The sequence below is a fragment of the Pleurodeles waltl genome, chromosome 1_2 (assembly GCF_031143425.1).
Source record: "Pleurodeles waltl isolate 20211129_DDA chromosome 1_2, aPleWal1.hap1.20221129, whole genome shotgun sequence".
NCBI lineage: Eukaryota > Metazoa > Chordata > Amphibia > Caudata > Salamandridae > Pleurodeles > Pleurodeles waltl.
The window spans coordinates 89,609,198-89,753,376 of NC_090437.1; positions in this window are offsets into that span (position 1 = coordinate 89,609,198).

Consider the following 144,179-nt stretch of genomic DNA (forward strand, 5'->3'; position numbering starts at 1 on the left):
GCTGTTCGGCACACAGATACAATACACCAGCATTGCCCAGAGGACGGAGCTATGGCAGAGGATTGTCGACAGGGTGAACGCAGTGAGACAGCACCCCAGAAATCGGGAAGACATCAGGAAGCGATGGAACGACCTACGGGGGAAGGTGCGTTCCATGGTATCCAGGCACAACATCGCCGTGCAGAAGACTGGCGGAGGACCCCCACCTCAACCCCCACAATTCACATCATGGGAGGAGGAAGTCTTGAACATCCTGCATCCTGACGGCCTCGCAGGAGTCGGCGGAGGAATGGATACTGGTAAGTTGAAGCTTCAATACTGCTTCCCCCCCACCTGCATGCCAAATCAGACCCCAAACCTCACCCCCATCCTCGAACCCCACCCTCACCCCCACCCCCATCGTCACCCCCACCCTCACCCCCACCACCATCCTCACCCCCACCCCCAGCACACCTATTCCCCGCCAATGTCTCACCATCACAACCCACACATCCCAAAACCTAGGCCTGCATGCGTCCACTAAGCATGGACACCCATCACCAAAGCATGCCCAATGCATATACACATCCCCCCCACAAGCCACCCTCACCAAAGCCCCCACACACGAATGCCAGCACTTGGGGACACGAGAAACCACAGATACACCCATATGCCACACATTGAAACTATAACCATACCTCTATACCCCTGCAGGACCCGACCGTCAACACACCGCGGCGGAGGGGCCAGAATTCTCCACACCCCCCACCCAAGAGGCCGTCAGCGATGACAGCAGCTCTGTCGACCTGGACACCGATGACCAGCCCGGACCATCGGGGACCTCTGGACAGTCGGTTCCCCTCACACAGGCCCAGGCCACTACAGACCCAAACCCCTCTGGGAACACCAGCACAGCTCCCACCCAGCGGGCCCATGCCTCTGTCTCCAGGGCGCGTCAATCTGCGGTGTGTCTACCACTACAGGGCACCCAGGATAACCCACCACCCCAACAACAACAGGGACCTGGGGGCAGTGGTAGTGGGCACACCGGCCAGGGGGCAGAGGCCCAGGGAAACAGGGGAACTCGGAGGGCAGCTGTGCGACAGGGGGGGGAGGAGAGGCCCAGGGAACCCACTCTCCACGAGGTCCTCACCACCATCATGGGAGCATACAACCGCTCCCAGGAGACGATGGCGACGGTACTGGCCCGGTTCCAGGAGATCCAGGTGCTGCAGGAGGAACACTATCGGGGGTACAGGGAGGACATCAGAGCCATCAACACCACCCTGGTTACCATGGTAGGGCTGCTGCAGGACCTCGTCAACAACAGGGCGGACACTGAACAACACCCAAGGGCCCCTGCCACTAGCCTGGACCAAGAACAGCCAACCACCTCCGCCGGCGCTAGTGGACAGGAGGCCCCCGCACAGCAGCAGCCCACCAGACCCCCACCTCCTGCAGGAGAAGAACCACCCCGCAAGAGGGCCCTGAGATCTCGCAAGAAGACAGAGTAGGATGTCAAGACCCCCGCCAGCAATGGATACCACCTGATGTCATCCCACTGTCCCACATAGTCACCCTGTCCATCCTTGAACTGCCCATGCTCCATCTCTCCACAGGCCTCTGGACAATGCACCTGTGTGACTGTTACTCTGGACTCTGCCATGGACATTCCTTCACCATAGCCCCCACCCACTTGAAACCACCCATCCCATTTTGAGCACTTAAATAAACACCTATTTTGCACCAAAATATCTGGAGTCTGGCTGTGATTTCAATAGATTGTAATTGACATGACAGTGCAAATATGTCCTTGTACATGGTGAAGTCAACAAACAGCTGCCACAAAGCTGTAGTCCATGGGGAAACGAAGCACAGGACTCGTAGTGGGGACACCTGATCTGAAATAGGGAGGGAAAAGCCAAAACTCAGTCATCATACACTGGGGCAAATAGACAGGCAGCAGAGATGCTGGAGAGTAGTTAACATTTACTAAATTATCTTTGAAATGTTACCTGTGTCCTATTGGAAGTACTGTTCAATGATTCTGTCCCTGTTGTCTGTTTCAGCCCCGTCGTCTTCCTCCTCGTCACTCTCCTCAGGTTCCACCGCTGCCACAACACCACCGTCTCGACCATCCTCCTGCAGGAAAGGCACCTGGCGGCGCAAAGCCAGGTTGTGAAGCATGCAGCAGGCCACGATGATGTGACACACCTTCTTAGGTGAGTACATTAGGGATCCACCTGTCATATGCAGGCACCGAAACCTGGCCTTTAGGAGGCCAAAGGTGCGTTCGATCACCCTCCTAGTACGCCCATGGGCCTCATTGTACCGTTCCTCTGCCCTGGTCCGGGGATTCCTTACTGGGGTCAGTAGCCACGACAGGTTGGGGTACCCAGAGTCCCCCACTAGCCATACACGGTGTCTCTGTAGCTGTTCCATCACGTAAGGGATGCTGCTATTCCTGAGGATGTAGGCGTCATGCACTGACCCTGGGAATTTGGCATTTACATGCGAGATGTACTGGTCAGCCAAACACACCACCTGGATGTTCATTGAATGGTAATTTTTTCTGTTCCTGTACACCTGCTCCCTGTCTCTTGGGGGAACCAAAGCCACATGGGTCCCATCAATGGCACCAATTACGTTGGGAATATGTCCAAGGGCGTAGAAATCACCCTTCACTGTAGCCAATTCGCCCACCTCAGGGAAAATGATGTAGTTCCTCACGGATTTCATCAGGGCAGACAACACTCTGGATAACACCTTCGAAAACATGGGCTGAGACATCCCAGAAGCAATTCCCACGGTTGTCTGAAATGACCCACTTGCCAAGAAATGGAGTACTGACATGACCTGCACCAGAGGGGGAATCCCTGTGGGTTGGCGGATGGGGGACATCAGGTCGGGCTCCAGCTGGGCACACAGTTCATGGATAGTGGCACGGTTAAGACGGTAGGTCAGGATAATGTGGCGTTCTTCCATTGTCGACAGGTCCACCAGCGGTCGGTACACGGGAGGATTCATCCGTCTCCTCGCCCAACCCAGCGGACGGTGCCTAGGAAGGACAACATGGAGCACACAGTCAAGCAACCCACAGGTACGTACTCACAGCTAGCACAGTATACGATTCTCTATGCAGTGAATGGCGTGTCTGAGTGGCTATGCAAGGCCTAGGCCTGTGTGACGCAGTTGAAATTGAGCCATGTGGGCCCTGGAAATGGCGGCTGCCTGACCTGTGAAGTGTGACAATGGGATGTGAGGTCAATGCGCTAGCGTGGCACACCGCGGCGGGCGGCGGGCGAAGACCGCGGCGCGAAGCCGCATTGGTTAACATTGAAGCCTATGGGTTTCAGGAGCCAATGGCGAAGGGCGCCGGCGGTGGCGGGACGCACCGCCGCGGTACGCACCGCCGCGGACGTGACCGCCATTTTCTATCTACTTATCCACTTGCGACTTGAACTTTCACAGGAGAGGACCTATACTGCAAGTGTTGCTGTGACCTCGGTCTGGAAGGGACAATGGCTGCTGCGCCTGGGGAAAGGGCCCCTGCCTTCACTGGAGAGGAGTTGGAGAAACTTGTGGATGGGGTCCTCCCCAGTATGCGCTACTCTACGGTCCTCCAGACCAACAAGTGAGTTTAATTCAATATGGATTTGGGGCCACTGGCTGGCTTGGGGGCCTGGCGGGGGGGCCTGGCGGGGATGGGGGGCATGTTGGGCCTGGCGGGGGGCATGGCGGGGGGCCTGGCGGGGATGGGGGGCATGTTGGGCCTGGCGGGGGGCATGGCGGGGGGCCTGGCGGGGATGGGGGGCATGTTGGGCCTGGCGGGGGGCCTGGCGGGGATGGGGGGCATGTTGGGCCTGGCGGGGGGCATGGCGGGGGGCCTGGCGGGGATGGGGGGCATGTTGGGCCTGGCGGGGGGCATGGCGGGGGGCCTGGCGGGGATGGGGGGCATGTTGGGCCTGGCGGGGATGGGGGACATGTTGGGCCTGGCGGGGGGCATGGCGGGGGGCCTGGCGGGGATGGGGGGCATGTTGGGCCTGGCGGGGGTCCTGGCGGGGGGCCTGGCGGGGATGGGGGGCATGTTGGGCCTGGCGGGGGGCATGGCGGGGGGCCTGGCGGGGATGGGGGGCATGTTGGGCCTGGCGGGGGGGCCTGGCGGGGATGGGGGGCATGTTGGGCCTGGCGGGGGGCATGGCGGGGGGCCTGGCGGGGATGGGGGGCATGTTGGGCCTGGCGGGGGCATGGCGGGGGGCCTGGCGGGGATGGGGGGCATGTTGGGCCTGGCGGGGGGCCTGGCGGGGATGGGGGGCATGTTGGGCCTGGCGGGGGGCATGGCGGCTGGCCTGGCGGGGATGGGGGGCATGTTGGGCCTGGCGGGGGGCATGGCGGGGGGCCTGGCGGGGATGGGGGGCATGTTGGGCCTGGCGGGGGGCCTGGCGGGGATGGGGGGCATGTTGGGCCTGGCGGGGGGCATGGCGGGGGGCCTGGCGGGGATGGGGGGCATGTTGGGCCTGGCGGGGGGCATGGCGGGGGGCCTGGCGGGGATGGGGGGCATGTTGGGCCTGGCGGGGGGCCTGGCGGGGATGGGGGGCATGTTGGGCCTGGCGGGGGGCATGGCGGGGGGCCTGGCGGGGATGGGGGGCATGTTGGGCCTGGCGGGGGGCCTGGCGGGGATGGGGGGCATGTTGGGCCTGGCGGGGGGCCTGGCGGGGATGGGGGGCATGTTGGGCCTGGCGGGGGGCATGGCGGGGGGCCTGGCGGGGATGGGGGGCGTTGGGCCACTGGAAAGGAAAATGCTGACAAACTTGAACGTGGTATTTCTCCCTCCCTGTACGTGTCACATAGGTCCGCGCCCATGAGAAGATCGGGATTTGGCGTGCCATCGCCAAGGAAGTCCGGACCCTGGGGGTCCACCATCGACGGGGCACCCACTGCCGCAAGAGGTGGGAGGACATCCGCCGCGGGACCAAGAAGACCGCCGAGTCTATGCTGGGGATGGCCTCCCAACGTAGGCGGGGTGCCTGCCGTCAACTGAGCCCCCTGATGTTCCGGATCCTGGCGGTGGCCTACCCTGAATTGGATGGGCGCGTGAGGGCAGCACAGCAGACACAAGGGGGTGAGTACAAGCATTATCTACTCTGTTGTCGCGCAGTGGAGGTGTCTGGTTGGGGGAGGAGGGCTGGGGGTCCCCCTAGGCCAGGGCGATATCTGTAGGCTGGGCACCCCCGTAAGCCCCTGTGTCCCCAGCCACCACCCTCAGTAGTTTGTCAGTACAGCCATCCCTGGGCCGTGTCATCCATGGGTGCAGTTGTCAACTCTAGGCGTGTAGGGCATGTTCCACGGAATGCGTAGCGGACCCCAAGTGCGCAACTTAGTGCAGGGGGCATCTGTGTCTGTCATGTCCGCTAACTGTACCGGAGATCCATGTACTCAATATCCCTTTATTTCTCTCTCCCCCCCCCCCTTTTTGTTTGTCTTTCTGTGCTTGTGTGCATCAGCATCATCAGGCGGAGGAGAAGTGGCATCGGGGCAGGAGGGAGCTGCATCTCACATGGCCCAGGAGGGCCATGCCACAGAGTCAGACTGGACCAGTGAGACGGAGGGCGAGGGGAGCTCCACGACGGGGACGACTGGACCCTGCAGCGACACGGACACGTCCTCGGAAGGGGGCTCCCTTGCGGGGGTGGCACCATCCGTGCCCCCCGCCATTACAGGTACAGCCGCCACCCAGCGCACCATCTCCGCCCTCCCAGCAGCCCCTCAGCGTTCGCCCCGTGCCCGCTCTGCCAGGAAGCCGGGCATCTCCTTCGCCCCAGGCACCTCAGGCCCTGCCCCTGTTACCCCCGCTGCCCTCAGTGAGGAGGTCATTGACCTCCTCCGAACGCTCATTGTTGGGCAGACTACCCTTTTGAATGCCATCCAGGGGGTGGAGAGGGAGGTTCATCGCAGCAATGCGTACCTGGAGGGCATTCATTCGGGTCAGGCTGCCCATCAGCGATCGTTCCAGGCTCTGGCCTCAGCACTGACGGCAGCCATTGTCCCTGTCTCCTGCCTGCCTCTACTAACTCCCTCCTCCCAGTCTCCTGTTCCTCTGCCTGTCCCACCCACACCATCAGACCAGCCTGCACACACCTCAACACCCAAGAGAAGCTCATCCAAACATAAGCACCACAGATCACGCAGACATTCACACACGCAACATTCCGATGCAGACATGCCAACAGTCACTACCACCTCTGTGACCCCCACCTCCTCGTCTCCCTCCTCCCTCCCTGTGACGTCTACACTCACACCTCCATTCACCTCACCATCAGCCAGTGTTTCCATCACCAGCACACCCTCCACTCCAGTCCGCACACGTGCAGTCACCACCCCCACTGCCATTTACACGTCTCCTGTGTCCTCTCCCACTGTGTCTGTCACCCCCTCTTCCACACCACACAAACGCAGCCACCCACCCACCCAACAGCCATCCACCTCACGACAGCCTATCCCTCCTGCACCTGCACCCAAAGACAGCAAACGTGACTCACCTACAACCACATCCTCTCCCTCCACTCCCATTCCCACTGTACCTACCACTCTCCATTGTCCCAAGAAGCTCTTCCTCGCCACTACTAACTTCTTTCCTGACCCTGAGCCCCCCCCTCCTTCTCGTCGGGGTAAGAAGAGCACCTCAGCCACCACCAGCCCTGCAGCCCCCTTGACAAGGGTGCAGGGGTATTGGAGCCCGCCAGCCCGCATGTCTGGATCTTCGCCCAGCAGCAAGGGGACAGCCAGCCCACCCCCTGGGAAGAGGACCAGAAGGCGGAAGGGTCGCCGCAGGAGCCCGCCTTCTACATCCCCCCCCGGACACCACCCAGAGACAGTCACCAGCCACAGCTCCAAAGGGAGGAAAGGGCCACAGGCCCACGACTAAGGAGGGCAAGGGCAGCAAGTCGGAGAGGTCAGGCAGCAGGCCTGCTGCCCAGGAGGAGCCCACAACCCCCATAGCCGCTGCCCCGGGAGGAACCGGCACAGCTGCCCCGGGAGAGCCCACCACCCCCATAGCCGCTGCCCAGGGAGGACCCAGCCCAGCTGGCCAGGAGGGCCCCACCACCCACAGCCCAGGTGGGCAGTGAAGGAGCACCATCCCCGCTGCCCAGGAGGGCACCACCAGGCAATTAGCAGTTGGCCATAGACCGGCCGCCGTCTCAAGAACCGCTGAACTGGGCCCCGCCGTCTCAAGAACCGCTGAACTGGGCCCTTCAGGGCAAGAACCGCTGAACTGGGCCCCGCCGTCTCAAGCTCCGCTCCGCTGGGCCCCGCCGTCTCACGCACCGCTCCGCTGGGCCCCGCCGTCTCAAGAACCGCTGAACTGGGCCCTTCAAGGCAAGGAGCGCTGAACTGGGCCCCGCCGTCTCAAGAACCGCTGAACTGGGCCCCGCCGTCTCAAGAACCGCTGAACTGGGCCCTTCAGGGCAAGAACCGCTGAACTGGGCCCCGCCGTCTCAAGCACCGCTCCGCTGGGCCCCGCCGTCTCACGCACCGCTCCGCTGGGCCCCGCCGTCTCAAGAACCGCTGAACTGGGCCCTTCAAGGCAAGGAGCGCTGAACTGGGCCCCGCCGTCTCAAGAACTGCTGAACTGGGCCCCGCCGTCTCAAGAACCGCTGAACTGGGCCCTTCAGGGCAAGAACCGCTGAACTGGGCCCCGCCGTCTCAAGAACCGCTGAACTGGGCCCCGCCGTCTCAAGAACCGCTGAACTGGGCCCTTCAGGGCAAGAACCGCTGAACTGGGCCCCGCCGTCTCAAGCACCGCTCCGCTGGGCCCCGCCGTCTCAAGAACCGCTGAACTGGGCCCTTCAAGGCAAGGAGCGCTGAACTGGGCCCCGCCGTCTCAAGAACCGCTGAACTGGGCCCCGCCGTCTCAAGAACCGCTGAACTGGGCCCTTCAGGGCAAGAACCGCTGAACTGGGCCCCGCCGTCTCAAGCACCGCTCCGCTGGGCCCCGCCGTCTCACGCACCGCTCCGCTGGGCCCCGCCGTCTCAAGAACCGCTGAACTGGGCCCTTCAAGGCAAGGAGCGCTGAACTGGGCCCCGCCGTCTCAAGAACCGCTGAACTGGGCCCCGCCGTCTCAAGAACCGCTGAACTGGGCCCTTCAGGGCAAGGACCGCTGAACTGGGCCCTACAAGGCAAGGAGCGCTGAACTGGGCCCTTCAAGGCAAGGAGCGCTGAACTGGGCCCCGCCGTCTCAAGAACCGCTGAACTGGGCCCTTCAGGGCAAGAACCGCTGGCCCTTTGGCAGACGTGGCAGGGCAGGATCTATCTCGGGCAGGGCTGGAGGATGTCCTCTGGCCAACTTGCCTCCTCCAGTGGCAGTGGGGTCTGTTATGGACTGTATGGACTGTGGCTTTGCTCTCCCCAGGATGGCCCAGTGGGCAGGCCACCCACTGTATGGACTGTATGGACTGTGGCTTTGCTCTCCCCAGGATGGCCCAGTGGGCAGGCCACCCACTGTATGGACTGTATGGACTGTGGCTTTGCTCTCCCCAGGATGGCCCAGTGGGCAGGCCACCCACTGTATGGACTGTTTGGACTGTGGCTTTGCTCTCCCCAGGATGGCCCAGTGGGCAGGCCACCCACTGTATGGACTGTTTGGACTGTGGCTTTGCTCTCCCCAGGATGGCCCAGTGGGCAGGCCACCCACTGTATGGACTGTATGGACTGTGGCTTTGCTCTCCCCAGGATGGCCCAGTGGGCAGGCCACCCACTGTATGGACTGTTTGGACTGTGGCTTTGCTCTCCCCAGGATGGCCCAGTGGGCAGGCCACCCACTGTATGGACTGTTTGGACTGTGGCTTTGCTCTCCCCAGGATGGCCCAGTGGGCAGGCCACCCACTGTATGGACTGTTTGGACTGTGGCTTTGCTCTCCCCAGGATGGCCCAGTGGGCAGGCCACCCACTGTATGGACTGTTTGGACTGTGGCTTTGCTCTCCCCAGGATGGGCCAGTGGTCATGGAATCCCCTCGTGGATCTGGCGTCGTGTACTCAAGTGGCTGAGGTGCCCCCCCTTCCCTTCCCCCTGAGGTGCCTGTCCTATTTTCTTTCTGATGCCCCTGCAGTGTTCTCTCCGTGGAGTTCTTGTCGTGGGACTGGGCCTTGCCCCTTTGCACAGGACCCCTGTGATCCACGGACAGTGGTTGGACTACATTTAGTAGCTGTATATATTTTGTACATAGTTTATTTATTTATTGGGATTACTGGTGTACATATTTCAATATATCTGCCCGTTTATGATCTCTTCTTTTGGTCTTTGCATTATTTCGGAGGGGGGTGGTTTGTGGGTTGTGACAGTGATCTGTGGGAATGCATTGATGTGTGTGTTGTAGTGGGTGTGGGTGGGTGGGTGTGTGCCGGTAATCTTTTCCCTCCCCTGTGTCGTAGGTGCAGTACTCACCGATGTCTTCCGCGCCGCCGGGCGTGCTCCTGGTATATGAGCAGGAATAGGAGTGCGGGGATGACCTGCAACTCTGGCTCCATACTGCCGGAATCTCGCGTGGAGTGCGTAGAGGTGAGCGTTTTCCCGTTCGTAGTCTGTTTCCGCCGTGTTCTTATCGGCGGTGCTCCCGCCCGGAAAAGGTGGCAGATTGGTGGGTCGTAATAGGGTGGGCGGTACATTGTCTGCCGCCGGGCTGTTGGCGGGAACCGCCGCGCTGTTTGTTTGTACCGCTGTGGCGGTCGGAGTGTTAAGTTGGCGGGCTGTGTTGGCGGTTCCCGCCAGGGTCAGAATTGCATATTTTAGACCGCCGGCCTGTTGGCGGCTTGGCCGCCGCTTTATCACCGACCGCCAGGGTCAGAATGAGGGCCTTTGTGTCTTTCGCTTCCATTTTTGCTAATCTCATTTGTGCTGGTTTTAGGACTCTTCACACTTTAGAATTGCTAACCAGTGCACATGCTCCCTCCTTAAACCATGGGAACACTGGCCTATACCCTATTGGCATATTTCATTTACTTGTAAGTCCCTAGTAAAGTGGCACTAAATGTGCCCAGGGCCTGTAAAGTAAATGCTACTAGTGGGCCTGCAGCACTGATTGAGCCACCCACTTATGTAGACCTTTAACATGTCTCAGGCCTGACGCTTAAGTCTCTGTGTGCAGTTTTACCTGCCATTTCCACATGGAAAAATAAACCTTTTGTCAGGCCCAAATGTTCCTTTTTAATACATATATGTCTCCCCTAGGGTAGGCCCTAAGCAGCCAAGAGAGCAGGGTGCTTCTGAGTTTTTTATGTTCTGGTAGTGAAAATCTCTTAAATTCATTTTTCACTAGTTCAAGACCTGCCTCTCTCATAAAATTACAATAGAGTTACCTTATAACATTTAATATGCTGTAATGTTCAAATGGGAGCAGGTAACCACTTATGTTTGCGCTGCTACCACCAGCAGTGCCACAGCAGTAGACCGCCTCCAGCTGTATTATGACAAATAATACAGCCTGGCGGTGTTCTGCTGGTGGGCGCTTCTGGCGGTAGCAGCGCCCTGTCCTGTCTCCTGCCTGAGGACCCCCTGGATCCAGGTAAGTCGGGTCTCCGACAGTAGAGGGGGGTGTGGGGTGTTGTGTGTGTGTGTAGGGGTGAATGTATGTGTGTGCATGAATGCGGGTGTGTGATGAGTGTTGAATGCATGTGTGCATGTACGGATGTGTGAATGCGTGTATGTTGTGAAATGTGAACGCATGTCTGCATGTTCGTTTGGAAGTGTGTGCGGATGTGTGTGTGATTGGATGTATGCATGCGTGTATGTATATGTGAATGATGTGTGTATGCGTGTGTGTGTGTGAAGGGGACGTGGATGTAGGGGGGTGTGGGGGTAGCTTAAGAGGTGGGGTGTAACTGGAGAGGTGGGGGGAGACCCATATCACTGGCAGGGAAGGAATTCCCTGTCACTGATATGGCCTACCGCCATGGTTTCCGTGGCGTTACGAACGCCACAAAAACCATTGCGATAAGCAAGGTCATAATCCTGCAGGCGGAACAATGGCGCCCGCAGGGCTGGAGATGGATAACTCCAGCCCGGTGGCTGTTAACGCCGTGGCGATCAGAGTGGTACAATGGTGGGTTGGCTTCATAATGTGGCGGTAAGTACCGCCAGCCTGTTGGCAGTACTTACCGCCACATTATCGCGAACCGCCGGGGTCATAATGACCCCCCAAGTGTGTGTAGCCTGTCTATGGTCACATCACTTGGTGTAGCTGACAGTTGGGCTTTGTGTATTCCTCCTAAACAGCCTCACATTATAAGCAGCTTAGGTGTACATGGATGGACCATCACTGGCAGGATGGGAGGGAAGAGTTGGGCACAGCACCCACTCACACTCAAATAGGCTGTGTCCTGCCTCAACACAAAGGGCTGCATTACCCCTGTAGTTAGTCTGGAGCGAGGGCAGGGAAAGCAGGGTACCTGGGACTTCAAAGAGAATTTTCTAGGAGCTTCCAGCGCCTTCCAGAGGAAGGGTACCAGGTATAAATATTTGATCTCGGACACCACCTCTTCAGTACACTGGGCCTGTAGATTCGCTGCCAGGAAGCAGAATTTCTGAGCTGCTTAAGGACTGACATTCTATCAGACTGCTGCTCTGCTAGACTATTGCCTTGCTGCGCTGCTGCCTTGCTGTGCTGAGTTACTGCCTGCTGCCCTCCTGCCTAGATGAGAAGGGCTGGACCTGAATCTCTTGAACCCAGAACCCCAGAGTGAGTCCAAGAGCTAGTTGCCTGGCCTCCTGATGTGAACGTCAGGGACAGAAGGCTCCAAAACCTTGCTCCTGCACTTGGACTCTGCCATCTGTGGGCCCAATTCACAAAGGTCAACTTATACCAAAAGTCTAAGTTTAGACCTAAAGTCTCTACTCGTAGTAAAGTTAGACTTTTGGTCTCAGTGTAGACTTTTGGTCTAAGTTTAGACCAAATATCTAAACTTAGACCAAAAGTATAACTTTACACATAGTAAAGTTAGACTTTTGGTCTAAACTTGGACCAAAAGTCAAAACTTAGACCAAAAGTCCAAGTAAAGTTAGACTTTTTGGCAGATTTTAGACTTTTGGTCTAAGTTTACCTTTGTGAATCAGGCCCCGTGAGTCTACCCTGCTAAGTGGTGCCACCCTAGTCCTAGACCCTTGGAAGTGGACCTAAGGTGCTCTGCCAGCCTCTGTGCATACAGCAGAACCAATGCATCTCCTTTGCTGCGTGGCAGAACCAAGGCATCATTGCTGCTGCATGCATCAGAACTGCCTCACACCTGCATTGCACTGAGCCTGGTGCCAAATGGGAACTACAGTGGTGCAGGCCCTCACCTCGCTCGTCAACAGCAGCCTCAACAATCATGACAGAATCTGCATCACAGCATTACCCCAACTGGGTGACACTTTCTTGACTCCAGACTTCTCAAAGCAAGCCCACATCAAGTGGATCATCAATAACGACGCAGCAGGACCTTGCACTTCAGCTTCGCCGCATCTCAGAACTTTCTCATTGCTTCACCTGTGCAACAAATCCTCGACATGGATCCCCACAATGCTCCCCAAACAGGGATTAAAGGTACTCTGTTCAGGGGTCCAAGTTCCATTACAATTGGTCTGAACTTGGGACTTTATCCCAGTTGGGAGCAACTAGATATCCACTGTTGGCGATTTATGCCTTTGGAGCTATTTTTTACAAGAATCTTTACAACTGAGGGCCTCATTTTCATGCCTCTTGGGCTGCCTCAGCAGTGGCACAATCATTGCCCTACACTGCCTCATATTTACAAACTGAAGCATTGGGCTCAATGCATCAGTTTGTAAAGCCCTGTGTCACATTTTTCCTGTACCTGGTACAATGTATGCAGGGTAGGCTGCATACATTGTGCTATTTAAAAAGCCACGTAGAACTGATGCAGTGAAATTTACAGTTTTTCACTGCATCCCTCTATGGCTTCACTGCATCAAGATTTTAATACCTTCTCAGACCAGGCGTGACATGGATGCAGGGCTTTTTACAATGGAACTCTCTTTTGTGTTCTGACGCATTGCTGGAGTTGTGTCAGTTTTCCAGCAATGCGTCACTTTAGTGTCAACAGATGCGTCAGAGTTTCTGATGCATCCATGAAAATGTGCACCATGGAGCTCTGTATTGTACATATGGTGCATCCATGGCACCATTAGGGAATTTGCAGCAGGCAGGGGCATAACAAAGGCCCCGCAGCTCCTGCAGTGCCAGTGGAAGCAGCTCCAGGGGGCCCCTCAGCACAGCACCTGGCCTGAGTGAGTCTGCTGGGGGGCCACTCCATGTTCTGTGCCGGGGGGCCCCTTCCAGACACATCAATGCCGGTGGATCAGTTTCTTGTAAATGAGGCCCTTAATATCTCTGGCTCTACTGATTGGATGTTTGTCATTTTCCTCTTGTGTTATTTATTAACAAGTACTCCATTTTTCTAAAACTGTTAATGGATCCTTTTGTGGTACGTTTTAACTGTGTTACTGTTTGAAGGGTTGCACAAATACTTTACACATTGCCTCTGAATTAAGCCTGACTGCTCTGCATCTAGCCACATGAGTAATTTAGGGTTTCCTTGTAACTTCACCCTGAGAAGAACTGTAGTAACTGCTTGAGAAGGGCTTGTCCAGTTCAACCAGTAATCAATTCATTACATTACCTCTTTGAAGAAAATATACTGCATGCCTCAGAAGCTACATTGGATGGACCCAACATGTTCCCCAGCATGTCCTATGTGTCCCACAGACCCTGATGGCTTCATACAGGTAGCATGGCACTGCCCTCTCATTCATAATTGTTTGTATTATCAATTAAATAACATCTGTAAGACTATCAAGTATGCCACTTCCCTTACTAATGGGATCCTCGCTTAGGGGGAAGTTGATAGCTTTGCTGTTGGTTCCTGCCCATTGTAGGATTGCAAGATCGTGGATGAGGGGGCCTGGCGCCAAACCTAGAAATGATATTACCTTTTGCAATGAGTGAGCTGAAAACTCTGCAACTTTACAGTCACCCAGAGCGAGACTCAGGAACGTTACATGAGTCTTTCATGAGTACACTGTCCTCAAGCAGATAACAGTAGGAGCTCCCCTTCCAGACCACTTTTACCTATCACACAGAGAGGCTACGGACACATAATAGCCCCTCATTAAGGCACAATGTTCAGCTGATGTAGATGATCATGTGCTACCTAGGAGAAATACATCTGATCTCCATTGTAGTTCTACTAATCCTCTAGGGCCGAGCTTTTAATTTGAATTTTGTATGTGTGGCACTGAAGGTAATATATTCATAAACCTGCATTCTATTTAACTATGTTTGGGTCGCTAACTCTATATCTACGTAAGCTATTCTAATTAAAAAAAAAAAGATTTGAAAAAAAAATTACAATAGAGAGTATTTTTCCCCTGTGGCATTGCCTTGGGAGGCACCATGAAAAATGCAAAACATTTTGTACCTTCTATGGCTGCTTATGTTGAGTTGTCCATCGACCTCAAGTAGCTTACGAATAATTGACAATTATGCTCCTGGAAATGTCTGAATAACCGGAATAATAATGGTAAATAAAGCCCTTAAAAACGATAATGCCCTTTGCCAATATTGCTGTTCTGGAGGCATTTATACAATAGTCTCTATGATCTTAGTTCTAACATTATCAAAAATGTTCACCTTCCTGTGAAAGAATGGAAGCCGACCCCATGAAGAAGGCTCTCTTTCCCTATCGCAAAGCCAGGGAAAGTTTCCTAGATCTGTGAATCATATAGACCAATGGTTCCTAACCTTTTGATTTCTGTGGACCCCCACTTTAACATTAATAGAACCCAGGGACCCCCACTGAATCATCATTAGAATCCGGGGACCCCCGCCTGAGTCATTACTGGAAGCTGGGGGACTAATTTGTCAATATTTGTTCATATTGTTTCATTTTCAAGGCTCTCGCGGACCCCATGAGAAGGCTTTGCGGACCCCCAGGGGTCCCTGGACCACAGGTTGGGAACCACTGAGTTATAGACCTATGGCTATAATATGACTATAATCAATATTGATTTTATTTTACAAAATGTTTGCAAGAAAATTAAATTCCAACTTTCTGGATCTGATACACCCTGACCAAACTAAGTCATTTAGGAGAAACAGGTGCATTACAATATCTGATGCGTACTCAACTGGAAGAAAAATAAGGAAAAAGTATTTTTGCTAAAAAAAAAAAAACTTATTTGGATGCTGAGAACAATTGTGACTGGTTAGTCTGACTTTTAATCGCACAGATACTACAGCACCTTGCCCTTGAACCACAATCCACAATTAATGCTCATGGCATTGGCAGGGTGCCATGTTCATACCATAAAACATTAGGGTAAATGATAATGTGTCACATCTATTCCATGTAACTAGCGGAGCCCTTCAGAGCTGTCTCCTTTACACACTACTGTTTCACATTTCAATCTATTTTTTTAGAAATATATTATAAAAACATGCAAACCATACACGTGTTTATACAATCTCATTGTTCTTATACAATGTTCTCTTGCCTTTGTCCTCACCTGAAATTTCCTTTCCCCATTAGAGTCCAAAAATAGGACTTTGAGGGGGTGAAATTAATCATACAACATCTGAGAGACTCAATTAAACAATACCCCAGGAGTAGTCAGCCCCTTGAAAGCGTACTAACAATTTAGGCGAGCAATGTGCTTTATTAAATATTTAGTTGTTAATCTTACCCCTAATGTATCCAATTTATATATATGCATCTATCCTTGTCGTCTGAACACTTTCTGCATTGAGCTTTGAAGCGTGGGGACTCTTTTTATTATCTCACGGATAGGAAAGATATATATTGAATTAATTGAATTGAATGTTCTCCCCGGAGCCATTTATTCGTTCAGGCCCTACATATTTCTGTACAAAAGGAGTTACTGAAGAGCTGATAACAATAATAATAATATTAGGCTTTTCTGGAGAGGAGTCAGAAACCACTTATTTGAAGCAAGAATTAGGCCCTCCTTCAGGCTGGGCAGAATAGGTTGAGGGTATTTTACCACACGTAGTATATACCATTACTCATTCGTAATGAATTTACCGCATGGGATGAATTCACCAAATGGGATATATTTCTCAGATTTCCAGTTTTCAAAGGTAAATTGAGGCATTAGGTGCAGAATCCGTTTCTAACGTCTTGAATTCCATATTTTGTGCATGTTTTCTGGACATTTCCCTCAATAATTTCAACAGGTTTGACCTGCCAAAATCTATCATGGGAACACAACGAGTGAGTGATGATAAACACACAATTCGTAATACCAATCCCTCTGCAAAGAAGAGTTTGCAGAGGGATCAGGATTTAGCCCATAATGAGGCCTTTAGAGAGGAATTGGGGCTTCAGCATTTTTGTTTGTATTGCATGGCTCTTAATGTGAGAATTCTTCTTGACTGCGCCTTCAGAGTGTCGAAAAAGGTCTGACCTCACACAGAACTAGTTACTGACAATGCCGTCCATTGGAATGCCACATAACCAAACGGACTTCGAAGTGTTCACTGGAGCACTGCAAATAATTCCACTTTCTAGTCTTTTAATAACAGTTGCACTTGGATGATCTTAAATACATTATTATTGGCCCCTACATTTATTCGTTACTATTGCTCATTCACTCCAGGGAAAAAACAGGGCCATTTAATGGGTAGTACAAAAAGGATTCCTCACAATAGAGTGTTTTTTAAGGGGCGGGGCCATGGGGTATGACGATGACGAGGGGAGTGCAGTGTGCATTCCCCTCAGTGCACATGTGTGTTTGGCCAGCCATCTCGGCCCAGCCAAACACACATGCGCACAGGGCTCTCTCCAGCCCAGCAACACAGCTTCCGGCTGCAGACAGCCTGCACAGGCTCCCAGTTTGCCTAGCAGCTCCCTGGCTGGGTGCTCCCAGCCAATCCTAACGCTGCACTTAGCAGCTTCAGGATTGGTGAAGGGTAGGCTGGGAGCCTGTGTGTGCCTGGAGCGATGAGGGAGAGGAGCAGTGTGGGGCGGGAGCAGAGCAGGTAAATTTAGTTTTTTAGAGATTTATTTTTTATTATTATTCCCCCCACTTCCACCCCACCATGCACCATGGTGCTCCACCCCTTTTAATCCCCTAGACTGGGCTTAGGGACAGCCTGCTGGGAGCCTTGGAGCATTTTTACCTTATTTTATGTTGATTTTTGTAGTGCCCTCTCATCTTTGAGGGCATCTTGCCACTAGGGTGGTCTGTGGGGCTTGCCCAGATGGGCTTTATGGAAGAGGCAGGACTTCAGCTTCTTGTAGAATGCAAGAAGCAATGAGGAGGCTCTGATGTTGTGTGGGAAGTTGTTCCATGCTTTAGGAGTGATGTATGTGAAGGCCCAACCTCCTGATCTTCTGTTGAGAATTCATGACATTTGTGCTAGTGAGAATCTTGCTGAGCGGGGGTCTCAAGAGGGTTGGTGGAACTGCACAGTGTCGTTCAGGTAGGGTGTGCCTGTTTTGTGTAGTGCTTTATATGTGAAAGTGAGGAGTTTGAACTGTTCGTACTGATGTATCAGGAGCCAGTGTAGTGTGATGTGAAACTGGCGTGGGAACTTGTGGACGAGTCTGACTGCTGTATCATGGAAGGTCTGGACCCTTTTTGTGAGGTGCCAATGGCCAGGGAAGGGTGGGTAGAAAGGCAAATATATATATTTTTAACGTTATTTACAGTGCTTAGAAGTGGCAGGCAGTATGTAACCGATATGTGAAGAAGAATTATAAAGGGGCTGTCAGACAGTCTACTAGGGTTCTTAGGGAGCAGATGCGGAGGAGGCTAAAAGGGCACAGGGGCTCTTTTTATATCTCTGCAGGGACATATCTATCAACAATGTGGCAGATACAATGACACCTGAGCCCAAGAGTGTAAAGGATATGCTGTATTCCAATAGCAAATGTTATAACTTCAAAACCAGAGGATTTTTGGGCCTAGTTTCCAAGCTTAAAGTCCGTGATATCCTTGGTATACCACTGAATCTGTTATGTGAAGGACTTAGGAATGGCAGGGTCTAAGTAGCGTCATATGGAACATAAATATACAGGGGCTTTTTCACACCTCATCACACCTACTGGTTGGTGGTTCCACACGCTGCCAACTCTCTATGGGCAAGAGTCCCTTGTATTTTCCCTAATACTCTTTTAAAAGTCATTCTATTGAGCTCTAGTAGTTCTTGAATCTCTGGATTAGCCCCCACTCTGTATGATAGGTAGTGCCGGTGAGCTGACGCTCATCATTGACATCTGTTGGCATTTACATGTCATGAGTTTGCATTCTGGCATTACTAACTTTGCCTTTCATCCTTTCGATGTCAGTAATCAGAGTAGCACTAAACTGGACAATAGCAATACCAGTTATTTATTGTAAAGTTCAATATGAAACGCTTTATAAAAACAAGTTGTTATTATTTTTGGGTCTTCCGTGAGTATGAAATCTCTCTTAAAACACCACTTTCCCTCCTCTCTTCCAGATTAGGCAAAGTTTGTATGTCGTCACTTGCATAATTTAATAGGTTGCTTGCTCACAGTTTCCCCACTGCTATTGTGAAAAAGAATAAAATACTCAAAAGTAAAAATCATTCAACTTTTGGTAAGAGTTAGGATATATTCTGTTATGCACTATCCTATTTCTATATTTCGCTTAACTTTATATTGTGTTCACATAAAATAAAGAACAACTTCATATTTTTGTTTTTTTGTCTTTGATCTATCCGAGCTATTAAAACGTCTGCATCTAATTATGGGTAAATAAATGGTACCTCTAAAATAATTTAACAATGCCAACCTTATCCAAACCCCACTTCCCTCATTCTCACTGTAAATGTTTTGGTTGGGCACGGCTTGAAAAGATTTGGTCAGGAAGGCCTTGGCACACAAAAAAGTTTGAAGATCTCAGGTATACATTTTGAAGATGTCTTGTTTAAAAGTAGTTGGGAGAAACAGGTTTTACTTATCAAATCAGTTTGTACATCTATTTGGATCACTGTTAATAACCGAACTATGTGACAATTGTTAGAGAAAAAAACATTTTGGGGGGGTTGAAGACAATTAATATTTTTATCTTTATCTATTTTATGATCGTTATTTTCATAGTTGACATATATTTTACATGGTGTAATTATCTTAAGTTACTCCACTTTGGTAAAGTGGTCCATTACAGCTTTATAAAGAAGTTCTAAAAGTGAATTTTACGTGTGTGAATGGAGCTCCGATCACCTTCAAATCATATACGGATTTAAAGCAAGACATTTCTTCATTTGTGTGGAACAAAATGGAAAAAATGACGCTCAAATCTCACTTTCATGCAAACCCATAAAAAGCTCAGGGGCATAGTTATACTATGTTTGTGCCAAATTTGTGTCATTTTTAACGCACATTTGGCGCAAACTTAACTTCATATTTATATTTCGATGCTAGACACTTCTACCATCAAAATATTGGAGTTAGCACCATTTTTTGGATGTGTGCTCCTATCTAGCGCCAATGAGAAGCAAGGTAGGGGTTCCCATATAAAAAATTATGCTAACCCCACAGCCCCATATTTATCCCCCTTGCTACAATGATGCACTGGGGGAGGAGGGGCTAAATAATGGTGCAAAACTTGCTTTGCACCATTATTTAAGGCCTGGGTCAGACCAGGGGTCAGGGGTCCTGTGGTCCCATATCTATGGTTAAACATGATGGAATGGGCCCACAGGTGCCCACCCTAAGCCCCAGGAACAGCCCACCCCCACCAGAGGCACACCAGAGGATGGGGACCCCATCCCAGGTAAGTAGGATAAGTATAGGTAAGTAATTAAAAAAATATTTTGAGTGTCATTGGGGCCCTAACATAGGTCCTTCTGAATGGCACAGGGTGCAATGGCCATGATTTGGGGACCCTTGTCCCCTGTGTTAGTCATTGAGATGGTGGGCATGACTCCTGTCTTTTATAAGACAGGAGTCATGTGGTATGGATGGTTTTGTACCAGTAAATGACGCTAGGCTTATTAGCATCATTTTTTGAGGTAAAACTCCTTTCACCCATACCGCCACCCTCACCCCCACCCAGCTAACGTAATTTTTCTGATGCTAGCCCAAGCTTAGCGTCGGCTTGTGGCATTCCATAAATTTGGCGCCTGGCTGGTGCTTTGGAATTACGCAAGCTGGCGCTATACTTTTTGCTGCAAAATTGCATTTGTGCAGTTTTGTGGCAAAAAGTATAAATATGGGCCTGAGTTTCATATGATGAAAGCTCCAAATTCGATCAAGTTAGAGGTTCGAGACATAGAATTCCTGGACCTATACAAAAATGACACAAAAAAAGATGTTGGCATGAATCTTTTCTCTTACATTTACAACTCTGCGAATTGCACTCATTGAGTCTTATTCACTGAACTTTTTGGGCTGAGGGTTTCTTAGTTTTAAAAAACCAAGCATGAATTACATTGAAGTTAGGAGTTAGACAAACCTACTAAGAGAAAAAGGTTTGTGAATAGGACCTATTATTATCACAACTATTACTAATAGTGGTAGCATTACTACTGCGGCCACTGCTGTTTGAATGCTACAACTACCACCACTACTACTAATACAGATACTACTATTTTTGTAGTAACAAAAAAATAGTAAATAATCATCATTGTAAATATATATATATATATATATATATATATATATATATATATATATATATATATATACCTATGTTTCACAAAGCAGTCCCAGACTGGCCCACAAACTGCTGGTACCAGTGACAGAGATGGACCGTTCTCCATGTATACTATTTCATGCAAAGCTAGAGCACCACACTCCAGGGAGCTCGTTTCTGTGAAATTTTATTGCAGGCAAAAACACCAAATCACACCACCAACGCATTTCAACCACCCTGTCTTGCTCACGGTATGTGATTCCTTCTTCACTTTTACCACTTATAGCATTGCCCGGGCCACATATTATGATGCATTGTGGGAATAAAAGTGATCATTTAAAAATAAATTACAATCAAAATTGATCTGGAGGCCAATTTATCAAACAATTTCCCATGGTATTGCTTTGTAATCCAACTACTTGTACAATTTGGCTTATAGCACCTACAGAGCAATGTTAATGAAATATACATTCCTTTTAAGCAATGGTATATACGTCTGACATCCCTTTAGGATCATCGCTCTGTTTACACCTGATTATATGTGGTTATCCTTAATAATATTATTCTGTACCATTCTGCAGGTAAAATATTGAATCCTTGTTTCACCTCAGGATTTTGCATCAATAATTACACTTACACCGACCAATGTTCCCACATCTTGTTCTATCTATCATATCAGTTGTAGGGTACCTATTTTAGTGTTCTGCTAAGTGTACTCTCTGGCCTTTACTCATAGTGTGGCATCTTGCTTCCATGTTATCGCTCAGTGCGCAATTCTAATGTATACAATGTTCTCATTGCTTAGTGGTGCCACCATGATTTCTATTCTGCAATATATTTATATTCTGCATTCCTGATATCCCTGTTATGGTGTTTGAATCCTGCCTAATAGTTTATATGTGTGTGTTTCACAAAGTAATTATGATAATCCACAATGGTTAGTATCATTTATCCATCCCTAGCCTCATTCTATTCTCAGTCATGAATACATGATGTAATTGTGTTTTGCATATGCTAGCCCTGTATGAATTCCATGTTTTCCAGCCCTCTTTAGGCTATGTTGTATGTGATATCTGACTTATAATTTCCTTCAGTATCACCCAAGCTGTGGTTTATATCTTATACTAGCAATTTTCCATAAAGTACCATTCTTCCGTTTCTGTAAAATGTATATCAATCAAATTGTTTACATCCTATACCACTTCCTTATTACTTAACGATGCACATGCATTTCCTCATCATTGTTTAGTCCATACGGAGTCTTTGTGCGTAACTTAATAATGAGGCGGGATTCTAATCTATATGTTGTTAATTCCCTATTTCCCCCTCTTTCATGTTTTGGTGTGCACACTATACCACAATAACTCATGGTCTTCCAATTACCCAATGCATGTTGTAAAAAGTGTTTGGCAATAACAGAACTAACATTTTTATTTTTCACTGCACATATGTGTTTCGATATTCATTTTTTCAAACTACAGATTGTATTTCCTCCATATCGTAGTCCACACTGATATTCAATTACATAAACCATGTAGTTCGTGTCACATATTATTCTATGATTAATCTTAATCTCCTGACCTTTGTAGTCTTGTACCATTTGAGGATTTTTACCTATTTGGCATGCTTTATATTTCTTATATTTCACAAACCTAAGTTATTCCTTTTTCAACCATGCCTGTTGCTTCGACATTGAGAAATGTCTTCTCACCAATTTATTTCTCAATGAGGAAACTTTTTTGTATGTTATTCTAGGATTTGGACCTTTTTTTGTCCAATGTCCGGGTCCTTGCTGAGCATACTCCATAATTTTTTTCTGACGTTGTCAATGTTCTCATATTTTTTACTGTTGGTCACAATCACTCTTATATGCTCATCCTGGTGGTCCTTCCTCTTATCGATGTTTCCTTGCATCAGGATACAATTCCGATCTGTAATTTTGGGTCTTTTTATGCCTTGGTTGATTTGTCTTTGTGAGTCACCTCTGAGTTTGAAACTCATCTGTTGTTTTGAAATGTGATAACATATCTTTATCGACTGAGCAGTAATGCCTCAATCTGAGGAATTCTCCATACGGTATACTTCTAATCAGTGATTGAGGATGGAAACTGGTTCCATGGAGAATGTTGTTCTTGGCTGTGGGATTTCTGTAAGGAGTTGGGTCCAAGAGTACATTCTTTATGTATACCCTGACATCCAAGAAGTCAATCATTGTAGTGCTGATGTTGTAAGTAAATATTAATCCATCCTCATTGTTGTTGAGGATGTTGAAGTACTCCAGAAGTTGTACTTCTGTGCCACTCCATATATTGAAGAGATCATCAATGCTTACATTCTTGTATCTCCATTTCATGTTTATTCAAATTATTTTCTATAATCTGTCTTAGTCTGTTGCTTACTTTCACCTGTTTCTTTTGTTGTATTTGTGTCGCCAATTCTTTGATCAATTTGTGAATCGCCTCTGTGTCAAATTTGCATATCTGATTATAATTGACATCGTATTTTTTTAACATGGCATGTTATTATCTACCCATTCCTCTAGCATTTCTGGTCTTGTATCCATATGACTCAGTAACGTGAATATGCTGAGGCCCCTTGGAACTCTCCTAACTTGAACATATTTTTCAAGCATTATAATTTCACAGCTTTTCTTTGTTTCTTTCTTTAGCAATATCTCCAAATGGATGTACATTTGCTTTAGACTTTGCTCACTTGCCATCAATTTGTCATTTCAGTTGTAATATTTGTTTGGATACATGTTTCTTTACTGAATAGTTCCTCCACTTCCTGAGCTTGCTTCCCTGCTTTAGCCTTCATTTTCATGTGTTCTTCCTTTGCAATTGAGTACTGCACTGGTTGACTCACTGAATGTGGTTGTGCATGCCTCTAAATATACTTTAATCTGTAGCAGCTTCCCAGTCTAATATGGCAGCAAGACTACAATCTCCAATGCTAGACTGTGCCACGTGATCGGGATACAAAGTAACAGTTCTTGGCTGCTTCAATACCAATTGAAAGTAATGTGGTGATGCAATGCGTCTCACAGTGTAACAGTTCTTCGCTTCTGCGATACCAGAGAGACACAATGTAGCAATGCAACGCGTCTAAGCTGCTCCAACAAAATCAGAATAAAATGTAACAGTTCTTTGGTATTTTAGTATCAAGTGAACAAATCGGTGCGTCTCACCATGTTGCAGTTCTTTGCTAAGTAGAAACAGTGTAGCAATGCAGCACATCTTACCTGTAGGGAGACATCCGTTCAGGTGGGGTTCTCCAACCCCACTCGCCCGACGCGCAACCTCCTTTGCATAGGTAGATGTTGCAGCTGTAGTGGTATCCATTTCTTGTTCTCCAGCCTTCACAATCCTCTTGGTATTAAATGTCAAAGTGGCTACAGTACCAGTTTCCCCATACTTTTATCTCTTTTGTCAGGCGCTACCATTCTAATTTATTAGCTTTCCAAAGCGGTCCTAAAATGGTGAGCAAACTGCTGGTATGATGTTTTTGCCTGCAATAAAATTTCAGAGAAGCAAGCTCCCTGCAGTGTGGCGTTCTTGCTTTACATGAAATTTGAAATATGTATACATGTATATATATATATCTCTCTCTCTCTCTATATATATATATATATATATATATATATATATATATATACATTTAAAAAAACAAAGGATACAGGTACGTTATAGTTAGGTTCCAAATTTACTCAAACAAAACCAGAGAAATTCAGCAGTTGTAGGTATAGTTATTTCAAGTAATTATAACTCACTGCCTAAGGTAACTATAACTCGCGCCCCCGCTATGCACAGTTTTTTCTTCAATAATTTGACTACTAATGTTTAATTGATATTTTCATTGATGTTATAAGAGTTGTCATGAGTGCTGTAATATCTGGGGAAATTAGCAGTGCATGGCGAGGATACAAGTAATAGTTACCTAAGGGATTTGGTGTGTGAGTCTTTGAGGAGGTCAGAGAGTGGGTGCGTGAGTGTTGAAGTGGGTCTGTGAGGGGCCTGGGAGTGTGTGCGTGAGTCGCTGAGTGCATCTGTGAGTACGTGCATGAGTTTCTGAGTGAGTCTGTGAGTGGGCGTGTGAGCCTGAGTGGGTCTGTGAGTGGATGCACGAATGTCTGAGAGGGTCTCTGAGTGGGTGCGTGAAGTGTCTGAGTGGATCTGTGAATGAGTTCATGAGTGTCCCAGTGGGTCTTTGAGTGGGTGCATAAGTGTCTCAGTGGGTCTGTGAGTGGGTGCGTGAGTCTCTGAGTGGGGCTGTGAGCAGGTGCATGAGTGTCGGAGTTCGTGTCTCAGTGCGCTCGTGAGTGGGTGGGTGAGTGTCTGTGTGGGTGTGTCAGAAGCTGTGTGAGGGACTCGGCCACAAAGAAACCTCACCTGCCCTTTTATCCAACAAAAGTCTACAGCTTTGCATGAAATACCCTACCAAGTGGAGTTCTGCCTCCTTGTTTAATTGTCCAGTATGTATTCTAAACTACAGCTGTGCAATGGACACAAGGAAATGTCACAAGAGACCTTGTGTGCATTTTGGTAACATGAATGTTCCTGTTGCCTCTTTCTCTAGAATTCTGTGATAACATGAATTCCCTTATAGAGAGGCCAACAAGACTACAAAGACATAAATCTCTACTAATCCAGGGTCCTTCTTTGTTTTGTGGAGATGTCTTCCTATTTCTTGGTATCAAGAATGCACCACCAAAACAGGTGGGAAACATACCTGGGTACCCTTTGGGAAGCTTTCCATCATCCTGGTAAAAAGCGGGAAGACCATTGGATACTACTAAGGTGGACAGTGCAGGGCCAAGCGGGCAGAGATTCCAGGTGATTTGCACATTTGCACACTCGTAGCAATTTAAAGGCACAACGTTGTACTCTAGGGGAGGGGGGTGTGGGGTCTGCCTCCCTTGGGCCCCAGGGACCCTATCCCCTAGGGCCCAGCCATAAATAAATGGAGGCGGGGGCCACGCAGATCCCTCCCTGGGCGGCCAATTTCAGCCCCGGGAACCCCACCCCCAGGGGCCTGGCCATAAATAAATGGAGGAGAGGGGATGCATAGTTCCAATCCCTGAGCCAATTTTGGCTCATGTGACCCCATCCCCCAAGACCTGGCCATATCTCCTAGGTACTCCTCAGGGCACCCAGTGTGCAATAGGACCACAGGGGGAGCCTCAAGGGCACTGTAGTCCCAGCTGCCTCCCTGCCTCCTTTGGGAGATGGCATTGCTCTTGCACACAGGGAGCTGCTAAACATGCTGCTCCCTTTGGGCAAGAGCAATAGCTTCATCTCTTTCCCTGCCCTGCATATCTGTGAAACCTCTGCTTCCAGCGAGTGAGGGCACTTTGACAGCTCTCCCTCTCTGGAAGCAGAGTGTTTGGCCTGACTTTACAGGAGCTGTCAAAGCTCCCACCAAGTCAAAGCAAACAACTGTGTCCTGTGGGTGAGCACCCCGGAACATAGCAGTAGCCATCCCTGGAGGGTGGAAGTCCGGAGGGCCATTATGAGCTCCATGAGGGGTCTACACACCCCCCCTCCAGCATTTAAGTTAGCCCTGGGGAGGTGGTGGTCCCCAGGGCTGGGGGTCCACAAAGGACCCCGTTCATCATTTATTTTCATCCCTGGGGTGGTGGCAGCCTCCATGGCTGCCGGGAACACCATATGGTCCTCCCCCATTACAAATAAACATTTTGCCCTAGGAAGGTGGTGGTCCCCAGGCCCCGCATATTTTAAAATCATCGGGGAGGTGTGGTCCCCAGGGCTAATATAAACCCTAGGACGGGGGCCCCTGTGCCCCCCTCCTATTAAAAAAAAAAGAAATCAGTGGATTAGTTGATTTTTCCAAACATTTAAAAAAAAAAGCTTTTTAGCCCTGCCAGGGTCCGTGAGGGACCCCTAGACGAAGGCCAGGGGCTCAGGGTGACCCTACCTTGACCCCTTTTCTTTTTCCGTGGGACTCAGCTGAAGCTGAGTCCCACAGTGGCTGCCAACGCTTCTTTGTTGAAGCATTTGGCAGCCAATCAGATACCAGCACGGGGACAGTTGGATCCGCAGAGGATCCACGTCCCTAGATATCTATATTTTTTAAATCTAATATCTCCAAAACCTTTGAATGGATTTACACCAGATTCCACGAAACACAATCTTTGGAACAAGAGTTAGCTTTCTGCCAAATTTGGTGTAATTCCGCTCAGTGGTTTAGTCTGTAGGTGTGTCTAAAGACCCTCAGGCAAAATGAATGAAGGAAACACATTTTAGAACCCCCCCATTTTTCTCGTCTCCCGCTGGACAGATCACCCCAAAACATTCAAGAGAACAACTGAAACCCCATCAAAGTACAAGTTGTGAAACTTCTGTGAAGATTCGTCTAGGGGCTCCAAAGTTATTGACAAAACCAAAAATGCTATTCTTGGAAACTAGGTCCTTGCTATAACTACCTTTTATATATATGTCCCAAGAAGTGTCAAATGCATTGTCTACACAAAGCTTGCACTCCAAGGCTGTAATCCAAAGCAAAATGTTTCTTGGCAAAGCGTTTCGATCACGAAAGAGATCTTCCTCAGCCGCAAACCAAAACTGTGCACTACAACCCTTAGAAAATATTACTCCGTCATGATGAGAAATAAAAATTGAGAAAAGACTTCTTCCTGAGCCGGTCAAGTCAGAATTATAAACAAAAGAAAGACTTAGGGGTTCATTATGACCCCGGTGGTAGGTGATAATGTGGCGGTAGTACATACCGCCGCATTATGACATTGGCCATTCCTACTGCTATTGTACCATCAGCGGCATTTTGAGCCTTCCTACCGCCATGGTTTTCGTGGCGTTCGCAATGCCACAAAAACCATGTAGGCCCTACCAGTGACAGTGAATTCCTTCCCTGTCACTGGTAGGAGGCTCCCCCTCCCCCCAAACACTCCCTAGATGCCCCTCCCCCGCCATCCACTCTCCCCTATTCACGCACACTCGCAGACACGCACCACGCATACACACACTCACTCACACTGGCATACACTCATTCATTCACGCATGCATCCATTCATTCTCGCACACATCCTACACACATTCACACTGACATGCAGACAGTCATTCACATTTCCATTTGTATACGCATTCCCACACAAGCATACACCCACGCACACAACACTACACACACAGTCGCATTCACACACACACTCACACATACACAAACCCCCCCCACACACACACACAACACCCCTCACCCCCCTTCCCTGTCAGAAGCCCAACTTACCTGCATCTAGGGGGTCTTCAGGCAGGGAACAGGGCGCTGCTACCGCCAGCAGCACCCGCCAGCAGAACACCGCCAAACCGTATCATGTGACATTATACGGCTGCCGGCGGTCTACTGGTGTGGTGCTGCTTGTGGTAGCAGTGCCACCTTTCCACCATCTACCAGTATGGCCACAGCTGGATTTCTGCCCTTCTTGTGGCAGAAATACGGCTATGCTCATAATCTGGCAAACGGATGGTAGCTGCGGATGGTCTTTTGGCGGCCGTCGCCACTTCGGTAGGCAGCTTTTACCACCAATGCTAAAATGTGGGACTTAATTTTTATAGTATAATGTTCTATTTCATGGTCACAATTGTATGCATTAGATTTGAATATTTATAAGCCACTTGAAAAGCAGGGCATTTAACAAAATTCATAAATAGAAAAATAAGAGCCAGTTCTGGACAAGTGGCCAAATGAATCCTGCATCAATTGCCAGGCTAAAATACAATCTATAACTTGAAGATTCAAGTAAATGACAGAAAAACCTAAAAAAACACAATTGGCCAGGCATGTCATAAAATGTCATATCACAAAACGACAGGATGAACTCACAATTCACCTAATACATGTATTTCCCGAAAAGACACAAGTAGGAAATTTTACACAATTAAAATCTGACAAACAAGCAGAGTGGGATTCACAACCATGCAGCCTGTAAACATTCCATGATGACCCTGTAGCTAAGACCCCATACCAGCTAAGGTCTAAGCAGAAAAACATGTGTATTCCTATGGAGCCACATGTGGTAGGTAAGGAAACAACCATAATGTTATTCAGTATGTAAGAAACTTGCGAAGTCAAAAAAACACAAAAAGCTGAAAACCAAACTCACAGAAAAATATCATAATAAAAATGTACATATTTTGAGTATTTAAAAAATAAGGCAGTACATGATTTATACCATTACATTAGCCAATATGTACTTAAAGCTCCTGGTACAGGTTAAGCCCCGGCTGCTTGGAATTGAGGTGAATAATGTGTTCCACTTCCACAGTTCGTAATCTCTTCTTTCCACCCCCTCCTCGTGATGTGGCAAGTACCCTATCAATTCCAAAGAAAGAGAGGACGTCAGAGTTTTGAGAATGTTCCTTGGCCCAATGTCGAGAAACCAGGTAAGACTGATCACAGTTCAAGGCCTCCTGTGAGGTTCTACCCCATTTAAAAAAAAACTTTTGGTGGCCCTTTATGGGCTATCCTGGACCACAGGGGAGCCTCAAGGCCTTACCCACGGTCCCATTGCTTCAGCAAGCAAGGAGCTGCTTTGAATAGGAGCTCCCTGGTTGCTGAAAACTCTGTTTTCTGACAGCGGGACCTGTCAGTAGTGGCTCCTCGAGGGGGTCCACGTAGCCCCCCTCCCACAAAAACAGGTCCGGGGCTTGGGAGTATGAAACGGACCCCTCTTTATATTTTTTACTATTTGTCCTGGGAAGGTGGTGGTCCTTGGGGCTGCAGGGGAAGTGGGGGTCCACGGGCCCCGCACACAATTTAAAGAAAGCCCCGGGGAAGTAGTGGTCCCCGGGGCTGCGGGAGGGCCACACAGGCCCCCCGGCACACAATTTAAATACAGCCCTGGGGAGGTGGTGGTCCGCGGGGCACACGGCCACCCACACATATTTTCGGCATTGACCCTGGGAGGTGGCGATCCGTTAATTTACGGTGGATCCGCCGCAACACCCGCCATAAATTTGAAAAAAAATGCTATTTAGCCCTAAGCCACCAGAGCTAAGGGATCAGGGTGACTCTACCCTGGTCCCTTGCCTGTTTTGGCACTTTTTTTGTGAGACTCAGCTCAAGCCAAGTTCCAAGATGGCTGCGAACACTTCCTGGTTTGAAGTGTTGGCAGCCAATCAGAGCTGTGCATTTCCCTGCACAAGCTTGTCTTTTTTTGCAAAATCTTCGCTATCACAGATATATAGAAATTTGAATTTCCTTTAATATCTCAAAAATTACTGAACGGATTTACACCAAATAAGTGAAAGCACAATCTGTGTACCCAAAGTTGTTTTTCTGCCAAATTTGGTGTAATTCCGTGTCGTGGTTCGGTCTGTAGCTTTGTTCAAAGGTCCTAGGAGAATTAACATGGGAAATGCTACTTTTTTGCCCACCCCTTTTTCTCGGCCCCCACTTGACGGATCACCCCGAAACTTTCCGTGCACAACAAGAATCACTGGGGCACATGTTTTAAAAAATATCATGAAGATTTATCAAATGGTGCCAAAGATATAGGCAAATTAAAAAATGCTTTTTTCTACGGAAAATAGGTCCTAAATATAACTAAAAAGTGGCAAATGGCACTAGGTAAAAAAAATATAGATATATATGTATATATAAATACATATATATGTATGTATATATATATATATACACATATATATATATATATATATATATATATATATATATATATATATATTACCACAGTCATGCAGCATATGGGACACCCTCACAATGCACCCGGGCTTGTCAGCAGATGCCACTGCCAAATATACAAAAACACAGCCACCACTTCACGGATGGATGTAAAGACGAGCCACTCCAGTATGCGATGCTTCTGTTTCCTCCGCTGTAATAAATTTCACCAAGCATCGCTGACTGGAGTGGCTATGTATATATAGATATAGTCCAGTGCTTAGTTTGTAAATAAGAATGTGCCAGTGCCCAAAGCTCTCCTCTTAAACACGTGGCTGCTGCAATTAAATGTGAGAACACGGAGTACTGAGCAGCTTAATCTTGAAGCCATCTCGGGCCTCTTTAATCCCTTTACAGCCACGCCCTGCACCCTCAGCTCACTCTTGCAGCTTTCTGCTTTCTCCCATTGTGACGTTTTTTTGTTTTTCTCTTCCTCCATCTTTCCCATATGTGTCTTTGGCTCGCAGTAAATGCTTGAGGCATACCAATAAGTGCCGGCCCTCAAAAATAAGTGCTGGTGCTCCACCTGAAACAACAAGCACACATTAAGCACTGATATAGTCATATCCATAATAATTATTGTGCATTTTAATGAACTTCGCTTGATTTTGATCAGCTTTTATAATGCATCCAATGGAAGCAGTTGTTATGTCAAAAATAGCTACATGCTTTTGACTTTCAGATTCTCTCATAACTAATATTCAAGCTGGGGATCTTTGTGCAAATATCTAAGGCCGGACATTTTGTTTTTACCAATAACGCTAATTTCCTTCTCTGCATTATGGGAGTTTTTTCTGGATTTAATTTCACAGATCAAATTGATTTCAAAAGAGTGCATTTATTTGTCTGGAATTGGGCGGTCATTTTACAAATCAATCATTTTTTACTGACGCTAAACCTATTTGTGTCAAAAAATGTATTGGGACGAAACCATTGTTGTCAAGGAGCATTCTGTATTCCAGAGAAAAAGTTAAATTACAATAGCTACATTCATCCACCCATTTTACAGTCAAGTCAAAAATAATCAATTTGTCGAGTTCTACCGAAGACGGTCTCATGAAGGATGATGTTCTAGAAGACAAACCTTAATAACAGAGCAGATGGGATGCGCACGAGCCTCTATTTTTCTTCCCATCTTTTAAGAAAAAAGCGAGATCTATTTTCCTGCTTGGGATGTTCAAAGTCACCAGAAATATGCATCCCCGAGTATGGTCCACCTCAGCATGGCACCAACCGAGGTCCAGATGTACCGTGGGGGAGGTGTGAAAAGATTTCTGTGTGTGAGTCATCGCTTTACTCAAGTGTATATGCCATGGCAACTCATAATGTCTCTGCGAGATGTTCACATTTGCAATGAATCACACGAAAATAAACGCTCCACGGTAACTAGGCATCACCCCACTGTGACCTGCCCTTGAGAGAGATGGAAGCAGGCCATTTCTCCTTCATACCACTTTACCACTGCCGCAAAGGTGCCATGCGCCTGACAGATGAGGTCTATGAGGTTATTTGACCTTAATACCATTAATGGAAAAACCTCTTAAAACAAGATAAGCTCCCAAAAGTAGATATGTTGATTTATAAGTGTGAGAAAACTGGGCTGTTTGCAGAAGCCTCCTAACTTTTGCCCCCAATTTTCACTTTTTGCTGGTGTTTTCCTGACTCTGATGGTGCCCTGGGTACTGCAAACCAGTCCCAGGGCCTGCGCTCTGTGTAAAATGAATATGCAAATTAGATGAATTATAATGGGCTACAGCAACCTACCTATAAGTCCCTAGTCTATAGTACGGCATGTAGATTTAGGGACCCCAGCATAGGTGGTGCACCCAAAGGTGCAGTGAGGTGCCCAGTGTCATTTCAAAGGCAGGCCTGCCTTGCTGGCTGCTTTTAAATTAAAGTTACATGCAAATTCGCAATTGGGTGGAGTGTAACTATAAGCAAGGACCTTATGAAATATGCTTTATAAGCCCTGGTGAGGAAAAATAGCCAGATATGTTTTTCCCTTATAGTAGTGAATAGGCTCCATAGACTAAAATGGGGAGACTTTATTTTAATTAATACAGTTTCCAAATGAGCTGGATATGGCAAGTTTGGTCTCCAACTGATTGTTATAATAAATGCAACAACTTGCCATTGTCGGATTTAATATAACTTTCACCTAGAAAGAGTTTTAGAACTCTTCCAAAAAGTTACCTGTTTCAGCTCTGTAGTGCCCTTCACTGATTGGCCAGCCTCTGGCAGCCTGGCCAGACTGCCCTGATGAGGTGTGAAGTGGCCTGGGCTGAACAAAATCTAAGTGCCTGGGGGAGGAGATCTGCCTCAGCAGGTGGTAAAACAGGATGGGGGAGAGCAGCCAAACTGGTCTTCAAAGGAGGGAAGAATATTTGGAGCAGCTCAGGACCTCCCCCATTCCCTGCAAACCCAGACAACCAGGTGCCCTTTTGATCTGCCATTTTGGATTTTTAAGGAATGTTGCTCCCTGGGATCGATTATTGCCACACGTCTCATGAAGTGGCCATCCAAGGGAATAGTGGCCTGCTTGTGATTGGACAGTTACCCCCCACACACTTTTCACCCCAGAAGCAAGGATAAATTTGGCAGAGCTGCACCCAGACCTCCGATCCCTATAAGGAACAACATCAGAAGAAGAAGGACTACCCTGATGTACCCTGACCTGCACCTGGACACTGCACTCTGAAGGACTGCACCAGCTGCACACTTGGGCATCATCGCAAAAAGGACTTTGCCTGTCTTCAACTGCTTCATGAAGGGACTCCCTGATTGTTACAGGTGAAAAACAGCTAACCAGCGTCCCCTGCATCAAAACCTGAAGGAACTGACCAGCTGACCAGGGGCTAGTGGTCATTTTTGGATTTGAACCGGTGCAATCTGGGAGTTGGAGTCCTTTTTTTTCTTTTTGTGTTGTCATTTTTTTAATTAAGAAATAGTAACAATACATGAGCACAGAACACATTGTACCCGTACATTTCGAATAGAAAGATAAGAAAAACATTGGGAAGGGCAATTATCTCGATGATCCCCAACTTGAGGAAAAGAGAGAAAGAGAAAATAAAGAAAAGAAGGGAGGGGAAAGAGGAGCCTCAGAGAGGAGTATGCCATCAGTGAAGGCTGAGAGTTGAAAAGGTAATCTTGACATACGAAGGAGAGAGTATCCTGGATCATGGCAGTTATCCCCTTTTTTTACATATGTGTTCACATTTGTTCTGGTCTCTGAGGCAACCATCCCCTCTCTGATAGCTGGCGGGGGGGGGAAGATGAAGGCACGTCTTCGCCTCCCATTTTGCCAGGCCTTGCATTGATCTCTATGAATATAGGATGGAAGGGGATATGGGTGGAGACAGGGTGGTAGGGGTTGAGCAGGTTGAGCAGTGTAGTTACTAGGACACCAGAATGGTACAGCACAGCACTAGAATAGATATAGAGAATCTATGCTAGAAAAAGAAGAATGATGGAGATTAATTAGAGGGGGAAGGGGGTGGAGGGAGTGGGAGGAGGTGTGGTGATGCACCCAGCGCTAGATGATGATTTGAGAGTGGCGAGGGGGGAGAGAAGGGAGAAGAGTAGAAAGGGGGGATGAAGGGGAGTAGTAGGAGGGGGGTAAGGGTGGGGAGAAAGGGGCGGGAACTTGATACAGAAAGGCATACCTGTGATCTCCTTTGTCTGCAATGGTTCAGCAGGAGATAAAAAGGAGGCAAGAGGAAGGGTGTAAGGTGAGGGGTACGTGTGGAACCATTTATGGTGTGGTAGCATAAGCAGCTTTAGCACTGACGGTTGCAGGCAGGATTACGGTGAGAGTGCCGGAGTAGTCAATGGGGCATTCAATGGTTTCCCAGGGAGGAAGGGTGCCCAGATCTGAATGAACAGGGAGGATTGATCCTGTAGATTATAGAAGATACATTCATGGGCAGTTGTGCGAATCATCGCCACTAGCCACTCCTCCGGGGTAGGTGGAGTAATAGATCTCCAGTGACCGAGGATGCAGATTTTAGCTGTCGCCAAAGCAGTGTGTAGTAGTCGGCGATGCAGTCTAGGCAAATCTGGCAGATCTCTTAAGTTGTGGAGAAGGATAATAGAAGGGAGGAGCGGCTGGCTAATGCCAATGGAGCCCCCAAGAGTATTTCCCACCTCCTCCCACAAGGGCTGTATTAAGGGGCAGTCACATAGGAGATGGGCTAAATCACACCGCGTCTCTGCACACCTCCAGCAGTTCGTGTGAGGTAGGAGACCTGTTCTGTGCAGTTTCACTGGGGTCCAATACCAGTCATGCATTATTTTGAAGAGACAGAACTTCAGGCGGGTTTCCCTGGTTCCCCTGTCTAGGGCTGTCATAATATCAGTCCAGTCCACCTCTCTGATTTCCATGTGGATTTGCCACCCAGGATGTAGGTTGTCCAGGACGGGTTGTGAGTATAGGTGATGTGTAAGCACTTCATGGAGACCAGACATCACTCCTTTAAATCTGCCCCACGTCACTAGGTAGGATAGAACCGGGGAGGGTTGAAGGTTCCATGGGTGGGCTCCATTTATGCACTGAAGATAGTGCTGGAGTAGTAAGTACCTGGTTGCAGTCCGTATTCCTCACGTAATATTGCAAATGATTTGAGTTCGCCATGCGCAATGACCTGGTCTAGGTGATCAATGCCAGCTACTTTCCATTTTGCCCAATGGATGGTATCTCCACCTATGTATGCATTCATTATCCCATATAGGGGCCTTTTGTGGAGATAAGGGTGGGAACCGAGAAGACGATGCGCCCGGTACCAAGCTGCATGCGTTGCCTCCAGCACTGGATTATTAGTGTTGAGCCTATAGGCACTGGGTCGGTAGACTGAGCTAAGGCTGCCCTGGCTGGTGAGCATCTTGTGTTCTACCAGAATCCATTGTGGCAGGTCTGGCACTTCAGGTACCAAATGTGCCAGTTGAGATAAATGAAGAGCTAGAGCGTTTTGCTCCACTGATGGGAGGCCCATACCTCCGCATGAGCCATGGGGTATTAGTTTAGCAGTCAACAGGCGGGGACAGGGGAGCCCCACATGAAAATTTTAATCTTTGTGTCAATTTGTCTAAGGGTCGATAGGGGTACTTGCATGGGTAAGATGCCCAACTCATAGGTGAAGCGCGGCAGAGTAACCATTCACACCACCTGGACTCTGCCCCACATAGAAAGTCTCAAGTGGGCCCATTTCTCAAAATCGCAGGACATTTGTGTCATAAGAGGATCTAGGTTGTCCGAGACCATGCAATCCAGTCCTCGGTTTACAAGGATCCCCAGATATTTAAGACGGGATGGCATCCAGCGGAAGGGGAAACCGTGGATCGCCGCCCTTGTGGTGTGGGTCGAAAGGGGTAGTGCCTCACTCTTGTCCCAATTCACTCGATAACCTGATGTAGCCGCAAATCCGTCGATGCTGTCCAGCAAGGCCGGGATGGAGCGATCCAGTTATTTTAGGGTGAGTGGAATATTGTCAGCATACAGGTATATCTTGGACTCCATCCCTTGCACGCCAAGTCCAGTATTGGGCTGAGATTGGTAAATGGTGGCTGCCAACAGTTCCATGGCTAAGAGGAACAGGAGAGGTGAGAACGGACATCCCTGTCTCATCCTTCTGTGAATCAGAAAAGCATCAGATATGAAGCCACCGCAACTAACCTGCGCTGTGGGACAATCATAGAGTAATCGAACCAAGGCTATGAAAGGGTGCGTTGAGGGATAATGCTAGAGAGTCCTCCGGCTTGTCCCTGACTTCCCATAAGACATGGGGATGGAGATGATTCCTGGAGGTACGTCCCGGGACAAATCCCACTTGCGTGGGATATATTAAGGCTGGAAGGGCTATAGAGCGGTAGCTGCCGCACATGAGAGGGTCTTGTCTGGGCTTAGGTAGGACCGCTATCACTGCTCTGTTGGAGATAGAGCCAAATTACCCTTCACTTCTATCCTCCCGTAAGCCATCATAGAAGAGATCCACTTTCTCCTGACCAGTTCATTTGTAGAATTCCACAGGGAAGCCGTCCTCTCCTGGTGACTTATGGTATGGGAGGTTAGATATAACCTGCATGATTTCAATCTTACTGATTTCCCTGCCTTCCTTCATCTGTCAAGCATGGAAAATGGGCACTGTTTAGATAGGATTCTAATTGGGCAGGGCTGGTCTCCATTTCCGGTGTGTATAGGTTCTGCTAATAGTTCACAAAGTCTCAGACTATGCGGTCACCGCCAAATGGCCGCTCCGCGGTCAGGAGACCGCGGATGCCATTCTGGCTTTCCCGCTGGGCTGGCAGGCGACCGCCAAAAGGCCGCCCACCGGCCCAGCGGGAAAGCCCCTGCAACATAGAAGCCGGCTCCGAATGGAGCAGGCTGTGTTGCAGGGGTGCGACGGGTGCAGTAGCATTCGTCGCGATTTTCACTGTCTGCAAAGCAGACAGTGAAAATCTTCATGGGGCCCTGTTAGTGGGCCCCTGCACTGCCCATGCCAGTGGCATGGGCAGTGCAGGGGCCCCCAGGGGCCCCACGACACCCGTTCCCGCCATCCTGGTTCTGGCGGTGTAAACCGCCAGAAACAGGCTGGCGGGAAGGGTGTCGGAATCCCCATGGCGGTGCTGCAAGCAGCTCCGCCATAGAGGATTCCTTGGGCCAGGGGAAAACCGGCGGGAAACCGTTGGTTCCCCTTTTCTGACCGCGGCTTTACCGCCGCGGTCAGAATGGCCCTGGAAGCATCGCCAGCCTGTTGGCAGTGCTTCGGTGGTCCCCGGCCCTGGCGGTCGGAATGACCCCCTATATCTTGTGGGCGAGTGAGGATCTCACCTGACGCGGAACCTATTAAAGGAAAAGCCTATGCTGAGTCCTGTTGGCGAAGCTGGGCCGCTAGGAGTCTGCCCGCCTTTTCCCCCATTCGTAGTGACGTTCCTCTAAGCGTTGCAATGCATATTCGGCTTAAGAGGTAAATAATTAATTGAGGTCCATCCACGCTTTCTCAAGGAATCTGCGTACCTGTGGGAAGGGTTTGTCGTTATACAACTGGGTGAGAGATATAATGGCATCTTCCAACTATGTTTGACGAGCTGCTCTTTGTCTATTGGCTAACGCTGCGTCTCACATCATTTGCCCCCGCAAGGTCACCTTCGCGGCCGCACATTTAAGTTGAGGGTAAGGGTCGGAACCCTGATTGTCTTGCAGGTAGGTGGATACATGTGATCGTAGCTGCGTTTTGCCCTGGAGCGTGCGGTAGCGGTGTATAGCAAAGCACCAGGGCTTGCTTCCTGGGGAGGGGAGACCTAGGTCCACAAAGATTGTAACCGGCGAGTGTTCGGAGAGAGCACCCTCTAGTATCTGCGCGTCCCAAATCTGTGTCACCAATGTTTGCGACACAAGGAAATAGACCAGTCTGGATTGGGTCCAATGCAATGATGAAAGAAAAGTATAGTCCTTTTCTGCCGGATGTATTAACCTCCAAAAGTCTAGTAGGCCCTGGTCGGCTAGCACATCCGTCATTATCACTCTATCTGGATTGTTGCAAATGTCAATGGGGCCTATCCTGTCCATCAATGCATCTTGTGCTTATGAGATAGCGTGTAGCGCCAATTGAGGAGAAGAAGGAAGAAGCGTTTGGAACCTCTGAGCGCATACACTGAACCTACACAAAGAGAGTGGCTCCCAATCTTTAAATTAGCCAATACATATCTCCCGTCGGGATCGGACCATGTACAACAACAGATACTGGAAGGGTTTTACGCAGTAGGATCGCCATTCCGCATTTCCTGGGCATTCCACCGCCCGCAGCCTGCGGCGCCCGACAGCTGCTAAAGATCACCTTCCCAACTCAGTTCTGGCACAGTTTGTTAGATTCTGCATCACCCAGGTGTGTCTCCTGTAGGAGAGCCACATCTGCCTTTTTGGATTGGAGGTAGGAGAATACTTTTTTCCTTTTCACATAATGGGTCAACCCATTGCCATTCGAGGAGATAACACAAAGCGGATGGGTGGGGGCCGTAGCGTTGCATGCCATAATACCAGGAAGTGATGAGTAGAGGGAGGGTAGTGGGGGCAAGGGTTGAGGGGATACAATAAGGGCAGAGGAAGATAGTTTGGCTCAGTGGGGGAGGGAAAGAGAAAGGGGGAGATGGGGAAATGAAGAGATGGAGGGGTAGCGCCGGGAGCCTACCAACAGTGGCCCGGAGAACGATAAGATGAGTTGGGCTGTGGAAGAGAGAGCGAGGAGCCTGAGGAATAGAAAATAGAGAGAAAAGAATGAGAAGATCCGAGTTGAGAGGGAGGAAGAAGGGTGCGTGGAGGGGACAGGGAGAAAAATAGCGAAACCAAGAAAAAGTTGGTTGAGATGGCAAAGGGAACTTGTTCTAGTGGGGAACAAACCCCCAAAGACTTTTAGCTGTAGACTGCGGGTCTGAGCCTGTGGAGACAACGCATCTGCGGGAGGGCCCCATAGGTGACCGGGGCCACGGGGGCACCGAGAGGGCAAGTGGAGGCAGGGGTGGGTGATGCTGCCAGCTGGGGGAGAGAGGGGTAAAGGGGGGGCAGAGGGAAGGGTAGGTGTGGATGATATCCAGAAGACAAAAGGTCTCTTTTGAGAAGTCTGCGGCGATGCAGATCTCATAGTCGTTGTGGCGGAACGGACCATGGGTGCGGGCCTCCATGAGTATCTGTCAAACCTGCGTGTGGCGCAGGAGGCAAGCAATGATTGGTCGGGGTCGAGACGCTCCATCCAGTCTTTTTGATCCTAGGCGATTTGCTCTTTGGATTTCCAGTAGTGGATCAAAGGTTATGCCGGTTAAGGCGGGGAGCACCTTCTGGATGAAGGCCTGGATGTTCGGCACCTCTTTGTGTCCTGGGAAACCAAAGAAGCAGACATTGTCCCTATGGCTTCTATCCTCCAAATCAATGAGTTTGCTAGGCAGAAAGAGGAGTTCCTGCTACCGGTCCGGCATGATGTTTAAACGGTCATCCGCGGTTGTTACGCATTGCTCCAGCCTTGTCATTCTAGACTGAAAACTTGCAATGTCTGAACAAATGGATTTAGTTTCAGTCGCTATCGTAGAGATGGTAGAGTCCATCCCTTCTAGCCGCCGGCCCACAGCTGTGATTTCTTACAAAATGCGCTCCATCGTGTTATCCTGCTCTGTGTCCACTACAAGGGTGGGCCTGTCTGACGCCTGTGGATCTGGGGCTAAGGCCACCGGACACGAATGCCGAAGGGCTTCAGGAAAAAGAAGCTTCCTTGCTGGCTTGCCAGACGTTTTTCCTGATGATATACCATTGGACATTTCCAGGCTGCACCCCCAGGTTCAAGCCACTGTTAGCATGTACCCAGTAGTAATCCAGGCATTGTCCAGGAATTAAAGGTTGAGACGTTACCACTTTAGCAACTTCTGTCCAGGTAGAAATATCCAGAATCACTGTGTAACGGTCTTAACATCTGGACGGGAGGTGAAGTGTCGTACTTCTACGGGACCATCACCCCTATCTTCCGAGTAGAGGGAGGGAAATATCATGAGTCTGTCCCGGGTGCCTCCAACGCTATCTATTCCACTTGCCCCATGTCCTATTCCCCTGTTCAGTCTTGGGCCGTTGCAATGCTCGTGGTACATCGCATCTGATGCAAGGATACTCTGACGCGCTTCTCCTGGGAACCACCGTTTTAGTTCTGTTAGCCCCATCAGCGAGGAAGAGCAATCCCCTGAGTCCTTTGTTTCCACCGATATTAGAGGGGGCTCTAGGTCTTCCGTGGGTCAGAGAAGGCCATACAGAGGCAGGGATTATAAAGTGGAAGTCTAGCCAGGATGGGATGTCAAGATGTCGTGCTGCCAGCCTTTTTTTCCACGTGTTCAAGAGAGGGGTTGATAAGGTGACCAAGGCAGCTTTATAGCCTCATATTCATATTCATATCTAGACCCCCAGGTTCGGCAGTTGATATTTTGACCTGCTGAAAGCGAATCGCTTCGCAGGGAGGGGCTCACCTCCTCCTGTAGGCTAGATCCCCGTGTTGTTGTGTCTCCCCTCTTCTTCTGCTCCCCCTTGCGTGATTAATGATGGGAGGGGAGGAGGAGATGAAGGATGAAAGGCAAGCTGGAGGGGGCGTACACTTTAAGAAGAGACCCCCAGGGGTGTCTTGGAGCCAGCTGCAGGGCTGGTGCGAGGTGCTTTTCAAATGCACCCCCCACAAGGCAAGACAGGGCCAATATGGCCCGTGGCTCCTCGGCTCACTGCTGCAGCTGCCAGCTCAGCCTCAACACGAGGCTGCTGCTTCACTGCTTCGTGAGGCCCACTGCTCCGATTGCGGTGTGCAGCCAGCCTCGCAGTCAATGTGCGGCAGCTCAACCTACCGGCCGGGGCAAACCACCAGCACACCACTCTGGACCGGCATTGAAGGCGTCCACTGCCCCCAGGGACCCCTGTCTCCATCCGGGGCCTCCCTAGACACAGAGCTCCTCAATCAGGTGGCCATCTCACAGCGTGGCCAGACCACTCCCCCTGGAGTTGGAGTCCTAACCCTCAAGGAGCAAATCAGAGTTTCTGGAAATTTGGAATGAGCTGAGGACTCCTAAAGGACCTTCGGAGACCTTCTGGAAGAAGATTCAGAAATTTGGAGAAGTTAGGGGAACTTTTTGAAAAAAGCCCCATAAAGGGACCAACCCGCCTTGGTGAGTCAAGCCGATTTACCTCAACCGCGACACGGCCTGACTTGCAGGTTCGTCCCACTGAAAAGCTCCTGGGGCCCCAGACTTCCAGGATTTCTCCAGGGGCTCCTGGAAAGGTAATCCGGTGACTTCACGTCAAAATCAGCTTGCTGGGTAGGGTCGACCCCCATCGGAAAGAAAAAGCTGCAACAAAGTGACAAAGCCTGAACGTAAAAGGTTGACACTGGACTTCTGACGTAGCGTATCCGACTAGAGCTCGAGGGGCATCACACCAAAATTCAGCTTTGGCCCAGACAAAGATTTCCATCCAAAAATCATCTAAGTCAGAATCTAGAATTCTTTACCAAGGTCTCCACCAACGCATATCCGAAAAGGGCTCCATGGAGGCCAGATCGGATTGGTGACTTCGTCCTGTTGAAGAAAATCCTCAAGAAAAAGACTAAGCCTGAAGGTAAACTTTTGACCGAGGCCTCCCGCTTTTTGTAGCCAACCAGGGCTCCATAGTGTTTGGCCTCAAACTTCGACTTTGCCCTAGTCTAGTGCGACCAGATGACCAGATTGGCACTTTGAGTTTCTATGCCCTAGAAAACATTAATTCTTTAAAAATTCATATCTACTGTTCCCCTTATCCAACTTTAAATGTTTTGGTGTCATTTTAAAGATACAAATACACACTATGTTTATAAATTGGTGTTGGATTTTTAATGTGTTTTGTGTTTAACTGGTTTACTGTTTTATTATTTCTAAATGCTTTACCCAACTCCTAATTTAAGTCTTGTCGCTCAATGCAAGCTACCAAGGCTTGAGAGGGATTTAATTTATTGAGACCTGACTGGACCTAGTGGGGGTTAGTGGCCTATTGCTAAGTGTATGCATTAATCTGCCCTTACCAATAATCCACTTTCCAACAATAAGTGGAGTGTTTTAAAAACAATTATAAATAAAAATGTTCCTGGCTGACTTACGGAGGGAATGACACTGCTCAGGTTGGGTTTATCACGTTTTTCAATGCCTTCCTCAGTTTACACTTTGGGAATATGTTTACCACTAGACATGGGGGTATGCTTAATATATTGTTCTGCAAGAGTATTTCCTTATATGTGAAGGAGCACTTCACTGTAGTGCTGACAAGGTTTTAGCCCTGTAATACATTGCAGAGCACAGAACCCCAAATACATCCTCAAGGAAGACTCATTCACAACGAAAAAGTTGAAAGACCAGTATTCTTAACTTTCCTTTAGTCTTGGAAGTCGTTAGGACCAGCTGCAAATGCAGAGATTGCTGACGGCAAGGAAGTGCACAGCCTGGGAAGCTCCAAGCAGCCCAAGATGGGCAGAGCTGAGCGTTCGTCGAGCAACCAAGAAAGACTTTAGGCACCTTGTGCATCCCTAGTCTTTGCGGACATAGGACTAAAAGTGCCTTTATCAGCCTTTCTTTGTAAGATGATTATGAATTGAGGGTGCTGCATCACCAACTGTGCCCTGATAAAATCAGTTTTGAGCGCCTGGAGAGAAGAGGTTCTCAACCAGTAAGGGAGAGACCCCAACTCTCTTTTTCATGTTCCTTGCTATTCAAAGGAAGTGCAGTGTTGGCACTAAGTCCTCATTTCCATAGGCTAAATTCCGATCCTTGTACAAACACCTGTTTGCAGAGGGATTGGAATTATGTGGCAGATTTATTAAGGAATTGTGTTGTCCTTGCCATTTGCCAGGTGACACAAGGCAATGCAATTCCTTAACTCAGATTACAAAGCCATACAAGGGACCTGTATGACTTACTAAAGAAGAATGTATTACGGAACCACACATGCCTTTACAACGTGTCCAGTACCAAACAGATGCCTTTACCACATATGCCCTCTCTACAGGGTCACTCCAAACTTTGTAAATTTCCTCCTCCTACTTTTTGCTGGATTTTTGCTTGTTGGCCCTAGTATTCTCTTCACTTCATTACTGTTAACCAGTAATACATTTCTTGTGCTATCTCCCTAGCACATGGTCTGATTGGCATATACCTGATCGGCATATTTAATTACATGTCCCCTTAAGTAGCACCTCAAAACATGGCCCAGGGCTGCCAGTGTAGCCTGAATGCAGTGTCCCTTGCCATGTACATTTGGCATTTAAAACTTGTTCTCAAGCTTTAAATTCCCATTTTATTACATATGTCACCCCTAATGTAGTCCCTAAGTAGGACATAAGGCAAGGTGCTGTGCAATTAACAGGTATGACATGTACTTTTATGTTTTACATTTCATAGTAGTGAAAATCACCCATATTCATTTTTTCACTACTAGCCCTCCCATAGCATCACATTGGGGACTCTTTATTACATTTAATAAGCTGTAATTCCTAAACCAGTGGTGGTAGATATGCCAGGTTTGGTGTCTATGAACTTGTAATGATAAACCCTCTTTAATGGTAAATTCGGATTTGTCATTACAAGTTTTAGAAAGTTGGCATTTTTCTGCCCTTAACCCTCTGTGTCTGCAGTCAGCTTTAGGTCACATGACAGGGTGTAACTGACAGTTGAGACTTTGTGAATTCACCCCCAGGCAGTCACATACTAGTGGGATTAGCAGGAACTGAACAGCCTTTCCACTGGCAGGATTGGGGGGCAACGCTGAGCACAGTCCCACTTACACCTGAGTAGGCTGGACTCTGCCACCACACAATAGGCTTAACAACCTTTTATTGTAGTTGCAGCCAGCTAGGAGCCAGGGCAGGCGCGGCAGGACACTCCTGGAACTTCAAAGAACCCTTCTGGAAACTTCTTCCAATGTGTAGGAGCAGGGCACCAGGGTATAAATATAGGGGTCTCAGACCCACTCTTCAATTTACTATTGGATCAGCGTAAAGACTCTCAGAGGACTGCCTGATACTGTGACCTGCTGTGCATTCTGTCAGATTGCTGCTGTACTGCTGTACCTGGAAGGACTGCTTTGCTGCCTGGACCCTGACCGTGAGGAATCCACAGGTAGTCAGTGTATCCACCAGAAAAAGCGTTACCGAAGGTAAGTAACTTGTTCTTCTGATGGATACAGCTACCTGTGGATTCCTCCCCTTATGAATAGAGTCCCAAGCAGTACCGCACTCGATGGTGGGTGCCCGCCTGATTACACTAAGAAATCTTGCAATACCGAGCGAGCAAAATGACCGTCCCTCCTCATCTCAGAGTCTAAACAGTAATGTTTCACAAAAGTATGGAGGGACGCCCAAGTTGCCGCCTTACCTATATCTATTAATGGAACTCCCCTCGCCAGAGCCGAGGATGCAGATTTAGCTCTAGTAGAGTGGGCCCTGATACCTTCAGGAGGGACCTTTTTTGCCAAAGAGTAACAGATCTTGATACACAAGATGACCCACCTGGAGAGTGTCCTTTTCTGTACAGCTTTGCCCTTTTTCTGACCAGCATATCCAACAAACAGTTGCTCATCCAAACGAAAGTCTTTAGTTCTTTCGAGATAAAAACTCAGGGCCCTCTTAGGGTCCAACCTATGGAGTCTCTCTTCTTCTTTAGACGGGTGGGGAGGAGGGTAAAAATCAGGAAGAGTGATATTCTGCGCTAAATGAAAAGGGGTTACAACTTTCGGCAGAAAAGCAGCCCTGGTTTTTAGAACCACTTTATCAGGGAAAAACATAGTGAAAGGGGGCTTAACGGAAAGTGCCTTAAGCTCTCCAATCCTCCTAGCAGAAGTAATTGCGATCAAGAAAACAGTCTTGAAGGCTAAATATCTCAATGGACATGAATGCATGGGCTCGAAAGGCGAACCCATTAAGAATGTTAAAACAAGATTTAAGTCCCACTGAGGCATGTGAAAAGGAGTAGGAGGAAAGCTATTCACCAAACCCTTAAGGAACCTATGTACAATGGGAGACTTGAATAAAGACGGCTGATCCGGAAGGCAAAGAAACGCCGACAGAGCTGCCAAATAACCCTTAACAGTAGCTATAGCACAGCCTTTCTTCGCCAAACTGAGAACAAACAAAAGTACATCTGAAAGATGGGCCTTTAAAGGATCTTTTTGGTTCTCTCCACACCACAACACAAATTTTGCCCATCTTCCGGCATAAATAGACTTAGTGGAGTGTCACCTGGACGATAGTATAACATCCACTACATCCGGTGGGAGAGAAAAAGAACTCAGGTTGCCCCGTTCAATCTCCAGGCATGAAGGTGCAGGCTCTGGAGGTAGGGGTGTAGAACCTGCCCCTGCGATTGAGAGAGGAGATCTGCCCTGAGCGGGAGATGGAGCGGAGGGCACTGAGAGAGTTGAAGTAGGTCTGTATACCATACCCTTCTCGGCCAGTCTGGTGCTACCAATATGACTTGGGCCCGGTCTTGACGAACCTTCCTCAAAACCAGAGGCATCAAGGGTATGGGGGGAAACGCGTAAAGCAACTGGCCGTTCCAGGACATCTGAAACGCGTCCCCCAACGCCCCTTGCATCGGATACTGGAGGCTGCCGAATAACGGGCAATGCGCGTTCTCCCGAGTGGCAAATAAATCCACCTGAGGAGTACCCCACATCTCGAAGATGTGGAGGACTAGATCCGGATGGAGATGCCACTCGTGATCTAATGAGAAGTGACGACTGAGAACGTCCGCACGTACATTCAACACTCCGGCCAAATGATTTGCCATCAAGCAAATCTGATGGTCCTGAGCCCAGGACCAGAGTCGTAGGGCTTCTCGGCAAAGAAGATACGACCCCACTCCTCCCTGCTTGTTTATATACCACATTGCAGTAGTGTTGTCCGTCAGGATCTGAACTGACTGACCACGAAGGGAAGGGAGGAAGGCCTTGAGCGCCAAACGCACAGCCCGCAATTCCAACAGATTGATATGCAACATCTGTTCCGCTGGAGACCAACGACCCTTGATCTCCAGGTCCCCCAGATGAGCTCCCCACCCTAGAGTGGAAGCATCCGATATCACTGTGGCCACCGAAGGTGGTAGCGAAAACGGTTTTCCTTGGGAAAGGTTGCCGTCCACTGTCCACCAATGAAGATCCGCTACAGCGTCCCTGGAGATCTTTATTGAATCACTGAGATCGCCCTTGTGCTGGAACCACTGTCTGCGGAGACACCACTGAAGAGCCCTTATATGCCAGCGAGCATGAGTGACTAACAGAATGCAAGAAGCAAACAGACCTAGCAGGCGTAAGACTTTGAGGACTGGAACTGCCGCTCCTCTTTGAAACCAAGGAATCAGCGCCTGAATGTCCCGTACCCGCTGAGGCAGTGGGTAGGCCCAAAACCTTGTTGTGTCCAATACTGCCCTTATGAACAGGAGGCGTTGAGAGGGCTCCAGCTGAGATTTGGGTACGTTCACCGAAAAACCCAGATCGAACAACAACTGAGACTTGGCTTTGATCAACCAATCGTCCAGGTAGGGAAAAACCGCTACCTCCCTCTTTCTGAGATGTGCTGCAACAACTGCCATCACCTTTGTGAAGACCCCGGGTGCTGAAGTGAGACCAAACGGGAGAACCGCAAACTGGTAATGTTGCGATCCGACCACAAAACGGAGATACTTCCTGTGCGACTTGATTATGGGAACATGAAAATACGCGTCCTGCAAGTCGACAGACACCATCCAGTCTCCTTCGTTCAACGCCAATAGCACCTGCGCTAGGGTCAGCATTTTGAATTTTTCCTGCTTGAGGAACAAATTCAAAATCCTCAAGTCTAGGATCAGCCTTAGACGACCGTCCACTTTGGGAATCAGGAAATATCTTGAATAACACCCCTGACCCCTTTCCGGCAATGGTACCAACTCTATAGCGCCCTTTGCCAACATGACTACAACCTCCTGTTGCCACAACAGAAGATGTTCTTCTGAACAAAAGGAGGGACGGGGAGGGAAGGGAGGAGGAAACTCCTGAAAGGGGAGAACATAGCCCTTTTCCACAATTCCTAGCACCCACGAGTCTGTTGTAATTGACCTCCATTGCTGCAGAAAAAGACTCAATCTTCCCCCTACAGGAGAAGTGTGACTGATAAAGTGGGGAAAACTAGGGCTGCTTCTGCTGTTGTCCACCAGAGGAGGATGAAGAAGAAGAGAGTTGCTGGGCTGGACCTCTAGCCCTACCCCTACCTCGCCCTCTGAAGGCACGATAGGGCGGGTTGGCAGGTTGTTGGGCAAAAGATTGAGACCTATGAAAGGCAGAACCTCTAGCAAACCCTCGAAACCTACGGAAAGGCCTGTACAATGTAGCAGAAGGGGTCTGCAAACCCAGGGACTTAGCTGTAGCCCGACAGTCCTTAAACCGTTCAAGGGCAGAGTCTGCCTTGTCCCAAACAGCTTTTCCCCATCAAATGGAAGGTCCATTAAAGTGGATTGTACATCTGACGAGAAGCCCGAAGACCTTAGCCAGGCATCCCTTCTCGTAGCCACCGATGTTCCCATGGCCCTGGCAATAGAATCCGTAGTATCCAAGCCAGATTGAATAATCTGCTGTGCAGCAGCTTGCGCATCCAAGAAAAGGACCCCAAAAGATTTTTGCACTTCCTGTGGCAGATCTTTTGCCATCTCCTTAGCAGAGTCCATTAGGGCATGAATGTATCTGCCTAGCACACAGGTGGAATTGGTAGCTTTCAGGGCCATGCTGCAAGAGGAGAACATTTTCTTCGAGGATTGCTCCATCCTCTTGGATTCTCTGTCTGTCGGAACACCAGGGAATGTACCGGGGGCAGACTTTCCAGAACATGATGCCTGAACCACCAACTCTCCGGAGTCGGGTGACGAGATAGAAAAACTGGATCTCCTGGGGCACTTCTATGCCTTCTCGCCACTGCCCTGTTCACCACAGGAGATGTCACCGGCTTTTTCCATAGGTCCATAATAGGCTCAGTCAAAGCCTCATTAAAAGGCAACAAAGAGTCAACACTGGAGGAAGAAGGATGAAGAACCTCTGTGAGCAGGTTAGTCTTAACTTCTGCCGTGGACAAAGGCAAATCAAGATAGTCAGCTGCCTTCCTCACCACAGCATGGAAAGAGGCGGCCTCCTCAGTAAACTCCCCCGGAGAAGCAATGTCCCACTCCGGGGAAGTATCCAAACCACTTGCAGTGGCAAGTCCCTGGAAATCATCAGAAGGCTCTATCTCACCTTCCTCAAGCCTTCTGTATTCCTCTTTCTCCAGAAGCCTCAACGCCTTCCTTCGAGATCTTAAATGCGTCTCCAGAGCCGGCGTCGACATGGACTCCATCGACGCCGACGATCTCAGACCTCGAACTGGTTCCGGAAGGCTCCCGGATTCAACCGGCGCCGGAGCCGGCCCGAAGTCGGCAGATGACCTCCTCGACGCCGAATGTACAGAAGGAGATGGAGCCGGTCTGGGTGAGGCCATCAATGATGCCAGATGGCGCGGAGAAGGAGTCGGATGAGAAGCCGACGGATCCACGGTCCCGGGCGAAGGACTCCTACCAGGGGAAACCCCCGGCGCCGGACCACCAGTCTCTGTAGGGCAGAAGGGCATGAATGGAGCAGCCCTGTACGACGCCGGCGAGCCCAAATTGAATGCCAATGGCCCCGTGGGACCCGCCGGTGCACCAGCAGGGGCCATGGATTGAAAAACAGCATACATCGCATTCAAAAATGCGTCCGGATCCGTCCCTGGAGTCGGGAAAGCCGGGTACTGCTGTGTAGACATCTGGGGAACATCAGGATCCCTCGGCGCCGGTGAGAAGCGAGGACTACCTTGAGTGACCTCATAGACTGAAGGTGCTGGTCACAACCCCGGACTCTCCGGCTGAGGCGTGACCATAGGACTCATCTCCCACGTCTTCTGGCGCCGTGACGAACGAGATCTCAACCTCGAACGACTCCTTGATCGGCTCCGCTCCGAACGGCGCTGAGAGTCATGATGACGCCGCTTCTTATGTTTTTTGGGAGAAGTATGGGAAGAAACCTTCTTGTGTTCCTTTTTCTTTGCCTTGGCCAAGAAAAGCTTTGCTTCGCGTTCCTTCAGAGCTTTCGGATTCATGCTCTGGCACGAAGAACAACCTTCCACATCATGTTCGGAGCTTAAACACCAAATACAATCCGAATGGGGGTCGGTCACTGACATCCGACCCCCGCATTCCCTACACGGCTTAAACCCGGACTTCTTCGGAGGCGACATTGTAACTTCAAGAGATCGCTACAGTTACCAACGGGCCAAGAAGGAAAAACCGTTGGAGTCGAATGCACGGAAAAAGGAAAAACTGACGTTAGTATGCCGACGGGGACCTCTTATTGGCACGTTGACATCAGACGGAGTCACGCGGAGCCGTGCCATTATGACGTCCTCGTCGACGTAGACAGCTAGGAAGAAGACTTTCCGTTGGATGCTGGCGCAAGGATCGAATTCATAAGGTGAGGAATCCACAGGTAGTTGTATCCATCAGAACAAGCTTCCACCATCTTGAACCCACACCTGGAACTAGGCTGCGTGTCTCCTGAACCCCAAAAATGTCTCAATCCTGTCCTGGACCCTAAGCTGTGGTGCTAAAGGGGCCCAGATAGCCAATTTCCAGATATGAGAACTTGTACAAAATGTGGCCAAAAAGTGTTCTGAGAACCTCGAGGAGACTGGCACCAACCTACTCATCTATTCGCCTAAGGTGCATTGCCAGTAGGATTGACTTTACAGCTTGTCTGCTATGTTCTTCGCTGCATTGGTGTTCAGCTGTGTGGTTCAGGACTTGTGTTTGTGCAGCACCATACAGTGATTTGTGTTATACAAAAATCCCAGATAAAATATTTGGCATCAGAGAGACCTCTTTTTAAATTCTCATTAGTCTCTTTTGGCTGTTTTTATTTTTTTTAAATGTTAGTAACCCTATCTTCCTCTACTACCATGGATATGGACCTGATGGATGTTGACCTCAGTAGTGTTGAGCTACAAAGGCTCTGCAAGGAGAGTGGGCTGAATGTGAGCAAGAAAGCTTCCAAAGTGGACTTACAGGTACCGCTTCAAGCATATGAGGTCAAGAGGATGTAAGTAGCAGCTCAAGTGGATGATGATGGGGGGAATCTGGAACTAAATGAGGACGAGGACCAGGACCCAGAATAGAACCCAGAGCTGCAGGGAGAAGCCCGTGCCCCCAGGAAGAGAACCAGGATACCCTTATCTGGGCAGAGAGCAGTGTGTCTTCCAGATGCCTCTCAAAAGTGGAGTTGGAGGACAGGAAGGAGGAAAGGAAGCTCAAGCTGGGGATGGCCAAATTAAAATTAGAGGCTGAGAGAGCCTTGGAGGAAAAGAGACTGGCCATGAGCAGAAGAGGCTGGAACATGAACTCAAACTTAAGGAGCTGCATAATAAAGCCAAGCAAGTGGGATTCAGCAGCAATGGTGGAGGTGAATCATCAGTGTATACTGCAGAGGTGAGAGTCGGCATACCCAAAGACTTGGTGTCCAGTGTGGGGTGGGGACTGAAAAGATCAAGATAAATGGTTTTTAACCTATATAGTAGCCCCAAGGGTACACAAGGTATCAGAGGAGTGCTGAGGTAGCTTGTGGAGGTATATGCCCATTGTGGGGAGGGGCACACTCCAGTTACTAGAGGTAGAAGATCAGACCAAGTATTCCCCATTAAAGCTATTCTTTTTTCCAAGTATGGGTTGATCTAGGAGAAATACAGGCAAAGGTTCAGGGACAGATACAAACTCTCAAACCAGTCTTGGGTGAATGTCATAGATTAAGCCGACGAGGCACTGAAGGGCTGGGTGAGGGGCAGCGAGTTAAATGATTTTAATGGTCTGTACACCCTAATCTTGAGGGAGCATCTGCTCAATACCTGTTTTACAGAGCTGCATCAACACCTGGTAGATAGTCAGCTTGCTAACTCTGGGAAGTGTGCTGAAGAGGCGGACCTCTGGGTCAACACCAGAGTGTCAAACAAGGTACCTGGGGGTGACCCCAAGAAGGGTGGCTCAGGTTCCCCCCAGCGGAAGGAGTGGGAGGTCAATAGAGACCTAGACAAAGCTTATGGTAAAAGGGAAGGAAATGGTTCCCATGTCCCTTCTGAGAAATAGGAGGGAGGTTCTGGTGGGCGGTGGCCCAGGGTACCCCATTTCCAACCATGCTGCTTTAATTGTCCTCAACTAGGACATAAGCAGGGGGAATTTGTCTGTCCTGGGAAACCGCCCACTGGTGGAGACTCAACAGGAGTGGCCCATGTGGGGGGGTAGACCCCAGGGTCAGGAGATAGAAGATGCCCTAATCTCCCTTCATTGGAGAGTGAGCTCAGAGGGTAGACTGGAGATCCCTGAGGGGGAGAGTTGTCACTTCTACCAGGTCAAAGTGAATGGGATCCCTGTCACTGCAGGACACTAGGGCCAGCTGGCCAATGGTAGTGGAAAGGCTAGTTCCCAGAGCAGAAAACCGGTTAGGTGTGTGGGGAAATGCAGGTCCAGGGGCAGGCCTCTGTCTGCCCCATGACCCTGGTATCCCTGGGGTGGAAAGGTGAACCAGAGAAGGGTCATACTTAGTCCCCAGGTGCCCATAGACTGCCTTCTGGGTAATGAGAAGAGCCAGGAGAAATGGCCACCCAGGGTGCCAGGAAAGCTCAGACATCTGGACATGCCACTCCCAAACGGAGGGTACGGAAGCCCAAATGGAGAAGTAAGGGGAGGAAGGATTCAACCCTGGCCCCTGTTCAGCAACAGGGTAAAGATCATGGGCTGAGATACTAGTCTCAGGTTACCACCTCTGCAGTGGTAGGAGGAAGAATGGAGAAAGGGTACCCAATACAGGGAGCTACTTCCTCCTACTCTGAGAAACCACAGAGGTCAGAGACTCCTGAATGGCCTGGGGCCTGGTTGTTGACACTGACAGCTGTCAGTGACCTCTGTTGGTTGTTGTTCTTATGTACATAATTTTCCTTGAGTTGAGGATAGAGGCCTCACCCCAAGGTTTGAATGGGCCACATCACTTTGGTCATGATGGCAGTGTCTGCTTACTGGGACGTATTTATGAGCTAGTTAAGGTTGAGTGCCGCATAGGTGGGGTCCACAGGTGAGAAAAAGGGTTCCCCATGGGTCAATTCAGTGGCTCAGGAGAGTGTAGATAGAGGGGCCTAACTGAATCCAGAGACGCATTGAACTGACATGTGCCCCTGCAGTAGAGGTCGCTTGTGCTCATTCTATTGCCTAAGCAAAGAAGCCCATCACGATATTGATGAATCTACCCTGATAATAGGCAGTAGTGGGGTTGTATTGGAAATGGCCATCTCCACAGGGTCACCCCAAACCTTTTGACTTCCTCTTCCTACTTTTGCTGGATTTTTGCTTGTTAGACTTAAGACTCTGTGCACTTCACTACTGCTAACTAATACAAAAGTGCTTATGCTCTCTGCCTAATGCTTGGTTTGATTGGCATATTTAATTTATCTGTAAGTCCCTTCTAGAGTGGTATACCAACTTCCCAGGGTCTGTATATTAAATGCTACCAGTGGGCCTGCAGTCATTGTTGTGTCACTCACAGGTGGTATTACCTTAAAACATGTCCCAGGCCTGCTATTGCAACCTTAATGCAGTGTCCTACTTCCATGTCGACTTGGCATTTGAAACCCCTTGCCAAGCCTTACACTCCCCTTGTATTACATATGTCACCCCTAAGGTAGTATCTAGGTAGCCCATAGAACAGAAAGCTGAGAACTAAAAGGTAGGAAATGTATTGTTAAGTTTTACATATCCTAGTAGTGAAAAACACCTACATTTGTTTTTCACTACTGTGGGACATACCCCTCCCACAGGACAACATTAGGGGTTCCCTATTGCGTTTAATAAGCTGTAATTACTGAACCAGCAGTGGTAGATATGTTGTGTCTGGTGTCTACGGATTGTATTAATAAACCCTCTTCCATAGAAAAGTCAGCTCTATCATTACAAGGTTGAAAATGACACTTTTAGAAAGTTGGCATTTTCCTGCCCTTAGCCTCCTATGCCTGCAGCCTACCTTAGGTCACATGACTGAGTGCTGTTTGAAAAGATTAATCGAGGAGGGGACGAGAAATAAGGGGGGTCCCAAAACGTGTTTTCCCCTTGCAATTTCCCTTAGAGATTTTAGACAAAACTACAACTCAAACCGCTGCATGGAATTACACCAAATTCAGTAGAAAGCTAGTTCCTGGTCCAGAAAGAGCCCTTTTTGTGATTTGGTGTAAATCCATTTAGACGTTTTCAAGTAATTAAAGAAAAAACAAAATTATATATCTAGGGACGCAGACCCTCTATGGATCTGACAGATCACATGCTGAAATCTGATTGGCTGATAAAACTTTAACCAGGAATGGTTAGCAGCCATTTTGGGACACAGACTCAACTGAATTCCAAACCAAAAGTAAAACAAAAAGGGGGCAGAGTAGAAATACCCTGATCCCTTAGATCTCGTGGTGGCACCCCCTAGGGTCCCAATCAGGGCCAAAATTCGAAACAATTTCCCTGCAAACATCATGGAGGAACCTCACATCTCTGATTTTTTTAAAAAAAAACACAAAGAGAAGTCCTCAGTGCTTGTTTAAAGTTGAGCCTCTAGGTGGACCATGTCCCAGGGCATAAATTGTTATGTATTTTGAGGATGGGCGCACATGGCCTACCTCCTAAGTCTAATCTCAGGCCCTGGGTCTGCCACTTCCCCTGGAAAGGCCAAATAGAAATTTGATTGGAGCGGTACTGCACCCCCCCTCCCATGGCCATTTTGGCCCCGGGACTGCCCCCTTCCTGGGGCTAGGTAAGAGAATAGAGGGGGAGGTTCACAGACCAACAGTATCCCAGGGACCACCACCTCCCCGGGGGCCATTATTAATAATGAAAGGGGAAGATTGTGGGGATTGCCTGAACACAAGATCCTGGGCATGTGGCTCATTTAAAAGGTGAAGTGTGTCATGTCAGACTTCAAACCCATCATTCATAAAATTTGGTGGCCTAAAAAAGTAAACAGGGGAAGATAGGATTAAGAAAAACCTGAAACTGTTCTACTATTGGTAACGCGCTGTGTGCAATATATATATATATATATATGTATATATATATATATATATATATAGAGAGAGAGAGAGAGAGAGTAAACATCCTCGCACCGATTCATAGCAAGGACACAGACACAGAAGGTGCTTATCGAGCAGCTTTTATTAAAGTGTTCTCATTGTCGTGCTACTGACAAAGCGTTTTGGCTGTATCCACAGCCTTCCTCACAATAGAGAAGCGCCATTTTACAATACCATTTTAAAGTGCATGTCACATGGTTTCCATAGGCAGTAACAACAGACTGTACCCCACTTAATGTACATCTTCAATCTTTCGTACACGACATTTCATTTCAAAATTGCTCATTTCAGTTATAGCGTCCAGTAAATATTTGCTTAAAAATATTAATAAGGAATTAATTAAAAACATCTTTTTAATAATTTGTAAATTACAATATGTCATCTATATCATTTGTTAAATTTAATTGATAGCAGGACTTTCTTCATCATGCTAATTAATTCAATATGATAATTTAGCCCTAGTGGGCTAAAATTCCTCAAGTTTGATGTAAAGCGGAGAGTGCTGATTCTGTGTGTAAAGCAGACACACCCTCTGGTTTGGAGCATGGGGCCAGCCAACAACAAGGAATACAGTAACTTAAGCCAATGAGCCCCCTACAGAACATTAGAGATCGATACCTGGCAAAACACGGATGCAGCACAGGAGACGGGCCTAGGGAGGCAGTGAGTTGGAGGTCCCACAGGTTCTCAGGATGGACACCACCTAATAAGTCTGCGTAAGCGAGGGGCATGACTGAGCAGGAAGAGGGCGAGCAGGTGGATAAAACATTTTCTAGCTATCGCGTCAAGAATTTTCAATTCTATTAAGGACACGGATGCGAGGATTATGCTTTCTCTTTCTTTACTGACTTAAACAGCAGCCAATCAAATACAAGTAACAAAAAAAACTACAACACCCAGGATGCCTAACATCCAATCACCGTCCATGTCCTCTGCTATGAGTCCTTTGACCTATGAAGTCACTTCCTCTTTCTTTGTTCAAACAGATACGATCAACTTGAAAACGAAACTTCTTACGCCATCCCGAAATCCGGAGTCATGAACTTCTTCTCCATTCCTAAGAACCGAAACTTGGATGGCTCCATGCCGGAGAAACAACCGGTTAGAACATTATAACCCAAACTTTCCTTGAGGTTACGAATTTCAGGCGTTCTTCTGATCAGAAGCTGTAACAATAAACAGGTAGGTAATATCCCATAAAATATACACAGTCTCAAACTTTATAATTGACAATAATGGGAGGGTTAAATGACAACATATCATAAGATATGCACAATAAATGATAATAAATATTCAATATATATAACAAGGGAGGGATAATCCTCACCTCCGTGTCCTTAATAGAATTGAAAATTCTTGACGCGATAGCTAGAAAAACTTTTATTCTATGTCAGGACCGGAGGCTCCGATTATGCTAGTTTAAAGCTGTTCCATCACCACACTAGCTACATCCAATACCGGTTTATGATAAAACTTACGAAAAGTATTTTCTGAAGACCAATCAGCCGCTTTCATTATGTCCTCTAAACGAGAACCTAAGGCAAATGATTTTTAAGCCATAGCCCCTCTAGCAGAATGGGCCCCAAATACAGAGGTGTCAATACCTGCTTCACTGATCAGCCATCTCATCCATCTAGCTAAAGTAGCTGAGGAAACTGGTTTAAAAGGTTTTTGCAAAGCAATTAACACTTGACCTTTAGCATCCTGTCGAAATTCTTCTGTGACAACTTCATAATCCTTTAAACACTGAACAACACATGATTTTGAATTTTCCGTATAAACTGGATAGGATACTGACCTGCAATTTGTTTTAGTTCTTCTTGTCACCGAAAAGGAGACTCCTTCTGGTGAAAAAGTTCTACCTGCTAAATCTAAGGCTCTGACGTCCGAAACTCTTTTGCAAGAGACAAGGCATAAAAGCATGGTCAGTTTAGCTGAAAGCTGCTTGCGAGACAAATATCTGTTGGCAGGCCAAGAATCAAGGAATTTTAAAATAATATTAACATCCCATAACACAGTATATTTAGCTTGAGGGGGTTTAGAAAGACATATACCCCTCAAAAGCTTGCAAATTAATGGATGTTCTCCAATGGGCTTACCTTCTAACTGAGAATGTCCTGCTGAAATGGCAGATCTAAAATTGTTTACCGTTCGATAAGCCAAACCCGAACTAGCTAGTTCTGCTAGAAAGTTAACAATCAAACCAATATGTGCTTCCACTGGATTGGCACCCCTTCCATCACACCAACTAGACCATCTGCGCCAGGCTGAATCATATCTCTTATGGGTACTACCGGCCCAGGCCTGTTTAATGAACTCTGCAGCTTGTTGCGAAACATCTGGGGTATTCCATCTCAACCTGAAATTAACCATACTAGAAGTGTTAACTTCCCTGACAAGATCAGAGGATGTTGAAGGCCCTCTGGACTCAAGAGAAGATTCGGACGAGGAGGAATCAGAAGAGGAGAGGCACAGGCTGAATGAAGAGCACTGGGGAACCAAGGCTGTGCTCTCCAAAACGGAGTCACCAGAACAATCTCTGTTTTCTGTCTCCGCACTTGAGACAGAACTCTGGCAATCATCAGAAAAGGAGGAAACACATAACCTCGAAACTGGGACCAGTCTTGAAGAAAGGCATCTGTCTTTAATGCATAAGAGTCTGGATGCCAACTGTAACATTTTTGATTTTGGCAATTGAGTCGTGAGGCAAACAGGTCCACTTTGCAACTGCCCCATTCCTTGACTATCTGAGCAAAAATCAGAGGATCTAACTTCCAGTCGCTGGAGTCTGATAGGTATCTGGAGTTCCAGTCTGCTATGATATTCTGGTCCCCAGACAGGTATTCCGCTATGACTACTAAATGCTGAGTTAGGCAAAAATGCCAGAAGTCCTTGGCAATCTCCGCCAGGATTCTGGACTTCGTGCCTCCCAATTTGTTGACATACCTCACTGCTGATATATTGTCCAGCCGTAATAGTATGCAACAATCTGTTTTCTGCGGGGAGAGGCTCTTTATGGCAAAATAACCCGCTAGAAGTTCCAGGCAATTGATGTGAAGGGATTATTCCCATTCTGACCATCTGCCCCCCGTCACTAGGGAGTTGCAGCGAGCTCCCCAACCCCATCTGCTGGCATCGGATTCTATCACTACCTCCGGGCGAGAGCCAAAAATCGCCCTGCTGTTTCAAGCTTCCATGTGATGAAGCCACCATTGAATTTCCGATCTTACTTCTGTAGTCAATGGGATTTGTTCTGAGTAACTCAGACCCTGTTGTAAATGTCTGATCTTGAGCCTTTGAAGTGCTCGATAATGTAGGAGTGCAGGGAATATCGCCTGAATAGATGAAGCTAATAAGCCCACTATTCTGGCTATAGTTTTCAATGATACGGTCTGGCAGGTTAAAACCGATCTCAATTCCCTCTTGATGTTGCGTATCTTCTGAGAGGGAAGAAGGAGTTGACACAAAATTGAATTAATCTGGAATCCCAGAAACTCTATTATCTGTGAAGGTTTCAACAATGACTTATGTACATTGATCAGGAAACCTAAATCCTGTAGGAGACTGATGGTCCAATCCAAGTGTGAGATTAGGACTTGAGGGGACTGAGCCATCAGCAGAATATCGTCACGATATATAATCAATCTGACTCCCTTGGTTCTGAGGCATTCCATCACTGGTCTCAGTAACTTTGTGAAGCACCAAGGGGCTGACGATAGACCGAATGGGAGTGCCAGGAACTCCAGGCATTGACCCTTCCACTGAAATTGTAGAAATCTCCTGTGGGGAGGAAAAATTGGAATCGACAAATAGCCATCTTTTAGATCCAGACGCACCATCCAATCCCCTTCTAACAGGATGTCCCTTAGCATGTGGATACCCTCCATCTTGAAATGTCTGTATAGGATCCACTGGTTGAAATCCTTTAGATTCAAGACTAAGTGGTGACCTCCTCCCTTCTTGTCTACTTCAAAAATAGGGCTGAGGAAACCGAAAGGATGAGGGGAAGCAAATTGTACGGCTCCTTCGTCTAAGAGAGCTTGCACTTCTTTGTCTATAAAATCTTGATTTGCTTGGGAAAAACACATTAGTAATGGGGGGGGGAGAGTTGTTTGGGGGTACTGACAAACTCCAGTCGAAATCCCTCTACCGTTTGGAGAACCCATGGATCTCTGGATATCCGTTTCCAATTTGTTAAGTAAGATGCAATTCTGCCCCCAAGTTTGACCTGAGAAAAATGAATAATGCTCACCTCTGAAACTTGAGTCTTGAATGGCTCCTTGTTGCCCCCTGCGATGACCCCTGCGGAAGCGGGGTCGACCCCCTCTGGGTCGTGTGGGGTAGAAGGTGGAGTCTTGATCTCCGTACCAACCACCTCTGCCTCTTGGGTAGTAGTTTTGGGGACTGTTAAAGGAGCTGCGGCCGGACATACGTCGCCCGTAACGACCGGCCTGCCAAAAACACCTCATTTGAAAACCTTCTTGAGTGACATTTGTGCTTTGTCAAGAGAAGAAAAAGTGGAGCAGAACTTGGCTAGGTCTTTGATGAATGAGGATCTAAAGAGCAGTCCTTCAGCTGAAGGTCCCACTTCTGAGGACGCAAGATCCGATAATTTGGGATTAATGCGCATAAGCACCGATTTCCTTCGTTCTGCTGAAATGGCACAGTTAGAATTTCCTAATAGGCACACAGCTCTTTGTGCCCACCCGATAAAAACATCAGTGTCCACCGGAGAACCAGATTCTTTAGCTACATATGCCAATTCCAGGATTTTAGTCAAAGGTCTTGAAAGGTCCAATAGTTTGTCTTGGCAGCTACGCCATGAGCGGTATAAACCTTTTTTGGGGTCTTTGGCGAATTTCTTCATGAAGGTGACCATGGTGGGGTATATCTCTGGAGTCTCCGAAACCTTGCCCTCCAGGTCAGGTCTGGGGCACTCCGCCTTCAGGCGTGACCTAACTTCTTTATCAAAACTTTTTCACAAATTGGCTTGAACATATTGCGCTACTTCGGGAGAGGGAACCCAAATGGAGGACCTGGGATGAATAATTTCTGTAGGATCAAAGTCCAGAACCTGGAACGGGCGGGGCATTTTTTTACTTTTCTTACTCAGTACAGGAACATCAGAAACATCTGAGTCGTCAGAGGAGGAAGTTTTATCAGAGGAAGAGGTAGAAAGGGGTGTTCCTTTTTTCGAACTGTAATTGTGTTCACCACTGCGTTTTTTCCGCAGTTTCTCGAAAGCGTCAGCATGGATAGCACTGACCTCTGCTCCTGGTTCCAGATTTTTTGCTTTATCTTTTACTTTTTTAGGTTCTTGTTGTCCCTGAGACCAACTCTGGGATCGAGTGAGGTCAAATATTTGCCCAGAAAATGGGCCTAGAGCTCTCATTAGAGCATCATTAACTGATTGTTGGACCCTGGTATCAAGGGCTTCCACCAGATCAACTTCAAGTTGATTGCCCAACTCCTCTGTGTAGTACTCAGCTTCTTGTTCATCCCATTGAGCCATGGTTCAATAGATCAGAAATATTTATTGAGGAGGAAAATTATTTTAAAAGAAGATACCAACCGGGGGAGTGCAAAAACCCCAAGTTCAGGCCAGGAAAAGGAGCCCTTGATTTAAAGTGTGGAGGGAGCGACCTGAAAAGCACTCTAGGCAGTAGCCTGGTTTTTATTTTACAACCCAGTCAGCTTTTAGTCTGCTGGGCGTCAGGGAGCAAGTTGCAAGTGAAGTCAAACAGGCACAGACGAGCACGCAGCACACACGAGCCAATCGATTTCCAAATCTGGAAAGAGATCGGCTCGAAAATGCATGCGCGCGCGTGTGCGCGCTAAAAATAGAAAAAAGACTTTCCGAGGGCAGCTCAGCTCCCGCTCCACCAAAAAAAGTCGGGCTGTATTTATTGGCAAAACGCCAATAATAGGAAGCGCGAGAGCGCTTAAACAAATACTATGAAAGCGCGCTGAATCGCGACGCTTATCTAAGCAAAATACACATGTAAAACACTCTTAAAACATCGATAATACAGGAGAGAAAATAAACGTGTAATTATCTGCTGGGAAGCAGCAAAGAAAGAGGCAGTGACTTCATAGGTCAAAGGACTCATAGCAGAGGACATGGACGGTGATTGGACCATGTGACAGGATGTTAGGCATTCTGGGTGTTGTCGTTTTTTCTGTTACTTGTATTTGATTGGCTGCTGTTTAAGTCAGTAAAGAAAGAGAAAGCATAATCGGAGCCTCCGGTCCTGACATAGAATTAAATGAACACTGGAAATCTGAATGCATAACAGTGAAAGGTGCTTACAAGTTGTGAGGAATTTATAAAATGGGAGAGAGGAAAATTAGCATCAAGAATATTTGAGCAATGCATTGTGGCTATTGCCAGAGAAGGAAGTAATGTGATGCAAAATGAGGATTTATCAATCAAACTGAGGCGCTTGGAAAGACTGCACAAGAACAAACTTTCCAAATGGTGGGAGAGCAGGTCTCTCCGATGTTACATCATGGCAGGGCGAGTAGCCAGAGGCATAAGAATACTGATGGCCCCTAGCTATGAGAATCCAGAAACTGATTTGTTTGCTGGAGTGGGCTGAAAACAATGCAGACTCCTCTAAGAGGATGACAGAAATCTTGCTGAAATATGCGGAGAAAAATAGACTCAAAATTATGGAGGAGAGTGAGAAATTGGGAGATAAAATAAAACAAAGTACAGATCAGAAAGCGGTGAAGAAATTCAGAAATGAAATTAAAGAGAAGTTTAAAGAGCATGAAGAGACAATAAAATTGAGAAAAGCCCAAACGTTTAAAAGAGACAAGATTGACTGTAGTACAGGTCAAATATATACCTGTGAAAAAACAAATAAGAATATGATAGAGATATGCAGTGGAAAGCCAAGACCGGGCACAGTAGAGGACAGCAGTGTCCCAAGTTCACAAGTGGATACTGTCTACACCAGGACAGTGCGCGCTCTACGGGCGACTAGAACGCAAAAACCCAACACTCTCAAGATAATGTAATTTATGCATTGTACTGATATGTTATTGTTTAACCTTTTGCATTGCAGAATTTAATCCAGAAGATTAATTCTTAAGGTGCTTATAAATACTGTTCATTTGCAATGTATTGCTGCAGGCTTTCAGAGTGAGTCAGGGTGAGGTCCCTTTCCAGGGCCTTCTAGAAGCTTTCCCTGCAGCATGCCTGGGTGTGGTTGTGGGCAGGGCCAAGAATCTATAAAAGGGAGCCAGCCCAGCTCCACGTGCTCACTATTCAGAGGTCCCAGTGCAGAGCAGCAGCAACTTCCTAAGCTCCTGTTCCGGTGGCCTGCCTCGACCTTCCAGGCCTCTGCGCTTCATACTACAGTGGTGATCCTTAGTCAGGGCGGTAAGACGGAGGTTGGGCTGGGCCCCCGACCCCGTAATCGAAGACGCTCAAATTCTTGGGCCTAATTCTTCATGTTAAAAAATTTGCTCTTGTGTGTGTAATTATGCGTTTTGGATTTTTCTTGGCATTTGCACACTCGCATTTGAATCGGCAAGACGCGCAATTCTTTCCTTGTGATTAATTCATGATATTCATTGTGCGCTACCATTCCTTGACAGTTACATGGTGGCCATTGAATCGGCAAGACGCGCGATTCGTTTCCTAGTGGTTTAACCCTTGATGTTCATAGTACGCTACCATTTCCTTGGCAGTTTCATGGTGGCATTCGAATCGGCAACACGTGCGATTCTTTCCTTGTGTGTAATTCTTGATATTCATTGTACGCTACCATTTCCTTGGCAGTTTCATTGTGGCATTCGAATCGGCAAGACACGCGATTCTTTCCTCGTGCTTAATTAATGTTATTTACTGTGCACTACCATTCTAAGGCAGTTCCTTGGTAGTATTCGAGTTGACAAGTCGCGTGATTTATTCCTTGAATCTACGTTGTGTTATTCCATCGTGCACAATCCTTATATGGTGTTTAATACTTATATAAAAACCTGCAATGTGCGCAATTCATTTTCCAATGTTTTGAGAGAACACAAAAAGACAAGAGTTCTAGATGTAATGCTGTGTGATCCTGATATGTATTCTTAAAATAAGATTCATAGGATGGTTCAGAAATTACTCAGATTGTTTTCTGATTCTCATGCTAAATAAAGTACTTGTATCTGAAAGTTTTATCTAACTTCTCTTGTTTCCCTTATAGGTATTCAGTCATCTAAAAACCTAGTCATTTTAAGACTATTCTAAGGTTGTTCATGTTTTCAGAATGACAATGCTTAGAGTCATAGCATAGTACTGATTTCATGAGATGTAATTTTGATGTGTGTTTTAACCTTTTGCTTTCTACAGGTCTCCTTCCCAGCTGTTCCCTTCCTAATCCCCTTTTCCGCACTTGGACTCTCTAAGACTCTGTGACAAATCTAATCAGAGTATTGGAGCTGTCTTGTGTTGGAAGTGTTGGGAAAGTGCACAGACCCCGAGGATCTGGTGACCCTGACAGATACTGACTTAGAGGAGGGCACAAGCCAGGGCATAAAAAATCAGGTCCCCACAGTGTTAGAAGTGTTGCATTTTTTATTCAAAGACAGACTGGCCAAACTCCACCCAAGAGAATGACAATTAAATAGGAGACCTCAAAGAGGAAGAGGAAGAGGAGGAAATGATGGATGGGGAGAGGCACAAAGCAAAGAAATCAACCTGGAACCTGACAAACCAGTGGGGCCAGCAAACAGAGATAACAAATGATAACACCATTATACAGTTGTCAACACTGACACTTATGGAGAAAGAAGAAAACATTTTAGCCTTAGGTCTGACATTCTGCGTTGAACAATATATGGACTATACTCAAATACGGATTGATCTGTACAATTTGTAAGGTCCTTGAAGTTAAAAGAAATACTTCAAGATGCAACCTAAGAAACTGAAAAAACTGGAAGGAACAGTGGGTAGACAGGAGCATGAACGTCTGCAAGTGGCAGACCTGCAATTAATTAAAGATGTATCTACATTGGAGAATGAGAATCTTTGATTGGGAAATGGGATAACAGAGGAAGAGATCATACTAAGAGACGGGCTGAAAGTTTTTGGTGAATCCCCAACACCATTTAAGTAAAAATCTAAATTCAACCCATTCCTCCATAAAGATGGTCTAAATCTGGTTTAGTGAGTTGGTTACACAAGAATAAAATAATCTGTACAGTACTATCAGAGAGTACCGAAAATAAAAAAAATGCTCAACATAAGGAATATTGGGAGTTTATAAAAACACTACCTGGCCAAAATGAGTGTGTAATTACAAACTCTGAGAAGGAGGTAATATTACCTTGTGGCCAATGGACAAGTATCTGTTTGGCGCATATAAACAGTTGAACAACTTTTTAGTTATGAAAGAGTGTTGGTCGACATATTAAAGAGCACTAAGCAAAAAGTACAATGATGAATTGAATGAGTGGCTTAATCAAGGGATATTGAGTTACATGGAGCATACATTTTTGAAAATAGAGCATAAAAGAACTCCAGTGTTTTACCTGATACCCAAGACACACAATGACACAGTCACCCCTCTGGGTCGCCCTAATTATATCAGCTATAGGGAGAACATTTGAAAACACAGTGAGATATGTAGATTACTTCCTTAGAGATTTTGTCAGTAGTTTGTCATCCTACCAACCGGAGACTTTTTAGGGAAGGTATTTGACATCCTGTGGGAAGACAACTGTCTACTAATGACAATAGGCGTAATGACTCTATATACAAGGATTCAGGCATGAAGATGAGTTGAGAGCTATAGTATATTTTTTGAGTACAAGACAATTAAGGCTGTTGAAACATACCAGGATTCTACTGACAATGACCAGAAGGTGTTTAGAGAACAATATTTTAACAATGAGGTGTTCAGGTAGATTAGAGATACAGCAATTGGCACCTGCCTATGCCCCAGCTATGCCAATTTACATATGGGCTGGTGGGAGAATATCAGGTTGAATGGTCCTACAATGTCATATTTTGATGTAGATATATTGATAATATCTTTTCAATCTGGAAAGGTACTGAGGATGAGGCTGAGGGGTTTGTGGAGAAGTTGAACAATAATGCACTTAATTTACATTTTACAAGTATGATCATGAAAACTGAGGTGCATTTCCTAGATTTGTCGATATATATGAGAAAAGACAAACTACAAATTAAATTGTATAAGAAATCAACATTGAGGAATACAATTTTACATGCAGCAAGCTATCACCCCCAAAATCTATTGAGAAGTATCCCTTATGGAGAATCTTTGAGAGTGAGAAGGGACTGTAGTGAAGAATATGAAGGGGTGCAGGCTCTACAGATATGTCTCAAAGATTTAGTGAAAGAGGATATTCCTCTGAGAATATAGAGCAGGCTTTAAGTAAAGCAAGGACTAAGGCAAGAGAGCAGTTGACTTTTGAGAGAAAAAGTAGGGGGAGAAAAGAAAAAGGACAATTCTCCGGGTTTAGGCTGATCACAAAGTATAACAGACAGGAGAGCGCAATCTGCAGGATAATGCAGACCCACTGGCATATGATTAGAACTAATCTGATTATTGGAAATTAGGTGCCAAGGAGGCTAGGTGTAACAATTAAAAGAGTGCAGGCAATGAGAGATCAATTGTTGAAAACCTTGCTAAAGTCTTTCAGGAAGAACAACAGGCTGAGAGGTTTGGAAGGTTTTAAAAGATGTGATAAGTGCAAAGCATGCTAATATGGGGAAAATACAAAATAATTTGAATTGCCTCTAGTTAAGAAGAAAAAACAGATTTGAGGTTTCTGTAATTGTCAAATTGAATTTGCCATTAATGTGTTGAGATGCCTCTGAGGACTTTTATATGTTAGTAGTACAACTCTCCCTCTACACACGAGAATTTTGTAACACTTAAGGGCCATCACAAAGAAGGACAAAACTTCTCCAGTAGCATGCCATGTGATATAATTTGAGATGTCATCAATGATCACATTGTCACCTACTATGTCATGAGTGATGTAATATGTGATGCCATAAGCAGTACATTACAAGGGCGCAAGTTAAAGTTAGCTCAGCTAACTATAATTGCTAAATTTCTCTGGTTTTGTGGAAGTAAATTCAGGATCTAACTGTAACGCCCCTGTAACCTTTGTTTTTTTTAGTTTATTGCGATGGATTTTTAAAATTCTATTTCCTAACTATAATGTCCTGTAACTGTTGTTTTTTTCAGTGAATCTCTATAGTTTTGGTAACGTATAGTAATTTTCATTACAATACGTTAATCCAAACACCAGAGGGAGTTGGCCGCAGCCTATCCCTCTGGGTGTGAGAATAGGTGTAAGAGGGTGTATCTGAGGTGGGAGTGGCTATGAGAGTCTCTGTTTGGGTGTTCCAGTGCGTGCATCAGTGTCTTAGTGGGCACGTCAATGTCTGAGTGGGTGGGTGAGTGGGTGCATGAGGCTCTGAGTGGTCTATAAGTGGGTGCATGAGTGTCTCTGTGGGTCTGTGTGTGGTTGCATCAATGTCTCGCTGGGTCTGTGCGTGGGTGCATCAGTGTCTGAGTGGGTCTGTGAGTGGGTGTGTCAGTGTCTGTGTGGGTATGTGAATGCGTGTGTGAGGGTCTGAGTGGGTCTTTGGGTGTGACAGTGTCTGAGTGGGTCTGTGAGTGGGTTCATGGTGGTCTGAGTGGATTTGTGAGTGGGTGCATGAGGTTCTGAATGGGATTGTGTGTGGGTACATGAGGGGCTGTGTGGGTCTGTGAGTGGGTGTGTGAGGATCTAAATAGGTCAGTGAATGTGCTGTGTCAGTGTCTAAGTGAGTCTGTGAGTGAGTGTATAAGACTCTGAGTGGCTTGTGATTGGATGTATGAGTGTCTCAGTGGGTCTGTGTGTGGGTGCATCAGTATCTCACTGGGTCTGTGAGTGAGTACAACAGTGTCTGGGCGCATGAGTCTCTGAGTACATGTATAAGTGAATGTTTAGTGTATGAATGAGTCTGTGGGTTCTCTTCCAAATTGTTTCATAATCTCAAATATTTTGTGAATAATCGGTGAAAATTTTGAATATTCAAAAATGTTTATGAATATCACACATGGCAATGCAAAATTATTTTAAAGTTGTAATCTACCCCAAAAAAACACTTACATCATACCTCTGGGGTCAGGATCCCCTCAAAGTACCCTTATGCCACTTTCAATTAGGATTCTCACCTCTGGGGACATGTGTGAAATAAAATGGCAGCTGCATCTTTCTATTCAGGTTGCGGTCAGCCAATTACAGCGAAATAAGTGAAAGCCTAATCTGTGTACCGAAAGCTACCTTTCTGCCAAATGTGGTGTAATTCCGTCCAGCGGTTCAGGATGTAGTTGTGTCTAAAGGTCCTATGGGAACTAACATAGGAAATGCAACTCTTTTGACCCCTCCCCCTTTTCTCGGCCCACACTTGATGGATCAGGCCCTCACTTTCCATGTGCAACAAGAATGACCAGGGACATCAAGATTTGTCAAAAGGTGCCAAAGATGTAGGGAAATCAAAAAAACACTTTTTCTATGGAAACTATGGGACATATTTATACTCTGTTTGCACTGAATTAGCGTCATTTTTTTTACTCTAGTTTGGTGCAAAACTAACTCCATATTTATACTTTGGCGCCAAATTTATGGAGTTAAAGTCATTTTTTGGACATTGAAACCTACCTTGCCTTAATGAGATGCAAGGTAGGCGTTCTCGTGCAAAAAATTACTGAATGGCCTTACGCCACATTTATTCTCCCGTGCAAAAATGATGCACCGGAGGAAGGAGGGGCAAAAAAATGGTGCAAAGCTTGCTTTGCCCCATTTTTTAACGCCTAGGTCAGGGCAGGTGTTAGGGCAGGTTAGAGTCATTTATTTTTTACTCTGACCTGTCTAACGTCATTTTTGGGTGCAAAACCCCCTTCTTCCACAGTGCCAGCCCCACATGACTAACGTCTTTTTTTACACTAGCCCACCCTTTCCACCGGCTTGCACCATTCCATAAATATGGTGCCCTGCTGGGACACAGAAATGGTGCATGCCCCTGCTAAACTTAAATTATAAATCAGGGCCTGGGTCCTAACTGTAACATTATAACTATCTACTGGCGACTGCCAGTAGGTTATATATATATATATATAGGTTTATATCTAACTATCTATCTATCTAAATACACATACACACACACACACACATATATATATATATATATGCATCAAAGAGGGAATCCTGTGTTTCTTCCAGGGCTCGCCTATCGAGGTTGGTGCTCAGTCAATGGGCACAGGACCCATTTCAAATCCACGCCAAAAACAATTCAAAATCTGGCACTCCTTGCAAAACAATGGCCTTCATTTATTTCAAAAATCCATAAAACAGAACATAGGGCAACGCGTTTCAACCTTCACGGTCTTCTTCCTTGGCCCTTCTTACAGAGTTATACAACAGAAAAAATGTGGCCCCTCCCATCTGCTATATATACCATCATCAATAGACATAGAAGATATATATCTATATATACATTTTTTTTTTTTTTAATATATGTATATTTATATATGTCCATAGGAATATACATTCTAATATCATTTTAAATGTCCATTTTATATTCTCTTCCCATTTTAGTATAATGCTCCTATTTAACCAAAAATCATATCACTAATCGGATGAGCCACTATTGTAACACAATGAATCATCAAATAAATATTTTTGTAGGCCTTTCAATCAAACAATAAGAGGTAATCTGACCTAACATTGTTCTAATGGGACCCTGCCTTGACATCATCCTATTAACCAATATGAACAGAAAGTTCCTCGTCCTTGTTCAATCCCCAAGGATAACGGCTATTAAGTTGAATAATATATTCAGACTCCAATCTTCTCAATTGTTTTTCTCTGTCCCCTCCTCTCGGAGTGGCCAAGACCCTGTCTATACCAAAAAATGTCATCTTCTCAACTTTCCCCTCATGCTCAAGATTACAATGTCTCGCTACTGGATACGCAGCATCTTTGTTCAATATCGCTCTCCAGTGCTCAAGAATGCGTTTCTTCAGAGGAAAAATTGTGTGTGTGTGTGTGTATATATATGATATGTCAAGCAGGGCTGAGAAAAGGGAGGGGTCAAAAAACATATGTTTCCCATGGTAGTTCTCATAGGAGTTTTGAACAGTATAAGGAAGTATGAAGGAACTAACTGGAGACATATTAAACAGGCTTCTTCAGAGTAGAAGCTTGTATACCAAAGTAAGGAGAAGAGCCCCATTCCCATAAAAATAGAGGATTATTTTTGCCCATTGGTATTGCTGTTTCTGCTGGGTAATAGGAAGGTGTGATCTTAGTATGGTCAATGAAGCAGCAAGAGATGGCTAGACAAAATGAGCATGATGTCCATTCCAAACTTACAAAGGACCTATTAGTAAAGCTGCGTTAAATAATTAAGGGATAAGTGGAGTCTGTAGGCTAAAGATTGAGTTGCACATGGACATCTTTAAATTCACCCAGGCTGTGGAGATCGTGACTGCAGCATTTCATGATACATCGCCATCATCAGCCCGCCCTGACCCAGCACCACACAGTATTGTAGCGCTGCCATCACCAATCCTCCAGAGAGGATGTTCTACTTCCCAATGGGCAGTAGCCCCCTGCAACCCATCTCCAAATAGAATTGCTAATCTTACAATTGTCTTGTGGGTCCTGCATTGTGGATCTAGCAATCTTCAGGTCCACAAAACTGAAAAAATTACTCTTGCCTGGCTTAGTCGGATAGTATGCTCCTTAGCAGCAAACACACTGTTCCTACCCCAGAGTCTTATACACCTTTACCCCAGGTTCATTTTAGTGATGTCTCACTCCTATCGTAAAAAATCAATTCATTGGTAAATAAATGAACTTTTGTTTCACTTCAGCTGTTGTGTCTGGTCATTATTCGTGCAGTGCTCACGCTTTCAATTTATATGCCATTCCACTCTCACAGGCACAGTCACAAACATTTTTGCAACCCCAATGTACAACAAGACCTCTGCTATCTAGGACACCTTTGAATTCCAACCCTCCACTGTAGATAGCATCAACCAGCTCACATGCACAAATACGAGCCCCAAACACCTCACCCACAGGAACTCCTCACCACGCAAGGCACTATCTCCATCATGAACTCTGCACACTCGAGAGCACCCAAGGACCCTTGCCCCCACCACATCTTCAACCTCGGATGCAAGACAATCGGTGATAAGCTCCTGAAGGTCCTGAATACCTCCATAACCATGGCCTTCTTCCCGGAGACCTGGAAACATGCTGAAGTGAGACCCCTCCTGAAAGAAATACCTGCCGACCCAGTTGAATTAAAGAACTACTGGCCCATTTCACTGCTCCCCTATCCAGTAAAAGTCTTCAAGAAAGTGATCAACCAGCAACTCACCCAATACCTAGAAGACCACAACCTCCTGGACCTCTCCCAATCTGGATATCAAGCTAACTACAGCACTAAGACAGCCCTGGCTGTTACCACAGATGACATCAGAGCCTCCTGGACCAGGGGTAAACAGCAGCTCTCATCCTGTTAGACCTGTCCGCTACATTTGACACCGTCTTGTACCATATCCTGATCAACAGACTCCACCACATCAGGATTCAAGGAAACACACTCAAATGGATTGCCTCATACCTCACTAGCAGAACCTTAAGATTCAGTCTTCCACCGTTCACCTCAGAACCCAAGATCATTTGTGGAATCCCCCAAGGATCCTCCCTCAGCCCATCCATCTTCAACACCTTCATGACCCTCTTGGCCATCACCGTCAGATCACAGGGACTGAACTTCATCTCCTACACTGACGACACAGTTCATCCTCTCACTGTCCAAAGCTCCCTCCACCACAAAAGCTAACTTCCACAGATGCATGATGATGCATGACTAATGTAGCGGGCTGGATGACGAACAACTGACTCAAATTTAACACCAAAGAAATGGAAGTCCTCATATTTTGGAACAACACCTTGCCATGGACTGACACATGGTGGCCAGCAGAGCTCGGCACCCCTCCCCCCGCTCCAACAGACCTCACCCACGGCATCAGCATCATCCAGGACAGCAAGCTACCCATGATGAAACAAGTTGACGCAGTCTCATCCACCTGCTTCTACTACCTTTGCATGCTCCACAAGATCTTAAAGTGGCTCCCAGCAGACATTAGAAAGACTATCACGCATGGCCCTCATCACCAGCAGACTTGACTACAGAAACACACTCTTCAGACAACACAGAACTCAGCGGTAAGACTCATAGTGGACCTTCCCAAAATGACCCACATCACACCCCATCTAAAAAACTACACTGCATCCCGATTCAGAAGAGATGCCAGCTTGAGATGCTGACCCATGCCTACGAGGAACTGCACAACAAAGGACCGGCATACATCAACAAATGCCTGACCTTTCAGCAACCATCCAGACATCTCCAATCAGCTTCCCTCTCCCTTGCAGACACCCCATGGATCTGTCGAGCCAACAGAGGAGGACGCTCCTTCTTGCACCTGGCAGCCAAGACTTGAAAAATCCTCCCCCTGCACCTCAGGGCCACATCGTCACTCCAGCAATTCAGAAGAGAACTAAAGAGCTGGATGTCAAATGATCATTCCTCCGCGCAGCAGCATACAGCTCCAGTGACTCGAAACCTTCATGGGTGATCTGTTGCACTCTATAAAAGTTGGAGATTGATGGAAAGCAAACCATGATTGATGAAAACAATGAAAGACAATGACAAACAATGAGGATTAAATTCAAATTTTGCATTAAACGTGCTGGAATATTGTCAACCAAGAATGCTTGTCAGACAGACATTATAGATATATGACATGCAAGTAAAACATACCTACTGGATCATACATACATGTTAACACAGGAAGACGTGAAGTTAATGCGTTTCATGTCTGTTACACATGAGGGAGTCAATATGACCAATTGTGAAGGCACTGATAGTGCTTCCCTCTTTCATGACTGGCAGGAGACGTTAGCTAAAGGTAGTGGAATGTCTCAGTCTATTGTCCTGCCATCCAGTATTAGTGAGGGAGGAGAAACCTAGGTTTCGCAGAGCAGACTCCATACCAATTTATGGCAGTAGTCATGACCTTCCGAGCCATAAATGACCCCAGAGTCTATTTTGTGGCAGGTTTATCCAGAGATGGTTTCATAGTGATTGGACAACACATTGGTAGCCCACTATACAGATGATGACAGTGTGCGTAAACTAGCCATGGATTTTCCATTTGGGAACATTGTTCAGTGGTTTCTATTTTACTTTTGATCCTCCTCTACTTATTTTGGCACAGCCACGTTTTTGAGGGTTGGGTGACTTGCAGGCTGGTCTCTTCACACTCTGTGATTTAAACCACTGTTTTCAGTTCTGGGCTTTCATGCAACACCCTAACACATTGCAGATGTTTCAGTCTTGATTTGCTTCTACTGATCGGACAATAGTGACACAACTGACATGAATGATTTGTGGGTCATCCACACAAAAATAGACAGCATCCTCGATGACATGGAATTTGCAGGTCACCCTAAGCCTGGAGTTGAGGTGGACTATAGGTGGAACACTGCCAAACTGTCAGTAGTTTTATTTTTCTACTTTCCAACATTGTATATATTGCCTTTGGCGAATGAATATTAGATGAGTAGTCACAGGAAAGTATTATGACCATACACAACATATAGAATAGCAAATTCAAAGACCAACAGACAGCACATTTACGAGTGAATGAAGGTAGAAGTGCCCCACGAACAAGTGGGGCACCGGCCATGCTCAGCCACAATCTCATGCTTCTGTGCCTCCCACAGGAGGATTTCTTTGTGGCAACACCAAGATCAATGACAAGGGTACTTCCAAAGCACAGATGCAGCTAAATTACTACATATGACACCACTGAACTACGCACATATCATGCAATCCATGCAGGACTTCCAAAAATATTAATAGAATGATTCTAAAGACAAAACAATGCAGTGAAATTTGTCACTGCCCTATTTGCAAGCTATCTAGGAACAAAGGGCCCGGATGCCTGAAAAATCATTCCTTCCATCCCCCGCCTTCCAGACAACCGAACCAGGAGCTATCTATTAGTGGACCCTCAAAATCACAGAAAAGTAGAGGTAGGTCACTCGGAGTCCATGTCCCGCGCCCTGGAATGTAATGAACTCCAGTCTGAGAACAGAACCTAACTTCTCTGCTAAAGTGGAAGCTGGAAAGCTGAACACTGGAAACAACCAAGACACATTTTAGCTTCCACTTTAGTGACATGTCTTCTTTTATGAAATTAGTTAAATGAGTCATACATTTCCTAGTTTTGCACCTGCTCTTTTCATCCTGCTTCCTTCTTTAGCCTTGTTTTGTTCATAAAAATTATGTGAAGAGATTTTAATTTGAGCAATTTAAGGCTGTGGAATGGCTTTTGCGAATTCACCCAGAAGTCAACAAACGCTAATGTTAGTATGTTCAGGGGAAGGTTCACTGATGTTCTGATGTTAAAACTTTTGTAGATGGCAATAACGTGATCTTCATGACATAGGCCCTCATTACAACCCTGGAGGTAAATCCCGCTTACCGCCATGCTGAAGGCCGCCAACATACCGTGGCTGCGGAGGAAATCTACTACAGGTATTAAGACCCACATCTCATAATCTGCCACTATACAGACACCCACACAAATCGCCACACCAAAGGTCAGTGATAAACTGGCGATACCAAAAACTACACTGTCATGCCAACAGAACTACGCCCACACTATCACGACCCAGGAGTCAATGTGGCGGTCTTTCAACCGCGGTAATCCATTGGCGGTACACACTGCCGCGCTCAAAATACACACACATTTATAAAACACAACCACATTGGACAATTCCATATACACACACCTGATACACATACACACACCACACCCACACCACTATAAAACACACACCCACATTGCCCACAACCGCTTACAATTATATTTTTTTAAAGACGCACAGAGAGAGAGAATAGCAATCAAACCACCAGCATCCACCGGCACACAACACCATCACTCATACAACATCCACGCACCTCAAAGAACACACACTGACACAACATATCACATAGCACAACAAACATCACCTCACACATCACCCACACCACATTATGGCACCCCAAAGACACCCCAGGTTTTCTGAGGAGGAGCTCAGGGTCATGGTGGAGGAAATCATTCGGGTAGAGCCACAGCTTTTCGGATCACAGATGCAGCAGACCTCCATTGCTAGGAAGATGGAGCTATGGCAGAGAATCGTCGACAGGGTCAACGCAGTGGGACAGCACCCCAGAACACAGGATGACATCAGGAAGAGGTGGAACAACCTACGGGGGAAGGTGCGTTCCGTGGTTGCAAGACACCAGGTAGCAGTACAGAGGACTGGCGGTGGACCCCTACCTCCTCCCCCACAACTAACAACATGGGAGGAGCAGGTCTTGGCAATCATGCATCCCGAGGGTCTCGCAGGAGTAGCAGGAGGACTGGACTCTGGTAAGGCAAATCTCTATTACTATCACCCCCCTATCTGCATGCCAACACATCCCCCCACCCCTACCCCAAGAGACATGGACATTCCTCCACCATCACCCCAACCCATTGCACAACCCCCTCCACTTATTAGCACAGAAATAAACACAGTTGAATCACAAATCAATCTGGAGTCAGTCCGTACTTTCACAAATGTGGAATTGCAACCTCGCAGAAATATAGCAATGTCAATGTTCATGTCCACATACCAATGTTCGACAGTTTTTGGGCAGCAGTAAACATAACAGAAGGCAGAAAGTGTGACCCATATCTGTGAAATGGAAAGCCAAAGTGACATGTCAGGGTCCATACACAGAGGTAAAAAGGCAGATTCAGGCAATGTCCAACAGTAGTATGACATTAGAGGAGCAGTGCCAGTCTCTTACCTGTGTCTCACTGGAAGTATTGCATGATGATGTTGTTTCGGTTGTCTATAGCTTCTTCTTCTGCCTCCTCTTCTTCACTGTCCACAGGCTCCACAGCTGCCTCAAGACCAACATCAGGCCCATCCTCCTGCAAAAAAGGCACCCGGTGTCGCAAAGCCAGGTTGTGCAACATACAGCATGCCACGATGATCTGGCACACCTTCTTGGGTGAGTAGTATAGTGAGCCGCCTGTCAGATGGAAGCACCGGAATCTGGCCTTCAGGAGGCCGAAGGTGCGCTCTATTATCCTCCTAGTTCGCCCATGTGCCTCATTGTAGCGTTCCTCTGCCCTTGTCCTGGGATTCCTCACTGGGGTCAGTAGCCATGACAGGTTAGGGTAACCAGAGTCACCTGCAAATATCGAGGAACAACTGTTAGACATACTCCAACCCTTAGGGACTCTCCCATACCCAGACATCTATGATAACTGTGTTGGGACCTTGGGCTCACCAATTAGCCACACACAGTACCTCTGGAGTTGCCCCATCACATAAGGGATGCTGCTATTCCTCAAAATGTAAGCGTCATGCACTGAGCCAAGATACTTGGCATTCACATGGGAGATGTACTGGTCTGCCAAACACACAACCTGCACATTCATAGAATGGTAGTTTTTGCGGTTTCTGTACCCATGTTCATTCCTGCGAGGCGGGGGGGGGAACAAATGCCACATGTGTACCATCAGTGGCACCAATGATGTTGGGGATATGTCCCAGGAAATAGAAGTCACCTTTCACTGTGGGCAAATCCTCCACCTGAGGGAAAACGATGTAGCTGCGCATGTGTTTCAGCAGGACAGACAACACTCTGGACAACACGTTGGAGAACTTTGGCTGTGATATCCCTGATGCCATGGCCTCTGTTCCTTGAAAGGACACACTGACAGGACCTGCACTAGAGGGAGTATTCCTGTGGGATGGCGGATAGCTGACATCAGGTCTGGCTCCAACTAGGCACACAGTTCATGGATTGTGGCACGATCAAGTCTGTAGGTGATAATGTGGGTCTGTCTTCCATTGTCGACAGGTCCACCAGGGGTCTGTATACCGGAGGATGACGCTATCTCATCACCTGCCCTAGCAGAAGTGCCCTATGGAGGAGAAAGGTGAGCAGAGGGTCATACACCACATAAGTTTCACAAGGGTGTTTAGAACAATTGTGATGTAATCGGTGGTTGGCGCTGTCTGTCCGTATTCCTGCCCAAAAGTGCAGTGACGTAGTTAGTTGCCCTTCCATGTGCACCCCTGAAATGGCGGCTGCCTGACCTGTAAGGATAGCTAAGGGGAAATGAGGTAACTGTGCTGGCGTTGTGCAGCGTTGCGGTAGGCAGTCGAAGACCGCAGCGCAAATCAGCATTGGTTATCATTAGGCCCTATGGGTTCCAGGAGCCAATGACGATGTACTCCGGCGGTGACGGTATGCACCGCTGTGGACGTGACTGCCATTTTCTATCTGTTCACTCACTTGATACCTGACCTTCAACAGGAGAGGACCTACACTGCAAGTGCTGCTGTGACCTGAGTCTGGAAGCGACAATGGCTACAGTGTCTGGGGAAAGGGCCCCTGCCTTCACCGCGGAGGAGTTGGACAAGCTGGTGGCTGGGGTCCTTCCCCAGTACACGCTACTCTAAGGTCCTCCAGACAAACAGGTGAGTACACTGTGAGCATGATGCATGGCACATGAATGTATGGAGTGGCAGAGGCCAGCATGTGAGGCCAGCATGTGAGGATGGTGAGTGTATGTTTTCCAGGGCCAGGGTGGGAGGTCAGCACCCCTCAGAAGAAGGGTATTTGGCGTGCCATTGCCAAGGAAGTGCGGACCCTGGGGTTCTACCATAGATGGAGCCCCCACTGCCGCAAAAGATGGGAGGACCGGGGTGTCAAGAGGCATTTGCAGGAAACAAATGCATACCTGAAGTGCATTCATTCTGGTGTGGCAGCCTAACAGAGAGCATTTCAGGCTCTGGCCTCAGCACTGATGGCAGCCATTGTGCCTGTGTCCAGCCTCCCCCCTCCAACTTCCACTACCCAGACCCAATCCCCCAAGCACACCATCAGACCAGCATGCACACTCATCAACACACAAGAGTGGACATGGCAAACATAAGCACCACACATCCCACAGGCACTCACACAAGCACCATCCCCATGCAGAAACACCAGCATCCACTGCCTCCACTGTGTCCCCCTCCTCCACGACCTCCTCCTCCCTCCCAGTCTCGTCTCCACTCACACCTGCATGCACTACATCCTCAGCCACTACCTCCATCACCAGCACGCCTATCACCACACACCGCTCACGTGCAATCACCACCCCAACTACCATTTACACGTCCCCTGTGTCCTCTCCCATTGTGTCTGTTAGCCCTTCTCCCAAAGTACACAACGCAGGCACACACCCACTCAACACCCATCCACCTCACAACAGCCTCCAGCCCATGCACCTTCACCCAAACTCAGCAGACATACACCTCCTACAACCACTACCTCTTCCTCCACTCCCAAACCCCCTCCATCTTCCCGTCCCAGTGTGTCTAAAAAACTTTTCCTGGCTAACATTGACCTCTTCCCTACACCTCCCACTAGGCCTTCCCCTAGGTCCAGGATGTCCAGATCCCTGTCCAGCACCTCAGCCACCAAATCCTCCAGCACTGTGGTCCCTGCAAGTCCGGTAACATCGCAGGCGGCACCCATCAGCGCTGCCAGTGTGCCTCCCAGCGAGGCCAAGGATCACCCTATTCCGCCACGTGCCAAGGTGAAGAAGAGGCCCACATGCCGTAGGGAAAAGCCACACCAACCACCCAGCAAGACCTCCTCCAAGACAAAAGGGGACAGTGCCTAGGTCCCTGCAGCGACTTCCAAGGTGGGGAAGGGACACAAGGCTAAAGGGAAGTCAGCTTAGGGCACAGAGCCTCCGGCTGAGGGACTGGTGTCACCCCTTCTGCCAAACAGAACACCAGCCTGTAAAGCGGTGGACACCGCCGCAACCACCGCCACCTGCCCCGCCACCAGCACGTCTGCTGCCTCAGCAACAGTCCAAAGCATCATCCCCAGTGGGCAGCCGTCCGGGGCTGCAGAAGACGTCCTCCTGTCTCCCTCCACAGGTGCTGACACATGCACCACCAGCAGCATCTCCGCCACAGACACCACCTTAACCACCGCCACCTGCCCCGCGACTTGCACAGACAGTGCCACCACAGCCGACATGGACAACATTCCCAGTAGGCAGCCGTCCAAGGCTGCAGGAGACGTCCTGGACTCTGCACGGAGTACATGAGGCACCACAACCAGCACTGTTAGTACCAGCAGTTGGCAGGCAAAGTCGCAGCAGGGTGGAGTGTGTCTCTGACTCCATAGAGTATCATGCTACCTGTTCCCAGGAAATCTCGTGGCAAACACACCCAGGTGAGGGAATGGGAAGTGCCACACAGCATGTGCAGCACTCTGGGCACCATGCCCCCTCCAGAACCAGTGGAGAGATACATCCATTCACCCAGTCCTTGGCAGGATGAAGCACTCTGGGCAACATGCACCCTCCAGAACCAGTGGAGAACAGCATCCACTTACCCACTCCTTGGCAGGATGAAGCACTCTGGGCACTAAGGCCCCTCCAGAACCAGTGGAGAACAGCATCCACTCAACCAGTCCTTGGCAGGTTGAAGCACTTTGGGCACTAAGCCCCCTCCAGAACCAGTGGAGAACAGCATCCACTCACCCAGTCCTTGGCAGGATGAAACACTGTGGGCACTAAACCCCCTCCAGAACCAGTGGAGATTAGCATCCTCTCACCCAGTCCTTGGCAGGATGAAGCACTCTGGGCTCCATGCCCCCTCCAGAACCAGTGGAGAAAAGCGTCCACTAGAGAGACTGTGGCTTTTCACTCCCCAGGACCAATCAGTGGGCAAACCACCCACTTGAGAGACTTGAAAGACTGTGGCTTTGCACTCCCCAGGACCAATCAGTGGGCAAACCACCCACTTGAGAGACTGTGGCTTTGCGCTCCCCATGACCAATCAGTGGGCAAACCACCCACTTGAGAGACGTGTGAGACTGTGGCTTTGCACTCCCCAGGAGCAATCGGTGGGCAAACCACCCACTTGAGAGACTTGTAAGACTGTGGCTTTGCACTCCCCAGGAGCAATCTGTGGGCATGGAGCCCCCTCGTGGAGCAGTGGCGTCGTCCCATCATCTGACTGAGGTGCCCCCTTCCCCCTGAGGTGCGTGTTTATTTTCAAACTGATGCCCCAGCAGTGTTCTCTCTGTTTAGAGGCAGATATCATGTGTTTTGTGACCACTGGTCCACGGACAATGATTGGAACACTATCCGGACTTGTGTAGTTGCTGTACATATTTGCATATAATGATCTGTTACAGACCTGTTTCCATATCTGAATTTTCGATGATTACACTTGTTACAATCATTTCCTTTTGTCTTTGCGTTCTTCCAAGGGGGTTACAGGGTGTAAAAGTAATTTTGCTGCATGTATTTGTGTGTATGGTGTTGTGGGTGAGGGTGGGGCTTGGGGTGTTGCATGAGAGTGTCACTCTCTTTTTCTTCCTCTCCTCCCCTGTGTGCTAGGTGCAGTACTCACCGAGGTCGTCGCCGCCGTCTTTGCTGCTCCTGGTAGAAGAAGAGGTAAACCAACATTGGTAGCACCTGTAACTCGGGCTCCATGGCATCCTGGTTCCTCGTAGGGTGTTGAGAGGTGAGTGGTTTCCGTTCCAAGTACTGTTTCCGCAGTGCTTTTGATGGCGTTGGTACCGCCCCGGAAAAGGTGGCAGATTGGTGCCTTGTAATACTGTGGGTGGTACATTGTCCTCCACCTGTCTGTTGGTGGTTACCGCCGCGGTGTTTGTTTGTACCGCCGTGGCGGTCGGAGTGTTAAAGTGGCTGTCTGTGCTGGCGGTTTCCGCCATGGTCGTAATTCCATTTTTTTTGCCGCTGGCCTGTTGGCGGTATTACCACCGCTTTAACACCGACCGCCAGGGTTGTAAGGAGGGCCAAGGTCTCCATAGTAACCCAGCACAACACACTTAAATACTGAGACTGATGTGGAACTCCCTTTGCCATTCATGACGTTGACTTTTCCTCTCTCATATTGCGGATGCGTAAATACGTGAAAATATTTTATGCAAATATATTCCACATCTGTCATTTATCATCTACCAATCAATAAGGCAATGAATTGGAATATAAATTACTGATCCTCTACAGCAGATGATCAGTGAATGTACTGAGTATTACAAGGAAAAAATGTACATGATGGTTATTTTGTAGGGAGCAAAAGAAAATAGAGGTTGTGAATTAAAACAACAGCTAAAATAATGTTGATTTCATAAAATCATTATCTTTGTGCAAGCGTTGGGTTACTTGGTACATTGAGAGATGGCCTAGTGATTTTGGCCAATGGAGTAGCCTATTATCCTGTCAAAGATTCCTGTGCTATGTAGTGGACTACACTTACTGAAAACAGATATTACGAGAAGTAAGCTTACGAGTTTATCTACCATTTGCTTACTGTTTAAAAATATGTTTTTGAGTAATTTAAATATACACGTCGTACTGTGTCATTATTTGAATACAGGTAAATCTGCATTATGTGTGGGTAGAGTTTATTTCAGTAACTCATATCATCACATGGGATGGATTAAGTATAATGATCCTTCTGCAAGTTATATCTATCCTGAAACTATGTGTACATAAACATTTAATATTCCCACAAATCTTGTAGAACCAAAAGACATTGAGAGGTTGAAGTGGATTTAAAATGTGCCATAGTTGCCAAAGGATTTCAGAGCCCTCCAATCTTCCTGTCTCATAGTCAAATGCCGCTGGGCCGACACTACTATATTAAGGTCCACATGAAAGATGGGTGACATCCTTCATCCCATTTTTACTATCATCTATTTGTACCGTAAGTGACATCAAGTCATTTCCCATAATCCACCAGCACAAGAAGTGACTTCACTGGTTTCCCAAAACAGTCTTTCAAAGAAGAGGCCAAGCAGGAGAACTTCATTTCCCATTATCTGTCTGGACACAGCCCACCACTCCCTACTCTCTTTCCCCTCTTATGACCTACTTTATAGCAGCCACAGTGCACCAAAGGCAAGCTTGTTTATGTTTGTCTGCAACTGGACTAAGCCCACTACCAGGAACCCTGGTCTTTCCATACCCATCTCTATCCTGTACTCTCCTCCCCACTCTCAACCCCAGCTGGCAGTCTGCGTACTGCTGCCACACTACACCACACAACATAAAGGGAACATTCAAATGTGCCTCCTGTAAGTTCTCATGCAATCTCCCACACCCCACGCCTATGCCCACCACTCCCACATCAACAGCATCCAACACCCTACTAATTTGTACTCACACAAACCAGCCGCCCACTCACATAAACTACCTACATGTCACAGAGATATAGAAGCATGATAGATAATACGACCATGTCTGGGCCTGCTCTTCACCACAAAAACATGGCTAAACCCAACCTCTGCAATGGACATCATTTCAGCCTTCCCTGCTGGCTACAAGATCACCAGGCAGAACCTACAGCAGAATCCCAGAGAGAGAGTTACCATCATATTCGAAGATACTATCAGATGCACAACCTCCACTGATACCCCCATCAGCTACATGGAACACCTCACATTCAAGTTGAACATCATAGTGAACTTCTCCCTGCATGGAATCCTTGTATACAGACTGCATGGAATCCTTGTATATAGACTACCAGGACACCTCAACAATTTTGCCAGCCACCTCACAGATTTCTTTGTACCTCTCATCATCAAAACCAGCACCTTCTTCCTCCTCGGAGACCATAGCTTTCACCTAGAAAACTACACTAACCCAAATTCTATGTCTCTTCTAGAAAACCTTGGAAACCTCAGACTCAGACAGCACGTTATCAAACCCGCCCTCACCTCCAGGCACTAATTGCGCCTGATTTTCTTCTCAATCAGCAACGTCACTGTCGGAAGGTCAGTAACTATAACCTGGACAGACCACATCACTGTCAGTGTCAGCATACTCATCCTGCACCACCACAGACCTACCACCATCGGACCCAAAACACTACAGCTTGAAAAGCATCACGGAAGAGAATTGGATTTTCAACTACACGCCCTGACCGGAGCACTTCAGCAATTTGCAAAAAGCTATTAAGAACCTCAACAGCTGGATCACTGTAAGTGCTAATACCCTGGCTCCACTCAAGTGCAACCCAATAGCAAGAGCCCATTCATAGCCCAGCTGGTACACAGATAAATTCAGGCTTATGCAGGCCACTGCAAGCAACTGGAGAGCAAACGGAGAACAAGCCAACACACTACAGAAAAAGACATCTTCAAATCCAGGTTAAGAAGCTGCCATATGCAGATATGGAACAGAAACGCACATTTCTTCCAGACCGCATTGATGCTGACACAAACAGCAGCCAAGAAATCTTTGCCATCATCAAAGATTTAATCATGCCTCCTGCCGCCTCCAGCAACATCATCCCCTCGCAAGACATCTGCAACATGATGTCACTATTGTTCTGTAACATAATTATCTTAATATACAGCAGCTTCAACCATCAGCTGGACACCATCACAGTCGCAACTCAACTTCCCATCACAGCAGTGAGCAAACCCTGTACTCGTGGTCCTCTTTCACCGCATGCAAATCAGCCACTAGCAAGAAGACTACCCACTTGGGGCCCTGTTTGATCCTTGCCCCCCCACAACTTCACCAAAAGACACCTACCTATCAGCAAAACACTACCACCCAACTTCAATTCCTCCGTCAGCTCAGCCACATTCGTGGACACCTGGAAATATGCCACCATAATGGTCCTGTTCAAGAAATCATCTGCTGACCCAGCCATGCTCTCTAACTACAGACCCAGCTCCATCCTACAATACCCAGCCAAGGACTTAGAGAAACTAATCAAATGACTCTCAACAACTACTTCAGCAAACACCAGCTTCATAACACCACACAGTGCAAATTCAGGCACAACCACAGGACAGAAATAATACTCATCAATGTCACAGACAACATCCGCATGATGCTTGGCAGATGATATGAGGTAGTCCTCATTCTCCTGGACCTCTCGGCAGCTTTTGACACAGTCTCATAACCTGTCCTCATCAGGCACCTGTACAATATTATCATCCAAGGAGATTCTCTCCATTGGATCTGCACCATGCTAATGGAAAAAATACAAGCTATCAGGCTGGCACTTTACTTCTCAGAAGTCATCAGAACTAATCTGTGGTGTACCTCAAGGTTTATAGTTATCTTGATAAAAACATCCCTTCATGTGACTACAGCTGGTGCCCACCGAACTTGGATCCCCATAAGGTGCCCACGCTAGGAACCTCCGAACTATCATAGATAGCAAACTGGCCGTGACTGCACAAGTCATTGCCTTCACTGCATTCTGCTTCCAATTGCTGAAGATGCTGATGAAGCTCTTCAATTGGTCTCCAAGCAACACCAGATAAGCTGTTGCTTACACCCTAGTCAACAGAAAGATGGACTACAGGAACACCCTCCATGCCATGATCACCACAACTCAAAAGCAGACTACAAACCATCCATATTTTGGCAGCCAGACTCATCTTCTACCTCCCACACAGAATTCACATCACACCACGTCTCAGGGAGCGCCACTGGCTCCTGATACACAAATGACCTTGTTTTAAACTCCTCACTAACACATGCAAGGCACTACACAACTCAGGCCTTACCTACATGAACAGTCGCATCTCCTTCATCAAGCACCCAGACACCTCAGTTCAGCAAAACTCTTACTCTCATACATCCCATGGATACACAGAACCAGATCAGGAGAACAGGGGTTCTCTTGCATTGCCCCTAAAGTGTGAAACAACCTCCAACTTCACATCAGAGCCTCCTCCTGTCTCCTTGAATTTTGCAAGACGGTGAAGACCTCGATTTTCGATTAACCAACCTACCTTAGGCATTGCTAGGGACACACACTTGCTCAGCACCAAAATACCCTCGGTGATAGTGCTCTTTACAAACACACATACATAACATAAGAAAAAATAACATAACATACCAATCCTCATGTCTCTCCAAGCTTTGTATTGGATCACTCTAAAACTCTAAAAAAGTTAAAATCTAAAATGGCAAACACAATCCAGACAATTTGATACTGGAATACATCCCTTTTAATGCATTTCCACAGTAAGAAAAATCCTTGATCTAAACAAGCTGAATAGAATCAACAAAAGAAGGGGAAAAAGGTGTGCAAAACAAGGGTCAAGAGTATTGGAGAGGGACGTTTAAGAGATTTTAAGCATTAGGCACCAGTAGAGAAACTAGGTATCAGTGGACTTTACAGTGCTATGGTATAGGTAGTAGCTGAAGTACTGGGAAAACCTGTGGGGTACAGAAACCTATGTAGCGATGCAGATACAATGGCACACATAAGTCAAGGGTACTAGGATATAGGGGTTTGATAATTAATATGGCACCAGCATAGAGAGATGCAGTAGGGTGCAGGCAGGGTAATGGCACTAGGGTATGTACAGAAATAGAAGTGGGTAGTTTGAGGCAGAGAACCGGGAGAAGAACACAAATTGGAGAAAGACAGAAGAAACCAACGTGGGTATTGAAGAAGGCATGAAAAGAGCATAAAATGATGTCCCCTTGTTGCTCTTCTTTCAATTCTCTTACTTTCCACCTGACCGTATGCATTTATTGCATTCTTGCTCTCTCTTGCACTGTACCCTGTGTAATATTACTCTTCATTCTGTCTCATGTTCACTGCATCACATACAGTCCTCCCTTTAATGTTCTTCGCCTCTCGTTCTGTACCTTTATTCTCAATCTTTTTGTCTGTTCTTTATTTTTTATTATTATAGGTTACACTGTTTCCCTTATCTTTCATTCTTTCACTCTCACTCCATTCTTCGTATTCCACCTGTTTTCCCACATCTTTAGTTTTTCTCCTCTCCAGTTTTTTCCTTTGCTACCACTGCCCTCTAATTCCTTTATCATTTCATCCCCTCCCATAAGCGTGGCCACATCCTGATCCTGCCTCCATGCCCCATTTAAGTATTCTATTAGACACAGTATTGCCTGTACTAATAGTTAGTAATTAGGAGAGCAGGCAGTTTGAGAGATGCCCTGAGAAGGTATTGCCTGGTCCAGCTAAATCAAATTGTACCTCTAATCCATCTATCTGTGCAGGATGTTCAGGAAAAACTCTCATTGAAGGAAACAAGGCAGTGCAACCTTAATTCATATTTCTTAAGTGACCTTCCTGTGGTGTCCGCCCTCAATTTACATGAATTTTTACTTGAAATAATTATCACTTCACACAAAAATACTCTTCCATCTAGAGCAAGGTATTTGGAACTGGATAAACATGTTATCAATGGTCTCTTGCAACTTTAGATTGATATGAGTTAATGCTCCCCATGACCTGATGATAGCTATGCAATATCAATGGGCACTAAAGGAGGCTTAGCTAGAAGTCTACCACTAACATTTACTTCACTACAAAGACAAAACCTATTGGGTTTGTTAATGATTATGTTCCCCTAATTTAATGTTGAAAGCTAATGATATTTCATTAAATTATTTTTAATTCTGCCACAACAAGCTGAGGTCCCTTGGTGTGGAACATTTCCTCTAGGTGTTGGTTATTTTTTTAACATGGACACACTGTGAAATATCCATACGTGTCTTCTGTTGGTATTGTCTGGTATTCTACTTTCCCATGGGTATATCTGTCTTTGATCTCTAATCATGAGGTTGGAGAGTGGGTTTTGCTATGATTTTATACAGGCATCCTTTGTCTTTCTGAAATTGTGACCAGCAAACCTGGAAACTCAGTCCTGACTACAGCCATAATTACCAATGGGCATGAAATGAGTTGAGGCATTTCTCCTTGTTTCAGCCACATGGTTCTCCCTAATTGACAGACTTTCCCTCTGTTCTGCAGTTTTAAGGACCACTTAGCAATATCAAAGAGTTGATTACAAGTGTTTCCTTCTGTTGGGATGGAAGAGTCCTCTGCATGGTAAGATACATGTACCTCTGCTCAACTGTACTGTTGTCTGGATCTGGAATCAGTTTTTTTTTAATGTCATAGGCCAATATGGATCTTGCGTGTGGGCCATGACTTAGGCCTGTCTCACAGAGTGTGATCTATTAGAGCCAGGAGAGGCGCCGAAAGCATTATTTTCACAATGGTGGAAGGCTGTTGCCTTCACCAGGAGTTAAGCAGTACAAGCATGGTGGTGGTAGTGTAGTGATCAGTAGTAGTGAACATGACCTTCTTACCCTGTGTCACTGGAGTAAGGCCTACAGACTCACTCACTTTTTTAAAAGTTCCACTGCTGTGTGCTAACTCATCCTTGGCCTTCGTCAGGTAGATGTTGAGTGCTGCATAGCGCAGGAGTGATGACTCTGAGTTTGTTGTGTGTGTGCTTGGGTAGGGTACAGGAGAAGGATGGTGCAGTACTGTGAAGTACATGTGTGGTTAGTACATGTGTAGGGTATATCTGAGAAGAATACATTACATGAGAGATGTAGTGCTGTCCAGTGCATGTGCAGGGACAGCATGTGTTTAGTGTAAGCGTGCTTTGATGAAATACAATCCATGAAGGGTGAAGTGTTGTGCAGCATGCACATAGTGAGAGTTTGGGTTATCAGTGCATATGTTTTAAAATAAGCACACCCTGATTGCCTATAGGAAAACATCATTACTGAACAGTGCATGCAGATCAAGTGTGTATACTGAATGCATGTATATAAGTAAATGTACAATGCATTGGTGCAGGGCAGCCAGGGCCTCGTTTACAAGGAGCTTGCACCACCGCTGCATCATTTTTTTACGCAGTGGCAGCGCAATATTAACTCCATATTTCCCCCTTGTGCGTCATTTTCTCATAACATCAGATCTGGCTGCGTCAGATACCGACAATAATATGCAAGTCAGGCATTCCCTCTTTAAAAGTCACCCAGGACTGACACAGCTTTATGTACAAGTTTTTGGAAAATTATGCCCCCTTTGCATAAGTTGTGTACAGTCTCCAATTCGTCAAAAAAATAACGCCTGGTCAGACCATGCGTAAAAATGACATATTGGCACAGGTACATAAGGAGAACATACCCAAATCACCCTGGCAAGCTCTAGGACACCATGGACCTACTCCTGTCATCAATGAGCACCAAGAAAACCACCACAACCACCACCATCACCACCACCTCCACCATCACCACCACAATCACCACCACTTGCACTACAGAAGCAGCAAGGAGAAGAGAGCGCATATATTGACAGCGTACCTTACTAATTGGACTCAGGGAGAAAGAGGTAATCATGCATTACTGTCTGAGGAGGGAATCCAGATGCTATACCTCATTTCGCCAAGACTAAAGGCAACAGTCAACAGAGTTACCAACATCCTGCCACAGACAAAACTCCTGGCCCTGCTACGCATGCTGGCCTCAAGGTCCTTCCAGACAACAGCAGCCCAAGTGGCCAGAATCTCTCAGCCATGATTCTCCTTATTCTTACCATATGTCCCGAATGTCATCATCCGGCTGTCACCCTGATACATCCTCTTCTCCAGCACTTAGCAACTGCAGCAGGAGATCAAACAAGGATTCTATGCCATTGCTGGCTTTCCATATGTGCGGGGTGCCATGGACTGCACGCATGTGCAACTTCCCATCTCTACCGCAACAGGAAACACGCAAATTCCATCAACTCCATGAACGTCCAGGCCATTGTTGGCCATTGTGGGTTGATCACTGTGCTGATAAAATAACCCAGCAGTGTGCATGATGCAAACATATTTCTGGCACTCAATCATCAATCAACGATTCCAGGGTGGTAAATATGGGAATGGCTTACCTGTAGATAAGCAAACAGCAAGTACCCAACAGACACAATAACAAATAAAAATGGGGGACATAATACACAGTTCACTGTCTGCCTCTACAGATAGGAACTTCAGGATGAGGGCTGTTCCACATACAAGTACCATGCTTCATGTTACATATGAAATGCAAATCACTCTCCATACAAGTGAATACATTGCAAGCAAGTTTTACTGAGGTTGCATGCTGTAAAATCACACAGCAATTTATGGCAGGCAGAGAAATCTGGCCAACATCAGTGTTTAAAAGGGAGGTGTACCATATCTACTGGGGTGGAGGTGTTCCCATGCAAGACACATGGTCCATCAGCCATGTCATGGCTCCCACACCAGGAACTAGGTGCAAGGTGAGAAACCACAGCTCATGGAGGTGATGTTTAACTGTACAAATGAATAATAATCAGCAGAATAACTCCCATGTCACATGTGTGATATGTAATTTTACACACATTCATCACTCACCATGCCTCTGAGGCAGCAGCCTTGGCTGGAAGGTACACCTACACACACAAATAAAGTCCTGTAAGCAATGAAAAACCACTAAAACCCTTGATGCAAGTTTAAACATGTAAGCGCTAGGCAACTTGTGTGCAAGTCAAGTTTGAACAAACCATAAGGTCCCGTAGGCCCAAAATATTGTGTACCAACTGCCCTTCTCAGAGACACTGTGCAGTGCAAGAAGTTGTGTAGCTGGACTGTAGAGGACCACTCCCAAATTTTCAAGATCCATGTGTTGTCTGCACAAATTGGGCATAATGTTATAACACATGTACACAACGTTCCTTCATAGTGACATGCAACCATGGATCAGGAAATGGTTGAGTGCATACTGTGTGGATGGCATTATATCAACTGCCCTGGACAATATTGTCCACTCAAAGGCCTGTGCCAAAGTAATGTAGGCCAACAGCAACATCTGGGAACGATGATGGACCCATGCATGTTTCCGTGTTAGCCATGTCTGATATGTGATCACCTACCTAGAAAGGACCTACAAAAAATAATCCTATCCACATTCTGTCTCCCCACACATGTAGTGTGAAAACATAACATTGAGTGGACTAGAGCAATGGTAAATAGGCACTACCAAAATCTGCTGCAGATATATGACAGAGAGGATGTTGAATTGTATCATTTTTCTGCTCATGCACTGCACATGACATCACATATACTGATTGAATAGGCCCCTGTAAATGTCATGAACCAACATGATTGGCACATTAGGTGATATTACTGGGAGAAGTGCATGACATTATCACTACACCTAACACATATGGGCAGGATTTTATCCAATAAAGTAATCCTAAACATTGACATTGTCTTTTTTTTACATTTCAGCTGGCCAAGGATATGGGATACAATAGTGGGTAATGACCCCATATATAAACCCACAGACCGAGCCAGAGAAGGTGTACAACCAGGCCCCCATCCGGACACATAGGGGGTTATTCCAACTTTGGAGGAAGTGGTAATCCGTCCCAAAAGTGACGGTAAAGTGACGGATATACCACCAGCCGTATTACGAGTCCATTATATCCTATGGAACTCGTAATACGGCTGGTGGTAAATCCGTCACATTTGGGACGGATTACCACCTCCTCCAAAGTTGGAATAACCCCCATAATGTTGTGGAGAGGTCCTTTGGCCTGCTCACGGCCCGGTTCCACCACCTGGATGGTTCTGGAGTAGACTGTTATATCCCTCCCTCTCCTATCAACAAAATTATTGTTGTCTGTTTTATACTGCACAACATATGTATGCGCATAAATGTCCGCTGAGGGAGTTAAGCAACCAGAGGAGGAGGAAGAGCCAGTTCATGAAAAGAAGGTTGCAGGAGCTCGCAGATGCATACACATTTTGCAGAATATCTTCACATAAGTGCATGCTTCAACATGTAAATAAATGATAAAATGTAACATTTGAGTTTATGTCACAGTTCCAGTAAAAAACAACTCAATCACATCCAGGAAACAATAAGTAGGCCACAACAGTCATCAATCAAGTGGGAACACTGTTATTATCCTCAAAGTGTCAGACACAATGCACTGATCTTTGAAAAGTGTGGTCTGTAATGTTTGCATTGCCTGTCAAACAATCATGTTGTACTGAAAACCCACACATCTGCCAAATATGTGCTGGTAAAAAAGAAAAACAGATAGCTCTGAACTCTATATGTGATGCATTATGCTCAAACTTGATGCTAATATAGGAAAATAGTAGTGACAAACTGAGATAATAGATCAGTGTGAGATGTGTGACTAGTGACTACTCAATGGCCAAAATACTCTTCTTACTGGTGGCACACACCATACTCACAGCATTTGCTCTCACATGCATGACAAAGGTATCACAGAGGACAGTACGTCTGTATGTGTAGCACAGTGTCAATCAAATCAATAATCATCTTACATGTATGTCAAACAATGTAATCAGCACATCTCAAATAGTTGGCAAAGTAAATGAGTCAGGATACAGAATAATTTGTATGTGGATTTTAGGTCATCAGCTGTCATGAATATTTACCAAATACACCCTAATCACTGTGCAGCTGACAAAGGATATAGGCCCTCATTATGACATTGGCGGTAAATCCCACTTACCGCCATGCCGACTGCCACCAACATACCGCGGTGGCGGCGCATAATCGCCAACCATATTATAACACACACATACCAATCCGTCATTATACAGCCACACAAACAAGTCCGCCAGCCCAAATGTCAGTGATAAACTGGCGGTAGTAGAACCCACACCGTTCCCCCATCGCTAGTGGACAGGAGGCCCCGCCACAGGAACAACAGGCCATCAGCACCCATCCCCCTGCAGAAGGAGAACCACCCAGCAAATGTTCCCTGTGATCGAGGCAGAAGCCAGAGACTATTGCCAAGACCCCCACCAGGAAATAAGACTCTCCTGATTGTCACACTTGTGTCCCACTCTGTCACCCTGCCCACCTTGAACTACCATTGCTCTACTTCCTATGCCCCGTTGGACAATACACCTGTGATACAAATAGACTGGACTCTATCCTGGACTTTCCTCCATCATCACCCCAGCCCATTGCACTTCCCCCTCTACTTCTTAGCACTTAAATAAACACCCTTTGAAAAAATACAAGTATGAAGTATGTCAAATGATTTAAGTATGTATTCGTTTATCAAGGTTTAAACATTGCAATTCAACTGTACAGTAATGTATATATAGGATAAACCTGTAGTTGGCTGTCGTGAACATACCAGGAGCGATAGTGGGGCACCAATATCTGCAAATAGAGATGCCAAAGGGTACAGTGAGTGGCCATAGAAGTGGGACAAACAGCCTGCCAGTGACACTATCATAGACAAAACTGTCAATTTAATGTGAAGGTACACTGTCTTACCTGTGTGTCATTGGAAGTACTGACGAATATTTGCACTTCTGTTGTCCTCATCCTGAGCCTCCTCATCTTCACCGTCCACAGGGTCCACTGCTGCCACACGGCATCTCCAGCCTCCTCCTCCTGCAGAAAAGGTACCTGGCGATGCAAGGCAAAGTTGTGCAACATACAACATGCCACGATGATCTGGCAGACCTTCTTGAGAGTGTAGCACAGGGATCTGACCTGTTAGATGGAGGCAACGAAACCTGTCCTTCAGAAGGCCAAGGGTCCTCTCTATTATTATTCTTGTTCGCCCATGTGCCTCATTGTAACGTTCCTCTGCCCTTGTCCTGGGATTCCTCATAGGGGTCAGTAGCCAGGAGAGGTTAGGGTAACCAGAGTCACCTGCAAATATCGAGGGACAGCTGTCCACACACTAACCCTTAGGGCCCACACCATACTCATTCACCAACATATACTGGGTGGGAACCAGGGCTCACCTATTAGCCACACCCTGTGCCTCTTGAATTGAGCCATCACATTTGGGATGCTGCTATTCCTCAGGATAAAGGCATCATGCACAGACCCAGGATACTTTGCATTGATGTGGGAGATGTACTGGTCCGCCAAACACACCATCTGCACATTCATGGAGTGAAAGCTCTTTCGATTTCTGAACATCTGTTCATTTAGCCGGGGGGACACAAATGCAATATGTGTTCCATCAGTAGCCCCAATAATGTTGGGGATATGTCCCATTGCATAGAAATCAGCTTTCACTGTCGCCAAACCCTCCACTTTGGGGAAAACGATGTAGCTGCAAATGCGTTTAATCAGGGCAGACAACACTCGGGTCAGCACTATAAAGAACATCGGTTGAGACATTCCTGCTGCCAAGCCCGCTGTCACTTGGAAGGAGCCAGTTGCCAGGAAATGGAGCACTGATATCACTTGCACAAGAGGGGGGATCCTGGTGGGGTGACGGACAGCAGATATTAGGTCAGGCTCCAATTGGGCACACAGCTCCGTGACTGTGGCCCTGTCAAGCATATAGCTGAGGATTATGTGCCTGTCCTCCATTGTTTCCAAGTCCACCAGGGGTCTGTACACAGGGGAAGGTCTCTATCTCCTATTCATCCGCAGCAGTTGCAAACATTGGGGTAAAATAGTGAACAGCTGGTCATTATCTCTACATTCCAAGCACTACAGTTCAATGCATGTTGTGATATTAACAGTATTTTGTTGGAGATGATCAAATGGTGCATTTGTATACTGTGAGGCATTTGGGATCCATAGCCTGCCCCCCCCCCCCCGAATGGCATCCACCTGTCCTGTATGGAGGGACATTGGAAATTAGGTAATTCTGCTGACGTTGTGCGCCATTGCGGGAGGCGGTTGAGAACCGCCGTGCAACTCCTCATTGGTTAACATTGGGCCCTATGGGGTACAGTGGCAAATGGTGATGTACGCCGGCGGTAACAGTATGCAGCACTGTGATGTCACCACCATTTTCTGTCTAATTCCTCACTTGCTACCTGACCTTCAACAGGAGAGGAACTACACTGCATGTGCTGCTCTGACCTGTGCCTGGAACTGACCATGGCTCGTGTGACTGGGGAAAGGGCCCCTGCCTTCACCTCAACGGAGTTGGAGCGACTGGTGGATGGGGTCCTACCCCAGTACCAAATGCTGTAGGGTCTCCAGACCAACAGGTGAGTACACCGTGAGTACGATGCATGGGGCGTGAATGCATGGAGTTCTGTGTGTGAAGGCCTCATTTGGGGAGGGTGGTGGATGGGCCCTGGGCAGCGTGAAGCATGTATGATGACCCATGTCTGTGCTACTGCGGATGGGAAGGGCATGGTGGGCCATGAGTGTAACAGGCAGGACGGTCAGACTAATATCTTTCCCTGTAGGTCAGCGCCCATCAAAAGAAGGGTATATGGCATACCATCGCCAAGGACGTGCGGACCCTGTGGGTCTACGGCTGGCGGAGCACCCACTGTCGGAAACGGTGGGAGGACCTGAGACACTGGGCATGGAAGACGGTGGAGGCCCAGCTGGGGATGGCCTCCCAACGAGGAAGGGGTGCCCGTTGAACTCTGACCCCCTTGATGGCCCGCATACTGCTGGTGGCCTATCCAAAGCTGGCTGGGCATTTTGGGGCATAACAGCAGCAACAAGGGGGTGAGTACAGTGCCCCAATATACAACTTGTGCCAGGTGGGGTGGTAACCGGGTAGTGGATGTGGGCCCTGTGGGTGCCCCTAGCACAGTCCTGGCATTGCAGGGTAGGTCCCATGTTGGGCAGGGTTCTGATGTGAAAGTACTCCAACCAAGCTAGTTGGCATCCACTACTGGGCAGGGGTCTGTGGGTCTCAGGTATGCTGCAATTGGCGTTAGGTGTCCCTATCCATGGGCTGGTGACTAGCAGTGTGACTGGTAGTGCATTACCGAGTACGTAGGGCTGTTCCCTGTGTGTGAGTGTGTCGTGTACGCCAACAGTGGTGTTGTTGGAGCCATTGACCAAGTGTATCCTTTGTCTCTTTCTCCCCTTTTTGTTTTGTCACCCCGGCGGAGGAGCAGAGGCACCAGCGACAGAGGGAGCTGCATCCCACAGGACCCAGGAGGCCGAATTCACCGACTGTGAGGGCACCAGTGGGACGGAGGGCGAGTGGAGCACCACAGCAGAGACAGGAGGGGACAGTTCGGACACGGATACCTCCTCCGATGGGAGCTCCCTGGTGGTGGTGGACACTTCTGTGCCCACCCCAGCTACAGGTACAGCCACCACCCCCCTTTCCTGCACCACCCTCCCAGCACCCCTCAGCAAGTTTATTGTGCCCGCTCACCCAGGATGGTGGGCATCTCCTTCGCCCCAGGCACCTCAGGCCCTGCCCCAGTTAGCCCTGCTCCTCTGAGTGAGGAGGCTATTGGCCTCCTGAGATCCATCTCTGTTGGGCAGTCAACCATTGTGAACGCCATCCAGGGGCTGGCAGCCCAAATGCACAGACAAATGCATTCCTGGAGGGCATTCACAGTGGATTGGTGGCCCAACATAGATCAATCCAGGATCTGGTCTCCTCTCTGTTGGCAGCCATTGTCCCTGTTTCCAGCCTCCCCCCTCCAACTTCCTCTTCTCAATCCCATTCCCCTCAACCCAAACCTTTCCCAGGCACACAGTCAGACGAGCATGCACCCAGAACAACACACAAGAGTGGACATGGCAAACACAAGCACCACACTTCACCCCACAGGCACTCACACAATCACCATCCAGAAGCAGACATACTAACATCCACTGCCTCCATCGTGGCCACCTCCTCCTCGTCCTCCACCTCCCTCGCAGTTGCGTCGCCACTCACACCTGCATGCACTACATCCTCATCCACTACCACCATCACCCGCACACGTAACAGTACACGCCCCTCACTGGCAGTCACCACCCTACAGCCATGCACACGTCCCCTGTGTCCTGTCCCACTGTGTCTGTGCCCCTTCCTCCCAAAGTACACAAACGTAAGCACTCAGACACCCAGCAGCCATCCACCTCACAACAGCAGCCTGCCCAGGCACCTGCACCCACACACAGCAGACAGACACCTCCTTCCACCACTTCCTCTTCCTCCGCTCCCAAACCATCTCCCTCTTCTCACCCCAATGTCCCTAAAAAGCTTTTCCTCTCCACCATTGACCTCTTCCCTACCCCTACCCACTGTCCCTCACATCAGGCCAGGGCGGTCAAAACCCAGGCAAGCACCTCAGCCACCCAGTCCACAGGCAAAGTAGTGTCCACAACTACTCCAGGTGGGAAAGGATCCCGGCCACCAGCTAGCCAGATGGACAGGGTGCCAGCCCCAAGTGCATTGAGGAAGGGCAAGGAGTCGGCCCCAGCTGCAGGGCGGAAGGGTAAGGAGGCAGCCCCAGCTGCAGGACAAAAGGGCAAGGAGGCAGCCCCAGCTGCAGGACAGAAGCGCAAGGAGGCAGCACCAGCTGCAGGACGGAAGGGCAAGGAGGCTGCCCCAGCTGCAGGATGGAAGGGTAAGGAGGCAGCCCCAGCTGCAGGAAGAAGTGGCAAGGGGCCTGCAACAGCAGGTAGTAGAGACAAGGGGCCTGGTGCAGGGACTCAGTAAGAGCCCCCACCACCAACCATGGTGGTGCAGCTGTCCGAGCCTGCAGGGGAAGGGCTAGAGCCTCCCCCCACCACTTCCAGCACCGCCACCTGCCCCGTCACCAGCAGCACTACCAGCACCACTGCCAGCAGCCCCAGTGGGCAGCTGTCCAAGTCTGAAGGGGATGGGCTGGAGCCTCGCCCCACCGCTGCCAGCACCGCCACCTGCCCCGCCACCACCACCAGCACCACTGCCAGCAGCCCCAGTGGGCAGCCGTCCGAGGTGGAGAGATGGGCTGGAGCCTCCCCCACCACTGCCAGCTCCACCAGCAGCACCACCACTGCCTCCACTGAGCAGCCATCACCGCTGGCGGACAGTGTGTAGTCCTGCGTCCATGGGCTGTTGTGCGGCCTGGACCAAGCAAATCCTGTGGGTCTGACACCCAGGTGAAAGACTGTGACCTTGCACTCCCCAAGATCTGCATCACAGGGCTCAGTGCCCCTTCCAGAACCAGTGGAAGAAGCCATCCACTTACCCCATCCTCCTCAGGATAAAGCTCTCTGGGCACAATGCCCCCTCCAGAACCAGTGGAAGAAGCCATCCACTTACTGCGTCCTTCCCAGGATGAAGCTCACTGGGCACAATGCCCCTCCAGAACCAGTGGAGAAGCCATCCACTCACCCCATCCTCCCAAGGATGAAGCTCACTGGGCACAATGCCCCCTACAGAACCAGTGGAAGAAGCCATCCACTTGAGAGACTGTGGCCTTGCACTTCCCAGGACAGAGTAATGGGCATGTTGCCCCCTCCAGAGCACGTGGGCAAGTCACCCACTTAAGAAACTGTGGCCTTGCACTCCACAGGACCAAGCAGTGGGCAGGTCACCCACTTGAGAGATTGTGGCCTTGCACTTCCCAGGATGAAGCACAGGGATGATTGCCCCCTCCATAGCCAGTGGGTAAGTCACCCACTTGAGAGACTGTGGCCTTGCACTCCCCAGGACAGAGCAATGTGCATGTTGCCCCCTCCAGGACCAGTGGCATTGTACCATCTTCCAGCTGAGGTGCCCCCCCATTTCTCGTCCCCCTGAGGTGCCTGGCTATTTTCGACCTGATGCCCCTGCAGTGTTCTCTCTGTGTTGTTGCAGGAGTGAGGTGGGGCCTTGGACTATGTGAGTGTCCCTACACTTGTAAATATGTATATACTTGTTGATTTGGATGCACGTATTTATACTATTTTATCTTATTACACTCATTTTAATCAATTAATTTAGTCCTCACACTATTCCTGAGGGGTACGTAGTGAATATGTAATGTTAGTGCATCTGCTTGTGTGTATGGGGGTGGGGGTGTTGCATGTTGTGTATGTGTCACTCTCTTTTTTGTCCCCCTCCCCTGTGTGCTAGGTGGCAGTACTCACCGTGGTCGTCTTTGCCGGCGTTGGTGTTCATAGTGGAGCAGAAGGTAGAAGAGCATGGGGAACACATGCAACTCGGGCTCCATGGCGGCGTGGTTCTTCCTTGAGTCTCCAGAGATGAGTTGTTTCCCTTCTGTGCAGTGTTTCAGCCAGGATTTTGATGTCGTTGGTACCGCTCTGGAAAAGGTGGCGGATTGGCATGTCTTAATACAAGAGGCGGAACATAGTCTTCTGCCTGGCTGTAGGCGGGTACCGCTATGGTGCATGTTGATTTCACCCTGGCGGTCAGTGTGTTAAAGTGGCTGTCTGTCTGAGCGGTTTCCGCCGTGGTCATAATTTCATATTTATTACCGCCGACCTGTTAGTGGTATTACCGCTGCTTTAACACCAACTGCCAGGGTTGTAATGAGGGCCATAGTCTGCAGCTTTGGGTGAGCAATCATCATAAACACACTTCAAGTCAAGTCACACAAGCTTTATTCGGTCTAATTAACTATCAAAGCAATAACTTACAACAATAAAATCGTGATCTATACATAATAAATATATAATAACAAGATTAAAAAGTAGGTGATGAGGAAAAAAAAAAAAAATGAGAGATCTGCAAGTGTACAAAGAGAAAAAGTTGATATAAATCTTCACATGTGTGTCCCGTCCTATAAATGAGGGGGAAGTGTCAAAGTTCCTTTTTGTTGGCTGCCTTTAACTTCCTCATCGATAATTTATAAGAAATTCAATAAATAAAACAATTGGGTTGAATAAGGTGAAATCAGGGTTCAATTAATATCAAATCACTGTAATCCTTTAAAAAAAAAATATGTACGTATATGCCAGGCGGACGCAAGGAACTTTTGTTGAACACACAAATTAAGAGAGAGGAGCAATCTCTCAACATCAGCCTGAGGGCATCTTTGCACGTTCTCAACCCCATATTTCTACAAGCGGGCCAAAGCCATTTCCGCCGGGCAAAGCCATAGGCAGGACAAATAAACATAAAGTGCACTACATTTTCCACAGAACCATTACAGCAAGGGCATTTATCGGAAAGCAGGGTGGAGCTCCATGAACTAGAAAAGGACTTCAGAGGGAGGCATCCATACCTAAATCGAACATACAAACTTTTACTTAGTTGATCGGTAATTAAGTCCAGGAAGGGTTCGAAGTGGGGAAACCACTTGTAATCAAGGAAAAGAAACATCAACCTACCATGTGAAGTACATGGCAGATATTTTTCCCTAACATGGGACCAGTAAACAGATTTCAGGTGGTCCTTGTGAGCCCTCCTTAAATTATTGGGCTGGCTCCAGAAATCACTGAGTCCCAAGGTGTGGAACCATTCCGAAATGTACTTGAACCAAGGGATAGAAAGTACATTTGATCTATCCAATAAGTCTTGCAAAGACTCCTTGCAGGTGACTAATTCAGGGATAGTCCAGATACGAACCCAAAAAGTTAAAGGCCTTAAACCTATTACATCAGAAATACGGGGGAACCCTAGGTCCAAAAACACTGGAACCAGGGGCGTGCTACGAGGACATGCCAAGAGTGATCTTGCAAAATTATTTTCCCCCACGGATAACTTGCTAGATTTGGAGCAACCCCAGACCTCAGCACCATAGACCGCGGCACTCTGAGCCTTGGCTAGATAAATTTTAATAGCTGGGGAAACAACTTTCTCAGTATTAGACATTTGAAAGCGCAAAATTGCCCCTGACCTATGTGCTAGGAGGGCTAAGCTTTTCCCTACCTGGGCCTGCCAGTTCATATCGTTGCTGATTCTCACCCCTAAATAGTCAATAGGGCATACCTTGCTCAAGGAAACCTCATTATACAAGATGTTACATCGTTTTGAGCTACCAGGACCAAAGATCATACGTTTTGTTTTACTAGAATTGAGTTCCAATCCATGGTCTGCACAAAACACACTAAACCTGTCCAGGCGGACCTGAAGGCCCATAGGTGTTTTAGAGATCAAGAGGGAGTCATCAGCAAATAAGAGAATTGGAACTTTTGAATTATTCAAAGAAGGGGCATCGTTTTGACAGTCAGTTGCAACTTGCACTACTTCATTGATCAACAACGAAAAGAGAGTGGGTGCCAGGACACACCCCTGGCGTACCCCCGCCTGATATTAATGCAATCAGTAAGTTCCCCCTGACTGCCCCATCTTACTCGAGCATAGGTGTTCTTGTGCAATCTTTAAATTAGATGCACCAAGTTCATCGGGACGCCAATTTTCTTTAGGACTTCCCACAATTTCTGCCTTGGAACAAGATCGAAAGTGGACTTAAGGTCAACAAAAGCAACATACAAATTTTGTTTGGCCAAGGTAACGTATTTCCAAAGTAACAAAAAAAGTCTGAAAACTTGGTCCATAGTGCTAATTTTGGAACGAAAACCAGCCTGGAGGGGAGATAGGACCTGATTAGCTTGGACCCAGTCCATTAGCCTGTCTAGAACTTGCTTAAAAAAACCCTTTTGAAGATTATCAATGAGGCTAATTGGGCAGTAATTGGTTGGCAGTCCCACATCTCCTTTTTTATGAATAGGGATAATTTCGGCTCCGAGCCACGAGTCCGGAATGGGGCTACCTGCTGCGATGGCATTTGATAAGGTATTAATGTACCACGCCCAAATAACGGGTTCAGACTTAAACAGGTCCCCCAGTATCTTATCAGGACCAGGAGCCTTAGCGGGTTTCAAAGAATTAATAGTTGCTGTAGTTTCAGCAATTGTAAAAACGATGACCTCCATGGGACCTTCAATGAGAGGTCTGCGTTTGGCACCCATATAGTCCTCGTGATACTGTTGCACGGATGAAGCATAAATCTCGGAAAAATGAGCCACCCATCTTTCAGGCTGGATGTGAAAATTAGGAATAGCATTACCCTCTCTATGCCTGTGAGTCAACAACCTCCAAAAAGAGCCCTCGTCTCGATTTTCAACTGCCTCCAGCAACTTCTGCCAGATCTCAAATTCCCAATTTTTCTTCGCTAGATTCAGGGCCTTGGTATAGCTAACTCTAGCGGCCCTGATCTCCTCCTGTGAGTGCATGCGGAGGGCCAGTTTAAGATTGAGCCTAGCAAGGTCGCAGTCATTGTTGAACCATTCTCTGGATCGGATAGTATCAGAAGTATATCTCACAGTGGTTTCTTTATAAAAAACATTCTGTAGAATATTTATCAATTCAGCATGAATTTTCAGGATTGGAAGACTATCGACCTCTTGATTTTCAAGACCGGAAAACAGCTGTAGAAAGGAAGAATAAATTTGTTTGACCAGGAGTGGGTTAGATGTAACCTTTGGCCAACTAACACGAGTTTGCCTGGAGTTTAGGGAAGGGATCGGAACATCAGTGATCTCTAAGTGTTGTGTTCTCCCAAATGCTTTGTTCAATAAAGTAAGACATAGAGGGTGGTGATCGCTATCATGACGGGGTTCAACCTTCATGTCCAGAGTGTGCGACCAAAGCCTGATGTCAACAAAAAAATAATCAATAGCACTGGAAGAACACTCCCGCTTAAAAGTGGGGGAACGATTTAGATCAGATCTAGTCCGACCATTACATTCCCTGAGTCCATAGCGTAGGCAAAGGGAGGCCATCTGTGTAGCAGCACAAGAACCAATGCTAAGAGGATCATCCTTCACTTGGGGAATACCCCAAGATTCATCTTCTTCAGTTGTTAAATTACCTACAAGGTTGTTGGATACAAAAGAACAGTTTATATCGCCCCCTATCACCAGATGGTTAGAAGGATGCAAAAGTTCCATATGCTCAGCTAGCTGAGTAAGTACCCTTGATTCCATATTGGGAGGGATCAACCTCGCATACACGTTGACCAAGGTCACTGTGAAACCAGGGTGAAATATGAGTCTAACACCCAATAAGTCTAATGAGTTAAGGGGTAATACAGAATGGTCGCATTGCAGTTTCTTATTCACTAAAATCATAAGCCCACCCATAGGCCTACCAAAGCCTCCAGAGGCAGGCTGGGCTGCGACATAATAAGTTGTAAACCCCTCAACATATATTAACTCTTCCGCCCATGTTTCCTGAAAAAGACATAAATCTTGCTTAGAGATAAAGTTAACCCATCCGGGATCTCCCATCTTTTTCCTTATTCCAGCCACATTCCAAGATAAAATATTAAGTACAGAGGGCACAAGTATGGGTCTAACTCTCGGGGATACGATTGAGTTCAAAGCCCTTGATCGTTTGCCTCTGTAAGACATAGCAACTGAAATGGGGAACACTGAAGGAGGAACATCGTTTAGTCAATCTAAATCAGATAACCAGGGGGAGCGGATCTTGGTCAAAGCTGATCGATTGCTATTAAGTGGACCCTGAGCCCTTCCCACATGAGTATTGGAAGGTCTATCAGTCCTTCGTGACTCCCCCCCCCGGAGAATACATGCAGAGACCAATTCCAATATTTCTACCAGATGTCAAAGAATGAGTCCGTAGGTTGAAAGCCATAAGGAAGGTTATCGACCACAGAGGTGTCAAAAAAGAGGATTGAAATATAATCAAGATCTGAGTCTGGTTGAGCATATCTACGTGCCTCCCAAATATCAGAACGGATAACAGACAGACATTTCCTCTGTATGCGAAACCAATAGACAACTTTATTAATGAGAGAATCGTGGGACTCTCTCTGCCCAGCAGATAACCTAGGGACCCCTGTCATGTAGATATATGCATCCTTCCTACTCTGATCATGTCTCCCCTTTGAATCTGTTGCCTGAATACATTTAAATTGACCTTGGCGTGAGACTCTTGGTGGACTTGCTGGCGCCTGTGCACCCTTCCCAACCATAGCTCCCATCGGCAGGGGATTTATACAGGGAGGACGTGGGTCGTTATTTGTTGAAGCAGGAATAAGCATGCGACCGGAGTCGGTGGGGTTGTCGTCAGATAGAGAGAGGCAACTCCCCTTTTTATTTGTTGCCATACTCATAGACTTAGCCCCCAGCTTTGGACATTTGGGGTAAGAAGCTAAGGGCCAGATGTAGCAACCCGTTTGCGACTCGCAAACGGCGAAAATCGCCGTTTGCGACTCGCAAACGTGGGTTTGCTATGCAGAAATGCATTTTGCGAGTCGGATCCGACTCGCAAAATGCATTTCAGACTCGCTAATAGGAAGGGGTGTTCCCTTCCTATTAGCGACTCGCACTGGTATGCAATTCCATTTGCGGCCGCGAAAGCGGCCGCAAATGGACTCGCAGTTACCATCCACTTGAAGTGGATGGTAACCCAGTCGCAAACGGGAAGGGGTCCCTATGGGACCCCTTCCCCTTTGTGACTGGACCAGATATTAATTTTTCAGGGCAGGGAGTGGTCCAAGGGACCACTCCCTGCCCTGAAAAACCGAAACTAAAGGTTTCGGATTTTTTTAAAGTGCAGCTCGTTTTCCCTTAGGGAAAACGGGCTACACTTTAAAAAAAGAAAAACCTGCTTTATTGACAAGCAGGTCGCTAACATGGAGGCCTGCTGACGTCAGCAGGCCTCCATGTTAGCGAGTGCCTATACTCGCAATGGGGCCGCAATTTGCGACCCACCTCATGAATATTCATGAGGTGGGTCATTGCGACCCCATTGCGAGTTGCAGTCGGTGTCTGAGACACCGTACTGCATAGCAATTTGCGAGTTGCAAATTGCGAGTCGCAGGGACTCGCAATTTGCAAGTCGCAAATTGCTTTTTTCGTACATCTGGCCCTAAGTTATCCCCAGTGTCTAATGTAGCTAGCACGTTAGGCCCTCCAGTCGGCTCAGAAAAGTGGTCATTCGTGCTAAGCGATTTACAATTACACAATACCTTCGTCTCAGATAATCCAGAGATTTTACCCAAAATAACCATTACCAAGGATTTTAAACTGTCCAGCTTCTGGGAAACATTTTCCAGTTCAAGTGACATCTTGCGTTGGGCCTGCCAGTCCAATTCCTCTGTATCAGGTTCCACAAAAAGTAAAGGCAGAGAGCAGCCTTGGCCCTCGCTAGAAGTGGATAGGAGTTGAAATCTATTTGAGCAGAGAATATCACTAGAAACTACAGACTTGGAACCCAAATGCAGAGAGTCCGTAAATTGGTTACATTCTGCAACTTCAACACTTGAAGTAGGCCTTATTGGCGGTGAAGGAATTGCAGCCTTAGATATAGGAGGGGGATGGAGGTCCGCTTCCACAGACAAATGAGGTGTCCGTAGTTTTTTGGTAAATAAGACCGGGATCTTCCTAAGAGTCGAAGTAGCCAGAATAGAAGGAGCGGTGATAGATGGACTCCTCAATATTGCCTCTACTTCCTCGAACAAGGAGTCAATAGCTTGAAATCGATTCCTAATGGGCTGAGGAGGGTCATCAATTTTCCGACCAGCTCGTTGCTTGTGTTTTTTGGCGCCAGAAGGTGGCGCAGGGACATCATCTGCCTTACTCTTCCCCATTATTCACTACGGCGTGTCCAATCCAAGGACTGGGGCCCCCAAAAACAAAAACAAAAGAAAAATTGAGTAGGGATGGCCCAGCCCGCGAGAATCGCCTAGGTGTAGAAAGAGAGCAGGGGTGCCTGGGAATAGGGGTCCCACCAGGTACTAACCAGGCACTGGCAAGCCTGCTGCTATCACAGTACAGATGAAAGAGGGGGGGGGCCCAGCCCAGCCTCCTCCGGTCTCCGACGGGCCCGCCCTTGGCCCGGGCTTTGCCCGCGCGCGTCCCACGAGGCGGGTGCGCTGTTCAAAATTTAAAGGGCTCCTGCCCCTTACTGCGATGCCGCCGCCGCCTCCTCCTTGGCTCCAGGTGCAGGTAAACACACTTATTTGGAAGCCCAGCAGAGCCACATTCATGTCCAAAACAGGACAGGACTTCCAGAGTACACAAATACTACTATTGGAGTCAGGATATAATTGGGGGCTAATTACTCTACTGGTCAACAATAGTTTCCTAACTAATACTAGTGTGCTGAGTATTGTAGAATATTTGTGCACGGACAAATGTCCCATGGCCTGAAAACAATGAAGAGCAGGAAGGACTGGACGATTCGGATGAGAAAGATGAGGAGCAAGCCCAAAATGTACCATCAGTAGCAGCAACATGGTTGATGTACCATTTACTAGAAATTTTGTTTGGCAGATGTGTGAATGACTCCCACAAATTCACAATATTAAGACTAAATGAATTTGTGTATCTATGTAAAACAACACATACAAGCATAACCAGTGTGCAGACAAGTTAACTGCATAGTCACAGTACACATCAGAACACTCATATCACATCTGTTTGTACTTGTCACAAGGAACACCAATGTAGCTATGTGTAACAAACAGTGCTGAACAACATCTGGTACTCCTACAATAGTATGCATGGCACAAAACGTTGCCAATAAGTCCACCATTGTCAAACACAATGGACATGGTGTGCCAGTGTAGATAGTGTGCAATTACTGTGTGTGTCTCTTACACAGCTAACCAGTTGGATGGCCTCATACTTGTGGAGGAATGTAAAGTCAAATCATAGTATGATGACTGAGATGTGACCCACATAGTATGTGCATTGAATCACAGACTAACACCTATAGTCTAGCTACGCAGCATACAAATCTGCAACCATACATAGAAACCATTAGGAGGTCTCATATCACACATACAACAACGAAATATTAACATTTCCCAGTGCAATATTGTTTACCCTACAACAAAGTAAACATGTAGCCTACCATGTTGGTGTGTTGCATTCACATACAAATGATGGCTACACGACCATGGTTACAGTCAGTACAAATGTGAAGACACAACACCAACATTCTGAGTATGGAACAATTACCCATTACAAATCAAGGTACATCCACCCAAGGTGCCAGACACTCATGAATCGCAGGATATATATTTGGGGTGTGACAAACATATCACAGGGGAACATCATGTCTGAATGCATACCCATTACCCATCTTCCAGTAATCACACATTTCAGGCACATATTGTGATGGGTACCAATGGCAAACATATATATGATTTGACTATACCGAACTAGTTGTGGCTAGACAATCTGCCTTTGTGATACACAAGTTCAAGAGTAAGCTTGCGAGACAAGAGAAGGAGCTGTTTCCATGTGAATGTGCAACACATATTCTCCAAAACACAAGCTCATACAGTCAATGTGTGTGTAGTACAACATGTTATGGTATGGGTTTCTGAAGGATCACAGGTAACATACATATCACCATGGGTCAATAATGTACCACCACACATACCTAGCAAATGTAGGGAGCAAGTTTGTTAACTGCATGCCAATTATATTGTAGAGTGTTTGCAACATACAAGGAGGTGCACTGCCTCATTGGCTATACTGAAACCACAAGGCTTCCAAGGATGGCAAATTATACGGAAATGAACTAGGTACCTAGCCTCTCAACAGTATTCAAGAGGCCACGGAAAAAACCCAGCAGTGTGGATCACCCTGGACTAATAGCTATGAAGTAACTGAACACACCCCAAAAGGCTCTTAAGTGTTACTCGGTCTAATTTCTGTATTGCAGGTACCTTGGTGGTTCATAAGTGCTGGACAACCAACATGCATAATCTGGATGACCAAGGTAAACATGTAGATGCCAACATGGGGCTGTAGAAAAGGTTCACAAATACACCCAATCTGCTGACAATGTGCATCACAATTCACTCACTCCTTCATGCACATCAACCATCCATGGCACAGTCCAACATAGTACATATGAGCAACAGAATGCAGGAAACATAGAAACAGAGGGGTGAAGGTCACATCAATTGATACTTCCTTGTTTAGACTTTATTGGGGATGTCTGGCAAGTCTGGGACAGACCCTAGTCCATATGACTCTCATTACCAGTCACAGTGTCAAACTAGATAGGTACTGCATGTGTACACCCACTGCTATGGATAAGCAACACCACAATGATGCAGAATGTAGTAAGAGTGTAATGTACACTGCCTTGCTGTCCTTAGTATGTCAGAGCTCAGGCAAAGGCATGCATGGTGGTCTACCATTGCAGCATCAGCATGAGTGAAAATCCTGTGAAACACAAATGATGTGCAATGGACTAGTCAGGGCACTTCACGTCGTACCCCATTTGAAAATGGCACTTTAAGTACCAAAGTATTCACAGCAAGTTCTGCGTGTTATGGGTACTGCAGGTTCTCGAAGGCCCTTTGCACACACTTTGTGGTCCTTGGGGTGCATGGAAATAAATGAAGGTGCTGCAGAGCCATATGCAGATATTCATGACAAACTTGTGGCATCAGGAGTCTTACATTGGCTGTGGCATCAACAGAAGGTGCACCCTCTTGTGCAGGGGTGCGTGGGCACATTCCAATATGAACCACACTCAGATTCAGAAGATATGCTATATGTAAGATGTGTGGCCAAAGACAACGTCAATCTCAGGAAGTGCACTGGCATTGTGTCCCCTGATGGCAGCTCTCTGGACGGGGAAATGGTAGCAAATAACCCCATCCACACTTGCCTGCATGGGAGGCTGTACCCCCCCCCCAAGTTTCCTGATGGACTGCTGTCTGCACTTTGGGACAGAGCACAGATCTGCAGAAGTCTGCGCTGTCACAGATGTGTGTGCTGACCCCAGTCCAGGGCAAATATGCAGCATTCCTGGGGTATCTCAAGCAGTATAATCAGGTGGCAATACACTGTTGGTACATAGGGCAACCATTCAAAAGTGTACTATGACACAGATATAGGGATTGTGCCCTATGCGTAGTCTGATCCTATTAATGCATGCACTTTCACATATGTACACTCCCAACACACACATTGGACACATAGAAAGACAGGAAGCATCTAAACCAAACTATTCACAGGCAACTCAGCAATCCCTGTAATGTGTTACATGCATCCCACATTACACTATACATAAAAATGATGTATTCTATCCGATGCGTCAGAAGCACAGCATCATGCTTTGTCAGGCCTTGTGTGAAATCCACACATTGGCTTGAAGCATCCAAAAAATTGACACATCAGCTGGAAGTGATGCAATGGATCAGCCATACTGCAAACTAGGAACTGTTAGTTTCAATTTCTCTTCAACTCAGTCTTTCTGTCTGTGCTTGGGAGAGGTTGTGTTGTGGTGTTCCTGGAGTGAGAAGTGCTGGTGTTGGAGTTTGTTGTGTTGTCTGCTGTCCCTGTTGTGTCCCTCACATCTTCATTGCCCTTTGTATTTAATTTTGTATTGTATTGTACTGTATTTTGTCTGGTGTACGTCTCTGGGGTTTTATATTTGTCAGTGGTAGCTGGGAGAGTTCTTTTATGTGGGTTGTGCATAGTGTGTTTGGGAAGGGACATGTCAGGGAAGGGAAGGGCAAAGACCATGATTGCCAAGGACTTTGGAGGGTTCCATTGGCTGGTGACGCACTGCCTGCTCAAAATGGTGGCCATGGGAGGTTGAGTTATACATGGGTATAAGACGGAGTCACGTAAGCAATGGTGGAACAAGGTCCGCTTCCACATGCAACCGATACTCGAGGTGGAGAGGACAACCCACCAACTGAAGCATCACTGGGCAGACTTGAACAGCAGGGAGCGTGACCTCATTGACTACCTCAGAATAGAAGTTGGTGGAACTGTTGGTATGTATACTTGCTTTGTGAAGAAATCTTTGGATCACACTTGCATATAGATGTTTGGTGGCCTTAGGGTCTCATTTACTAAGCTTTGATGCAGGATAGGGCTGCAAGTCTTATTGCCGCACTGCCCTACATCTAAATAAAAGGGCAGGAATGCATCTTATCCATTAAATACTGCACATTTCTGTACTTGTCCTCTGCGCTGGCACACAAATTGCTGCTGAGCGCCAACACATGCCCCAGTTCGCCATGGTGCAAGAGTGCCTGGTTTGCAAGGATGATTGTTTATCTGCTGGAAGGGACACCAGTAATGGTGTTTTCCTCTGTCTATGGGTGTAGTAGAATATAGGACACATAGGAAGTAGAAAAAACGGGGAGAAATAATGCAACTTCTCACCTTTGTACCATTTTGACAACCCCCCCCCGAGGTGGCGTAGGAATCTGATGCATTCCCAGACTTGTGAATATGGGCTGGAACACTGTGCCCCCCGAACATCAAGAAAATGATGCTCCGATGGCGCAGTGTGCCGCCAGGGCTCATAAGTGAGACCCATTGTGTCAGTGGGTCATGTATCTCAACCTTCAAATGCCAGCACCCCACAAAATATATTTTTGATAGACAAAGCATGACACAGAGGCTTCAAAATACTGGGCTGTCATGCACTCACACTGAGCATTGGCCCTCCCATACCTGGTGCACTTTCTCTGTTAGCACCACGGTGCACATGTTAACAGATGTGCTGTGGCAATCTGAGGAAGTGTGCACCTTTACAATTCATGACCTGCTGCCAGGACATTTTCTAACTTGTGCTGCCCCGAGTATGTGCTTTTTCAGGAACTGTCCTATTTGTGACACTCCAGTTGATTATGTCTCATGTAAATTAGACCTGATGTATGTAACTCTGTACAAAAGTCTGACATGCAGACTGTCATACATCTCAATATATCTCACACGTGTGTCAGGTTTTAAGACACTGAGCTTTGAGGATGCAGAAGATATGTATGTTCAATGTCTAAAACTATGCAACCCTGACAAATAACTATGGGGGTCATTCTGACCCTGGCGGTAAAAGGCAGTTACCGCCGGTCAGAAGACCGCCATAACACCACCGTGGCCGCGGTAACCCGCCAGGGTCATTCTGACCCACAATTGCCAAACCGCCAAAAACCCGACCTCCACTGAAGGCCGCCACATCAGCGGTCAGCGATAAACTGGAGATGACCAAACCTCCACCGTCACGGCAACAGAAATACGCCCATGCCATTACGACCCACGAATCCACACGGCGGTCTTTCAACCGCGGTATCCCATTGGCGGTACACACCGCCGCGGTCAAAATACACTCACATCTACAAAACACTGCCACATTGGACAATTACAAATACACACACCTGATACACATACAAACACCACTCCCACACAATCAATACGATATAAAACACACACCCACATCACCCACAAACCCCCACAAATCGAAATTCAGAGACAAGGCGCAATACACAGAGAGAGAGCACAGGGAACGCAAACCACAACACACACAGGAACCCAACATCATCCCCCACACTACATCTACGCACAAAACACCACACACCACTACACTCATCACCACAAACACCACCCCACACCTCATCCACACCACCCCATGGCACCTCAAAGACACCCCAGGTTCTCGGACCAAGAACTCAGGGTCATGGTGGAGGAAATAATTAGGGTAGAGCCCCAGCTCTTCGGCACACAAGTGCAGCACACCACAATAGGCAGGAAGGCGGAGCTATGGCAAAGGATTGTCGACAGGATCAACGCTGTGGGACAGCATCCAAGAAATCGGGAAGACATCCGAAAGCGCTGGAACGACCTACGGGGGAAGGTGCGGACGATGGTGTCAAGACACAACATCGCTGTGCAGAAGACTGGCGGTGGACCCCCACCCACTCCACCCGAATTCACAGCATGGGAGCAAAAGGTCTTGAACATCCTGCATCCTGAGGGCCTCGCTGGAGTAGGCGGAGGAATGGACTCTGGTAAGTCTAATCTCAACTACTTCACCCCCCCAACCACCAGCATGCCAACCCACACCACCACCCTCACCCCCAACCCCCCAGCACATATCCTCCCAGCTAATGTCTCACCAGCACAACCTACCCAAACCAACACCAACCCCTGAATGCCAACACAAACCATGGACACCCATCACCTAAGCATGACCACTGCACATACCCATCCCCCCCCAAACCACCCTCACAACTCCTCCCACAAGGGAATGCCAGCACTGGGGGACAAGGGCACCCACAAATCGCCTGCCATGGCACACACAGAAGCAATAACCATACTCTTTTACCCCTGCAGGGCCCGAACGCCAACATACCGGCCCGGAGGGTCCAGAAATGTCCATCCCACCCCCAGAACAGGCCCCCAGTGATGACAGCAGCTCTGTCGACCTAGAACCTGATGACCAGCCCGGACCATCGGGGACCTCTAGACAGTCGGTTCCCCTCAGGCAGCCACAGGCCACAGCAGACCTACCCCCCTCTGGAAACCCCAGCACAGCACCCACCCAGCGGGCCCATGACTCTGTCTCCAGGTCAGGTCAAGCAGCGGTGTGTCTACCACTACAGGGCACCCAGGGCAACCCACCACCCCAACAACAACAGGGACCTGGGGGCAGTGGTAGTGGGCACATCGTCCAGAGGACAGAGGCCCAGGAACAAAGGGGAACTGGGAGGGCTGCTGTGCGACAGAGGGAGGACAGGCCTAGGGAACCCACTGTCCAAGAGGCCCTCACCACCATCATTGGAGCGTACCACCACTCCCAAGAGACGATGGCGACGGTCCTGGCCAGGTTCCAGGAGATCCAGGCCAAGCAGGAGGGCCAGTACATGGGGTTCCGGGAAGAACTGCGCAGCATCAGTTCCGCAATGGGTACAATCGTGGTGGCACTCAACCAGATTGTCACCACATTGCAGGACCATGTGGCCCCCCAAAGGGCCCCTGCCACTAGCATGGAGGAAGAACAGCCCACCACCTCCGCCGGCACTAGTGGTCAGGAGGCCCCGACACAACAGCAACGGGCCACCCGGACCCCACCCCCTGCAGAACAAGAACCACCCCGCAAGAAAGGCCTGAGATCTAGGAAGAAGACAGAGTAGGATGTCAAGACCCCCGCCATGCACGGATCCCCCCCGGATGTCATCCCACTGTCCCACTTGTTCACCCTGTCCAAACTTGAACTGCCCCTGCTCCACCTTCCACAGGCATATGGACAATGCACCTGTGCGAACGAGAGTCTGGACTCTGCCATGGACATGCCTCCACCATCACCCATCACCCTTTTTGAACTATACACCAATTTTTGCACTTCAATAAACACAATTATTGCACAAAAACCATCTGGAGTCTGCTATTTATTTTTTAAACCAAATGTATTCGATATAACCAACCAAAAATGTCCAATTACATTGTGATGACAACATACCAGTGTCACACAGCGGTAGTCCATGGGGAAATAAACCAGAGGGCACTCTGTGGGGACCAGATCACTGAAATAGGAAGGCAAATTCACAACTAAGTTACCATACATTGGGGTGAAAGGTCAGACAGTAGAGAGCCAGTACTGTTACAGATATAATAAAATGCAGGAGTAGATTCTTACCTGTGTGTTACTGGAAATACTGCAGTATCACTCTGTCCCTGTTGTCTGTGTCGTCCTCTTCGTCTTCCTCCTCTTCACTCTCCGCAGGCTCCACAGCGGCCACAACACCACCATCTGGACCATCCTCCTGCAGGAAAGGCACCTGGCGTCGCAAAGCCAGGTTGTGAAGCATGCAGCAGGCCACGATGATATGACACACCTTCTTTGGTGAGTACATTAGGGATCCACCTGTCATATGCAGGCACCTAAACCTGGCCTTCAGGAGGCCGAAGGTCCGCTCGATCACCCTCCTAGTACGCCCATGGGCCCCATTGTACCGTTCCTCTGCCATTGTCCTGGGATTCCTCACTGGGGTCAATAGCCAAGGCAGGTTGGGGTAACCAGAGTCACCAATTAGCCACACACGCTGTCTCTGTAGCTGTTCCATCACATAAGGGATGCTGCTATTTCGCATGACGTACGCGTCATGCACTGACCCTGGGAACTTGGCATTTAAATGGGAGATGTACTGGTCAGCCAAACAGACCACCTGGACATTCATCGAATGATAACTTTTTCGGTTCCTGTACACCTGCTTATTGTCTTTTGGTGGGACCAAAGCCACATGGGTACCATCAATGGCACCAATGATATTGGGAATGTGTCCAAGGGCATAGAAATCACCCTTCACTGTAGGCAAGTCACCCACCTCAGGGAAAATGATGTAGCTCCGCATGTATTTCATCAGGGCAGACAACACTCTGGACACTACCCTTGAAAACATAGGCTGAGACATCCCAGATGAAATGGCCACTGTAGTTTGAAATGATCCACTAGCCAGAAAATGGAGTACTCACAGCACCTGCACTAGAGGCGGAATCCCTGTGGGTTGGCGGATGGGTGACATCAGGTCTGGCTCCAGCTGGGCACACAGTTCCTGTATAGTGGCACTGTTGAGTCTGTAGGTGAGTATGACATGTCGTTCTTCCATTGTCGACAGGTCCACCAGCGGTCTGTACACGGGAACATTCCTCCATCTCCTCGCAAGTCCCAGCGGACGGTGCCTAGGAAGGACAACATGGAGCACAGAGTCAAGCAACCCACAGGTAAGTTCCCACAGCCTGCAAAGTACACAAATCTCTCTGGATTGAATGGCTTGTATGAGTGTTGATGCAAGGCCTAGCCATGTGTGACGCAGTAGGAATTAAGCCATGTGGGCCCTTGAAATGGCGGCTGCCTGACCTGTGAAGTGTGACAATGTGAAGTGAGGTAATTGCGCTGGCGTGGCACGCCGTGGCGGTAGGCGGTCGGAGACCGCGGCGCAAAGCAGCATTGGTTAACATTGTACCCTATGGGTTTCAGGAGCCAATGACGATGTGCACCGGCGGTCGCGGTACGCACCGCCACGGGCGTGACTGCCATTTTCTCTCTGCTTAATCACACGAGACCTGAGCATCCACAGGAGAGGACCTATACTGCAAGTGCTGCTGTGACCTCGGTCTGGAAGTGACAATGGCTGCTGCGACTGGGAAAAGGGCCCCCGCCTTCAGTTCCGAAGAGTTGGAGAAGCTTGTGGACGGGGTCCTCCCCCAGTATGCGCTACTCTACGGTCCTCCAGACCAACAGGTGAGTACACGGGGGCCAATGCATAGTGGGCAATGCCTGTGATGAGTGGGGTGGATGTACGATGGAGGAGAGGGGAGCGAATTACGAATGCATGGCACGACAGATGAGAGCATGTGCCACATGGCAAGTTTGGGGAGGGGGGGCCACTCACATCGAGCATGCAGAAAAGTGATGATGTTTCTTTTCCCCCCCTGTACATGTCACATAGATCAGCGCCTATCAGAAGATCGATATTTGGCGTGCCATCGCCAAGGACGTCCGGGCCCTGGGAGTCCACAACAGACGGGGCACCCACTGCCGCAAGAGGTGGGAGGACATCCGCCGCGGGAGCAGGAAGACCGCCGAGGCTCTGCTGAGGATGGCCTCCCAACCTAGGAGGGGTGCCAGTCGTACCTTGACCCCCCTGATGTCCCGGATCCTGGCGGTGGCCTACCCCGATTTAGATGGGCGCTTGAGGACATCACAGCAGACACAAGGGGGTGAGTACCAGCACATTTAGCTATATTTGCGCGCAGTGGAGGTGCCTGGGTGGGGGAGGAGGGCTGTGGGTATCCCTAGGCCAGGGCGATTTCTGTAGGCTAGGCCCCTCCGTGAGGTATGGTCCTGTGACCCCGCCCCCCACCTCTGTAGGGTGCCTAGTAACGCTATTCATGGACCTGTGTATTCTGTGTGGGCAGTTGTCGCCCATAGGCTTGTAGGGCATGTCCCAGTGAATGAGTAGTGTACCCCAAGTGCGCAGCGTAGTGCAGGGGGCTTCTGTGTCTGTCCTCTCCGCCAACGGTGTCCCCAATGCATGCACTCAACTTGTCTTTATTTCTCCACCCCCCCCCCCATTTTCTTTGTTTTTCTGTGAATGTGTGCATTAGCATCATCAGGCGGAGGAGAAGTGGCGTCGGCGCAAGAGGAAGCTGCATCTCACATGGCCCCGGAGGGCCATGCAACGGACTCCAGTGAGACGGAGGGCGAGGGGGGCTCCACCACGGGGACCCGTGCAGACGTCAGTGACACCGACACGTCCTCGGATGGGAGCTCCCTTGCGGTGGCGGCAACATCCGTGCCCACCGAAACTACAGGTACAGCCGCCACCCAGCGCACCAGCTCCGCCCTCCCAGCAGCCCCTCGGCCTTCGGCCCGTGCCCGCACGGCCAGGAAGGCGGCCATCTCCTTCGCCCCAGGCACCTCAGGCCCTGCCCCAGTCACCCCTGCTGCCCTCAGTGAGGAGGTCATTGACCTCCTGAGGACCATCATTGTTGGGCAGTCTACCCTTTTGAATGCCATCCAGGGTGTGGAGAGGGAGGTGCATCAAAGCAATGCATACCTGGAGGGCCTTCATTCGGGTCAGGCTGCCCAGCAGCGATCGTTCAACGCTCTGGCCTCAGCACTGACGGCAGCGATTGTCCCTGTCTCCAGCCTCCCTCTTCTCACTCCCTCCACCCAGTCCCACTCCCCTGTTCCTCTGCCTATCCCATCCATACCTACAGACCAGCCTGCACACACCTCAACACCCAAGGGAAGCTCATCCAGACATAAGCACCACAGAACACACAAGCATTCACACAAGCAACATACAGATGCAGACATGCCAACAGCCACTACCTCCTCTGTGTCCCCCACCTCCTTGTCTCCCTCCTCCCTCCCTGTGACGTCTACACTCACACCTGCATGCACACCACCATCAGCCAGTACACCCATCACCAGCACACCCTCCAGCCCAGTCCGCACACGTGCAGTCACCACCCCCACTGCCATGTACACGTCCCCTGTGTCCTCTCCCAGTGTGTCTGTCACCCCCGCTTCCAAACCACACAAACGCAGGCAGGCACCCAACCAACAGCCATCCACCTCACGTCAGCCTCCAGCCCAAGCACCTGCACCCAAAGACACCAGACTTGACTCTCCTACAACCACATCCTCTTCCTCCACTCCCATACCCACTCCAGCTACCCTTCCCATTGCTCCTAAAAAACTATTCCTCTCTAAAGTGAACATCTTTTCCTCACCTGACCCACCCCCTCCATCTCGTAAGAGTTCCAAAAACACCTCAGCCACCACCAGCCCAGCAACTCCCAAGAACGTCGTGCCTGGTTTTTGGAGTCTGCCCTTTCCTTGGTCAGGGACATCGGCCAGCAGCAAAGGCATAGCCAGCCCCCCCCCCATGGGAAGAGGAGCAAAAAACTGAAGGGCAGGCGCGAGAGGCCTGATACGCCTGCCCCCAAGGAGGGTAGCCTTGCACCGTCACCTGCCACATCGGGTAAGGGAGCCAAGGGCCACGGAGAGTCTGCCAAGGAGGGCAAGGGCAGCAAAGTGCAAAAGGCAGGGAGCAGCTGACCTGGCCATGAGGGCCCCACCAGCCCCATTCCGGGGGTATCGGAGGAGACCCAGGGCCCCAGGACTCCATCACAGGAGGGCCCCACAACGGAAAGGTCCGATGCTGACTTGGCCAGGTGTGGTTCACTCGAAACACAAGACAGGCACCGCTGATCAGGGCCCCGCCGTGAGGAGCACCAATGAACAGGGCCCGCCGTGAGAAGCACCGCTGAACAGGGCCCGCCGTGAGGAGCACCGCTGAACAGGGCCCGCCGTGAGAAGCACCGCTGAACAGGGCCCCGCCGTGAGGAGCACCGCTGAACAGGGCCCGCCGTGAGGAGCACCGCTGAACAGGGCCCGCCGTGCTTCAGGCCCGCCGTGAGAAGCACCGCTGAACAGGGCCCGCCGTGAGGAGCACCGCTGAACAGGGCCCCGCCAAGACAGGCACCGCTGAACAGGGCCCTCCTGTCAAGCACCGCTCCGCTGGGCCCTCCTGTCAAGCACCGCTCCGCTGGGCCCTCATCTCAAGCACCGCTTTGCTGGGCCCTCATCTCAAGCACCGCTGGCCCATTGGCAGGCCCGGTTCTGTGTCGGGCAGGGCTTCACGAGGCACTCTGCCCACCATGCCTCCTCCATGGCCAGTGGACTCTGTAATCCACCTGATGGACTGTGGCTTTGCACTCCCCAGGATGGCACAGTGGGCAATCCACCCACTGTAGAGACTTGAGAGACTGTGGCTTTGCACTCCCCAGGATGGCACAGTGGGCAATCCACCCACTGTAGAGACTTGAGAGACTGTGGCTTTGCACTCCCGTGGGCATGGAGGCCCTTCGTGGATCTGGCGTCGTGGACTCATGTGGCTGAGGTGCCCTCCCTTCCCTTCCCCCTGAGGTGCCAGTATTTTATTTTTGTGATGCCCCAGCAGTGTTCTCTCCAATGGACTCGATCTCGTGTGTGGGCTTTGCCCATGTGTTGCTGCACATTGGCCCACGGACATTTGAACTTTGCAAAACTGTGCCGGACTTTTGCTACTTGTATATATATAGTTCTATATGTGTAATAATTCTTTATATATTGCTAAGTTCGCTATACTTAATTATTGCTATAATATAGTTCTATTTTTACAATCATTGCCTATTGTCTTTGCATTTTTGTTTTGGGGGTTTGGGGGTGTCACTCTGACTTTTTCATCTGCATTGGTGTGTAGGTATTTCGGTGGGGGTGAGGGTGGGGGTGGGTGTGTGGCGTATGTGTGTGCCCATAACCTTTCCTCCTCCCCCCTCCCCTGTGTCGTAGGTGCAGTACTCACCGTTGTCGTCTGCGGCGACGTTCGTGATCCTGGTAGAAGAGCAGGAAGGCAATGGCTGGGAGGATGTGGAGTTCCGGTTCCATGCTGTTCCGATTCCGCGTGGAGTGTGTCGAGGTGAGCGTTTTCCATTGGAAATGTCTGTTTCCGCCATGTTTTTATCGGCGGGGCTCCCGCCCCGGAAAAGGTGGCGGATTGATGAGTCGTGATAGGGTGGGCGGTACATTGTCTGCCGCCTGGCTGTTGGCGGTGACCGCCGCGCTGTTTGTTTGTGCCGCCGTGGCGGTCGGAGTGTTAAAGCGGCGGCCTGTGTTGGCGGTTCCCGCCAGGGTCAGAATTCCATTTTTTGGACCGCCAGCCTGTTGGCGGGTTGACCGCCGCTTTAACACTGACCGCCAGGGTCGGAATGACCCCCTATATCCGTTCAATGAGGGAACAAGGATAGGTAACTCGTGATGTGTATAACATCGTCATGTACATGTGAAAAAAAGAGTAAAGCACATGTAGTGCTAGTCCTGGATGAGTGTGGTCCGTGAGTCATTTAGGTGCAGAGTGCCATTACACCCTGCTACCATTGTGAAATATTGGGGTAGGGAGTCATTTAAAATGGTTCGACAATGTGCCCAACAGATGCATGTATTCTTTCATCACGTGTGTACATGTCAGCTTTCCCTACCAATTTATATCATTGAGGCATGCTAGATAAGTCATTTAAGTTGCTACAACCAGAAGGGGTCCATGGCCAATTGCAATTCATGTGTAATGTTCAAGATTTGACCACAGTGTTTGTGTTCTACAATCACAGTGCAATTTGTCATGTTATGTCTTTCAGGTGGACCCGAGCCTTACACCACTGGAGAGGCTGAGAGCTTCAGTGAACCTGATGCTACCAGTGAGTGTCATCCTGTATGTTTAATGGGTAGTGCAAGGATTCTGTTTGATGGTGGATGCTTCGTGCAATGACATGGTCAGTGTGCATCTATTCCAAATCAAACTTCATATGTTACATAAGAATCTTGACGGTAAGGTAGATGTTAGAATGTGCAGTTGCCTCTGACAATTATCAAGGAGGATTTGATTGCTATCACTGAGAGGTCACATGTTTGCTAGTTTGACTATAGAGCAATGACATTGGCCCTCATTCTGACCCTGGCGGATACAATCCGCCAGGGCCAACGGGCGCGGGATCACCGCCGACAGGCCGGCGGTGCCCCTAAGGGCATTCTGACCGCGGCGCTAACGCCGCGGTCAGACAGGGAAAACTGGCGGTCTCCCGCCAGTTTCCCGCTGCCCTGGGGAATCCTCCATGGCGGCGCAGCATGCTGCGCCGCCATGGGGATTCCGACCCCCTTCCCGCCGGCCTGGCTCTGGCGGTTCTTACCGCCAGAACCTGGCCGGCGGGAACGGGCATCTTGGGGCCCCCCAACAGGGCCCAACTAGGCTTTTCAGTGTCTGCGATGCAGACACTGAAAAGCGCGACGGGTGCTGCTGCACCCGTCGCACGCCTTCCACTCCGCCGGCTCGATTCCGAGCCGGCTTCCTTGTGGAAGGCGCTTTCCCGCTGGGCCGGCGGGCGATCTGAATCAGATCGCCCGCCGGCCCAGCGGGAAAGTCAGAATACCCCTCGCGGTCTATTGACCGCGGGGCGGTATTCAGGCGGCTTCCGACAGGCGGGCGGCAACCGCCGCCCGCCTAGGTCGGAATGACCACCATTATCTTTAAACATATGTGGTAGTGGATTTATAGGTGAACATGGCAAGGGATAGTATACTTATGGCTTGCCCACCCAGGGGGGATGATTCACAACACAGTAATGACAGCAAGGCTGTGTGCCAAAACCACAGGGTCCTAACAAGCCCTACAGGGTGGCTTCATGTAGTTTTCAATTTATGTTCCTGCTGTGTGTGCCACAGGACCATCACAAAAAATGATGTTCTTCCAGGACTGAGGGAATCGTGAATAAGGCCCAAAGTGTAGCAGGACATATGTCAACATTCCTTAACCATGCATTCTTAACAACGTGGACGTTTCCCATGCAAGCATAACCACACTTGCCAGAACAATGCATTGGGTTTATCTTTGCCTTAACCATGCATGTGCTAACCTACACATATGCGTGGTTAAGGCACAGAAACAGCATGTGTTATTCAGGAGAGGACCAAAAATGGAGAGAACTGTCCCAAGGACACCTTGGGTACCAGATACAGAATCCCAGGTATCCCCTAAAGAGGAGAACTCAGGATAACAGACCACGAGAATAAAGAAACATAAACAAATGTAAATTAGACATGCACAATGAAAAATGTATTTAAATATTATAATTGATTCTTTATCTATATAGACCAGTACTAAAACCTTAATAGACCAATAAATCACACTGTGATAAACATCCTTAATGTGCACCCTGGAATGCTAGAAGTATTAAAACACAAAAATCACAATCATACTAACTTCACTCATAAAGTCAAAAGGGCTATGGGGTATAATCATGCCTAGCCGGCAACTAGGTCTCATCAGTAATAAAACAACAAAGTAATTGTCCAATGTTGTTGTAATACCGTGGTATAAGCTGGCCCAACAGAAGGGATCCTCAGTATCTGTTATATATTTCTTAGTAGTTCCGCTTTCAGACTCAATAGTCCTTCTTAATTAATCAAATGTATTCTTTGATCCTTCCTTGTGTTGGATAAATTAATTGATTGTGGATTCCAAAGAAACGTCCATGTTGCCCACAACGAGTGTCTTATTCATAAATATTGGTGCCGACGTACGTTTCGGTGACTAGTGACCTAAGACAGGTCGCTCACCTTCCTCAGGGCACTAACCTTTGAACTTTTCACAGTAATTCCAGGGATGACTTTGTTCCATGCATGATTCTGAAATGTAAAACATAAAATAGATGTATCTGTAATCATGAGATCTCACAAGACAGGCAAAACGAAAACAAAACAAACACACAGACCGAAAAGAAAAAAAGGAATAAAAACAAATAAAAACAAACAAAAATAGAACAAAGAAAAAAAGAGAATAGAAAGAAATGAAGCCTGTGTCCAAATGTCCATGCAGAAGAGGAGCTTTTGTGATCCTTATAGATGCCTGTGAGGTAAGTGTAATTAAAATAAACATGTCCAAAGGTGTACCTCAAAACCCGAGTGCACAAATACTCTCTTCCTTAGTAGCCCAAGGTGCTCCATATAGAGAGTATTATAGAAAAGGTACTGATACCTAGATGTATATCAAACCAGACTAATAACATTAGGGGAATGGGCTCACTCTTAGTCGGATCTTATTTCCTCTGAAACAGGCATCTACAACAACTAAAACATAATATGTAGAATATATAACTCCTAAAGAAATTTAGTACCTATGATAATACCCTGAACGAGACATCTCATAAGCCGGAGTGTCTCCTTTTATTTATATATATTGATGTAAAAACGAGGACTCCTTATCACGTTTCTTACCTGATGTACATAACGATGGGGTGGATGATAAACAGTCTGCTATACGTGATGACGGGCCAAACCCGCTAATCACGACGCATAGGGCATGCGTAAAAAAGTCCGGCACAGTAGCCTGCTCCAAAATTACAAAGTAAAGAGCTCAGCACGCTCCTAAGATGAAAATAGTCATTGGAGTGACAAAAGGTCTCATCTGGATGAGAGATGCGATTCTAACTGGAGCAAAAGCAACAATGTTCACAGACTCGGAAGCCACGCCGTGGTCCGGATTACATAGATTCAGAGATGAACAACAATTTTTCATTGTGCATATCTAATTTACATTTGTTCAGGAGAGGACGCATAGGACGCCGTAAGGTCATTGGGGTTGGCACAGGCATGTGGGGTGGATTAAGGGATTGGGGTGGGTCAAGGGTTTGGGGGTGGGATATTTTTTTAAAGGGGTGGGTGTTTGGGTATTTTTTTTAAGGGCTTAGGGTGGGTGAGATAGTTTATTTTTTAAAGGGGTGTTGGAAGGCTTAAGGAAGGGCTGGAGGAGGGAGGAGAGGAGAAAGGATTGGAAGAGGACGCAGTGCGGTAAGTGTGGTTGGGGCAGGGGTGGTAGGTAGTTTTTTGCATTGGAGTGGATTTAGGTCTTAGGGTGGGTGGGTTGTGTGGAGAACTTTAGGTTTTAGGGGCAGAGGTGGGGGGCTTGGGGTAGTTTTTTTTGGGCTCAGGGCGTGTTGGGGTTCAAGGTAATTTCCTTTTTAGGAGCAGGGTGGGTTGGGCTCATGATAGTTTTTTTTTTAGGGCTCACAGTGGGAGGGAGAGTTAGGGTATTTTACTTATTGGGAAAGCTTTTAGGGCTCAGGGCGTGTGGGGGATGTTGGGGTAGTTTAGTTTTTAGGGGCAGGAGTGGGGGATCAGGGTAGTTTCATTTAGGGCTCAGCGCGGGTAGTGGGCTTTGGGTAATTTAGTATTTAGGGGCGGGCGGGGAGGAAGCTTAATTTTATGGGGCAATGGTGGGGGGGTCAGGGAAGATTTTTTTAGTGTTCTGGGCTGGTGGGTGGTGAGGGTACTTTACTTTTTAGGGGTGGGGTCGGGTTTAGGATGGCTTTTCTTTTAGGGCTCAGGGTGGGTTGTGGATTTGAGGTATTTTAGGTATTACGGTTGGGGGTAGTTTTGGGCCTCAGGGCAGGTTGCATGACAAAAACACAAATGCCGTTTCCACATATGCCTTTACTAGGCATGCTTTCATAACAAAATTTGTTGTAAAGGCATGCGTGGTAAAGGCATGCGTGGAAACAACGCAGTTGCGGTTCCGACCGTGTTGTTAAGGCATGCATTGTTCCACCATGCGTGGTTCCATTATACAATCCATTCTACACTTGGGAATACAGTTGAAGTGCCCCCTCTTTGTGTGATGCCCCATTCTCTATGTTGGATGGATCAACATTGTCTCCCCTGCCATCTTCACAAATATGCCAATGTGTGTTGGTCCAGGGGAATGTCTGCACAGCATATTCATACAACATTCCAGTACCCAATCCATCATCAGATAGTGTGCTGGACATGATAGTCTCCAAACTGTCCTGGAAACAGGGTCATACTATGAACAGCAGTAGCCATTGCCATCCCAAGATCCCTGTGTAGATGAGATGTAGGGCATGCATACATGCACCCATCAAATGGTTTTGCTGAGTGCTGGTGTGCAGCAAGTTGACATAAATATTTGACACATATGTACAGGCAATGAGCTGCTTAGTGGGACACATGCAGTTAATTTGGGAGCATGGAATAAGTCCTGTCACAGCCTACTATGTACTAACAGGAGTTCGTATAGGATTTGTTTCATACATCTCTGTGTGATGTGAGTGAGCTATCCACCCTCCATTTGCATATATGATACCTGTCCCATGTAAAAAATATGTAGTAATGTGCCCAGATATGTGTCCTTGCCATATCAGGCACCCAATGTTGTGACACAATACATATGACTTGCAATCCTTGCTTGTTAGACTTGGCATCCTTGGCGTTGTCTCCCCTCACTTTTTGCCTCTGTTTCCCAGGTTGTTAATGTGTGCTCGACTCTCTTTTTGCTGTTTTTGTTAATCTGGGCACTTTACCACTGCTATCAGTGCTAAAGTACAAGTGGTCCTATGTAAAATGTATGTGTTATTGGATTTCCATGATTGGCATATTTTATTTACTGGTAAGTCCCTAGTACCGTGCACTAGAGGTGCCCAGGGCCTGTAAATCAAATGCTACTAGTGGACCTGCAGCACTGGTTGTGCCACCCACATTAGTAGCCCTGTAAACATGGCTCAGATGTGCCACTGCAGTGTCTGTGTGTGCAGTTTTAAACAGCAAATTCGACTTGGCAAGTGTACCCACTTGCCAGGCCTAGACCGTCTCTTTTCTTACATGTAAGACACCCTTAAGGTAGGCCCTAAGTAGCCCCATGGGCAGGGTGCAGTGTATGTTTAAGGTAGGACATATACTAATGTGTTTTATGTGTCCTGACAGTGAAATACTGCCAAATTCGGTTTTCACTGTGCAAGGCCTATCTCTCTCATAGGTTAACATGGGGGCTACCTTTAAATATGACTAAAGTGTAGATTCCCTTTGGGAGCAGATGGACATGTGGAGTTTGGGGTCTCTGAACTCACAATTTAGAAATACATCTTTTAGTAAAGTTGGTTTTGAGATTGTGTTTGAAAGTGCCACTTTTAGAAAATAGGCATTTTCTTGCTTAAGCCATTCTGTGTCTCTGCCTGTTTGTGGATTCCCTGTTTGGGTCAGTTTGACAGTTGGCCTGTTTCCACCTCTCTCCAGACAGTGACACAAAGGGAGCTGGGGTGTAGCCTGCATATCCTGATGAGCCATCTGTGTCAGGGTGGAGGGGAGGAGTGGTCACTTACACCTGAAAGGGTTGTGCCTGCCCTCACACAATGCAGTCTCCAACCCCCTGGTGTGTGTCTGGGGCCTGGCCTGGGCAAGACAGTATCTCACAAGCAAGAGAGACTTTCCTTTGAAGTAGGCCTACTTCAAAGGCCAAAATGGGTATAGGAAGAGCACCGAAACCCCTGAAAAATAGATCACTTCTGAAAATCAAGAGGAACCTCTGCAAAGAAGAAGAGCTGAAGAGCTAAGAAGAATTGCTGCCCTGCCTGTGACTGTGCTTTGTGGAGCTATCTTGCAGTTGCTGCTTCTGCCTGTGAAAGGGGACAAAGACTGGACTTTGTTATGCATTCCTGCTTGTGAAGAAATCTCCAAGGGCTTGACCTGAGCTTGCCTCCTATTGTTGAAGTCTCACGGCCATCAAAGACTTCCCCTGCCAGCACCTGGACTCTCTGCTGAGACTCCTGCCCTGCCAAGTGGTGCCCTATCCAGTTTCTGGGCCCTTGAAAGGTGAAGCTGGCAGACAAACACTGAAAATCCACACACAGACTGCTGTGCGGAGAAATTTTTGATGCACCTTTCGAGACGCGGCTGAGAAACGACGCACCGCCAGCTTCACTGCAGAAATCTACGCTCCAGCTGCATTGCGGCTGGAGAAATGACGTGCAACACCCACTAATGGAGGCTGATAACAACGCAAACCCCGTGCAGCACGGTTTTGGGATACCGTGCAACCGCATTTTTGAGGCAACATCGCTGGGCACGTAAAAACAACGCAAAGCCTGCCCGGACCCGAGGATGCCTGTTGGGATCGACGCATCGCTCTCTTGCAGAGGAAAAACTATGCACGCCGACCCGACCAGAGGAGGAACGACGCACGTCTTGCTTGTGTGTGAGAAATCGACACATCACAGGCCTTTTCAAACACACACTAGCCTGTGCGGTGTTATTTTGACACAACCCTGGTACTTTTTCATGGTAACAGTGTTAGCACTGTTTTCTAAAGAATTTAAGACTCTTTTTTCTTTTTAATTCATAACTTGACTTTTTTTCTTGTTTTCTTTAGATAACTATTACCTATTTTTCTAAACCTGTGTCATGTCATTTTGTAGTGTTTTCACTAAGTTACTGTGTGTGTTGGTACAAATACTTGCCTGTGCCAAGCTACCAAGGGGGTGAGCGAGGGTTAGCAGAGGGTGAATCTCCTTTACCCTGACTAGAGTGAGGATCCTTGTTTGGGCAGGGGCAAACCTGACTGCCAACCAAAGACCCCATTTCTAACATTGCTCATCTTACTCGGGCTAATGCTAACGTAATCAAGGGCACTGGAAGTTGCAGAAGGGACACTGATGATCAATACAACATGAAGTGTGTGCCATACCATGGTCACAAAACAGCATTGTTCCTAAGCATACTCAGTGCTGAGATGGCCATGCCTAGATGTTTCACAATGGTGCATTGCTCTTTCCAACATTTGCTTAGCCTTGGTACTTTGACCATGATCATTTTGGAGATGATAGATATTGTGCAGAAGTATGATCACTTTGACCTTCAAGATATATTAGGGATATGTAAAGTGCAACAGGTGATGTTTGAGGATAGTATTTACGCATCATGGGTGATGATCATTTACCATGTTAACCTTTGTATAACATGTTTTCGTTATGATTACTCAGGGAATGTTACCCCAGACCAAACTCAGGAGCACCAGATTAAGGAGTCCCGTTACCGGCACATCTGTAAAATGCACAAGGCATTTAGGAAGATGGGGAAGAACTTTGAGAAGGAGGAAGCATCGGGGGCCTGGAATGCATTCCTACAAAGTGTACCAACCAAGGAAACTCCTACCAACAGCAAGGCTCAGGGTGCAGACAAGCGTGGGCCTGCAGGAACAGGACCATCCACCTCCACCAGCAGTCACACACACCAAACTGTCTCCCATACTCAAATCCAAGGACTCACACCAGACTTCGAGCAGGACATGAGTAAAGAAGTAGTGGACCTTATGTTTTGTGATGCCAGCCTGGAGCATAAGATGGGTAATATGCTCATCCTGCTTCGGGAGTTTAAGCAGGCAGTGCGGGGACACAAAAGGTGAGGATTAGCCACAAGGACCCTTTCTTCCCCTTCTCTCTAGATAGTTGTTTTTATTGTAGGTGTTTTTAGATAGCTTAGTTTAGATAACTTAGTGAAGTGTATAGTATTAGCAGTTTGTAGTTATTCATAGGGGTGGGTACATTTGTACGGGTTTGGTTTTATTAGGAGTTTTTAGAGGGTGGGGGGTTGATGTGTAAGTTATATTTTTATAAAAAAAAGAAAACAATCTAAAAAAATAAAAAAGTTTTACAAATATATATTTTTTAGGCCTAAATGTTTAGTAAGTTTATGTATAGCTGTAGTTACTGTTGTCTTTGTCTGTTGATGTGTTTTAAGGATTGTGGGGGTTGATATTTATCATGTGGTTTTAAATTTATAGAGCATGGTGGGTTAAGTGCACATATCTGTAGGCAGTAGTTAATATATGTGTGTGTGCTATGTTAGGATAGTTAGGTTTTGTATGTTAGGTAGTGTTAGTTACATATATATAGTAAGGTGTTAATTAAATTTAGTTGTCTGCTACATATGTCTCCATCGTGATTTACAGTGTAGGAATTACCAAGTCTGCTCAGGTAATATTCGGTACATGGCTTTGTCTTTGCTAGCGGTATGTGGCTACATGTGTGACTAGGTGATTTCACTACGGACAGATACCTGTCAGGTTGGCCATGGAAACACATGAGCTATCTACAAACATCGTTGAGCAGTGCACATGACAATCTAGATGTGAGTTGATACACAGCCCAATACCGGTATTCACATACAGATGCTCTGTGTAGGGGAAAATCATGTGAAATACACTGTTGTTGTTATTGCACTCACCCTAATCCAAGGATTTATTACTCACATAATAAGGGCTGCCCCTTGCACACTCACACATGCATCATTTGCTTGTTGCAGCAATGTTGTTTGTTTTCTACTATCTATGGTTAGAGCAGCCCCCTATGGTGTGAGTTACATCAACTTTCACTGTCACTGCATGATGCCTGTTGCACTTCATGCTTGGGAGCCTCTGTAACTGCTAGTTAGTCAACATACCTATCAGGTTCAGCAAATATGGTTCATGCTGTCTGTGTACCTTGGTCTCTAGATCCAATTCACACATGTTCCTTTGGCAAGTAGTCAGTGTATTTGCATCCCACAAAACAACATTTTCGACTTAGTCCTGCCTCAGCCATACATGCAATACACAGGTTGTAGTTAGTGCATTTATTTACAAGTGAAAAATTATATGTTGTTCAGAAGGGCAATTCATGAAACAACAACCCCAATAGATGTTTCAAGCCAGTGGATCTCCAGAGAGAGTATCTATGGGAAGAACATTTCATGGGACATTTGTAGGTGAGAAGTGCTTCATCGAGGAGGAGAACCACAGGGTAGACTGGTCCCTATAACATTTCACAAATGTTTGAGGTCAACAGAGAGAGAGTCAAGTGGAGGATGGTGCCAATTGTTTTGACGCTGGCATGTTTTTAAGCACAGTACAAAGGAGAAAGTGGGTATGTGCAACAGAGAAATGCTACTGGGCACTTTATCTGGAAAAAAAATGTGCAGTCCACAACTTCTTCCTCTGATGCATGTAGTGCCTCTTATGAAAGGGGTGTTGTAGGTGTTAAAGTAAAGGGAGGCACACACACATCAGGGACTGAAGATGTGCATCCTTTGTCCACTGCAGCTTTCATCTGTGCCAGCACATAAGGCAGGAGAGCAGCAAAGACGATCCACTGTTTTTGCAGCATTACAGTGGTAGGTACCCATGGATGCAATGAGGGAGTCCTGCTTCTGCTCCATGGACTCCAAGACATTTCTGATTGCCCCCAGCTGGTTGGAAACCTCACTGGTGTCATTTGCTCATGCCTCTGCCTCATGACACCTGTGATGACAGCCAAGGAATGCTGGAGGCCACGGAGCAGACAGTGGATGGCTCATATGGTGGAGGAGTTGTCCTCATTTGGACTGAGGCAACTATGGACTGCCTCTAGGGTGCACACCATTCTCCCCATCCCTGCCCGCACCTGATCTGCCATCTCCGCTAGACTCCTACCGCAGCCTTTTGAAAAGTTAGCTCAGGGCTCTGGGTGGGCTGGCAGGTGGTGTCTGTTGGATGTTGGGCAGATCATCTGGGAACCCCGCAATGCTGTCAAGCCTCTCTGCGACCAGAGATGATGTCTGGATGGTGCCCAGGATTTGTTGGAGGGTGTCCGAGTTAGTGGTTTGTAGCTTGTCTTCCACATCACCTGTAAAGTCCAGGACAGGATCTTCCTCTGCAATGAGATAGAAAAATATTAATATTGAACATTCAAGGTTTCAGAAGTAGAACTTTCAGTTCAACAGTGATGTGTAGTACACCTGTTAGGCATGGGTATTAATGTCAAATTTCACAGTATTTCAGTTAATGGTGGCAGCATCTCTTCGTTGTTCTCACAAGCACTGTGTCCATATTCTAAGTGGATAGGCCCTGTCCTACTGGGTATTTGACAATCACTAACACTCCCCCATTTCAACACACTCAGAGTTGTTTATCTGCAGAGCGTCACATGTTGTGTGACTCAGGCCCACATCCTTGTATGTGCACATGCCTCCTCTGATCAGCTACTTTTGGGTCCTGGCACAGAGGTTAGAGTCACACAGTGATGCTACCCAGATCATACATTCATTCTCACATATCTACAACACATGAATTATGCATGACCATATCAAATGGTGCTACATTTTGCTTTGTTATTGAAAACTGGGTCTGGCATCACCACACATGGTAGTAGTGTTTTATGTAGTAGGAAGTACTTACGTATGATTCCCACAACCCACCCACTTCAGCCTGGGTACTTCTATGACTCCTGTCATTTGTGATGGCTAAGTGTTTATAAGTATCCCTTGCCACGCCACTGTTTTTTATCCTCCACATTTTCCATGTGACACCTTGGGACAATGTTGCATCATACTCCCTCCTGGCTTGTGCTACATGTTCCCCCAGGTCCAAATGACATGTATGTTGTATTCCCTAATGGGTTGTTCTCTTCCCAGGTGTGACACAAGCATTGCACAGTCAGACCCAGTAGTGCATGTGTATTTGTGGCTACATTGCAGGACACATGTCCATTCCCACCTCCCCAGTATGCACAGTCTCCCCATTTAGACTGAAGGGCAGTTTGACATGCACAGTCAGCACCTATGAGGCACAGCAGAAGCAGTGGCCCACCAGGCCCACACATCATCATTAGTTTGTACACACATGCCCTGTGGTGTGCATCTCTTACCTTTCCAGCCACCCAATTCGATTCATTAGTTGCGAGGCGTTGCTGTGGTCCCTTCTAGGGCAGCTGACGCCTGTGTGCCCTCACCCTGCATGCCAGGTCAGCTGGGTCTAATTTAATTTCATGCAGGGTACTATAGATGTGTCTCTTGCCATGTCCCTAGGTGTGGATACCTCCCATAGCCCACACCTGAACCGCCTCTCAGATGAGCTGTTTTTCCTGTGACACAGCCATTCCATTTGGAGGACTTACATTCTAGATTTGTGTACATGAGCCCAAGTAGGACCGAGTAGTTATGTGGTGCAAGGTGGCCTGCATTGTCACAGTCAGGTTTAGCAAGGTAGCAGTATGCATGCTTGGTGTATTGTTCCAGTCCATGTTTTTTGCTGTGTTTTCTGGGAGTTGTAGTTGTGGTGAGTACTGTTGTACACTGCATTGCAAGTGCCAGAATACAAAGAAAGCCAAACATAGACTGATGCTGCACTTCACACCTTGCAGGTAGTAAGGTGACAGATCTAGCTGTGCCAGCATACCACCCTCGGTCCTGCAGACAGTTTGTTGTAGCACTGGGACATAGCTGCCTGCACCCTATGACTTAACCTAGTTGCCACATTGCCCCCTCCCTTTAACTTACCCTTTGGTTCTTGTAGCTCATCATAGGCCACAGTGTCCTATCCTCGGACTCCTGTCACCAACTCCTCAGGGATGACGGGTGCCACCATCTCCTCCAACTCATCCAGCTGCTCCTGGGGCACCGGACTCCTACATCTGGTCTGCAATGCTGCCTATCGGGTGTTGGCCAGTTTCTCCCTTGTCCTGTGCTTGCAATCGTGTCACCACTTTTTTTCAATCGATCATTGACCTTTTGACCTCTACCATACTGTTGACCTTGTCCACAATGGACTGCTATATGGCCTCTTCCCTCCAAAATGGCAATTTTGAGGTGACAAAGAGCTGGTGTTGATGCTCTGTCACCTCAGTGATCAGGATATTATTCTCTTCCTCACTAAACTAGCACTTCCTCTTCATCTTCCCCTTCTCCTGGGAGTCTGTCTGGACATCCTGGCTGATACTGGGGCTTCTGGGGTTGTTCTGGGGTCTCATGTCTCCTGGGTTATCCATGCCTGCTTCTTGAGTGTGTCCTGTTGTTTTTTTCAAAATGCAGTATTGTTAAAATGTTTTTGATGTTTTCAACACTCTAAAGTGAAGCTAGGATGGCTCTTCCTCTTCCCCTTCTCCTGGGAGTCTGTCTGGGCATCCAGGCTGGTACTGGGGCTTCTGGGGTTGTTCTGGGGCTCATTTGTCTCCTGGGTTATCCATGCCTGCTTCTTTAGTGTGTCCTGTTGTTTTTTTCAAAATGCAGTATTGTTAAAATGTTTTTGATGTTTTCGACACTCTAAAGTGAAGCTAGGATGGCTTGCGTCAAAATATGTGCTGCTATTCAGCCTAGCATCACCTTTGCAGCAGTAGTGTCTTTTTTTCTGACGTAGCGCACAAGCTACCGGCACTTTTTTATAGTAAATATTAGTACCACAGCACTCATGATCGACAGTTAACAATGTCAAAATTAAGGTAAGTAAACCGTAGTTCACATTGTTTGAAAGTCCAAGATTCAAAGTTGGTGTTACAGTCCTTTATGTGCTCCAGAACACTGTATAACATTTAGAAAAGCAGCCAACATGTGTTTTGTCACCTCCAGAGACAGAAAGGTGAAGAGAAAGGACAGAACGACATGCTATAGGATCCCTCATATATGTGAGAACCATATCTGCAAAATTAGGTGATAAGAAAAAGGAATATGTGTACATAGGAGGGTAATACTGTGAGTCAAGAGGAAGCCACCAACTAGTGTGTAAATGTACATGAGAGACTAAATGTACTTTAGGTTTTGGATAGTATGGTAGCCAAAGCAAGAAAGGAGTAGTCAGAAAATGCCCAGTGAAACCAAGAGAGGTAATGTAAGTTCCTAGAACTTGCCTAAGTGGTCTATGTCGCATATCTTGAGCACAAGGATGGGAATGGGTCTTGGCACTTTATGAGTCAAGTAGTACTATAGAGGAGAAGGGAGAAACATCCCTTATAAATTCCTATGAATCACATTTGCAATGCTGTTTGTACTGTCGAGAAATCCCAGCAATGATGCTACTGACCTTTACAGTAAGGCCCTGATTTATATTTTTTGGTGCAATAACTTCACTAATGCAGTTTTGCACCAAAAGGTTTAGCACTGGCTTGCACCATTTCTGTCCACCAGCCAGGCACCATATTTATGGAATTGTGCAAGCCGGTGCAAAGGCCGACGACACCCTCAACACCGTCGAACACCTGCACTTCCAGACCACACCAACCCAAACACCTCCCTCAGAGGAACCCTCATCTACAGACCCCCCAGACTATGGCCTCAGTTCTGGGACTCCATCGCTGACCTCGTCAGCAGGCACGCCCTAGCCTCCGCCGACTACGTCCTCCTCGGCGACCTGAACTTTCACCTGGAGAATAACAAGGACCCCAACTCCACCACCCTAATCGACAGCCTCGCCACCTTCGGACTCAGACAAGTCGTCCCTACTCCAACACACTCCACTGGCCACACGCTGGACCCCGTCTTCTCCGCTAGCCCCCACGTCACCTTTAGCCACACCACCAAACTCCCATGGACCGACCACCCCTGCATCCATTTCACCTTCCAGAAACCCACCACACACCTCCGCACCTAACAGATCCCCCGCCGCAACTGGAGCAAAATCAGCCAAGACCAGCTGAACACCAGCATTGCCCGAAAACCACCCACCAAACCCACCAATCCCGACTTCGCAGCCTACAACCTCTGGCGCTGGATCGACGACTGCGCCAACACTCTCGCCCCACTCAACAAACCCTCCAAGAGAGATGCCAACAAGGGAGCCAGCTGGTTCACCTCGGACCTTCGAGCCTCCAAGCAAACCTGCCGGAAACTGGAGAGAAAGTGGCTCCTCGAACAGACACCGGACAACCATGCCGCCTTCAAGAACGCCATCCGCAATCACCATCACCTCATCAGATCTGCCAAGAAAACCTCCTTCAAAGACCGCCTGAACAACAACGCACACAACAGCAAGGAGCTCTTCAACATCGTGAATGAACTCTCCAACCCCAGCTCCAGCGCAAACGGCATCCCACCTTCACAAGACCTGTGCAACTCCCTCGCCGCCTTCTTCCACCACAGGATCACAGACATCCATGACAGCTTCAACAGCCAAACCTCCCCACCAATTACCGACTCCTCAGACTCTTCACTCACCTTCAACTACGACCCCCTGCTCGTCGGGACCAACATGAACGAAGACGACACAATCAAAACCATGGGCACCATCCACTCTGGATCTCCGTCAGACCCATGCCCGTACCACATCTTTAACAAAGCAAGCGCCACCATCGCACCCCACCTCCGCAAAGTCATCAACATCTCCTTCGAGACCACAACCTACCCCGAGAGCTGAAAGCATGCTGAGTAAAACCCCTACTCAAGAAACCCATGGTGGACCCGAGACACCTCAAGAACTTCCGCCCCATCTCCCTGCTCCCTTTCCTGGCCAAGGTCGTCGAGAAGATCGTCAACAGACAACTGACCCACTACCTAGAAGAAAACAACATCCTGGGCCCATCCTAGTCAGGGTTCCGCAGCAACCACAGTACCGAAACCGCCCTCATAGCCGCCACGGATGACATCAGGGCCCTGCTTGACAACGCCGAAACCGCGGCCATCATCCTCCTGGACCTCTCAGCCACCTTCGACACCGTCTGCCACCGCATCCTACGCACACGCCTCCACAACGCAGGGATCTGGAACAAAGCTCTGGAGTGGACCACCTCCTTCCTCTCTGGCAGAACCCAGAGCATCCACCTCCCCCCTTTCTGCTCCGAAGCCTCCAAGATCATCTGCGGCATTCCCCAAAGTTCGTCCCTCAGCCCTACACTATTCAACGTCTACATGGCCCCGTTTGCCCGCTTCGCCCGGCTACACAACCTCAACATCATCTCCTACGCCGACACCCAACTGATCCTCTCCCTCACCAAGGACCCCCTCACTGCCAAATCCAACCTCCATGAAGGAATGAAGGCCGTTGCCAAATGGATCAGGAGCAGCAAACTGAAGTTGAACTCAGATAAGATGGAGGTCCTCATCCTCGCCGCCAACCCCTCAGCCTGGGACGACTCCTGGTGGCCGACCGCTCTGGGAGCAGCCCCAACACCCACCAACCACGCACGCAACCTGGGCGTCACCCTCGACTCAACACTCTCTATGACCAAGCAAGTCAGCGCCGTCTCCTCATCCTGCTTCAACACCCTCCGCATGCTCCGCAAGATCTACAGACGGATCCCCACAGATACCACAAGAACAGTCACCCAAACCCTCGTCAGCAGCAAACTTGACTATGGAAACGCCCTCTATGCAGGAGCCCCGGCCAAACTCCTCAAACGGCTGCAACGCATACAAAACACATCCGCACCCCTGACCCTCGATGCCCACCGCCACAGCCACATCACTCCCCTTTTGAGAGACCTACACTGGCTCCCCGTCAACAAAAGGATAACCTTCAAGCTCCTCACCCACGCACACAAGGTGCTTCACAACACCGGCCCAGCCTACCTCAACAGATGACTCACCTTCTACACCCCGTTCCACCAACTCCGCTCAGCCGACCTCGCCCTCGACACCGTCCCCCGCATCTGAAGAGCGACTACCGGAGGCAGATCCTTCTCCCACCTCGCCCCCAAGACTTGGAACACCCTTCTCATACCCCTACAACAGACCGAAGACCTGCTGACTTTCAGGAAGCGGCTCAAAACCTGGCTATTTGAGCAGTAGCAGCACTCCCCCTCCCCTCAGCGCCTTGAGACCCTCACAGGTGGTCGTGCGCTCTACAAATACACTGATTGATTGAGAGGGTGGGCTAGCGTAAAACAAATGGCAGTAGTCGGGTGGGGCTGGCGCTATGGAAGAAGGGGGTTTTGCACCAAAAAATGACGCTAGGCAAGTTAGAGTAAAAAAAAAAAGACTCTAACCTGCCTAGAGTCAGTTTCTGATGCAAATGTATCCATACCACATGACTCCTGTCTTGGAAAAGACAGGAGTCATGCCCACCACCCCAATGGCCAGCACCGGGGACCAGGGTCCCCTGGGCATGGCCATTGCACCCAGTGCCATGTAGGGGAGCCCATTTCAGGGCCCCCTATGGCACTTTAAAAAATACAATGCAATACTTACCTGCACTTTCCTGGGATGGAGTCCCCCATCCTCCGTAGTCCCTCTGGTGTGGGGTGTGTCCCTGGAGCCTGGGAGGGCACCTGTGGGCTTATTCCATGGTGTTCCACCATGGAAATAGGCCCGCAGGTCCCCTAATGGCTGCCCTGACCGTAGCGTTAACAAATGGGGCTCCTCTCTCCTGTGCACCATTTTTGCACAGGAGTATAAATATAGTGTTAAGGCCATAGAGTCAAGATAAGATAAGACTTTATTCGGTATGAAAAAATTCAACCATTAAAACAGGTAAACAAGCAATACATAGATTAAATTAGCAATAAAAACAGTATATAAATATATCCATTAATTAAAAACAAAGAAAACCTAATTATTAAGAATTAAAAAAACAATTCTTAAAAATACTCTACATTGCTGCGCCAAGTAATAGCTCCCCTCAGGAACGATCCCAACCACCGCCATACCAATACTTCTGAAGCCATTTGCTGCCACAAAAAAGCAGGACGATATTGCACAAAACCCTTGAGCCTCAGCAAAGGGAATAAAAAACAACTTCTAAAAGGTGTGTAAAAAACACAAAATAATGTAAAATGGGTCAAGGACTGCAAAGACACCCCGTCACAGGGACAGGCTCTAATAGATTTTTCACCATACTGGCCTAACGGGAAACATAGGTTGCTTCTAATAACCCCGAAACGAAATCGAGTAATAAGAGACCTTTCCCTCACATCATTTATCTCTAAGAGATGGGGCTCAGGGCCTGCCCCCATCTTTAGCATGATAAAATCCCTGACCGATTTTTCCCCTAACCCCCCCTCTCTTTTGGCCCCCAGGATTCTCAAGAAATTATCCTTTACCCAGTTTTTATCACGGCTGATCAGACCCTCAGGAGTGTCAAACAGGTCAGGCCGCCCCAAATCGTGGGTTGCCTTTCTGATATACATCAGACAGGGAATATTCTTTACATGGTCACAGGCCAAGCAGTCCCTTAGAATCTCTCTATTAAAGGTGGCATGTTCATTACTCCAAATAGAGATCCATAGCAAGAGGGGAGCCAATTGAATAGTGATCTAATTCCAGATGAAGGGAAAAACCAGAGGTATTTTGGCCAACTCCCAATAGCCTTCTGCAGAAACGGTTTTCTTCTACAGTAGGGGCTCGGGTATCCATATACCCCCAAAGTGCTGCACCATACAGCAGGACAGAGAGACATTTCTGCCTGTAGATTTCAAGCAAAGACTTAATAGGTTTACTTCCTACTCTTGCAGCAAAATCAAATGTAGCACCAACTGTGGCATGGAAAAGCGTACCCCTTTTGGCAATACAGGGTTTCCATGAACCTTTATCGTCAAAGATAACCCCTAAATATGGGAATTCATGAACCCTGCTAATAATTTGCTCTTCAATCTTCAGCTCCCCCACCCTACTCAAAGGTCTTCCACATACCATAAAGTGTGATTTTTTTATAGTTAATCTCTAAGCCCAAAGCTGACATGAAATAAGCACAGGCTCTAACTGCTTCACGGAGGCCATTCATAGTGCAGGCCATAAGGACCGCGTCATCCGCCTACGTCAGTACAGGGGCATTAATGCCATTCACCTTAGGGACGTCCCTGCAGTGTTCCACCAGGAAGTCGGACAATCTGTTTGTATATAAAAGAAAAAGAGTGGGGGCCAGGACACAACCCTGGCGAACGCCCCTTGTGAGCTTAAAAGTCTCTGAACACGCCCCATTTATCCCCACCCTCACATTTGCAGCCGTTCCTGAGTGAAGGTACCGGAGCAATTCCACAATGCTAGGATCCATCCCTAACTGATTAAGCCTCTCCCACCGTATAGCCTGATTTACCTTGTCAAAGGCACAGCTAAGGTCCATGAAGGCAAGGTAGAGGGTGCCCTTCCTAGCTTGCGTATATTTCCCAATCATCATCAGTAGATTGAGGCACTGTTCCCAAGTGCCAAGACCTTCCCTAAATCCGTACTGGTCCCGGCTCAGAATTTCATTATCTACCATCCAGGCCTCAATACGCCTTAAGATGATCCGGCCCAGAATCTTCACTGAAGAATCAAGGAGGGAAATGGGGCGATAAGACTTAGGATCATTCCGATCCCCCCTTTTTAAACACTGGGATAATACAGGCCAATCTCCAGGAGGCAGGAATTCCCACAGTAACTGCAGCATTAAGAACATTTAACAGGATAGGCACCCATAACTGGGGACAGGATTTATAAAGATCCATAGGGATCGAATCCGGGCCTGGGGCTTTATTACTAGCCCTACCCTGGAGTGCATCAATAACCTCCTGGATCAAAAACCTTAGAGCTAAATTTGGAATCAGATCATACTCATTATCCCGGTTATTTCTTAGGAGGATTCCCTCAAAGATTCTGCAAAAATAATTTACCCAGGCCTCTGGAGCAATATTGCAGCCCAGACCCTCAGGTGTTTCTGTTTCAAAAGAATCTCTATTTACCTCCGTCAAAAACAAACCAGGGTCCTTTAGGACTGTAGCACGCTCCAGTTCCTCCCAGGCTTTTTCTTTAAGTTTTAACTTATTTTCCATCAGAGCCCTTTTATACTTAGTCCTTGCTTCTTTCACAAGGGCCCTATCTCTGGGGTATTCTTTTAGGGCCATTTTCATGTTTACCCTAGCATCCTAACAGGCCTTACCGAACCACCCACATCTACGCTTACTGGGGCAACTACCTATTGAGAATAACAAATCTCTAAATGCTGTGTTTATTTCAGATATTGCAGCCATAACTTCCTTGGGACTAGGAGTCTCTGCCAAAAGTATTTCTGTAAAAAAATGTAGGTTGTCCCACACCACACTTTCTACAACTTGTTGGGAATCTACCTGTTTCCAACCAACTCGCCTGCCCTGATCTCTTATCTTCACTGATATGAGCCCACCCCGTCCTAGTTTACATGGAACCCTTGGGAGTTTAAAGCAAACTGTAAGGGGGTTATGATCACTAAAGCAGTTCCCTAACACCTCTCCTCCAATCATCAGATCTTTCAGTAGTGGGGACATAAAAATATAATCGATTGTGGTGCCACACCCTCTACCCACAAAAGTTGGGAGCTGGTAAGTGTCTACTACTTCAATGTCACAGAAATTCAGAAGGCCCATCTTCCTAAGTCCCTTAAACAGAACCCTGCCTCTAGAATCCTGAACACCTTCTGCCAAGTAATCCTCACAATCGCACTCGAAAGGATTTACCACTGTACTAAGTCGTCCCAACTTTGCATTAAAATCTCCCGACACAATGGCACAAAATTCCAACCCCACCTCCTCCATTCTACACTTCAATACCTGAAGAACGGAGAAGAGGGCCCTGATTTGGCACCTCACATCCCAGACAGCATTATAAAAATTTACCAAAAGGACATTAAAATTGTTTGGAAAAATTACCCAAACAAGCAATATACCCTGGTGGTCACAGTTAATTTGGAATGCACCCACTATTTTGGAGAAGCGGATTAGGGTAACCAGACCACCTTTCGAGCAGCCTCCAAGGGACCGCACAGCCGGGACTGCAAATCGATCATATCCATCCCATGCAGCCTGCCCATCCAACCAGGTTTCCTGGAGCATGATAATATCGTAATTAGCCAGGCACCTGATCCATGCCTGGTCAAATAACTTGGCATCATACCCTGCAAAGTTCCATGAAATGAGACCACACTGCGGAATCTCCCCCTCCGGCACCACCCTTGGCATATCACTATTCTTAAAAACTGCCCGATTCGCTGTCTGAGTCTTAGTGCATTGTCAGTCCACCCCTTCCAAATCAGAATTTCTAATGCCATCAGCTCTCCTGCTGGTTGACTGCTGGGCGTTCTGACCTAGGAGGAGATTCCTACCGCATTCAGAAGAAAACTCAGCACCCTGTCGACTATGATGATTAATAAAGTAACCCAACGGGCCATACCAATTTTTCCTACTCTTGGAAAAGCTGGGCTGTTTGTGGAGGGAAGCCATTGGGCCAGGCCAGGATATCTGACATTTATAATATTACAATCCTCATTTTCCTCCTTTTTTTAGGCCCGACCCAATCAATTCTTCTAACAAACAAAATGTCCTTGAGATCCTTACATGAAAAATCTCAATTTTTACTCAACCAATGGCCAGTCTTATTTTTTAGTTGGGCCGTAGATTCATTAGCACCAAGGGCCAGAGCAGGGACATTTGTCAACACCACCACGTAAGGGGCACATGCCGGGAGGAGTTCCAAGCAGACCAATGAAGAACTTTTCTTCAGCTGGTTCTGAATGTGCTTTCGACCCAACTGTTGGCGATCCCCCCAACTGCCACAGATCCACAGTCAGGTGGCCTGCTTCTACTAGATCTGGTTTCTGCCCTCCCACCCATTGGTAGGGCAGTAGATGAATCCAACACAGACTCAGCACAGGCACCCTGAGCCCCAAAATTTACAAGTTTATCCAATTGCTGTGGCATTCTCCCCAAGGCCCCAGAAGCCTCCTCCTGCAAGATCTCCTCCTCACTTGGTTGAGACAGGAAGCTAGGGGCCACAAGTCCGCATGTAAATTGGCTGGCCCTCCCTTGTTCACATAGCCGGGAAACTGCTTTTTCTATAGCTAGTAATTTCGCCACAACATGAGAAAGAATATCCTCAATCATCTCCTTAAATTTTAGCAATAAGTTAGTTGCATCACAACCCAAAGACTGGCAAAAGTCAGGACCACTATTCAGCCCCTTGGGGATTTCCAAAAGAGATGATTTCATTTTGGACACCGTTTTCTTTAATATCTTTTTCTTCCTCGGGGAAGGACTACAATTATCCAGGGGGCAAGCCGGGGGAGAGGACAGCAAGAGCCTTTTACTTCTTCTTGCAGGCCCTGGACCACCAAGATCCCCCATTATCTCAGCATGGGCGAGCTCAGGAGCGGCACATTGATCTCTCCCAGGTTGGACCGCCTCCTCATCCAAGCCCTCTGGGGGATCGCTAAATCACTAACTACTGAAACATGACGCCAGTCCTTCATCTACATGGATAGCCTCCTCTCCGCCAGATCAATTTCCTTGGTCACAACCCCAACAGCTCTTGCAAGGAAGGAGTCCAATGTGGTGTTTGAGCTACCCTGCCTACCAACACCAACACCACTCATAGCTCCAGTTTGCTGACCCTTTTTCCTGCCCATTACGCAAGCGGTAACACCTCACTAAATAGGTCAGCAAAAGTCACAGATTAAAACACAGTCTCTCACCTATATCACACAATGGATCTCCAGGCACTGGTAATATATAAGATAGACACAGACTCACCAGCCACAGAAAAATAAATGGAAGGTGGCCCAGCCCAGCCTCTAACGGTCGATAGACGGGTGCAAGACGGGCCCGCCCTTGGCCCCGGCGCATCCTGCGCAGCGGGAAAAGCACATGCGCTATAAGCGCTCCTAGGGCTTGCTCCACACGGGTTCTGGGACACGGAGTCCCCCAAGCATCAGCCACAAAGTTTGCTCCCCGCGCAGCGGGAAAAGACCATGCGCTATAAGCGTTCCAGGGTGTTGCTCTGCCCCCTGCTCCACACGGGTTCTGGGACACGGAGTCCCCCAAGCACAAGCCACAAAGTTTGCTTCCATAGAGGCAGTTTTTTGCACGGGAACACCTACCTTGCATCTCATTGAGGCAAATGTAGGTTTCCACTTCCAAAAAATGCCTTTACTTCCATAAATGTGGCGCTAGGCGGGTCTAGCACTAAACTATAAATATGGAGTTAGTTTTGCACCAAATTAGAGTAAAGAAAATGATGCTAATTCGGTGCAAACACAGTATAAATATGCCCCTAAGTGTAAAGGCAGAATACTAATAATAGTAACCAAAGTTTGTTGAGCAGTAGAAATCTCCCACTCCATGTAAATAGTGGCTCATCTTATAGCCAGGTAAACTGTGGTAATAGTAAAATAAAAGAGGCTGATTAATGTGTATTTATCATGAGTCACAATGAAGGGTACATTCTCAGTGTGAGACCAGACATGTGTCTCTAATAAAGAGTCATCTATGTGTGGTTGTCATTATCCCATGTAGCTGTCTTTCAAAAAACTTTAGTGCAGTGATAGTGTGTCCCAAATTGTTAAGAGCGTGGTGGTTATATACAAAAAGTATTGGTATCACAAGAATCTCATTGCACTCGTAACCGCGTGGCTAGACAGCCCAGGGTAACCTAAGATAAATGATTATCTTGGCCCAACGTGAGCACAAATGACATGCCCAAGAAGTGTTGAGTGATTATTTTAAACATAAGAGAAACCATCCTTCTTTGGAAAATATAGAGTTCAAAGAATCAATTCTGAGGTTAATATTGTGAAAGTTAAGAGGATATTGGTAATAGAGATAAAGTGACAAGCAATTTACCTCATTAGAAGTGGACGCTAACAGTTTGACAGGTTTAACTCTTGGTAAAGGTAATGGTGGTAAAGTGACAAACAAGTTATCCTGTGAGGAGTAGACACTAATAATTTATCGGGATTACCTCTCAAGTAGTGGGGCTGAAATCTTTGCGTGTGTGATACAGTCAACCCTGAAAAGTTGATCCTGTAAGTAGCCGAAGATAACAATTAAATAATTATATAGGCAGCAGTATAGCTAAGTAATGACTGCCCTCTTTCCTAAAGGTATACAGAGGCTACCTGCAGTGTTGGTAGACATGTTTGTGTCCACATTTGAAGTAAATTTCAAAGCGCACAGGAGCCTAGTATTAAGTAACTGCAAAAACCGTGTAAAAGAAAGCAGACCACATGGCAGCTTTGGCAGCCATGTTGGAATGGCAAAATGAAACATAAATATGTATGTCCCATGGTGAGTTTGATCAACCACAGTGAGGAGCTCAATCGTAACCAAAATATGGGGCCAGATGTAGCAATGTTTTGCGAGTCGCAAATGGCCCGAATCGCTATTTGCGACTGTGCAAAATCAGAAATGGGATGCAAAAACCCCATTTCCGACTTGCAAAAAGCGATGTGAGCCGTCAGCGACTCGCAAAATTTGCGACCCCATTTTTCGACCCGAAAATAGCAAGTCGCAATTTGCGAGTCGCAAACCTTATGCAATTGCAACTCGCAAATTGCGACTGGTTGCAAAAAGCCCAGTTTGCACTTGCAATTTACCACTAACTCAGAGCAGGTGGTAACCATAACCAAAGTATAAAAGGAGACCCAGAAGGCATCTGGGTTACTCAAGATGGCGGAGATATACCTGATAGCAGTGTGGAGGAGAGTCCACGCCGCCCAGCTGAGGAGGAGGAGGGGCCACAGACAGGAGAAGATATATAGAACAAGGCAGACTCTTTTTCAGCAAACTGAGGAAGAGATCTATGACAAATATCACCTTAGCAGCGCTGCCATACTAGAATTAATTGATTTACTGAAACCACAGCTAGAACACCAGACTCTGCGTGGCTGCGCCATCCCTACGCATGTGCAAGTGCTATGCTCACTGCACCTCTTGGCCTCAGGGAGCTATCAGGGGGTCATTGCTGTGGCAGGTGGGGTATTTCAAAGTGCAGTGTCAAGGTTCCTCAGGGCATTCCTAGATGCCTTACTCACACACATATCTCACTTCATATACCTACCAAGGAATGAGGCAGAAATTAACAGCACCAAGCTGGACTTTTACCGCATTGCCAACTTTCCCCATGTCATAGGGTGTGTAGATGGGACACATATTCAAATATGCCCCCCTGCAAACCTGGAACATCTTTTCCGCAACAGAAAGTGTACCCACTCACTGAATATACAGGTTGTTTGTGACGCCCATTATGTCATCACTGACATTGTAGCTAAGTTTTCAGGCAGTACCCATGACTCCCTACATTTTTAGGCACAGTGGGATACATCAACGCCTGGAACGTGGGGAGTTTGGAGACGGATACCTCCTAGGTAGAGCTGCATACACCATGCAGACAGGTCACTGTGCACACCAACCAGAACTTTCTAACAGTGTAATGTTTGTGCCCAACAGGTGACAGTGCATATGCTCTAAGGCCATGGATTATGACTCCGTTTTTAACACCCAGCAATGAATGTGAGAGGCGATACAACAATGCACATAAGAGGACCAGGAACCTTATCAAACGCATCTTTGGACTCCTGAAAGCAAGATTCAGATGCCTCCACCGCAGTGGAGGTGCCCTTCAGTATACCCCCATTACTGCATTCAAAATTGTGGTCGCATGCGCCATCCTCCACAACATAGTCACCCGACGTGGGCTACCTCTCACCCCTGCAGACCCAGATCCTGATGATGAAGAGCAAGAGCAACCACATCGCCATCATGGGGATCGGAGTATAGCTAATCAAGGCAGACTGAGACGGGAACACATCGCAACACAATACTTTGGAAGGTACGTGTCAACTCCAACCATACTCACCTATTGACCAAAAACTCCATTTGTTAAGTGGAACAAAAAAAATATTTAATTTGTGCAGAAATAGAACTATTTACAAATAATGACTGTTCATGGACATGTAAATGCAAACCATGCATGGGGCACATTGATGTCATGTGCCACATCAACAGGGCCAGGGTAATGTCTATGTCCTTCTGCGGCTCCTGCCAGCCTGGCTGGTCCCTGGTGCTTCTGCTGTGCTCTGCCTGGTACTCCGGAGCACCCTAGTGTCAGTGGCAGAGACACTGCTCACTGTAGAGCCCTCCTCACTGTCCTGGGGTGTTTCCCCTGTGCCCCTGGACAGATGCCGTGCCTCCATTAAGTCTATCACGTGTGTGATACGTCCCAGGCCCCTACCCACATCTCCCGCAAAATGGCCCATTTCGACCTGGAGGCCAACTGTCCTCCTCGACAGGCCTGTGGTGTTCACAGCCAGTCTGCCGATGGATGTGGCCATCCTATCTAGTCTTTGTAGGAGCTGACGGTCCCTGCGCTGCCCACCCTCGGCCTGGGCCAGTAGTCCTGCCGCAAGATCCCTCATGGACAGGGCAAGGTCCCCAGTGTTCGTGGCAATCAGGTCGATTCTGGAGTTAAGATGCTACATGCTGGCCTCATTATTGCGGACAAAGCGGGGCAGCACACCACTAATCCTCCCTAATATGTTATTTTGCAGGCGCTGACCACGCAGCAGCTGTGCCTCACTGTGGCTGGGAGGTTGACGGCCGGACGCAGCCTGCAGCCCTGATCTCCTGTACCTGCGTCGCCTGCGCAGCGGTGGCTGCCCTGTGTGTTCACCTGTATCACTCCTGCCTGTTGCTGGCGCAGCCTCATGGAACACAGTTGCAGCAGGTGTTGACATTTCAGGGATGATGTTGGCTGTACAGGTGGGAGTGCTGGCGGCTCCTGCGCTGTCCTCATGGGGCTGGCTGCTGTGGGGTGTGGTGGTGTCTTGTGGGAGACCTGTGGGACATGGGGAACAGACTGTCAGTGTCTACTATCTGTTGCACACTTCCTAATAAACAATTGCCTATGAACTGCCTACTTGACTACATTTCCCATAATGCATCATTCTGGTGTTTGCTACCCTGAAATGGAGCTATCTTGTTTGAGCATGCCCCTGTCTACATGGTGGGTGGGGGTATGGCTTTGATAGGGGTACAGGCATATCACATGGTACTCACCGGTTGATGTGGTGGGCTCTGAGGTGTCCAGGTCTCCAAATCCTGATACTGCCTCCTGCTCCAGGGTCTCCTCCACCCTTTCTTCCAGGGGTGTGGGTGGTGGTACTGAAGATGGTCCCCCTCCTGTGCCTCTTATCTCCCGGAGCCTTTCAGCCACCCTCTCCTTGGTCCGGGAGCGGAGGTCATACCACCTTTTTTTTTATTTCGTCAACACTCCTGTGGCTCACCCCCAGGGAGTTGATTTTCTCCTGGATGTCCTGCCACAGTTGTCTTTTGGTGGCTTCTGGCACATTGAGGGCTGCCTTCCCAAATAATTTGTCATAATGCTGACAGCATTCATCTGTCAGCACCTCCAGCTCCTTCTCTGAGAATTTAAGTTTTCACTTCCTAGGAGTTCCTTCCATTGCAGCTGCTGTTTCTCCTGTGTGCAGTTCAGCAGTTAAAAAGGGTGTGGTCCTCCCTCCTCCCAGGTGTATTTGTAAACTTCCTGGCTGTGATGTCATCATCATGTGCCAGGAAGTGTTTCCAGAGTGTTCTGGAGTGGTTTCTGGAGTGTTCTGCAGCACCTGTAAGCAATTTACAAGGGACTCGCAATTTGCGACACCCACTCGCAAATTGCGAGTTCGTTTTTTGCACGGTCGCAAAAAGCGACCTCGCAATCAGCGGACTCGCTCTCTGCGTTGCGACTCCGGGTGCGAGTCGCTATTTCAACACTGACATTGTACCTGCATTTCATTTCTCGCAAATTGCGAGTCGCAAACATTTTGTTTCCTACATCTGGCCCATGGTCCTTACATTTTGCTATACTAGTAACCTAGTTTAGTGGTTGTCATAACCTACAGAAAGTGTGTTATATGGTATATTATGTTAGCCTGAGCGTTGACCCATATCCGAGATTCAGAGTAGAATAATCTTAAGACTTAAATGTAATTAGAGAAAGAACACACAAAGAGTATAACCCAAAGTATAGCAATTAATATGTACATAAAGAGAAAGTAGTAAATACTGTTATCATTCACATATTCATAGCTATTACAATTATATATTCTACATTAATAAAATCATTAGCATGAAACACTGGAAGGATTCTTCATATAATGTTCAAAATTATTGATTGCCATGGAGGTTTTTAACATTTACATGTTCTTATTGGTTCGTCTTTTAAGTATACATTAACATAGTGGTACTTTGTAACATTATATCAGCTGCCCAGTCTTCTGTTAGAACTATATAAAAATCAGCAAACATGTCTTTAATTAAGAGCTGTATTGCTTCATTATAGGAAACCTAATAGGGAAAATAGTAATTGCTGTTAACAAAAGCAAAGTTAATGCATACGATATTACAAAGGCAGAATACGTGTAGAGAAAAGTTGAAGCATATGGTGGTCGAACCGTTAAGTCAACAAGCACCATGACAAGTGTGTTGTCCATACAAGTTTAAGATCATCAATAAGCATGTACTTCCAGTATCTCAAAGCAAATTTAATGTCTCAAAAAAACATACAGTTCCCTATCAGAGTTAAGACCCTTGTGTACAGCCCATAGCTTGATGATCCATTTAGTTTCCATTCTTCTCAGAATCAGGATTCTGTCCTCCCCTCTGGGTCCATTCTCAGCCACAGCAATACCATGTTAACCAATATTAATAATCTCAGAGCCTGCATGATTTTGCTGTACAAATGGCAAAAGATTATGGCCCTCATTACAACTTTGGCGGTATATACCGCCTACCGCCGCAGCGACGGCCAACAAAAGACCATTCCCTGATTACCAGCAGTCCACCAAATTATGACCATAGCCGGAATTCCGCCAGAAGGATGGCAGAATTCCGGCTGCGGCCATGGTGGTGGATGGTGGTAAGGTGGCTTCTGCTGCCAGCAGCAGCGCCACGCCAGTAGACCGTTGGAGACTGTATCATGACACATGATACGGCCTGGTGGTGTTCTTCTGGTGGATGCTGCTGCTGGCAGCAGCACCCCGTATCCTGCCAGAGGACCCCCTGACGTCAGGTAAGTGGGGTACTCCAACAGGGGAGGGGATGAGGGGTGTTTGTGTGTGGGGGGGGTGCGTCTGTCTGTGCATGTATGCGGGTGTGAGATGCGTGTTGTCCGTGTGTGCGTGTATGGATATGTGAGTGCATGTATGTTGTGTGCATGTATGTATGTCTGTGTGTGTGTGTGGATGTGTGTGTGAATGGATGTATGCATGCGTGGATGAATCTGGGTATGAGTGTATATGTGTGTGTTAGATGGTGCGTGAAGGTGTGTGTATGTCGTGGGGAGGGTTTGGAGTGGGGGGGTGTGGGGGACACAAGGGGAGGGGGATGAGTGTGG